This window comes from Athene noctua, chromosome 1 (genome assembly GCF_965140245.1).
Source record: "Athene noctua chromosome 1, bAthNoc1.hap1.1, whole genome shotgun sequence".
NCBI lineage: Eukaryota > Metazoa > Chordata > Aves > Strigiformes > Strigidae > Athene > Athene noctua.
In genome coordinates this window covers 192,430,816-192,574,994 of record NC_134037.1, presented here as the reverse complement: position 1 = coordinate 192,574,994, position 144,179 = coordinate 192,430,816, and the positions used below count along the sequence as shown (strand labels likewise).

Sequence of the window (144,179 nt, the reverse complement as noted above, 5' to 3'; positions counted from 1 at the left end):
CAATGTCACCTTACAAGATGGTGTCTGGCCATCCAGGGTCTTCTGGATGCCTACCTAGAGTGTAACACCGTTACTGCAGGTTTAAAATGGCGGTGACAGAGGTGCAGTGCTAGCTGTACCCAGGGACTCTCGGGCCCTGACAGAGCTGCTGATGCGGTGAGCCAAGGACATCTCTGCAGCTGAGCATAGATTTCTGCATGTTGTTAGAGAGGCTTTTGCATAGATATGTGAGGAAATAATTTCCATCAGTGGCAAAATGAGTGGGACAGAAACACAGAAGACATTTCTTCTGCTCAAGAAAGGTTATTCTAAGTTGGGGTTGGCTGGAGACCAAGCATTTTTCCAGACGGCTTCTCTTATGGAGTTTCTGTGTGTTTGTGTCTGTTTAGAATAAAAGTGAAAAAGTGCCTTCTTTGAGTGAGGGATCTCTATTTCATGCAGCCCACTTCTTCCAAGCACTAAATATTTCACTTAGCACAATGTAACCATGGTATCACGGCAAGAACCTTGACTTTTTGGCCCTGAAATCTAAAAGAAACAGAGCAATGAAAAGATGTCCCAAACACCGTGAAAATCTCATCTCCCACCAAAGGTCTTTCTGTGTTGCTGATACCTTGCACTTATGAGGTAAATTCACAGTACAATGGAGCGGGTGAAATATTCTGTTTTTACAAATGTAGGAAGGTCACATTTGGTTTATGGCAAAGCTGGTAGAGTCTCCCCTGAGGTCAGTGTGGAGTCAACACCTGGAGCTGCTTGTGGTGCTTGTTATCAAATCTCAAGGATCCACTCAGAGAACGAGAAGGTGCCTCATTATTTTCAGATGAATGGGTATCTCCTGCTGTAGGAGAACTAGAAGTACATACTTAATATCCTGCTACTTTTGCGTTCAATTTACTGGCTGTGCTTCTATATACAAACACACTGAAAATCTCCAGCTCCATTCTTTCTGTGCTTCACATTTTTAACAGCCATTAATATGAAATGAGAATAGCCTGATGCCATCATTTAGGAGACAGTGTAAAAAAAAGTTATATTTCTATAGTCAGTGGAGGCAAACAGAGTCTTTGAGGATGTATTTTAGACATCTCCTCTCAGGCAGTTTCTTTAGGCATATTACAAGTGACTATTCTATGCAGGTAGTACAGGTGTACACTTGGCCAGGAAAATCCTATACACTGTCTGTGCAGGTAAGTATTTCCCAGGAGAACACTGACCTATCGGTTTGGGGAGAATATTGAGGTTTTGATACCTGTTTCTGTCTCAGCATGGAGAGAAAAAAAAAAAAAAAAAAGTGTATAGATATTTTTGTTTAGTAAAAGAGAATGGGAATGGTGGAGTTTGTGTAGCCAGAATGACCTCGCAGCCAGGATACTTCAGTGAGAGAGTGTTGAAATTTCTGCCTAGTCTGATTCAGGGAAGACTCAAACCTGGGAAAAACTGTAATTCTGACATGGTCTAATCTGAAAGTTGCAGTTTGGATAGGTCATGTTACCTTATGCAGGTCAGGCTCCTTACTTACTCTATGATGTTCTGGAGTTTTTTCTTGGAGAATGGAGCTGGCATGCACACAGATTCCCTGGTTATAGGAACTCACTGGAGACCTGTTCTACCCAGAGGAAAAATTGGAAGTGATATCACTACACCACAGCATCCATGAAATTTTAGGGCAGGATAGCTGGAAAGAAATATTTCTACTGTGGACATGAACACTTTGGTTTTCTGGAGGAAATGGCACTACCAATGAATGGAAAAGCCCTATACATTTTGGTAGAAAAGATATCTAAATGAGAAGTTTGTTGAACTGAAAATCTGTTTTACCCCTAATAATGGCTTTCGATCACATGGACTTTGGAATCTATCTGTTCACAATTTTAGCAGAAGTAGCAGAAGAAGATGCATCTCAGACTAATTCATCATTGACATGATCATCTCACCTATGTCTCTTGTGATCACTGTGTATTTGAGGCTGAACATGTGCAATTCCAATGACATGAAGAAAACGGAGTGTGGGCCAGTTTTGCAGGTACATATTGTTCAAGTATGTGCAGATGATTGTATGCCACCCCACACTGATGAAGACTGGGATCCTCTTTAAAAAATGGCTGAAGAAAACCTACCTTAGTGTTCCACTGGGTGCAGTATAAATCTATGAGAAATGCAAACAGGAATGTTAACCAAGTGCAGGATCAAAACTGGCAGCACCTGTAGTGTGAATGGTGAATTCTTCTTCTGTGTAAAGGGTGATCATCAGTCACTGTTGGTTCTTTAGACAAGCTACATTTAAAGACTGATTTATTATCGAAATATGAATGGTGATGGATGATTTCCTTTTCTCTTGTTATTAAGGATCCCTTTCACTGTTCCTTTCGGGGTGTGCAGTCTGACCTCAAGAAGCACCTGTCATGGGATAACATTTATTAATTTTCCTTGCTGTGGCCCACAAGACTCTTTTCCTGCCTGAGTTTGGTTAACTGTTTTCTTGCATTTCTTTGTATTAAGCCTAGGAATGTCAGGATGATTTATTCTTTTCACTCAGATGTTCCTGTTGGCCTGTTTACACAACGTGAGCTCTGCCCCGAGTTACACACCATGCTGCAGATATACAGAAGCTAATGTTTTCATATGCTTGCTTCTTTCCACTGATCTGTTTTAAAGAGGCAAGTAGTATTACAGTGGTCTGTCAACGAGATGAATTTTCCAATTAGATTTGCCAGATGGCTGAGCTTGACCAGGACGGCCTAATTTCAGGATCTGTCAATAGAGCATAACCAGATGACTGAAAATCCAGATTGCTGGTTCCCTGTGCTGCCTCATACAAAGTTGGCAGTGGTGGGGTTTGGGTTGCCTGTCTAGCTTTGAGACTGGCCAAGACTATGCTCAGACTTCTTTGTGATTCTTGTCCTACTACTAAGATGGTACTTGCTGTATACACTTCCTCCCACATTTCTGTTTCTTTTTGATAAAGAAAGATAGCCTACAAAAGAAAAAAAAGAAAAAAAAAAATTCATATTCACTCCCACCTGTATTTGTCATTCTGGATCAAACTCTGGAGCCCAGGGGTTGAGACTCAGCCCCTGGAAATTTAGCATTACACACATTCATTGGTGTTGCACAAGAAGGTGAAAAAGAAATACTTCATACTGGACTGCTCGTTGGAGCAAAAGAAAGGTATAGGAAGAGGACACCTGCCAGTTAGCTGTCATATTGGTAGTGTGGACATGAAAATCCTGATGTCCACAGGAAGTAAGGTTAGAAGGGGAAATGAGAGTAAAGGCTTTTATGAGACCAGCTGATTGAACTGGAGGAAGTGGAAAAGCATTTGAGATTGAATTCCTTTAGAAAGTCATCAGTAACATCCTACTTAGTTGTGAAACTGTGAAATCAGATCAGTGTCCTATCTTCCAAGAAAAAGGGCAGCTTCATGGAAGAAATCTGTATAGCAAACTTTGACTGAATCTGCACAGGTATGCAAAGGACCTTTTTCTCCATGGCTATTTCCTTTCTTGCCTAGTGAGAGTGCAGATAGCTTGACTGCTGCATAAATACAACTGAGCTCCACAGAGCTCAGTCCTTTGTAAAATGTTAAACACCATGAGAGATAACATAGCTGCTCTTAACCACACATCCACACTGCTCCGAGGAGATCTGGGGCAACCTGTAACCACCCCTTGTTGATAAAATGATGTTGTTAGCATCAAACCTGAGTTTTTCCCTCAGCTGTGAGGTGCTCCTCCTGGGAGGAGGGGTAGCTTGGCAGAAAAGTGTGTAGGCTTATGCTGACTGCTCTTGAAAACGGAGCAGTTAGCATTGCCAGTCCTCCCCACGCTGGCCCTGAAGCCAGGTCAACAGCACTAAGCAAGGGGTGTCCCTAACTAAGTCACCAGAGGAGGTTTGCTGATGAAGCCTTGCTTGCTTCTGGAGGGACACACCTCAGACTGGCTCAGTAGTACCCAGGTTCCAATTTAATAGAAAACATGCTGGAGGGCAAAACTGTGTGGGGATTGATTTCAGCACATCGTAAGCTCAGGCTTCTAATTACAGGATTGCAAGAAAAGGTTTGAAGCAAACAAATACAAACACATATGTGGCCTAAACTGAATACCAGCTCTTTTTGCCCAGTTCTTCCACTCCACCCAGCTCTTATGGTTGGGGCATCAGCACTGACAGTGCTGCCCCTTCCTCTGAAAGTTGCCCCCATCTCAGTCCTTAGCAGGTTTAGGAGGGGTAGTTGTCCACCTGCAGTGGCATTCCCTGCTCCAGTTTCCTCAGACAGCTGAGCATTGCAGCATCTGTGCAGTTGCCTCTCTGCCTCCCTGTTTTCCACATGATCTTTAGCTGTCTGAGGCTTTTGTGGAAAGGATGTTGGGAAATTCAGGACACAGGCTGCAACATGTAGTCACAGCTACCTGCATGCACTGGCCTTGAGCCCAGTTTTGTGATTGTAAGCTGACTTTTCTCTATGTCAGACAGTGATGAAGAGACTGGAGATCCCTGCACACCTTGTCTATTTTTTTTTTTTTTTTTTTTTGATGCTTTTGTCTCCAGCAGAGAAGAAAGAAGTTTTAAGAGGGATGGAGATTTCGGACAGGAGATGCCACAGTGAAGCTGATGAGACAGGGATATTTTAGAACTTTTCCTCAGACTGCTCATATCTTTTCCTCTGGAAATAGCCTTTCATCTGGAGAGAAACGGTTATGGACAGGGGTGCAAGTTTTTCAGGCAACCGTTGTATGGTTCAGCATAAAAAGAAGTATGGTGATGTATTATAGGGCCTCATTTGCCAAGGTGGTATTTTTTTATTTCCTAGAACTTTCCTTGGATCCCATTGATACATTTGTTCTCCAGCAACTGAGTGGTTCTTCTGTGACATTGCATTGGGACTACTGTCCTCAGTTTCAGTAGTTTAAAAAAATAATTACCGTCACTGAATTTCCCAGGAATGGTTAAGGCAGGATTATATGGAAAACTTTTGATTTTAGGACTGGCTAATTCCAACACCTTTAGTTCCCCTGAGGTAAGCTGTGAGTTTCAGGCTCAGCTGAGCATTAAAATTCAAGGCTAACCTGAACAGTCTGGCAGATCTTCTCTGGTTTTGCTGTAAAGATACGGAACAGACCAGACTTACTCAAACCTGCACCAAGGTTTGTTCCCAGGAGTTCACAAGTTCTAGCCATGCTCTCCGTAATCCTGGAATATATCCTGAGTTCACAGCATGGCACATCTGAGTTCACATTCAGGTTACTATTTTTTTTTGCCTCTCCCACTTACCCTTTTTAACTTCTCCAGTCAGATTTCTTCTGCAAACACCTTTGTCAGTGTCCTAAGTCAACCATAAGCCACATGAAGTTGGCTACAGCAGCACCGAACCTGCATTGATCAGCCCTGGCGCTAAGGTTTACAATCCACCCTGCACTACTAGACCTACACAGCTGCTAGTAGGCTCAGAGTTAAAGCAGAGCTTGGTTTCTTGTGCTTGAAAACAAAATCTGGGTCAGCAACAGGTAATAAATACTTGTGGACACTGACATTTCAAGCTCAACATTCTCCTCAGATTAAATCACTAACATTACATCCACCTTGGGTTGTCCCGCTAGCATCTACTTGAAGGCACAGCGGGTGCAGTACATGGTGCGACAGTGCCCTACCACGCCTGTGCTCCAGGTACTGCGCGGGCTGGAGCTATTGCGGGGCTGGCTCAGCAGCATGGGGCCCTGCAGTCTTTGGGGTGCTAGTCCCCCTGCTTGCTGAGATGAAGTGGGACTGTCTTTGCTAGGAACGTGAAGGGGGGATTCCTGTGGGGGGATAGTCTCCTTAAATACCAGCAATTCATAGTATGACCATCTCCCCATGCTCTTTCTGATACAACATCCTCTGAATCTGCTCACTTTTCATGGCTAAAATGTAAAACCAAACCTTTTACCAAGAAATGTGTGTGGGGAGTGAATTCAGGCAATGTGGTGCATGTAGATGGGGAATATAGATGAAAATGTTTTGTTTTCTTTCTACTGTTCTTCATGTTTTTATCTTCTCTGCCTGTCTGCTGAGGCTGGCTTTGTTCAGAAAGTCTTTTCACACATACTGCACTTATTTCCCCCACACAGATGCTGCCTGTTTATTCTTTCCTCTTGTTTTCATTGATCTAACTTGAAAGTCACCTTGAACTGAATGAGCTTTGCCCTTGTGGGGCATGCAAAGTATTAAAAATATAACCATACAGATAAGCATACAAAAGACAAAGGCTAGGCAAGTTTTTGTAAGGATTGCTCTTGTAGGAGGTCATGGATTCTGAATGTGAGTTTCCCATAAAAAGGCAAGATGCCACTGGATTGAATAGATAACTCATAGAATGCTGGCAGACTAGACACCAAGGCAGGGTGTGTTATACCTCTTAGTATTTATTCTGGTATCTGTTCTTTCCTGAGCAGAAGCATGCTTGAGCACTTACTGACCAGTATTTCATTCACATCAAGAGAGATGACGTGGGGTCAGTGTATAATTTGCCTGTGATAAATTCTAAGAGGTATATCAAGTGAGAAAAAAATCTTTCATGAGAAAGTTCCTGCCAAGTTTTACCATCAACCTTTCTTTTATGCAGCTGCTTTACAGACAATGGAAACTGAGACCCTTCCTTGCCAAACAGGAGGCAGCACTTCAACTGAACAGATTGCTATTGAGTGCTTAAATATTTTCTGGCACATAAATATAAAAATATGTTTTCAGACAATTACATTGTGAGTATGCCTGCAGTGCTGGCAGCTGAGTGTTGGTCTGTTTGTTCTCTTAATTAAATATATGGCTAAATGCGTTTAGCCACATTGGCGTTGGCTGGGACAAGTGGTGTTGTGCTTGCTTGTCCCATGCAGCTCTGCCAGCCCTTGTGGTCAAAGAGCAGCTACACTCTGTCACTGTGTGCTTTCATCCTGAGCACAGAAGCTACACATAGACTTCCTTCATGTCTTCCCTAACAAAATTAATTTTCTTTGCCCCTTCTTTCTTATTTTTGTACCATGGAATCTTTAGCTTAATTCTGTCTGTAAGAGCATCAGGAGATTGCATATTTTATTGACACAGAGAAATGGGTTACACTCAAGGGAAAAACTTAAGAGGATGTACTTTTTAAATGGCACAAAAGAGCAAAGCCCCATCATTTTCCATATAGTTGGTGGGCATTCTGGGCATCCTTTCTCCTGTAAATGTGTGATACTTTGTGCAGGCTGGAATCTGGTTCACTGAGAGGAACTCTTGTAGTGGCAAGTTGGTGGCTGGCTAGTAGCTTGTAGTCCATTTTCTAAGCCTATCCACCCTGTATTGCTTAAAAAGAGATCAATGTGTTCAAATGACCAGTCTGACCAGTTTTAACCATAACCTGTAGGATTTGATTGCAAAAGCCTTCAAGTTCACAGCATGCCAAAGCACTGAACACAATATTCATCACTTCCACCATTGTTGTGTCTCCTGCTGAAACTTTTTTGTTCCTGTATATATGTGACTTCATGCATATGTGGTTTATATGTGCTTTGGAAGCACTTTTTAACTTCAAAGAAGTCAGGGAGAAGAGGAGAGGTCAGGTCCACTCCTTCACAGAAACTAGCAAAGACAGATCTGAGAATACATATGTAGTACCTCGGGTGGAGTAGGTAATAAAGTTTTCTTTTATTATACATGGTATCTACATGCGCATCTATGGCTGTGTTGCGTTTTTTTCTTTCTTTTTTTTTTTTCCCCCAGTCAGATTATGAGGACTTCTACAAAGGCTTGGGTCTTCATACAAGCTTTATAATACTGAGCTCAATGGCACTGCTGGTTTGATCTTTACAGCAGTGGCCCCAGATAACTTTAAGGAGTTGTTGTTACAGACAGTCTAGACACCAATATACATGACTTCAGTTAATTCCCATAACATTCACCTGGTACTTATGACTATATAATACTTTAAAAATGTGTCTCATTTGAGACCTAAATGGGCTTTTATGAACTAAAATTATGTACAAAAGCAAGTTTGCTCCATGTAAGACCCATGCTTGACAATTTTAATCTGAGTGTTGAAATCTAAATGCAAGCACTTGGCAAGGAATACGTGTGCATCCACGATACAGATTTTAGCATCTAACCGAGCTGAGCGGGAGGAAAATCCAGTGATTCAGGATGTAAATGTGGTGCTCATGAATACTGTAGCCACAAATATGCTTCCTGAGAAAGTCTAAACAAATTGAGTGACTTTAAAAACCTATTTTTTTTTTCTCTTCAGACACACAGCATTGAAACAAACAGGATGAAGTCCAGCTGCCTAGACACATCTGTCCAGTGCTGACTGAGATGCCTAAGGGTCTCCAAGATATTTGGTTCAGGCTGGCATATATGGCATAAGACTTACGGAAGATTCATTTGGTCTGGCTGCTAGGTGCTGGGTGAGATAATCCACAGCACTTAAAATAGCACTGAGCTCTGTCAGTGAAGTCATTCCCTCTGGTGAATACTGCAGGAGAGGCTTAGGTTTATCTGTTTATATTCTTTACCATTTATATTTTCTTGACTATGTGAAGGAATCATTTTGCTCTTAGAAAGCTTTAGAAATCAAAGGCACACCTACTGATATCAAGGCATGCCACAAAAGAAATCTCATTAAAAACATTTTCTGAGCTGCTGCCCAGAAAGTCATCAAGTGAACATTCATCCATTCTGCTATGTACATTGAAAAATCATTCATGTCTAAAAAATAGTCATAAATTACATAAAAACATTAACATAACTACCACCCTGAAACTTGCTGAGGTCTCTTACCTGGACAGCAGAGAAAGCCTTCCTGTCTGAGGATATAGTACCTTTTTTAAATTGTTGCAACCTACAGGGGAGTTTAGCTGTGCATGGATTTTCAGGCCCTGTCAGTACTGTTCTCCCTTGTCCTCCTGCTTAGTACTTGGTACATATGCTCTTTGTGTTTGTTCAAATAGTACTTCACCACTGGAAGAAAGAAGCCCCTGTGACTCTTTTCTCCTATCAGCCTGGCAAAGCAAATGAGAAAGGAAGATTCTCTCTTCTATGAGAGCACTGTTTGCTTGCAGTTGCATGCCCTGGAGTGCGTCAAGGTGCTTAAAGAGGCAGGCAGTTATGGATGGGGACATTAAAAAATACCTATTTTTTTTCTGATTTAATGGGCTGCTGCTCCTGAAAACCCCACAAAATATGTAAGTAACCCTAAAATTCCGTCCCAGGGCTCCCTCCAGGGGATATGACTTGAGGGTGCTGATGCTGTGTGCATAGTTGCCAGCACCTGGCAGGATCCAGCCCTGACCTCTGGTCAGGCCCTGCTGGGCAAAGCCCTTCCCAGTGGTGAGGCCACAAGGACGGCGCTGGCTGCCCAAGCCCAGCTGCTGCCTGAGCGTGCCCTGCTGAATCATTACGATGTGAAGGGACAAAAACCCCAGCCACCCCAGCTGGACTCTCTTTGGACACAAAACATTTGTAGAGTATGATTGAAGTGGGAAGAGGGATTTGTTTGCAGTTCTTTTATTTCTTTGATTTGGTCATGAAGATGAGGTGACGGACAGGTTCCCCAGTGTCATTTACACTGAGCTACAAATGTGCTTCCCAGTACCTGATTTTTTTGTCGTGAATGTAGCAAACAGGACCTATTCCACATAGTTAGCTCAAGCTTTCCTTTAAGCTAACTCCCTCTACTGTTCACTCCTGTATATTATGCATAAACAAAATGTAGCCACCATTAAACCGACAACTGACTTTTGTGATACAGCAATTTCTAGAGTAATGTCCTAATTTCATTTTTGTTATTATTTGAAACTAGTACAGCAGTGATTTAGTCACCTGACCTACCTGGTACATCTTTCAGAAAAAGTAACATGCATCAATGTAACTTTTCAAAAGTTTTGACGCAGTATACAACTTTGGGATTTATTTTTGAAAGTATCTGTGATTCCCGCAGTGCCAGGAATGGCCTGGTCACACTTCGATGCTGTTGAATGTTGGGGCCTTAGTTTAGCAATCAGAAGTTTGTGAAGTTGATTTTTCTTATTTTTTATGCTATATTTTTATTTGATGTAGTTATGAAAGTTGAATGAAGTTTTACTGTGAATGGTGATTACTCACATTTCAGTTTTACTTTTGGAGAAGACACTCCTTTTCTGTGTTTAAAGAGACCGTGTGAACAAATTATCAGACTCTGAATTACCCTGTAAACTACACATCTGGACTTGCCTATCTCTGAATTATAGGCACATGCCATTCATCAGTGGTTTATGTTTGAGGATGAAGTCAAGGCAAATGAAATAGCCCTAGAATGAAATATTATTTGTCACTGAGAGAAGGGTGCTAAAGCCAAAAGGACTTTTAGTTGTCTATGAAAGATAGCTATGTGGCAATGGAAGAGGCAGAAGAAACTGCTGAGCTCTCCTCCCCAGTCTCTCAGTAGCATGACACAAGTGTCTGAAACTCAGTTTTAGTCTCCTTATTTCTGCATAAAAACACCTAGCACATTGTGCCTTGTAGCAATCCTCATCTTCCTTGGCAAGAAAAGAGTTTAATGATAACCCATCTTCAGGAATGCTGTTTTCTAGGGTCATGAAACTTGTCTTTCAGTGCTATTCTCCATATGTAAGGCAATAAATGGAGAGTCAACATTTACGAATATAATCTGCCAAAACACTCCTTTCCCTCTCACCATTACCAGCATGAAATCAGTCAGTATTTGTTGTTCCGTGCATAGGCAGGTGCAAGCATGATTACACACAGGATTTTAGCAGGATTAATCTCATGAGTTCTTTGGTTTTACTGCCTCTGGTGCTATTTCCAGAAACTCTCTGAGTCTGTCTCTAGCCCTCAGGTTTGCTGATCATGCAAAGTTTTCCCTGAGTTTCCTCTGTGCTGAAAAATAGAAGCACTGTCCTGGGAAATCACATTTCCTAGTGGCAGCTGTGCTGCCATTTCTCATTTGACTTTCCAAGAGGCATCAGAAGATTAGTTGCAATCTCTTTGCAGGCTGCTAATCCAGAGTGCTGTATTACAGTGCCTTGCTGTCCCTCTGAACATGACATTAAGTAGATTATAAACATCATAGTGTTCATAGGTGCTACAGTGATATGAGCAAAGATATACTGATACCCCTGCCTTGAGCCCTGTTGAAATAGCTGTAATACCCTCAAGACAATTCCACAGGACTACTCAGGCCAAGAGGCACAGGGTGATGCATAGTCCTCCTCAGTCCTCGCACGTGAGCAGCATCAACTTTCAAACTTACGTTTTGCTGATAGGTACTGCTATGGAGGGTCTTTCGTCATTGTATAGGATTTTTAAGTATGTTATTAGTTTGCTGAAATAAAACTCCTGTTGGTGTGGAACTAGGACAAGCTGGCCTGAAGCTAGGATGATTTCACTGTCTTGATGAATATATGCATTCTGATAAGCTATGATAGGCTGTGCCAGTCCAGTATAAGTTCTCATGCTTTAGCCATGTGTGTGTGTGTAAGTTGAAAGGAGTTTAGGACACAGGTAGCCTAGTGCTCACACCACAAAGGAAGATATCTTTCCAAAGAGAAACAGAAGAGCCATCTAACATCTCCCACCAAGAGAGCAGTGAGAGCCAGTAACGTGCTCAGTTCAGGTAAATCAGCAAGGGAGCACATTAATCACTGACTTGAGCTCTCAGACAGCTTATTTGTTTATGCAAAGCTTGTATACAGTATGTTCTCATTGGCAAAGATTTCTGGTGTCTTTGCCTTCATTGTCTGTGGTCATCCTGATATAAGACAAGAGTTCCCACATGCCCCAGCCAGTGATATTTGCTCTTTAAAAGCATTTCTACCTTCATCATTTCACCTTTGCCTCATCTGATTTGTGTGAGCTGGAGCTGACCATATCTGCCAGTGATACTGTAGTCTGACCACTGCAGGTCTGGCTCCAGGTTGTTTGTATGGAACCGTGTCAGCCTGCTGCTGTCCTGCCCTTACTTTCTGGTCTGCAGAAAGTCATATAAAGGCATTTATCATGGTCAGATAAATGAAGATTCAGCAGAGCTCAGTGCTCTTTACTGAAATATTTAACTTTCTGCTGCATTTTCAGATGCTTGCTTTTTATGGCTATTATAAACACCAGTATTAATGAGGCATACTTTACCCCCTGAGCCTTGTGTACAGTAGATGGAAATAAACGGTTTTGGCTAAAATAACTCCAAAGCAAAATACAGAGAACAGGGGTTTTTCTTCTCCTCTTTGCTCAGAGATTGAGGTAAGTCACTGCTTTCTGATAGGAGGCATGAGACTGCTCAAAGTGCTGTTGAAATGAGGGTCACCACATGGACACTTGGAGCTGTTAGTCCCTGATAGCTTCCTCTTATACTTTCTTTAGTTCTAAGTTTGCAACTTGGCACAGTGCTTACAGAAAGCAGTCATCATTTGTCTCAGGTATCTCAGGACACAGTCCATCTCAGAGTCTGGGCAGACTGTTGTTAGATACAAGTGTAGATATTTATGAGGTGATGAGAGAGATGTTTGTAATCTGTGATTACCAACATTCGGCTGCAGACTGTCAGCAGAGTTTCCTCAGGCTCATTAGTAAGGACCAGCAATGACAGCAACTGCCTTCATAAAGCACAATGAGAAAAGCTTTTAAGTCTTACTTTATATGTCATGTAAGTGTCTCTCTCTCCTTGTGCTTGCTGCTAATGGACCACCATTACGTAACTGAAAATGCCAGTTTGTTCTGTTTGGAGGAGTTGGGCTGTATCCCTATCAGTGCCTCAGGCCTGACTAGCATTTTGCTGAAATTCGCCTAGAGAGAGTGGGACAGTTTTATTTTTTCACTAAGAGATAGGATTGTCCTGAGAAGCAACATAAAAAGTAAGTGTTCTTTTGTATGCTTATTATGCCAAGCTAGTCACCTGGGAAACATTAACGAGGCTGCATTTGCAATCATGTTTGTTTAAGCAGAGCAACATGAAAACTCACAGAAAAACCTCTGCAGCTCCCCGAGCATCTGTAGTGCTTCTGCATGGTTCACTGAGCCTGTGTCTTCAGGCAGTTTGACTCTCACAAGATGGTAAGTGAATTCACAGGTAGGCTTGCAGTCAGGGGGAATTTCCACACACCTCCTTCGGTCTCGAGCCATGTCCCCGCTGATCAGTGACCATGTGCTCCCCATCCCTCAGGGCTCTCTTCTGACAAAGAATTGGGCATGGGCACATACTTGCTTTTCTGAGAAATGCTCTGTAAACTGGCTGTGCGACATAAATGATAGAGCTGAGTACTCGCTCAAGGCAGGAGAGTTTCTTATCTATCTATAATTTGATCTACACTTAAGCAAATGCCTCCACCTGCCATGGCAGGAACACCAAACAATATTAGAGGCTTCCCATTCATTCTTTGGGAAGTTTAACCTGTAATGGCTTGTATTATGATTTTGCTTGTAAAAATGACTGGCTTTAGGTGGATGCTAAGGCTTTCGTTTATATACCAAGAATCAAATTCTGTTACACCAAAATGTGTGGGATGCTTTCCATTGATTTCAATGGGAAACAGCAGCTGTTGTGTATGAGGCATTTATTTTTATATAAACCAAGGAAAAGCTCATCATTCTGGTTAAAAAAAAAAAGAATTGCACACAGTCCTATCCTTCCCTTTTACTGTATCTTCTCTTTGATGGTGCAGATTAAGGTAAAATAGATAGAGTTTATCTCGCTCTAGTGGAGCTAGCTTCTGAAAAAGGCCTGACCATGTTCAGTTTTCTACAGTAGTCAGTTCCTCACGGGATTAGTCTGTTTCAGAACTGTAAAAATACCTCTGCTGTGGATTTCACATGCCCCATTTGGATATTTTGATTCTTTGTTTCTGTTTTTTCTCTCTTTTAAGTCTTTTTGTCTTTCACTTGCACACGTGAGCTGTACAGTTTTGTTCAACTGAGTTCCCACTCTGCAGACTGTCTCCAAATCATAACTCAAGCCATTTAAATGCAAGTGGCTTTTAAAGCAGATCTAATCAATGTTTCTCCTGGGAAAGAAATCAAATGAGCTTTCCTCAGGTTTGCAATGCAGTCCAATTATTTGACAGATCTTTGTTCATGTAATTCCTCTGAAGTGGAACAATCAGAAGAAATGGGTCAGAACTACCATGCAAATAGGAAATGATTATTTCTCAACCTGAAGAAAATGAGACTTTAAAATGCATTTATTTATTTATATTTAGAGCTTTATTCTTCTGTCATGCATCCTGGTGGTGCCTTATTGCAGAGCATAGCAGTCTTGAGAGAACTATTAGAATAATGTCAATGCCCCTCACAACAGAACTGCATAGCTAAAGCCTCAGATACTGTAAATAAGCTCAGTTCTGCTGATTGCCCTGGACCTACACCAGCTCAGAGCAGCTGAGAACTTGAAGTTCACTGGAGTGAAAGGATGAGGTATCACTTCTTGGATAATATCATTGCATATGTTATCTTTAATAGCCTAACAGATTCAGAAGGAGACCTACCAGTGCCACTAAACACACACTCATTTTGACAACAAAGGATGGTTATGTACCAGAATTTCTACTTTGGCTATTGAACGTCTTCTCCATAGGGTCTGACTCTGTGTTTTGGTTGTTCATTACAACGCATGGTCTATGAAGTGTATTGCCTCAGCTGACTGAATAACTGGGGTTTATGCTCAGCTGATTAATCCCAGGAATTGGCCTCAAGAGGTGGAAGGACAGCTCTGACATAATGTCTGCTTCCAGCTCGGGCCCTGATTCCACTCACTGAAATCAGTGAAATTGAACTCTGCATCAATGCTCTGAGCCCAAGCTAGCAGAGGGGCAGATTTACACAACTAGGGTTGCAAGCCTCACCTGGCTTGATTCTCTTCTCAGATCTACTTTTTTGACTCACAGATTAGACATTCTTCATAATGCTGTCCTGCTGCTGGATGCAGGAGGACACTGCAGTGTGTCTTCCAGCAAGTGAATCTTTCCAAGCTATCATGGGCTCAGGATTTCATTCTACCATGGACTAAGTCAAGGCTCTGAAAACTGTTGCAATTAACTCCTTTTTCTGGTGCATTTGGGAGAAGTTAGTGCTGCACCATCTGTCCTTTTTGCTTGTTTGTTTGTTTTTTCTTTATTTCTCAGAAGCTACTGATGATTAACCTGGAAACTCACACAAGCCAGCTTGTCCTGGTGTTAAAGGGAGCTGCAACCTGACAGACTAACTCTGGTGAAATGGAAAGTAGCTGGTGAAAGATACCTGTGCAAAACTCTTTCTTTCTCAGAATATTGTCAAAGTACATGTTACAAAGAAGTATAATTTATGGACTCAATAATTGTGAACTTTTTTTCTCAGTTTTGTTTCTTTTTTGGATTTTAAAGAAAACAGCTCAAGATTATGTGTCATTTTTATGGTCGTTGTGTTACGGGCAGTATATCTCTAACTCACAGGCATCTAATGAATACAGTAAAATGGACCTATTTAAAGACCACATCATGACAGGAGAGGCAATTTCATTATATGCAAGTAAAGGCAAATAACAAGATAGGCAGTGTCACAAAACACAGAGGAAGTGGAAGGCTGCTTCCCCATTTTCTCTCCTGAAAATAGTCTAAGCCATGAACTACAACTAACTGAAGACAAAGTTTTCCTAAAATGTATTGTTTGAAAAAAAGATTAATAGAAAATATTTTGAAAATATCACCTTAGCTCACCAGCTGTTTTCTAGCAGCCATAGGGTTTTTAAAGCACAGATATTCACTCTGTATTGGTGTTGGAGAGATTGTACTTTGTGCGCTGTGTTCTGAAGGAAGAAAAGGACACTGCAAAACTAGAATGAGTGAGCTCCAAGATGCAAAACTTTTCAGGGGAAGCCAAAGGAATGTGGACCCTTCATCATATCCCCCAGGTTGGTGCAGAGTGTTCCTGAAGCATCTGCTTTGCTGGGTGGTAAGAGGTTAAAACTATTTCATCTTGGGAAGGTCTTTTGACCAGAGGTTGCTAGCAATGAAAGGCCGTGTTTTCAGGACACATGCACTGATATTGTAGTTATTTGTAGAAATATATGTGCAGTCAGAGGAAAATTTTCTCCGTTCTCCAACTCAATAGCCAACTGTTGTGAAAAGTGGATGAAATAAGAATGAAGTAAAAAGTTATGGAACTACACTGACACTCAAGGATACGAGATGCCTGCCACACCCGAGGGAGTCATTGCTAGCCCCATTCTCCTCAAGTCTCTGCTGGATAAGGCTGAGAAGTTCTTGTTTTTGAGGTGGACTGCTGAGAAACCCTGCATGCAACAAAAACCTCTTTAATGCCAGTCAGGTTTAGTAGGGAGTAGGTGACTGATACTATCTTCCTGGTGAAAGCTGGATGCCTGAAATTCTCAATCTACTATACCTGTGTTCAGTAATTGGTGGCTCCCTGTGGAAGTTAATGTTATTATTAGTGATATGCATGAATGAACATGAACTATTTTTCTTCATTTTACTAACCTGGCTGTTTAACTCTCAGATATTTTCTGTTTCATTTTTCTCTTGTGCAGCAAGTTCATTTCTTCGCCTGCTTTTTTAATAGCAGTCTAAGAGCTATAATTTTTCTGCCTCTTAATTGTTCTGCTACCAGATATGCTACCATTTAATTGAACTTCTATACTTTGATTATAGAATTTCTTTTCCATCCTGTACAGTCACTACACCAGTGCAAGCTGGTGGAGTGATGCTTTATACCTTTGATACTGAGTCTGATTCCATTAACTTCTTTTTCTGTCAAGCTAGATTTATAAAGTCAACCTCATTGAAATTTAAGCTCTGTCTCAAATCACCCAGAACAGTACAAATTCCAAGGTAAAAAGTATCAAGGATTTTTTCTGCTGGTCTTGGGTGGTATGGGGAGGCAGAGCATAAGCAGCATATATGAGACTGCAGAAGCATGGCTGAAGGCAATAACTCTGAGTGGACCAAAGAAAATTTAAATGTTAATGGCAAGGAAAGGAAGGAGGGGCAACTTAACGGAGTGGTAGAAATAATCTGCTCTCTGAAGGAAAGCACTTCTTAACTGATGTCTCCTATGTGTACTTAAGTGCTAGAGGATTACAGCCACAGAGGTATTTGATTTCCCACAGGAGCCCAACACTCACGTATTTGATTGTGGAGACAGACCTGAGTAATTTGCCACAGGTCACAAGAATTTTCTCACAGAGGAAGAAACTAGAGCCATTTCTCTAGGGAGAAAAGTGTGCACGTAACCACTGGGCTATGTTGCTGCCTATGCTCAGTGGCTGAAGCATTATCCCTAATAATGATCAGTAATGTCTGATCATTATTAGGGATTAGAGCTGTTCTGGTAATATTTCTAAATTGGCAAATGATTCTCACTTGAAAAACAATAAGTAAGCCACAGAAAGATTTGTGAAAAAGCAGAGTGCCAGAATTCAGATCTTCTGTGGTCCAGCTGGTGCCTTACTCAAGTCTCTTCTTATTCAAAGGTATCTAGGAAGCAAATCCCGAGAGGCAGCAGGTGTCAGCTTGTACTGGGTCTGGCTGGGATGGAGTTAATTTTCCCCATAGCAGCCCTCATAGTGCTGTGCTTTTTGTATTTGTCCCTAGAAAGGTGTTGGTAAGGCACCAGTGTTTTGGCTATGGCTGAGCAGTGCTGGCACAGCATCCAGGCTGTCTCTCCAACATTCCCCCCTCACCAGTAGGATGGGGATGGGCAAGATCTTGGGAAGGGACATAGCCAGGACAGCTGACCCAAACTGACCAAAGGGATCTTCCATACTATATGATGTCTGCTCAGCAATAAAAGCTAAGAGAAAGGAGCTGGGGGGGTGGGGGTGTGGCATTCATTATTATGATGTTTGTCTTCTGGAGCAACCACTATGCATATGGAAGCTTTGCTTCCAGGAACTGTCTGGACATTGCTTGCTGATGGGAAGTAGAGAATAAATATTTTGGTTTTCCTTTGCTTCCACACGCATTCTTCAATTTTGCTTTATTAAGCTGACTTTATCTTGACCCACAAGTTCTTTTCTATCTTATTCCATTCTTATTTTCCATGTTTTCCACCTTCTCCAGCTCTTGTGAGACCCCGCTGGAGTACTGTGTCCAGCTCTGGGGTCTCCAACATAAGAAGGACATGGACCTGTTGGAGCAAGTCCAGAGGAGGAGCATGAGGATGATCAGGGGGTTGAAGCACCTCCTTTAAGAGGACAAGCTAAGAAAGTTAGTGTTCTTTAGCCTGGAGAAGACTTTGGGGAGACCTTCTTGCAGCCTTCCAGTACTTAAAGAAGACCTACAGGAAAGATGGGGAGGGACTTGTTATCAGGGAGTGTAGAGATAGGATGAGGGGTAATGGTTTTAAACTGAAAGATGGTAGATTTAGATTAGATGTAAGGCAGAAATTCTTCCCTATGAGGGTGGTGAGACACTGTCACAGGCTGCCCAGAGCAGCTGTGGCTGCCCCCTCCCTGGCAGTGTTCCAGGCCAGGTTGGACGGGGCTTTGAGCAGCCTGGTCTAGTGGAAGGTGTCCCTGCCCATGGCAGGGGCGTTGGAAATAGATGATCTTTAAGGTCCCTTCTATCCCAAACCATTCTGTGATTTGATTATTCTATGATTTTCCCCCTGCCTCACCCTGTTGAGGAGAGGAGTGATAGAGCAACTTGGTGGGCACCTGGTGGCCAGCCAAGGTCAACCCACCACAGTCCTTTTTGGGACCCAACATGGGGCCTGAGGAATTTAAGATAAAGATAGTAATTGGGAAACAGGCAAACCATGTATTGAACACAGCTATAGAGTGACGAGCAGAACGATCGTGGGGAATTCTGGTGGTTGCAATTGTGGTGAAAGGATGAGGGGTGGACTGTGTGTAAATTGTCCACCTTTGCTGGTGTTGTGATGATGTTATTTTGGTTTTGGTGTGGAGAATTGTTTTTGTTGATGTAAGTGAAATTTGTTAAGACTGTAGATTGTGTGATGAATGTGTATATTAATGATAAGTCTTAAATATGTGATTCACAAAGGTAAGGGGTGGAATGTATTTGGTTTGTGTGGCAAGGATTTGGTAGCAGCGGGAAGCTACAGGGGTGGCTTCTGTGAGAAGCTGCTAGAAGCTTCCCCTGTGTCTGACAGAGCCAATGCCAGCAGCTCCAGGATGGACCCGTCACTGGCCAAGGCCGAGCCCATCAGCAACAGTAATAGCGCCTCTGTGATAACATATATAAGAAGGGGGGAAAAAAACCTCAAACTGTGCAATTGCAGCAGAGAGAGGAGTGAGAATTTGCAGGAGAAACAACTCTGCAGACACCAAGGTCAGTGAAGGAGGAGGGGGGGGAGGTGCTCCAGGCTCCAGAGCAGATTCCCCTGCAGCCTGTGGAGGTTAATGGTGGAGCAGATCTTCACCTGCAACTCATGGAGGACCCCACGCCGGAGCAGATGCATGCCCAAAGGAGGCTGTGACTGTGGGAAGCTCACACTGGAGCAGGCTCCTGTGGAGAGAGGAGCCCACACTGGAGCAGGTTTGCTGGCAGGACTTGTGACCCCATGGAGGACCCACACTGGAGTCTGTTCCTGAAGGACTGCACCCCGTGGCAGGGACCCAAGCTGGAGCAGTTCTCGAAGAGCCGCAGCAGCTGAAGCCCATGGGAAAGACTCATATGGAAGAAGTTTGTGGAGAGCTGTCTCCTGTGGGAAGGACTCCATGCTGGAGCAGAGGAAGAGAGCAAGGAGGAAGAAGTGGCAGAGACAGTGTGTGATGAACTGACCGCAACCCCCATTCCCTGTCCCCCTGTGCTGTGAGGAGGTAGAGAAATCGTGAGTGAAGCTTTGTCTGGATAAAAGGGAGGGGTGGGATGAAGGTGTATTTAAGGTTTGGGTTTATTTCTTATTACCTTACTCTGACTTTGGCTATAAATAAAATTAATTTCCCCAAGCTGAGTCTGTTTGGCCCGTGATTGTAACTGATGAGTGATCTCTCCCTGTCCTTATCTTGACCCAAGAGCCTTTTATCATATTTTTCTCTCTCTGCCCAGTTGAGGAGAGGAGTGATAGAGCAGCTTGGTGGGCACCTAGCATCCAGCCAAGATCAACCCACCACACAGCTGCAGAGGCCTAGTGTCTAATAAAACAAGTTTCTAGACAGACTGCCACTGATTAAGTATTACTTAAATGTCAGCATTTTCCTGGACTTCAAAATAAAATAGGACAGTCTAAAAGTGGGTACTGGCATCTATATTCTAGTTTTCTTAAAGTGAAGATAAAGCTAGATACACAGTGAATTCAGACTAAAAACCTATAAAATAGAACTCTTGGCACAATACCTAAACAAGAAAACATGAAAGAAAAGTAGAGGGGCACAGCTGAACAGGGACTTGAGGGTACATATGAGAAGCTCATGACATAAAAGATGAGAAAAAACAAGAGGAAGAATTTGGAGAGCGGACTGGCAGCTGAGGGGTTTCACTTGCAATCTGTAAATAAACTGGAAAAGAATAAAATGAGAAAGTAAGCTATGAAAGATAAAACTGTGTTTAATAACCAGGTAGCTGAGGACCAAGGTGTGAAAGACTGTAAAATAAGGGGTTTCTTTTTCTTTCTTTCTTTTTTCCCTCCTCTCTTTTCTATTTTGATGTGCTAGAACTCCAGATTTTCCCTTTCTTATCAATTATAATTTCCAAGAGCAAACTATCACTGATGCTTTGCTTAATTGCAGACAGAGTGGAACAAAATTGATATTTAATTTGCATATAAAACTACAAAATACTTTGTTGAAATTAGACATGGTAATTCATGGTTGTGTTTTTAACAGGTGTCTGTCAGAGACCAACAATTTTAGGTCACTGAGTTAAATCACCAGTAGTACATTGTACCAGTCTTGCAGCTGTCAGCATGTTGGACCTACTTGTTGATGGGTCTCAGAGGACTGGTTTAATGATTGTACAAATAAAGCAAGAGCTAAACTTGGAAAGAAAATATCATGGAAATTAGGAAAATGGTGGAGAAAAGGGATATTTGCTCCCTGAATAAGCATGTTTTCACTTATATCTAACAATATGAACACAAGTTCACAAAGTGAAAAGGTTTTTCTTCTTTCCTGTCATCTTCAATACCTAGGAAACTGGCCAAACTCTGCCACTAGCAGGTTTCAACCTGCTAGTAAATAGGTTTGAATACGAACGTCATTAGCACATAGGAACAAATATGAGAACTGGAAAGCGCTGCCAAATTTAACTACAGGACTCGGGATGTTTTTCTGCCTCTTAGTGCCTACTACTTTGACAGTGACTGATGACAGTAAACATCAAGTAAACCTTTTTGTCAGTTTGCTGTGCATACTTCATGCTATTAGCCAAGTATGTCTAGAGCATTAGTGGTTCCTTCTCTTCATTTTGTCTGTGTAGCTCTACATTTTAAATGTGTTTGTTCAATCTCTTTGGGGGATTATTTAGCAGTTACATCCGCAAGCTTTACAACTAGTTACATTTCATTTCAGACACAATTTCAAACATAATTACTAGTCACATCACTAAGGCTGCCTTTGAAGAGGTATAGTCCCAATAACAATTTTTGGAACAGTCACCAACATTTAGAAAAGCAGTATAGTTAGCAAACCAAATTTTCATTTGGGTAAATTTACACTAACTAAAAGCCTGTTCCGGCATCTTTAGTGAATTAACTGAACATTACAGTGCTGAGGAAATGTACCAATCCCTCAGCAGCACCTGTGCCTCAGAAGCAAACAAGGCAAGAGGACCAGGAGGGGCAGTTGGTTCAGCAGCTCCCTACTGTACGCTGAACACACCATGCCAGAGCACGGAGACTGCTGGAGCCTTTTGGTCCCCTTTTGCCTTGTCTATGTCCACAGCACAAACTTTGTATGTACGATGGAAAGGGGCTCTTTTGTTTGACTTGACGTGGAATATGCACACATATAATGAGCCTTCTTAAAATTTGCAGAGTTTAAACCTTTTTGCCCTTTTGGGTTTTTTTTCAATGCTCAGATGATGCTTGCATCCTTTATAACAGTGTTTCTGTTTCTTGCTGTAGGGAGCTTTGCTACCACTTTGTCCTTCTCGTTATGAACTTCACATTAATCCCAACTTCCCTGATTTTCTTCCTCTTCTTTTCCTTGCCATTCTTTACTCTCTCCAACAGCTTTTTTTCCCCCTTCTCTCCATGTTCACCACGGTTACTGTCGTGCAGCTTTAGTGAGGCATGCCTTGCTATTTGGTCATCAAATAGTTTTATGGCATATTTTTCTGGGAGGTGGTATGAAGCACCTGTCCCAGCTATCCTGTGCTAGAAACAGTAATTGCTCTAAGCATCTTCTCCTCCCAAACTGTCACTTCAGTGGGAAAGTAGCTGGACTCTCTCAGCTCTATTTAATGACCTGTGAAGATGTACCCTGTTCCCCAGGGGAGCATTTACACGGTCCCCAGATGTGAAGGTGCGTGTGGTAGCAGGTGGTCACTGGCTGATAAAAAGTCAGTGAGCTATTGGGAGCTTAACCAAGTCTCTCTCTTCTACGCTTACAATCAATAGGAGCAGTTGGCATGGAATCTGTGATTGGAGAAACCTCTGGCTTTTTTCACGAGGAACATGTGGCTAGAAGCAGGAGCTGGCTAAGCAGAGTTACATGCTAGGGGGTGGGAAGGGCAGCGCTGATGGGGAACCAGGTGTGATTTGGTACCAGTAATACCTCAGTTTTTCCAGGTAGCGCCTTGTCTGAAGGGAGAAACATGCGATGTCTTACAGTGAGTATAATGTCTTGAAGAGGACAAAAGGGTTTCATGTGAATTTGAAGAGCGGGTACTGTTTTCCCCATTAGTACTACAAATTATATTTTTCCCGTGTTTTTTTTAAATTATGTATTTGCTATACAAAAGCTTTTAGTGTGGAAAGGACTGTTTGTTCTAATACTACAGGAAATCTTAATTATGTCTTCAGTGTACATTTTAACAACCCACATAAAATAAGGAATACTCGTGTCAGAATTTTAGGTTTTAATTAAGGCTTCTACCCCTCTACAGAACTGTAAGTATAGGTTTAGTATTTCTACAGAGAACGATTACTCCTATTCTAAAATTTAGAAGTACCTACCAATTCCAAAATTTATGTAATCCAGATTAATCTAAAAACTGAGAAATAATCCTGTATTTTTTAAAAAGTTGTTATACTGATGACGCATTATTTCCTTGAATGGAAAATAGTAGTTTTAAACAAACATGCATGTTATGATAAATGCTTAGATAAATTTAGTTAACATTTTTTTCCTTTATGGAACATATTTTCTCTCAGAGATTTAGTTCTATCATATAAATGATTTGAAGAGCCTTAATCCTTTGGTTAAGGGAGGTAAATTGCGGTCTTGTGATGATGTATTATAACTTTAACGTAATATTTTGTCTAAATTTTCTTACACCAGTACCGCTGAATACTCCGACAGACTTTGGAAAGTGATACATTCTAGATGTGGACATTAATTTTTTTTTTTTTTTTTTTTATTCAGCCAGATCTCCTTATTGCCCAGATCTGGGACCTTTTGGAAATCTTCACAGCTTTTTCTTGGATTCCCTTTCCAGGCTTCCTTCCTGTAGCAACCAGAACATGGGGCAAGGTGTACAACTATACCTTGTCGAAGTAGGAAGCCAGGACCTGCAAAGGGTGCGTATCTATGTGTGGCACCTGGGAAGCGCAACCAGTGCTTGAGTCTTTTGAGGGGCAACGGCAGCCTGGCACTGGTTGGCTAGCTCTCCTACCACCACTTCCAGGACACTGCCTGGGGTTCTTCTGGATGGGCAAACCAGCAGGAGATGAAGTGAAAAAGCATGCTCTTCAAATGTTTTCTGCCTTCCCAGGCTTTTCTGTTCTGATTAAAAAAAATAAAAGTTAAACAGAAGACCATTGTGATAGCTGCATTAGAAAAAAGATCTCTAATTTCTGATGGGATTTTAAGAGTTTTAGACATGGCCTTTTCCTCCCCTTAATGCTTGTTGTTTATTGTGTAACACGGAGAGTCCCTTTTTCCAAGGAGTCACATGGAAAAGACAAGGGCTAGTAGGTACAATTATTTGTGGGGAGATTCTGACTGGACACAAGAGGAAAATTTTTCACAATGCAAACAGCCAGCCCCTGGAATAATCTCCCCAGGGAAGCGGTGGATTCCCCAACATTGGACACTCTTAAGATTCAGCTGGACAGGGTGCTGGGCCATCTTGTCTAGACCATGCCTTTGTCAGTAAAGGTTGCACCAGATGATCCATGAGGTCCTTTTGAACCTGGTATTCTGTGATTCTATGATTCTGTGATCTCGCTAGTAATTATATTACATGAGAAAGGGTAGAGCAGTAAGTAACCCTGCCTCTCCATAAACACAAGCACTTAAATGTGTTTCCAGTGTCACGTTGTGTTCAATCTAGCTGAACTGATGTGCAGCAAAGTGCAGCAGCCTCTCAGTTAGGAATGACAGGGCTTTAGCGCACTCTTTTTTCCACCTGAAGAATCATTTTATGGAGCTTTCATATACGGTCTTTGTTTTCAGCCGTTCTGGACCCTGTGAAAAGCAGAATCAGAAAAGAACGGGTGGAGTTCAGGGGACTGCGGAAGCCTTCAGAGAGCATCAGTGCAACAAGACGAGGAGGGAAGCACGCTGCCAGGCGCAGGCTGAGGGTGAGCCCCCTCCAGGTGGTCAGGGAGAGAGGGTCAAAGTATTTTAGAAGGACCCTATTCAGCGGTACACCGAGGAGAAGGCGTCGGTCCCAACAGCCGTCCTGTGACCGGCTGCGGAGCATCATCTCCTCACGGTCCCCCTCCGGCAGGATGGGCAGGGCGGCGGCGCAGACACCAGCCGCCCTCCCAGGGCAACCCGCCTCGGAACGGCCTCCAAATCGGCACGTCCCCCCCGCCGCCTGCCTGGCGAGGCCCCGCTCCCCGCCCGACCAAACCCGCTCCCGCCAGCGCCGCCACCGCCCTCACCGGGAGGCGGGGGCTGGGGGGGTCGGTGCGGCGGGAAGGCCGCCGGGCCCGGGCACGGCCCCGCCGCCACCGGCGGATCAGGCGCGGGGGGCGGCGTGAGCGAGGACGGGGAGCCAGGGGAGGGGAGGGCGGCGGGGAGCCGGCTTTCTCTGGCGGCGGCCGGCTCCCCTGGGGACGCCGCGGAGCCTCCCCGCTCCGTCCCGCCTCTCCCCGCGCCACGCACCGCGGGGCGGCGGTGGCTGAGGCGGCCGCGGAGGCACCGGCGGGAGCGGCGAGGAAGGCGCGGAGCCGGATGGCGTCGGCGGCGACGGGACCGTGCCTGGCCGAGCGGGACTGCGGCTGAGGCGGGCTGCGCGCCGGCTCCCACCCGCCACCCCCGCCGCCAGGAGGGGATGAGCGCCCGCCCGGGCGCGGCTCCGCCCCGCGGGCAGAGAGTGCCTCGGGGCTCCCGGGGGGTCGGGGCGGCCGCGGCTGCCGGGGGGAGCCGCCCCGCAGGGCCACGCCGCTTTCCCTGTAGGGGCCCGCATCGCCACCCGGGGCAGCGGGTCCTCTCCTCACCAGCGGCCCCGGGCCGGCGCTGCCCTGCCCGCGGCGGGCTCCCAACTGTCCTCGGCGTGGCAAGAAACGTGCCGCCGGGGCGCCGCCGAGCTGCTTTGACGTCTTGATCCTCTTCGAGAACTTAACAGGATCGCAAAGCCCCTTCGAGCGGCTTTTCCCGGCAAGCCGGGCTTGGGCGGGCGGGCTTCGGCTCGAAGCCCGCCCGCGCCGCGCAGAGGGGCGGCCGCGGCAGGCCGGGCCCTGCCCCGCCACCCCCCGCCGGGCCGGGCCCTGCCCCGCCGGGGCGGGCTGCTGCTGCCGAGGCCGCCCGGCAGCGGCGTCCGGACCGAAACCGAGTCGGGGAAGGGCAGCGCTGCCTGTGGGTGTTGCTGAAGGATAACGGCCCCGAAGCGCCTGCAGGCAGGGACGCAGAGTTTCTCAGTTCGGATGCTGCGGAGGGGAGCGTGGAGGGGTGAGTCTGAAAGAGGAGGCAGTAAACCTGCGGTTCTGTTAGGACCGTGGGAGCGGGGTCATGTCTCGCGTCGGACTTCAGTGCTAAACCTTCACTCAGAAGCTTGAAATGGAAACGTAACTTAGAAGCTGGTTTTTTTTGTGTGTGGTTTTGTTTTGTTGTTTGTGTTGTGGTGGGTTTTTTTTTTATTTTTTTTTTTTTAAGGAAAGTGTTAATTGACACAGTGATCCGTGTATCCACAATTAAATTGGATTCAGGACACAAATCCATACAGAAGGGGGTCCGAAGGGAGTTACCCCACTCCTGTTGCCTGAGGCTTAGCTTTCGTTCTTTGATCCCTGTGTCTAACTTCTCTGCTGTCTGGTGCCTGTGGTACAAGCATGAGGTTGTTAAACCCTATATAAAGAAAATGTTGGCAAGTACTACACGTGCAGTGATAGGAAATAATTTTCCAGGGATTCCTGGTGCTCCCGCTAAATTGACCTTGTTTTTATCAATATGACATCTTTTGCAGAACTTCTGTAGTGTAAACCGGGACAAAGTGGGACTACGAATGTGCAAGATACAATAATGACTATACTCAGACTTTCTTTCATGCACTGTCTACTCGCAAAGAGGAAAAAGCTAAAAGAAGATAAAGAAAAATGACATGAATGTTACTTTAAATATCTGAATAAATGATGTTAAATATAAATGTTGCTACTGGATAGCAGTGGACATTTTTTACTATATTTTGTTTTTCATATTCAGAGTTGTTGCATTCAAAGCAAGTAGTAAGAGGACTGTTGCCTTTAAAATCTTCCATTTTTGTTGTTACAAGACAATAAATTGTAGTTTCAGATGTTACAGGTTTTGAAATAGCATAACTTTGCCTTCGGTCGGCACAGTTATTGTTTTTCTCTGACACTTTTTACGTCGTTTTCTTTGATTATGCATGCCAAAACCATCTGATTAGAAAAATACACGGTGCAGATGATAATGGGGCTGTCAGGATGTCTAATCAGCAAGGGTAATCATGGTAAACAAGCAGCGAACGACTCGAGGGAAGAGCCCATCAGCTTTAAAAAATCATACACCATCCTTCTGTGTCAGCATCTCTCACCTTTGCCTGTTTGCATCCCAGCCTTTGTCATCCAGTTTACACCCAAGCTCTGTCACTTCGGTTCAGCACATTATTCTGCAGCCTTCTTTAATGTTGCCGTCTCTTCGTTAGCATCTATTAAATCCTCTTCGGTCGAATGCCTTGTTACTGCATCTGAGACGTGACAGAAATAAGCTCTGGTCTTTTCCTTCCCTAGCCAAATGGGATGTTTACATAAAGTGGGCAGGGAGAGAATTTCAATGGGTAACGTTCACATGTATGAGGTGCACACATGTAAACATACATACTTTACAGATACTCGTTCAGAAATGTAAACCTGCTGCGTTTTAGCTGTATTCATGCCCTTGTTATGTTGACTTTTAAGAGTTACCTTGACAATGAACGCACTGACAGATGTTGGCAGAACTGGTAAATTTTAGACCGTGGTTAGAGAAGCCTTGCACAGAGTTTATTTGCTGTATAGAAACATGGATACCTGCATCATGTTAACCCATACTAGCAAAAGAAACAACATTCTGTGAATTGATTGTCCAGTTAACTGGCATTTGTAATTTACTGTGTTTTAATTCACAGCGCTATGTTCAGCACCCACAGCTAGTTTCTCCTGAACGGTTTCCACTCTAAAAAAATAATACATTTATAGAAAGTGGTCTGCAAGAAAATTTAGTAAATCTTAGAAAATTGAACTGTGTTACTAATAATTCATAGACACAGAAGGGAAACTCGATCCAAATAATGCAGTTTTTAAAAAAGATTATTTTGCTGCTGCAAGGTGCCAGGGCCTCAACTGTGAAATCAATCAAGGATAATCATACGCATTTCATTCTAAAACTATAAACTAAACACAAATATACAGTGTTGTGCACGTCCTGGGTTGCCTGTGAGAGGCAGTGTATTTGTTTGACAGATCTTTAGTACTGAGGTTACTAGGCTATGCGTATAAATTATGTGCATTTCCAGGAGATATTAGTGCCCACAGACTATGGAAAATGCAATATGATGTAGCAGAGAGTAATAAAATTTGAAAAGTGTACTTTTAAAAGAGTCATAGGATTTAAGAATTGTTGATTTAAACTATTATGCATAATGATTCATGAGGGTAAGGTGGTGCAGCCTGTTTACTCTTTTTTCATCCCCTTGGGCTTGATCCAGTAGTCTTTGTACAAAGCTGATTTCCATGAGAGTGTGCCAGAGTTAAATCTGCAGGTTAATTACAAACCTCCCAATCACTGAAGAAAGAAGTTGCACCTTGTCTTCAAATCACACAGTTGCTTAAAGATCCAGTGTCCAGTCTTTGAAGTCCATTTGTTGCCTGTACTGTTTGATACATTGGAGCTGCAGACTGTCACACAACATACATAATGTACAGCTGAGCTACAACTGTTAGGAAGTGATGTAACAAGGATCATGGTGGAGGTCAGATCCCGAAATAAATCCCAAAGTCTTGCCAGGGTTGAACCTGAGAGGCTATGTGAGGATTTGAAATGTGTTTTAACTGAAATGATGTAAGCGATCTTATGCAGCTTATCACTGCTTCCATAACAACAAGTAAAAGTTGTTGAAAGCCTCAAGATCAAGAGTATATTACCAACTGCACAAATACGTAAGATCTATTATAAAACTGTATGTAAAGTCACCTTTTACGTTATGATAATGATACGTATTTCACTTTGAAAAGTTGTTTTTTGAATTCTGCTATATTTTCTATCTGTAGTCCTTTTAATCTAAGTAAATAGCTTTAAGGATATTAAGTGGTGCTATAAACAGCTAGATATGCCATCATTGCTTGATAAACAACTACATTTACTTCATATCAGAACTATTAATATTTGTTTGGTTAGCAACTTTGAATTAAGTTAGGGTGAGTTAACATGTTCTGCCCCAAAGGGGAACTGCTAGAGTAGCCCCAATGTGAACTCTCAATGCTCTTGAGGGGGAGACTATAGTAACTCAAACTTCTTTCACAGATGTTTGACAGGCTATACATATTTTTGTGACTTAGCTGATAGCCAGCAACTTCCTAAATTTGATATAATTTGCACTATTTAAATGTGTGCCTGTGTGTTGGGTTTTTGGTATTGAGCCATGTGCAAAAAGAAACCTTGGCATGAAGCTGCTCAGAGGTCTCGACTGTGTCCAGATTGCAGTGGGTGCTGAAAACAGGCATTCCTGCCACTGTTCTGGTATGAATTCTCAGAGCACTGCAAACCTGTGAGAAAGCATGTGCGAGTATATCCCATAATCTGTTGGTAGGAGGCTTTGGAGAAAGGGATAAAACTGGTTTTGTCTTGTTTAATTTGAAGTGGACTTGAAAAGTTTCTAATTTTTGAGGTGCAGGTCCTAAGCACAATACAATTTGCTGCAAATGGGTTAACAGACTTGAGGAAACGGGATGTTATGACTGTGAACTGGGTACCACCTCCTTCTGGCCTGGAGTTAGATGCCCAGTTACTTTCAGTCTCCTGTTTTAGTTTCAGTTATTTTGTATTGGCTAGCATCTGTCATTTCCTTCTCGATGCCTTATTCCTGCCTACCTGATTTTCTTCATGCCTTCTGTAGAAAATTCGCTAGATAGTGCAGCTCCTAAAATTTAGATACTGCAGCTTTTATACCTCTAGTTCTAAGTCTTCAATGTTATAAAGAGATAAGTAGAACTTGATTTTCAAAATTAGGAAATGCTTATGTGAATCTATGTGAATCTGAAGTTTTCATATGTTACTTGCGCTTGTATTTGTTGTCAAACAACTGACTGTCTTGATAAAACAGGTCTTTTATACCAGACAGTGCATATAAAATAATGTGACACATGCTGGAGCAGGCGTCAGCTGTGGGGGACCGGTGGTGCAGCGAGTAGCAATTTCCTGAAGGAGACTGCAGCCAGTGGAGAGGAGCCCAGGCAGGAACAGGTTCTCCTGACAGCAGCTGTGGCCCATGGAGGACCCACACTGGAACAGGTTTATCCTGAAGGACTACAGTCTGTAGAGTGGACTCACACTGGAGCAGTTCATGAAGGACTGCAGCCTGTGGGAAGGACCCACGCTGAAGAAGGAGGAAGGAGCAGCAGAGAGGGAGTGTTCTGAGCTGACCGCAACCCCTCCTTCCCCACCCCCTGTGCTGCTGGATGGGGTGGAGGAGGTGGAGGAGTTGGGAATGTAGGAATGAAGTTGAACCTGGGGAAAAAAAGATGGGGGGGAGGTGTTTTTGTCTTTGTTTCTCACCATGCAACTCTATTTTAATTGGCAATAAATTACATTAGTTTTCCCCAGTTCAGGTCTGTTTTGCCTGTGATGATAATTGGTAAGTGATCTTCCTGTCCTTATCTCCACCCATGAGCTTTCTCATCTTACTTTGTCCTGCTGGACTGCTGAGGAGGGGGAGTGAGAGAGCGGGTAGGTGGGTGTCTGGCAGCCAGCCAAGGCCAACCCACCACTCTACCATGTTTTTAAATACAAAGCTGAGCGATACTCACTTCTTAGAAGTGAGATACTCACTGTCTTGTAAGCACCAGCTTTTAGTGTTGCTTCTAGGACTGTAGATCACAGCTGGCTGGAGCTGTATCTTTGCGACCCCGCAAAAGGTGTTTGTGGAGTCTTACGCTTCTGCAGCATTTTCCTGCTGGCTGACTCCTGATGGCTCCATGCTCGATTTAAACTGCTCCCTAGTCAGTCACTTGCCAGAGCTTGAATCCAGTTTTGAAATGCTGATCTCTTCCCTAGACCATTAAACACATTTATCATTAGGAATCTTAGAGGCCTAGAAGGAACAAGTATTTCTCCTTTCATTAGATAGCCAGTAATTCGTCAGAATTTCATGTGCTTCATGCAGGACCAAACCGTGTTTCAGGAAGTCTCACCACCTGTGCTGTACCCAAGTTGCTTCATTATTTATTTCTACCAGTCCTGTGTTCTGTCTCTACTACAGCTGGGTATGCATGGCACCATTTAATAATAAACCTTCATCTATTCTCCCTACCTCCTTCCAAAAATATGTTAATGTATTTTATTGCTTAATAGTAGGGTTGTATTTCTGTGAAATTTTTCCCTCCTTTCTTCCAGTCTAGTGCAAAATAAGAGTTCAGACCACACTGTATATTGTATTTGAATTTTACAGCTGAAATCATTGTAAGGGCTCTGAAATGAGCTCCAATTTTGCTTACATATTTTTATTTTATAGCTGCTTATTCTTTGCCATTCTAGGGTGAGCAAGCGCCTTTTTTCTTTCTCTCCCTTTTCTACATCCTTAGTTATTCTTTTCGTGCTTTTATTCTTCAGTATCTTTCAGTTTAAGACTGTTCCAGATAAGTCTGCACTGTTGTTTCATGGGGCACTTCTAGTGTTTGTGTCAGTAACACTTTCCATATATACATTGTTGGCTGTTGTGTCAGCAAGCCTGCCCTGCACTGAGCAGAGCGTTTCACTGAGCCGTACATTTATAATGTTCACATTCCCTTTCTGAGAGAATATGGTTAATCTGGAAGCATATAAGGCAGTAGCTTACATGCTTTTCACCTGTGTTCATTGATTTCCATTTGCCTACATTGCACATCACTTGCCATCAAGTTGACAAATTGATCTAGTTGTTGTGGGTCATCCTGAATTTCCTTGCACTCCTCTTGTTTCTCCTGCCTATAGTACTTTTTGCTATCCTGAGATCCTCTTGTCTCGTTGCTCCTTCTTTTCAGCAGCATCATTAATGAGAGGTTTTCCTATGGAACCCTGAGGAATATTGTTCTTAAACTTTCACATTGGTGGAGGTGACCATTTAATCCCGTCCTTGCCTTCCATCTTCTGAGAAGCTAGCTTTTCATCCAAAATTGTGTTTGGTTTCATATCCTATCACTTGCTTTGTTTATTTAGTGGCATAGCTTTTAGCTTTTGGAAGTCTAAATAAGGTATACAACTGTTCCCATTATTCAGTGCTCCACCGGCATACTCGAACCCTTCCAGGAGATTCAGAATATCTAATTCCAGTGTGTCTATTAGTAGTGTCTAAAATTCCAGACTAGTGCTGTCTAATTTCAGGAGATTAGTAACATGTGGAGAAGCCACTTCAGTTTGAAATTTAAAGAAATACTGTACATAATGTTTTTAAACAAACCTTCAGGAACTGGTGCAGCAATGGCAGGTCTGGAAATCCATGTCACACCTACAGTGTTTGAAATACAGAAAGGCATTGTTCACTGCTCTCCAGGTTGTGTCTTTTCAGTGAGATAATACATGTTGGTAGCAAATTATCTGCATCATGGCTACACTTCAGAAGGTTTTTACTGTCTCATACTTCCATTGTTTTATCTATTTTGTTCGAGATTATAAACAAGGTGACCCTTGTTTAAGAATGTCTGTAGATAGACATCAATCTGGTTGTGAATCATCAGAACTGATGACATGGTTATTGTTGTGTTATGTGGCAGAACTAGTCAAGATCTTAACTCAGTACTAACTTTGCACTAGAAATACATCCTTAGAAAAAAGTTAAGGCTTTGTTACTTACCTTATGAATTGTCTTCTTTTCGCACCATCAAGCTTTTAAAATGTTGAACTAGAGTGACATGGAAGGTTAATGGGGGTACGTGGGGAATACATGGCACTGTTCAGTGGGAGAGTGAGAACTCCTCTCTCTCTCCTGCAATGTGATAGGGAGTTCTATTTTGATTTTTAAAAACAATAAAATTATTTGGCTGAGCTTTACAGGAGAGCAGAGGCTATAGAGCAGTAAAATCCAAGCAGCTCATACCACTGCCACTTTTTGCTCTTAAAAGTTATCTTTCATGAGACTTAGTACAGCTCAAAGCAGTGGAAATGAAATGGGCAGCAAGAGCAACTGTCAGTAGGAAGAAGCAATTTGCTACTGTGCCTTACTTTCTGTACATGCATAACAATTTGTCAGCAGGAGGCATGCCGCTCTGTTTTTAAATGAAGTGACTGTGACACCCTGGCTACTGCCTTGTAACTTCAAGTCCTGGAAACTGGACAGTGAGTCAGAGAGTAAATTGTAGACTAGTTCTGCAGATTTTTGTAAGTTGAATTTTGAAGAAATGAGTAACAGCAGAAGGAAAACCACATTTTCTTCTTATCTTGAATTCTGTTCAAATTAATATATGAGAAATGGGAATTACTTTAATACCCACTGTTATGGCAAAATAAATGTTCTAATCACCAAAGCACTACGGTATGTCATCTGTGTAATTCTGTGTTACAAAGTATGCAGAATAGTTATAAGTAAAAAATGATTTATGAAAAAATTTTCTAGAGATGAGATGGTTTTGGCATCGTACCTGTCTTGAAACCTATTCAACTGGTTAATTTATTAGTAACAATATTTGTCTCTCAAAGGCTGAATTGTTATAAAAGAAATATTCTTTGATATTTATAATGGATATACATTAACATATACCTAAATAATTTGGCAGAGGTGTTTTGAACGGACAAAATTGGTTCACTTTGTGAGACTAGTTAACGTTTTTATATGTAGTTATGTTTTTAGCATAAATTATCTGTGCTTTAGGAATTCATTTGTCTGCGTGAACATTCAAATCTGAGAGCAAGTTGAAAGATCCGTCTTTATTTTTTTAATATCAATGGGTAATAGAAATACCTATTTTTTCCCCAGTAAAACTTAAGTTGACCAGTATGTACAGGGCTCAGTTTAAGGTGAGACATAGTCACACATCAGTTGACCTGTGCTGAGGCAAAATTAGAATTAGTAACAGAAAATGCTAATCAGATTTTCAGGTGTTAAAAAATGCCCAGGGGTCTTTCCAGACAATTTCATTATTTCTGGATGAAAAAAGTTAATCTATTTTATATTTTGAAATATACGAAATAATTTTAGAAGTTGTATATGATTCCATTTAGTTCTCTGGGAATTGGGTGGAAGGTGGAAGGTATCTGTTTTTTAAGAAACGATGCATAACACAGACCTCATAATGGATTGTCAGCTTTGCTTCAGGAATAATTTAGGGCAGAATGTTAGTTTCTGTAAGATCTACATTTCATTTGTTGCTAAAGCTGAATGTTGTGTGGTCAATCAAACAGGATTACACGTGAAAAAGGGACAGTAGGTGGTCTGAGGTAGTTGAATGTTCCCAAGAGAATTTCATTCTAGTCAGATCCCAAACAAAAAATGTTCCTGAATGGAGTTTCAAAACTTTAAAAAAAATTTCAAAATTCAAAGATTTCACTGAAAGCCTTACGTTTACTCATCTTGAGTCTTAAAACCTGTTTTGCATGTGATTGATAGATGTGATATGTACTTGGTAAGGCATTGAAGGCCAAATCTGGAAAGGAATCTAGGTCAGGTTCCTAAATCTTGTAGAGCTGGGCTGCCAAATATCTTAACAGAGCTTGTCTTGAAGCACTATAATGAAAGTGACATATGGAAATAAATGGACAAAACCTCTAGTGTTTAGTGCAGAGTTTACATAATATAGAATTAATGCATGCCATATATTAGGCTGAGGGATACATTTCATTAATTATCTGCATGGTTAATACGCATTTTCAGAATGAAAAATTTAATCATAAAATAGATAAAATTAGCACGAAGGGACAATTTAAAGTGGAATGGGTTATCCTAGCACAGGTGATGACAGTGTAGGTATTCAGAAAGCCCAGAGACTAAAAAAGAATATAGTGTCATGTAAACCTTTTCTTTGGTCATGATGAAATTTCTTTGTCACACTTTTACTAGCACTTTTTTCTGTCCAGTGCAAATAAATCAAGAAACAGGTACCATATTGTGTGTAGAAATATCACTGGCTATTGCTCAAATGGTTGAATTTGCTTTTTGCCGTTCCATTGTTTTAATAAATCTCTCCTTTTAAGTACTGAGCACATTTCTTTTGCAGCCTTCACAAAATGTGTTTGTTTTTCCCTCCCATTTCAGCTGTCATTTAGATGTTGATACGTAAAGCAAAATGGCAAAAATCAACACCCAGCACTCCTACCCTGGTATGCACAGACTGTCTGTCAGAACTACTGATGAAGATATTGAAAGGATTGAAAATGGCTGCATCAGGTAATATATTCCTTTCATCACAGTCAAGAAGACAGATTCCTGCATAATTTGTGGCACTCCTCTAGCTCTGCATTATGGGAGTGTTGTATCATGATATTGTTGGCCCGGTGCACTTAACTGGCTCAACAGTGAATATCCAAAGTACATGGCTCAACAGTGAATATCCAAAGTACAGAAGAGACAGCAACAGGAAGGTTGTCATGGCTTGCAGTTTTGGAACCAGAATCTGTATTACGTCAGGAATAAAGCCCATTTTCACGTGAGTGGGAATTACACCAACTCATTAAGGAGAAACCTCTTTCTCAAGTCACCATGCAGGTAGCAGGGTCTGTGCTTTCCACAGAGCCTGTGGTATTTGGAGAAAAAGGGATCCTTCCAGTGCCGTGCAGTGAAAGGCCTCAGGAAGTTTTTTTTTTAAAGTAGCCTCTGCAAATCACCTGTTTCCTCTGACAGGGAACATTTGTGCTGTATAAAGAATATCAACATTTTTGTACTGGCTTTTCAGAGTCTCTCACTGTCTGGTGGAACTGTAAGAGTTTCTTTACATTCACCTTTCTCTGTTTTGATAGTTTTAAAGTGACTGTTTAAAATGTGCCAGTGAGCTTGCACTGACATTTTACCCATACCAATCATTTGTCTAGGCTGGGCAAACTCTGCTGGGCCAACAGGAAAGTGTCTGATCCGCAGCACCTGTACAATCTGGAGAAAGTGTTCTGCTTTTGGCTTGTAAACGGTCAACCACCTCTGCTATGTGGACCTTGTCAGACTGCCTCTTGTTGTTCAAATGTGTACCCAGACTAGAGCACTCAGAATCCTGCTGGGCTGATAAGACTGCCTGTGTTCCGATAATTTTGGATTGCATGCCCCTAGCATCTAGTATGGATGTGGTCCATGTCCTGTTTGAACTGGTCCTTTTTTTTTTTCTGCTTTGCTTACATGATACCTTCTGTCATGTAGGTATACCTACACGAGTGAAAATGGAGCTGCTTTTCTTCTGCACAGGATGGCTTGTTTGACTTAGTTATACGGCCCCATGGTCTCCTTAGGGAGATTTGCAAGTTCTGTGTCCCTTTGTCTCCATTTACAATGATATCTCAGAAACAGGGACGACACAGATCAAAACGAGCCTCTTCCTTTCCTTTTTTAACTGTCCTTTTTGTAGAGGATATCAGTGATTGGCAGCCCACAGAATGGAATTACTGGCAGAGATGCGAGATTATGTTTATAAAGGTTTAAATGTAGAATTAAATCACTGTAGTCATCTGCAGTTTCAGAGGCAATGACTTGCTTATGACAGATAGAAGGGCTGAAATATGAATTGCACTTTATCATGATGATGATGGTCTTGAAGAGGCATTTATTTAAAAGAAAGTTTGCTGTTATCAGCATTGATTACAGGAGTTCATAAATGAGTAAAAAGATAGGATCTTACTCTAAAAGAGATCTCGCATTGAAGGTTTTTGGATTGCTGAAGTGATTGCTAGTAGTACTACCACTCAAAGAATTCTGATACACATTTTTTAAATTCAGATTTGGTTTAGAACATGTGTGTACCAAAAGATAGATTCCATCCAAAATTTTAGCCCTTCTTAGTCTTGTAGCAAAATTACAACTATAGACATTGGAAAAACTCCAGTTTTTCTAGAATAGCAGCATTTCTCCTTTGCCTTTATCTTCTTCCAACTCCTGTTGTCTGTAGTTCAACAAAGCATTTCAGCACATTACTTAGTTCTCATTAAAATCAGTGGGTGTTAAATTTATGCTTAATGCTAAGGATGTGCTTAAGTGCTTTTCTGCTGTGAAATGAGGTATTATTGAGAAAAAGCATTCACTGCAACAGTCAACAGAAAGCTGCTAGTGGTCCTTAAACTGTCATTCTCAATTATGCTGTAGTAGGTGATTCATGTGCCCATATTCTTACAGTGTAGTGTGCTATAAAGTTGGTCCATTTTGTTAAAGCAGAAATCAACAAAATGATAACAAGTCTTCATTTTTAAAATCCAGCCTCTGTATAGAAACAGCTCAAATAGAGCAGGCAGCACATTAGTTTATAGACACAGGCTGGCTGTCTGAAAGTTGAAACTAGGATTCAGCTGTGCTTTGTAGACATTGGATTTCTGTGTCTGTGTGAGTTGGTGTCTAAGTTGCTGCTGTCATCAGTGGAGATGTAGTCAGTACTAATAGTCAGTGGCACCTAGGGAACTGTTCAGTTTACCCTGAAGTTGAAGTAGCTCCTCAGGCTCATTTGGCTGTGTCAATTATGAGAGGCATTTAGATGCCTAAAATAGGCATCTAAAGCTATTTGAGATACCATAGAGTATCTGAAGCATTTAGCTGGGGCTAGTGGATGTAAGGTGAGACCTGTGTGCTCAGGAGAGGTCATGTGAAGTATTTTGAGGCATTCCAAATAGTACTAGACTCCTATATTGAGGCAACTGAATCAAGCCCTACGATGGCAATTGACTATAATGGGAATTTAGATACTTATTAGATATATTAGATACTAATTAGATATATTAGAATCCCTAATTTAGGTCACTGCCAAATTCTGCCCTTGAAGTCTGGCTCATAGTCATTACTCAAAAATGCTTCAGCAATTCCAGTTTAACTGATCAGTACTTTGAAACAGTTACTACTAAATGAAAATTCTGGATTATTTGCATGCATTTTAAGTGAAAATGGGCTTCTAGGGTTTGCTTGAAAATCTTTGTGCAAATTTAGAGCCAAATTAAATCAAGGCAAGGGACAGGTGCTCATCTAAGTCCTAGCTTACTCCACTAGATACCTCAAGAGCATGGGAATAAGTTTACCCTTAGAGAGCTGAAGAGGCATGGAGCAGAAACCTCAGTATCCTTGAGTTTTCTCTAAGATTCAGTAACAGTGCTACCTCTGTGGAAATAAAATAATTTTTAGCATAAGCTGAGAAGGGACAGTAATCTACTGATGTTTCTGCTTTGTAACCTGCTCTTCATTTCTTGGAACACGGTATTCTCACGTTGATTTCACAGACCCTGTAACGCCCTAGGGCAGTGGTTACTGTTTTGCTACAGATACCAAACAAGTTTATGGAGTCCAGATGGGAATGAGTCCATCTTTGTAAAAATAAAGTAAAAACTATGCTACAAGCATTGCAGGTGTTACATCAAAGGCCCCATCTATAACTGTCCCTCTGCATCAACATAAAGCCAGCTGACAAATAAGGCCTCTTCTATTATCTGAACAGGGTTGAGGAAAGTCAGGAATGAGTATATGAGTTTTATAATAGGAAGTTATAATAATGGAAGGAAGAGTTCATTTTAGATTTACTTTTTGATTTGCATTTGTGTGAATTAAAGTGTAGTATGTTTGTGATTGCCGTGTAATATCAGACAGGTGCTTTCATAAGAGTTGCCTGGCGGAGTCCTTTGTGTATTGTTTTCTGACCCCATTTCAGATATGCATAAGCTGTATTTGTAGAAGTGAAATGCAAACACTTTAATATGCTTTCCACATTCCCAGTCAAACTATTTTGATTTTCCTGAGTTGTTTTTTATATATATATATAAAACACACATGTTATATCTATAACTTTTTTATAAGGTAAGCCTGAATTTATTTACAAGTTGTTATACATAAATGTAGTTGTAGAAATTCTCGATGCACATATAGGGTAGTCAGAAAATTGTTTTTTAAAAAGTCATTTTATGTTTTTAAATAATTTTTTTAAAATTAAAATATAGGCTTCAGAATTTCACTAGTTAAGTCCATAATCCACTTAGTTTAATTCCAGCAGTTGAGTCTGAGCGTTTTGCCTTTTTTTTCCTTCAGAATACAAATTCGTCAGTGAGTGTGTGTGAGCACTTATTGGTAAAAATCTGACCAGAGAGTCAGTTAAATAGTTTGAAATTTTTATTTTGTTTTATGAGACTCTGGATCAGATTGGATGCTTTACAGATCAGGTCACATTAAGCATGCTGTTTTCTTTCACCTAGATTAAAACATTTCTTCAGTGTACTTCTGGCTCCAGACACCAAAAGCCATACCCTGGATTGAAAACATAGGATTTTAGAGTGTGCTATTAAGTGCTCTGTAGCTGCTGCAGCAAGAGGACAGACAGCTGGTAAAACTCTCAATGTTACTGATGCACAAAATATGATGAGCCTGTGTAGGGACAGTGGAGCACAGCTTCCACGCTGCTGAGGAGTATGGAGGTGATGATTATGCACATGAAGCACTGAACACATGATGTACTTTAGCAAGTATGTTCTGATAAGTGGGGCTAGTAGGACAGTTTTGCTCTTGGTACCTGACCTAGCTTGTTTACAGATCACTCAGCTATCTCTACACTATTCTGCATTGCCTTCCTAGGCATTTACTCAAAATAAAGCTGAGCTCTTCATTCTTAGCCTTTTATTTATTGTCAGCAGATGCCCAAGCACAGCAATGTCGGTAATAAAGAAGACTGGGGCTAAAAAAGTTTACAAAAAATAAATAAGAAGGATAGTTAACAGTGCATTCCTATAGCAATTTTCATTCCTATATAATTCCTATAGCAAATTTTCAACTCCTGCTTGGCTCTTGTTCTCACTGATAAACCAGCACAGTTATATCAAAATAGAACATCACACGGTGTTCATTGTATTGCAGTATGCTTATAGAGACTAATAAAATGGAAACAGATCTCACTCTGAGTCTTCAGAAAAAGTCTGATTGGCCTTATTTCCTGGGCCTGACCTCTGTGTAGGGTTTTCTTAGACTGATAAAGAATGTGCTGTAATCTTTTTTCGTTTTTAAATTCTACTTGGAAGAATATCTAGAGTATTTTGATCCATGCTTACCTTGTTTTCTGTAGTATTATCCATTACTTTATTTTGTGGCCCTTATATTTAATTACATATATTTAGAGAAAATATAATAACTTAATGTATATTCACTAAAAACAGTTGAGTTACTGCAACTTAGTGAGATACTTACTCCTCATTATCTGAGCTGCCGATTGAACACAAACTTCTAATCCAGCCAAATGTAAAAAAAAAAAAAAAAAAAAGTACTGGCTTAAGCCTCCATGAAAGGCTATCTATTCTGCAAAATATATTTTTTTTTCACATCTGAATTGTGACACTTAAAATTATTTTCTAAGAACTCTCACTATCTTTTTTTTTTTTTTTAAATTTAAAAATGTATTTTCAGGACTCAAAAATAGTAGTAATTGGTAAATAAGAACAGAAATAGCAATATTAGAATTTATTGCTATCTAAGATCACACAAAATGTATATTTTTCTGTAAAAAGGAAAAAACCAGCCGTAGCAGTGCAGTCTAAAAGACTGACTGGTCCGGTATCCTTTATCTGGAAGTTCTGGTAGGCAGGTGCTCCAGGAAAAAGAAAAAGAAGCAGGCATACTGCAAGTGTCTGCAACATGCTTTCCTCTAATACTCTCCCAGCATCCAGCTCAGGAGACTTCTTGAGCTGCATGTGGGCTCTGTGTATCTGGTGATCTGTAATGGATTTCTGTTCCACGAGTTTGTTCATTCTCCCCTAGAAGCCATGTTAGCTTTGGCATCCACAACTTTCTCAGCACCCACAACATAAACTAGGTTTTAAAAGTTTTTCAATACTGAGCAGTGTCTGTTGGCTTCTTTGTATTAGAAGATAACAGTTAACAAGTTGAGAATTCTGGTACTGTCCAGACCTATCTTTTTTAGCGTGGTTCTTTGTGTAGAAATAATAAACTTTTAATTCTCTGTTTGTCAGTTTCTCAGCTGTGAGTACTCACAAAATTGAGCTGCTAATTATCCTTTTGTGGGCATTCAAAAATGCTATTGCCAGTTCTTACAAAGATACTGCAAGTATCATTATAGTCAGTGTTTTCCTGGCAATACTGATTAACAGACTCATGTGAGAGTTCTTTGCGTTACAAAGTGGGAAAAAAGTGATCCTTAATGGATGTGGTAAAGTCTTGTAAAAGCCTAAAGAATGAAAAACAGAGAAAACCCTAGGAGTCTTATAAAAAAATCCAGAGTGAGCCCTAGTAAAGTCCAGGTTCCAGTGAAGTCAGTTTCAGAACTCCATTGCTGAAGGCTAAGGCTAAAATTTAATCAATTTTTCTCAAATGCTAATTATTTCAATGCTAATAAGTAGTCTTATAATTACAGGAACTCATTGGAGTTGGCAGACGCTGCACGTAGCTTGATGTTATAATCACTATCTGCAGTTGTGTGCAAGTGGGCTCTTAGTGTTATCCATGGGAATAGCTTGAGGTGCCTCATCTCATGGCTGCCAGAGCAGCCCTGAAGATCTGTAGCCTGTTTTGGTGTGCAATAGGTGAAGTTTCAGTTATGAAGTGAGCAGCATTAGACCTGCAGTTGTGCAGCTGGTGGCAACAGTCAGGTAAGAACAGCAATGGTGCTGCTCAGGATTAACTACTGTAAAATCGTTTTCCCTTTCAGTCCAAGCAAGAGTGAAAGCAAAAAAAGCTGTGTATTTCTTTGAGTCATAAATAGGGAGCTGAACTGGTAGAAATTCCAGACTGTTAAACCCAATGTCTAGGAGCGAAACCACTGAAAAAAGCAGTGGGCAGTCACTTTAAAGCCCCCTGGGGATGAACACCATCTGGAAGAGAAGCTGCTGATGCCTTGTGTATGCGCACACCAGACTAGTATTGATTAGTAAGGAATCAGTCTCTGAGCTTGCTGAAACAGATTATAGAGCCTCCACTGACTTCATTTCATGTTGGATGGCTCCAGAAAAGTAGGAATATAGGCTTAGCTCTGTGTTTATCAAATGTATGTCATATTACGAGGAAGAGGACAATTCACTGCATCGTTTCTTGATGTAGCGGTGGAAAGAATCATATGGAGGGATTTCTGTTGGAGGCTGTATGGGGGTCCTAAAAACAAATTTGCTTTTGCAGAACCCATTCACTGTGTGAGGATACATCTTCAGAACTGCAGAGAGTCATTTCTGTGGAGGGAAGACATGTATCTGAATCCCAGACGAGTTCGTTCACAGGCAGGGGAGCAATGGCAAGGTAACATGCTAACTAATACCATTTCCAGTATTACACTTGGCTTGTTGAGAGAGACTGATCACAATTTGGAGGCGAAGTAAGAAGAACCATCACTTTCCAAAGAGAATGGGTGGAGTCCAGCTGAAGAAAGTCTATAAGAAGTAATAGAAGCTGCTTTTGAGCTTGATTATGAACTCATTGCTTACTCATTGCTAATAAAAACCTTAGAATCCTTGAGATGCTGAATGAGCCCACACAAATTAGTCTAAATACAAAAAAGTAAATTATTTTTACATAATCATACCTGACAATACATTGAGTGCTGAGGAAAGGCATGAAGTGAGGCCAGACTGTAAAGTAAATGGAGAAGTGTTTGTTCTGGCTGATAGCTGATGCAATGTTTGTTTCCTATCAAATAAGACCTAATGATTGTTCCCTTGTCAGTAGATGACTCTGGCAAGGGAGGAGACAGGGGCTGTTGTGTTGGGAGTGCAAGAGTTTATCTCAGTTTGTTTATAATGGATTGGGAGCCTTAGTCAGCAAAATTGAAGTCAACCATTTGCTTAAGTCATTTACCTTACTGGGACTTAAACATAAACCTGAAGTGAAGCTTCAAAAACTTACTGTGTCTGCTTTAAATATTTCCATCTGAGACTACAGAGCTCTGTCTTCAGGTACTATTGTTGCATACAATACAGACCATACTCAGTTTAAACATAGTGTATTTTAAAGAGCAAAGAAAAAAATATTATAAAACTAGAGTAATTTAAAGAGTGTTGTTTACACATCAGCCTTTTGGATGTTGGAGAATGAACTTGTATTTCCCAGTTTGGTTGTAGGATAGTGACAGCATTGTGTACAGATTACAATGTCTGTGAGAAGTTGGCTTTAAGTGGAAAATATCTACAGGTGTGTGTTTTGTGTAAACATAAAGTACATGCATATATAAACTCATATTGACAACTTTCTTTTAAATCTTTGTTTATATTATTCTTTACCTTTTTTCATGATAGTTTGAATTACACATGTGTGTAGCTATGGTTACTTGAGCTCTGAATATACAGGAAAGCCTGTGATGACAACGTGAATGCTTAGCAATTTAAATATTGTGGCAACATAACATGCCTCCTGGAATAGAAATTACCAAGTACCTAAGACAATGGCATTTGATGGACTTTACTGAGTATCTTAATTTGAGATGTGAAGGACAAAAAAGTGAAAATAATATAGCATGATAGAAATCAGAAAATTATATTTTTTTGTTCAAATAGAGAGGCTCTCAATCTTATTTGCTGAAATCTCTTTACTCCTTAAGTAACAGGTATAATCAAAATGCTTTATTTTCTAATGTAAGTAAGAACACCCATATTAGTTTTCCATACCACTCCTTATGTGAAAGCTGAGTTCTTCTCAGACAAAGAGAATAATTCTGTACCTTAATTTTATGTAGTGTTTTTTGTATAGAGTGAGGAATATAATAAAAAATCTCAGGCTTTTATGTGGAGCTTTTCTTTTTGCGTTTGTGGTAGGCTTTGAATACTCATAATTGTTGGCAATTGTGGATGATTTATATGATGCTATCTTGGTATAGCACTAGAGAACTGGAAATAGATTTTTCTGATTTCTGGTATGTGATATTGTTTGCCTTTTTTGTTCTTTTTATTTCAGAGTAAGAGAACCTGGGCAAGGCCTATGAGGAGGTGTAGTCAGGCCCTTGAGAACTGGAATCAAGAGGCAGATGTACTTTACCTTAAGACTTAAATTGTTTGTATCAACCTCTTTGTGGATTCAGAGCATATGTAATAGTAGCTGAAGCAGAGAGAATGCGAAGAGCTTTTCCCGAGTAGCCCAAGGTCTCTGTTGTTTTTGAGGCCAAATTTGGAAACCTGAATTAACACCACTTTTGTCCAAACTAGACTGCTGATAGGAAATAATATAATATATTGTTTGGGTAATAAATATAGTCACTTTTGTAGATTTCAGTCTCCATTATTTTCAGTTGTTTGGAAACATGTTTCCTTTTGAACTTTGACAGAAAACATTGTAAGGATTCATAATGAGAATTACTGGGTAGAGAAAACTATAGATAATGATACAGTGATAAATTAATCTTGTCATGATTTTTTGCTTATCTTGTTTCAGTGCTCTACTAGAAATTTAGGATGAGAAAACACTGTTTTCTGTGCAGTAGGCAGGTTTATATGTGATAGACAATTAATATGTCTGCAGAGAGACCTTTTAAAATCATGGGGAAAGTGGCTGAATTTTCATCATTCCTTATTTCAAAGTCCATCCTCCCTCACCAACGATTCAGCTTTTGTTTCCACTGTGTGTACCAGCCCTTGAGCATGTGATCCTGTGAGTATTTTATACCTCCTACAACTGTCAGTCCAGGATTCTCCCATTATTACATAATGTCAGAAGTTTGTCACAAGTCAACTGCCCCACCCCAACTATTTGGCTTGCCCCCACTTGGCAAGAATATTCTTCCATTTCTCCTGTGGTGCTGGTACAGTGCACTAGGAACTGATGTGTGAGATAGATACTTTCCTGATCCACTGCAAAAGGTGAGGTATGAAATTTTGGGAAGTGACTGGGTTCACGCAGTTAAGTTTAATTTTGTGGCAGATGGAGAAGTGGAGAAAAATCCTCCTGGGCTACTATTTGTGGGGATGATTTAAGCCATCTGATGTTCTTGTCTGGTTCAGTCACTGTTGTATGTCTGTTCCATGCAGGCTATCAAGATTTGTCGTATCTGTGAGGTCATGGGCCACAAAGCATTTGCACCATGAAGACCAAAGACCTGATTCTTTCCTAGAACGTATCCGAGGGCCAGAGTTTGTAGAGGTGTCCAGTAGGCAAAGTAACATCCGCTCCCTTCTGGCTATCCATGAGCGGCCTCGGGGAGTAAACAGGTAAGAAGATGTCTTTATACTTTAAATTCAGAGAGCTGAGGTTGTGGTATTTTCTTGGTGATTAGGATGTAAGTTTTATTTTAAGAAGAGGATAAGGAGCTTAGCATGGGAGGTGAACACACTATCTAATGCTGCCCAGGAGTCTTCGCATAACAGAAGTGTTACTGCTTCAGCAGACTTTCTCCCTCAAACACACTGTGGCAATGATCCTGAGGTAAAGGATTTTGATCATGCTGCTTCAGGCAGAATGGTTTCTCAGAACTGGAATTTTGTCATATGGTACCTGTGCAACTTGATGTTGCTAAACTCCTCCCTACTGAGAGTGAATGCAATTTCTGTTTCAAGAATCTAGGATGTTGCTCGTTGTGGCTTTCCAGGACATTAATGTTATGCACATTATCTGTGAGTGTTAGGAAACTCCAAACAAGCAGTTGTGCAAAATGTGTCATTGTTTTGTTACACCTATTCAGGAGTTCAGCTGCTAACATGACAGAAGGCTTCTGATGCAGAAATGAGAAAATCTTTTGACTGCTGACTTAACTTACTAACACATACTCAGTCTTTGGTATAGAAGGCAGGTTCAGTTTTATCTTAAAATTTTTCCAGTAAAACAACAGAGGCTTGCAAAAGAAACCCTTATGTGTTTACAGTCTTTTGACTTGATGAATTAATTTATAAATATATGATACAGTATTTTAAATTTAACTCCAACTAAAAGAGGAAAAAAATGAACTGCCAAAACAAATATTGACTTTCTGTCTGGCATTATGCTTTGAATCATAGACTCCCATATTTTTTTGCATAGTTAAAGATTGGTAAGTAAGCAAGTAATAAGTCCATTTGTTTCAAAATCTCAGCTAGTAATTCTGATCAAAGCAAGAACCTTTGAAGGGCTGTGAATGATACAGGTTACCCTGATTTGTTGTGGTCCAGCAGAGCCTTATTGTCTTGACTTGACCTACTCCTTACAAATTAATCTCAAGAAAACGTTTTGTTGAATTAGCCAGACTGTTGTCTGATTTTTTCAGACATCTAGATTCGTAGCAACTGTAGATTTGAAGTAATTAGAGAGAAAAACCTTGATCCTTGGCCAACAGACTTCTATATAAGGCTATTAGAAGTGAATTTGGGAATACCCATCCTTGCCTTCTCAGTTTTACACTGTTGCCACATGACAGTAACTCCCAGTTGTTCTACCATGAAGGCTTAATTCTGCATCCGTGGTAGGTATGCTTGTTAGTTATCCACAAGCCTTGACGCTGCATCTGTGAAGAAGGCTTGAAAGGGTTGAAGCAAGCTTAAAATAGTAGTCAAATGAGTACACGGTTAAAAATAGTGAGATGCATGTTGCCAAGCACTAATAAACCTGAGAACAAGATTCAGACATCAGATGTGATCACAAATGTGTGTGCCAAGCACATGGTAAAAGGAAACTGGTGCCTTGAAATAGTTATACAAAGGGGCTTATCACTGCAGTCAAAGCTGACCTTCCTAATCTTATCAGTGCATATGTGAGAAGCCAGTAAGTTAGTCCATAATGTCGGTAAGCACATGTATGAAATACCAACAGTCTTTACACTCTTTAATGTGTTTTATTTAACTTGCTGCAGTCACTGGCTCCTGGCCAGGTTTAATGTCAACTACAGCAACAACACCAATGAAGAGTAAGTACCGGTAACTTCCAAACACCTTTTTATACTAGCTCCTCTCTTTTTCCCTTTCCAGCCTTGTAAAGTTTATAGTATAAACTCCTTATCTCTTCCTAAGCCTTTCCTAAGAATATAGTTTAATTATAATGAAAGATCTAGTTTTCTTAGAATGAAAATCATCCTTCATGCTCCCTGTGAACTTCTTTTTGTCTGAATTTACCCTTACGTCTCAAGGAGTGAAGTTGATTAAGCATTTAGTCCCTATCTCCTCTAGTTCAGCTGGCTGATTTTACTGCATTGATTTATTAATTCTTCAGTTTTTAAATGATATTCATATATTAATTTTCTAATAGTGATTTTCCTCTCTTAACATACTAGTCCCTGTTTGTAAATCAAGTGCCCCAAAAATTTCAGGTTGTCAAATGAGAAATAGATACTGATCAGGGTACCAAGAAAACACTTATGTTTGCAGTCTAAACGAAAACTAACCATCTTTTTTTTTTTTAAATGTGTATTTCAGTTCAGCAGATATTGTTGGTGTAGATGTAGAGAGAGTGACAGGCAACATAATAAGGCTTGCATTGCAACAGAAGCTCTGACAGAAGCTGTCTAGTTTATATATTTGACAAGATGTTTCACAGTGTTACACCAAAGAGAAATCTCTTGAAAAGATGAAGAGCTCCTGTAATTTAAATCACCCAACACCAGTGTTTATTGCATGTTTATTGCATGTCTTAGATGACAGCTGAGGATGTATCTGCTCTGTAGCATCCAGCAGATCTGTTCTCATGCATGATGGTAGTTAATTTTTTTCATTGTTTTCCAGATGAAAACAAAAATTGGAAATAATCAGGGCAGTTTCTGATCATGTCAGAAATACTTTCAAGAAACTCTTGGTTTTTTCTCCGGATAGCTCCACCATGGGCTAGATCAAACTGTACATTTTAAATGATGCTGCAAGACCTTTGCTCACATACCTGAACAAGAGGTCTTCCTGCTTCTGAAGCAGCTTTTTGGTTTGTTTTGCATAATTTTTATTAAAAAGGAAAATAAGTGTGCAGTAAACAGTGACAGAAATGTGCAGAATTTTATTTAGACTGATATAAAAGACGTGCTACAAGCCTGGAGCGTAGCTTGCTAGTCAGGGCCCAAAGGACGGATTAGGGTGGAAATACTGCTTTCTTATTCTGTTTCTGACAACAACTCATGTACCTTGGGCAAAACTTTCATCCTTCCAATATTTCATAATTTTTGAATGAAGACCTGTATACCTACCTGACAGTCTGAAACATGCTTGATGCGCAAAGTACTCGACAGATGAGAAATGCAAATATTTGATTCATTCAGAGACTATGACAGTGTTTCTATAGGGGCTGATGAAGCCATCCATGTTTTCTAAGTCTGAAAATGCATACTCCTTTTAATGTGCTGGAAACACAGAATCGATGCCGCTGTACTGCTGTGAAAGAGGACAGGCAGAAACAACTGGTTTATTGGTTACTCAGTAGCACTGATAAAGAAAAAAAGATGCAGGTCTTTTTGAAGCTTTGGGTTTTTCATTACGTTAAAGACCGAAGAGTGCCTGCCCTTGGGGAACTGCAGGTGATGCTTTTAAGTCTTTGACTATGGCCAGCCATTTCCTCTGAGTAACTTCCACTGCCAGAATACAAGTAGGTGGGAGCATGATAAGCTGGGAGTTAGCATGATACAGAGATGAACAGAGGCCACAGAAATGGAAGAATCTCACTTGTGAAAGATACCTATCGTTGATAGATGAGTTTGTAAGAGATCTCAGGCCAGAGAATAAGAAGTATTGGCATTAGATGCTGTGTGAAATAATGTTTTCTCTCTTTTTTGAAACAAAATGTAGGAGGAAGTTGGAATTGCCAAAATACTCCCTCCAAAGTTCACCACTGCTTAGACTTTTTGATTGATTCTCTGTCTCAACCTACTTTTCCCTGCATAACAACATCCAAAAATGTACAGTGGCCCTACCCTTTGGAAATGATGTTTACTTGTTGTTTTTCCTTTCTGGTAAGAATGCCATCTGAAGTATTGAGGAGCTATGTTAATGCTAGCAACAGCAACTGTGAATTGGCCTTTAGATCAGGCATGATGCATAGAAATGTGCAGTGAAATCCTGACATGTTTTTAAAATAGGAAGGAGGTTTTGGGGAAGATTTGAAAAAGAAGCCATAAAAGTCCAGGGCGGTCGGTGACAAAAAAAATAAATACTTGAGTGTCAGTTCCTACTGACATGTAGAAATCCGCCCTGGTAAATGAAAAAACTGTTTCTTTGAGTTGAGAAGCATGGATAGATAGAAGATCAGTCAACCCAGGTTCTTTTCTCCTCTAGTTATGCTCTCTTGCAGTGTATTATGTAAAAGTTTCAGTGGTGCTCGCCAGCTTGGTATGTATTTCTCCAGACATGAAGTAGCAGTGTAGGATCTCAGTATTCTTTAGCAAATGAGTCTAGGCTTTTCCAAATTACACTGTGGTGCTGCATCACTGTGGAAATGTCTAAGGGTAAGAATTAAAACAGGTGCTCATTGCTGATAAGTGAAAGCTACTACTAGACCTGTTATATTTATCCTAAAATTGGTGACTGTTGTCTTCTCCCTTGGAGTGCTTCTTTCTCCCTGTAAGAAGCACAGTCAAGCACTGGACTGCCATTCACAGCATAGACTTTTTCTGATCCGAGTAGTACAAGCAGGTATACATGCAAAGTACAAGTGAGCTCACTAAACTTTTTACTTGTTGGTTCAAATCCTGTAAGCAGCACTTTTTCAACAGTTATTACATATTCTGTCTTCACTGTGGGATGTTGCTGTCATTGAACTAATTTGTCCTTTATTGACACCAGTGCAAGGGGAGAATCAGACCCAGTCTTGACAGTTCAGAGGAGAACATGTAGCTCCCATGGGAGCAGGAGTCTATGGCTTTCATCCAAAACAGACCTTACATGCGAAGAGTTACATGTGCATTATCCACATACACTCTAGTGTCAGGAACATTTAGGCTTTTCTGTCTAACTTACTGGGACACTTTCTGCTTCAAGGAATAAAGAAATTTCAAATACAAACCAGGGATATCTCAGATGATGGATTTTCTGTTTGTACCAATGAGTGCTGTTCTTCAGCATACATGATTCTTGACCAAGGCATTTAGCAAATTTAGCTCTAAGATTAACAGAATCTTAGAAAAGATGTTAACATTCTGCAGTTTTGAAGAGGATTCGTGGCCCTATCTGTATAAATTAACATATCCCAATACTCTTCAGACAGACCTAGGAATGGGGGAAGTCAGATCCATCTTTATGTATAAGCTAAAGGCTGTACATACTTGAACAGTATGAAAATCCTTATCTGAAATTAAATCCTGCAACTTGGGTCTGTGCTAGATACTATGGAATGGTAAGATATAATTATGTTTAAAAGTCCATATTTTACTTTATTGCATGACAAGCAATTAATAAACATGGGGACAGTCATGATTCCATTAAGTCTAGGAAAAATTCCCATTGATTTCAGCAAGGATGGAACTTAATGCTTGATGTTCAGCCTTTGACTACAGTGGCAATTGCGTACAGGCAGAGCAAATTGGGCATGGCTCCTCTGTCCAACCATAGACACCTGCATCTCAACTAGGCAACCCATTCTTTCTTTACGCTTATTGGAAAGGGAAAAAATGCTTTTAGGGCACAGGTCATCTTGTGGATATGGACTATGAGATATGGACTATCTTGTAGATACAGCAGATCTCTACTGAAGACATCTAAAATTGGTTGGCTTGATCATTTTGACTATAAAGCATTTATAAAATTACTGCTATGCAGTTAAATGAGACACACCTTTTTTCTCTACGTTTGCTGCTTTTCTTCACACGTTGACTGGGATTCTTCTTCAAGGCAGTTGTTGAAGCCAGAGGTAATTAATTAATTACAGCTATGTTGGTTTTAAAGAACTGTGAGAGGAAATTCAGCCTCATTTCATTTAATTACCATTAAAACTTCAGACAGTCACTGTGAGGTTTTGGATATGCAAAGAATGTTGACAGTCTGTTAAACCATTTCAAATTCTGTTACCACTTGGTAGATTTCTTTTTAAATACTTGAGTTCTAAAGAATGAAACAGACTGGAAGCTTTTACTTAAAATCAGCCAGGTACGCTCATGTCTGGAAAGGTCAACAAAGCATGGGTGACTAATGCACAGAATCAGCCAGCTGGTTACCTGATGGAGTGGTGTGGTGGTGTCAGCTTGAGAGGCCTCAGCCTCTAAACCATTTTTACTAGTTGGATGAATGGTTCCACTGAGAAACCCTGTCCTACTCTTATCTGGAGTCTGGTCTAGTTTCCTGTACCTCAACATCCACCCTTTCCTTTAACTGCTAGAATATCAGTAATATTGCTAAGCCTTACCTTATGTTGTACAGCAAAAAGGACGAAAAGAAAGAGGCTAAAGAGGAGAAAAAAGAGGAAAAGAAAGAGGAAAAGAAAGAGGACAAAAAAGATAATAATAAAAAAGAAGAGTAAGTATAAAGAAAGAATGTGTGCTTCTAACACACCTCCTACGCTACAAAGCACGGTATGGCATTTCATCATAACACTTCCACGACAATTATTGTGCTGTAGGCTGTGGAATGTTAGCCTGTCAAATCTTTAATGTTTTCCCCTTTGAAAGGTACAACTGCTCAACGGACTTTTTGCATCTTTAAGACCTGTGTTTACACCTGTCACAAACAGCTTCCTAGGTTGGTAAAAGGGAATTCAACTACCTCTGGTCACTTTGATTTGTTGTTGAAGATCACTTTTTTACTATGAGGGCATTTTAGAATAGCAGCCTGCTTTGCAGGTCTGAACAGTCTTTTCATTGTTCCACTATGTCCATACTGATTCAGAGCAGCTGAACCAAAAGTCTGGTTTGGCTGAAAATCTTACGTGTGGAAAATTACACGTTTACTAGTAAGTTTAGTTATTACACTGAAAAGCATATCTAATTACTTAATATGGTGAAGTTCATTACTCATGATCACTCAAGTTTGCTTCTGCTGAGTAGGAGATGCTGTATTTCTGCAACAAAATGAGATCATTTGAATGTTTTTGACAGAAATGGATCCTGATCTTGTTTTGTTCCCCCAAAGCTGACCCAAACATAGTACAACTTAGTATTATTAGTCATTAAAAACAACAATGATGGCAGATAAAAAGAGAATGCATTTGAGTGGACTTCACAGTTAAAGAGTATGTTAGAGTAATATATTGCAAGTTAATATGTATGTATGTGGTGGCATGTGCTGTGTAGGCATGGGGACATAGTTAGAAATTGCTTCCAAATGGAGTTTGTTTCATATCAAGATCTTGACTTTCTTAATCAAAGCTTTGTTTGGTTAGAAAGCCTTTGTTCTAAGGATTCTCTTTTGCTATCAATTACTATGTAGTGAGAGCCTGAGCTTTGCACTAGCCAAAAGAGTTTTAAAACATTTCAGCAAAGAAAATAAATGTTTTAATGTTGAGAAGGTAGTGTGCTTTGTTATATGAATATCCAGTTTTGAGGTAGTGACCAGTTTTTTAGAAAAAATGGCTCAAAGCCTGTTATGAAGATGGCAAAGTAAATGCTTTTTAGATTAAAGCTGTTTTCTTTAGTAACATTATCATCTGGACATTCAGCTGACAGCAGAGGTAATGCCAGAAATACACACAAATATGAAATAAATTATCATCATGTTTTAATATATTTACATTCTTGGAGATTTGGAAAAGTCACACAAATGCACATGCAAGCATTGCCCGGTCATGTGTTCCCCACCTTGTTACACAGTTCACAGATCACACTATCACATGTTCCTGTTGGAATAACTTCTGCAGCTGTGGACCTCACAATCCACTAATGCATATTTCCTCTGATTACATATAACATGCCTAATGGCTGTCTATTCCGTATCAACCTCTCTTGCTCTGGGGAAGGGCACTTCTGAGCATTGTGCCGTTATCCCTTCTGTTCTTTAAATCTTCTTTAAATTCCAGGCTTGTACACTTCATTTAGCATCTCTTCATTGTTGTGAGGTCTAGAGAGCAAGGACCGTGAATGTGTGAAGTTTGCTTTTACGTAATAACACGTTTCAGTTCTAGTCACACACTATACATGTATGCACACACAGAGTCTTACTTGTATAAGCATGTATTTGAATACATATATGTTTTACTTGTTTAATAAATGCATGCTTATACAGTCATTTCCATAATAGGGTTTACCAAAACCATCAAAATTAATCTGCAAAGGAAGGCTCTTTCTCTAGCAATGGACCATAGCCTTATAGCTGGAATGATAGTAAGAAACACTGAACGTTTTATTTTTTTTTCAGTGGGGGTCATATGCAGAAAGGCAGTGGGTTTCAGCCTGTCTGTGCTTTTCTTTCCACTCTTACTTTTTCCAAAGTTGGGTCGTGCAAATAAATACAGCACATCAGATGGGATGAAGCTAATACTTGGTATCTCAGCTGGAGCTGCCTGCATGGATACTTCTTCTTCTTAGGCAGCTGTGAATTCATCATGAGATGAGCAGCCTCCAGAAGATGGAGATCTAGCAGGTCACTTCATTACATTTCCAGTGTAAATCTGCACTTTTCACTTTCCAGGAAGAAAAAAGAGATCTTTGTGATAGATCCTTCAAGCAATATTTACTACAACTGGCTGACCATAATTGCAGCACCCGTGTTCTATAACTGGTGTATGATAGTGTGCAGGTATGGATTTCAGTTAATAATAATTTTACATTTCAAATTTAGTGTCTCATTGTGTTTCCTATGTAAATCATCCTCTTTACCTCCCTGCGGTATTTTTTGGGTGGCTTACCTAGAAGATATACAGTTCATATGCCCTTAAGGCTATATGATATACATACCACTGGGAATAGATGGCAAGTGTTTCTTTTTATCTTTTTGTCTAAAAAACATTTGTTACAACTTGTAGTGAGCATCCTCAAGAGCGCTGGCTGTGTGTGGCCTTTGTGTGCCACCTGCTGGCTAGCTGCAGAGGTGTGCCTTGGCCACTGCAGGCTCAGTGGCCACTGCAGGCTCAGTAGCCGCTGAGAGAGCGAGAGGTCTTCCAGTCACCCAGTAAAGAACAGAAGGGAGGGGTGTGAGCAGCGTTGGGTCATCTTAAATTAATGTCATGCATCTGTAGGTGCTTGAAGAACAGGACGATTTTACTCGAGTATTTGTTTTCCCATATAAAATGTGGAAATCAGTTTGTGTCCAAGTAATGGAGTGCTCTGGAAATGGTTCACTTAGGCTGTATCAGATGCAGGGGGAGATGAGGATGGCTTGCCACTCAGAAACAAGTCTTGTACTTGGCAATTATCTTAATGGAGATGTATATCCCATGAAATCTGACTCATGATTAATTGTGGTGCCTTTGTGTGGCATATAAGTTTCATTTTTGTTCCTGGCCTGAACACCTTTGAATTCTGAAAGATCCTAGTATCTTTTTAGACATAGCTCTAGTGTGCAGATGTCTGGTCATGGAGATACACTGCCTGTAATTCTTCAGTGCCAGTAATGTGCACTAACACGCTGCTAGGACATACACTGCAAGTACTTTCCTTATTCAGTTGCTGTAATTTTATTTTATTTTTTTTATCTTTGTTTAGAGCCTGTTTTGATGAGCTACAAAGTGACCATATTAAATTATGGCTGTTCTTGGATTATGGCTGTGATATCATCTATATTCTTGACATGTTTGTCAGGTTCAGGACAGGTGAGTCATTCTGGGATTTTACAGGGTTTTCAGATACAGCAAGGATATAAAGGCTGGAAACAGGAATTCCCCTGTTGGTGTGACCAGTGTAGTATCTTGTCTCCAGCAGAATCCCACAGTGGAGGCTTTGGGAGTATGGAGAGTCTGACGATCTTGGATTATTTTAAGGCTGGACCTCCTAACACCTGCTCTTCACTTGTCTCTAAATTCAGTTCTGTCAGTGCTTAATAGGCCTGCCAAACACTGACTGAACAGCCACTGTAACAGGCAGCGTGGGGGAGGGAGAATAAGACACTTTGCACGTCATGATCACTCTGTGCATAATATATTGCTTGTGTTCATTAGAGTGGGCAAGAAACCAACTGTACCCCACAAGTGCTGCTTTCTTAGCCAAGCCGTGCAGCATCCTGCTCAGAAGTGGTTACTGAGTGGGTCAAGTGCAAGGAGACCCGGCACCCATCTTGGCTTCCAGTCTGCCGCCCTTTGCCTGCAGCCAGCCGGCCCTGCTGCCCCTCTGCCACCAGCCAGGTGTCCTGCAGCCTCTGCGCGGGCCTGGCTGGGTCTCCTGCTGCCTGGCGGTGGTGTAGCCTTAACCCGGGAGAGGGGTAGTGTGGGATTAACCCAGGCACCTTTGCTTAGGTCCTGCCTTCCTGAGGGAAGTGTGAACCTAAAGGATCTGTGAGGAGTGTGCCATGTCACACCTGAAGTGGTTCTTTTCAGCTTCCTGTCTCTGTTTCTGTAGTCCAGACAGGCTGAGAAGATCTCATACTTGAGCATGTCCAGCTGATACAGATTCTAGCCTTTAAGCAATATCTGTTTTAAACTAAACAAGGCCTCAGCAATGACATACCATTAAACTGCTAGAACAGTCCTTGATGAATTTAGGTGCATGCACTTTGGTCTATGTGAGCAAGTACTCCCTCAGGCACCGCTGGAAGGTTGGATGGTGTTCACGATGTCATTCTTAGAGGGGGCTGGGAAAACTTATATGTGAACAGAAGCTGCCGTGGTAGCTGGTCTCAGGGCCAGAAAACACTTCTTGGCTTGTTCTATTTACTGGTATGGATGCAGCCCTATAATGTGTCTTGAAAGGGTCCAAACCCACACTGATCATTAGAAAAGTGAGAGTCCTTCTAAGTCTGATTTTTACTTTTTTTATTTTTTATTTTTTAAATCATGCTGACAGCTTGACATTAATCATGTCTTGTGACAACTTGTAAACATAATTACAAGAGAGGCTAAAAATGCTGTCACATTGGGAAGTACACAACTCATGGCAAGCCAGGTTTTAGACTTAGCAAGTACCTTGTTCAACAGGAAAGTCTATTTCAGACAGCAGCCTAAATCACAAGACTGCTGTATTTGGGGTGGGGCAGGGGGGCTTCATCTTTTTTGTGTTGTTAAAATGTCAGCTGTGCCAACTAAATTTCTCTCCTGCAATTACAGCTGTTATTGTAATGGGAAAGAACCGAGCAGAAATTGGGCATGTCCAGGCAGTGCAAGTTATAAAATTTCCATGGGCTGTCCTGATCATGATTGCACGGCTGTTAAAGCGTGGTTAGGAGGTTGGCTTTGCAGCCCTGGATTAGAACTGTACAATTGCCACAAAGATCTCCTGAATGTTCAGTGCAGGTGTCTGCTGCAGTTTCAGGCCCTCTGATAAGGAAATCACTTCCTTTAGGTGCTAAAATCTTTGTCAACTTTCTTAGCAACCCCTCCTGACTCTGCCTGTGCCTGCTGCCTTTTCCTGTAAGTCTGCATGGTCCAACAGCCCTGGGGACAGAGGTCCTGGAAGCCTTTGGGGAAGAGTGTGACTCCTGCTGTCTAAGGGCTGGGACTGGCTTTGAATTGGGATCTAGGTAGCCCTGCAACTACCGTGATCCACATTAGCTTCTCTGTGGTGCATTCCTGTCTAGCTGCAGGGCCAGTTTCTGTATTTCACCTATTTGGTGACTGTGCACTGTGAAGCAAAAAACCATTCATGTCTCTCAGCAGCTGGTCATGTTTAGTATATCCCACATTTTGACGCTTTCAAAAGGTTTTACTACAGGACTTCAGTTCTGTGAGGGGACAAAAAAGAGCTGAGTGGCTTTTACCTCCCTTCCAGAGGAAGGTGTTTTCAAAGTTATTTTAAATAATTATGAGTCAGAAATTCACCTGCCTGGCCAACTTTTCTGTTCCATTGCATAACTCTGTTAATAAGGGCATATTTGATCAGCTTTTTCAGCAGTTTTCTGAGAGGTAGCAGTTCATGGCACTGGAACTACATCCATGTGTAGTCACCATCAGTTTGCCAAAACCTAAAGACAGATACACACATATACATGAGGCAATAGTACAGATATGTGCACATTCCAGAAATACAGCCGTGCTGTGTAGGGCACAAAGAACTGCAGCTCGGCCTTCCTCAGCAGATGCTTCCCTGAGAAAGCTGCTGCTTGTAGATTGCTAAAGGATTAGCAAAATATGATAATCCCTATACACAGGGAATGTTTTGCTTTTCTCTTGGTTGACTTTTCCTCCTAACTAGCCTAGTGGGCTCCACTTGCAATTGCAGCAAGTATTTTGCAGTGCATAGGCTATTCCTTGTGGAACCTTTTCAATGCCTTGAGCTTTCAGAGGTACAAAACAGCACCGCAGCTGTACTGCTCAGGCCGCCTTTCCATGAAAACTCTTACAGCTTGCTTTAAGGTATCTTACTGCAGTTTATGTCTTCTAATAATTTTAAAAAATCTAGTACTTTCCAAAGTCCTTTGAATGAAGAAATACCAGTGTACAAAATTCTGCTTAGTAGGTCTCTCACTACAAACACAAAAAAGTGCAAACCAGTTTTCCAAAACGAAAAGGAAAATCCTGTCAGCTTTAACATTGAACACAAGAGGAAAAGCATGGCTCGGGAAGGGGCGGAAACTGGATTTCTTTATCTCAAGGGTATCTACATTGTTCAGAAAAAGTTCCCAACAGTCTATTATACTTACTTATTCTTGGTATTTATTTAAAAAATACTCCACTTCCAATTTTATACACAACTGCTTAACACTTGCTTAACTTCAGTTATGACTCATGCCAACGATTCATGAAAAATGAGACATTTGACTCTCCCCTTTCTTTTTGCAAACATACCTAAAAGAAAAGGATACAACTGCCCCAGAATAGAGTGGAAAACTGCAGGGAGCACTGTGGTAATAGTAGAGTCATTGCTCTTTGTCATTATATATCAGCTTTGAAACGAGATATTTAAGTTTGCAATTAAATATTTTTCATTAAATTAACTCATAGTGTATCAATGTCTGTATCCATAACAGTACAAATTTTAATGTTCTCAGGTATCTAAAATGTAAGTCACTCAGTACTGTTGATGATGAATATTTTTATTCTAACAAGTGAAATATGTATTTTTTTGTTCTTTGAAGGCTTCCTTGAACAAGGCTTACTAGTTAAGGATGAAAAGAAATTACGAGATCATTACACCAAAACTGTCCAGTTCAAACTGGATGTGCTGTCCCTTCTGCCAACAGACCTGGCATATTTGAAGTTTGGTTTGAACTATCCTGAACTGCGATTTAACCGCCTGCTGAGGATTTCTCGTCTGTTTGAGTTTTTTGACCGTACTGAAACCAGGACAAATTATCCAAACATATTTCGTATTGGAAATCTTGTTTTATACATTCTTATCATCATCCACTGGAACGCGTGTATATACTTTGCCATTTCAAAGCTCATCGGATTTGGAACCGACTCTTGGGTCTACCCTAACGTGTCCATTCCAGAATACGGGCGCCTGTCTAGAAAGTACATTTACAGTCTGTACTGGTCAACGCTCACACTGACAACCATTGGAGAAACACCACCCCCGGTGAAAGATGAAGAGTATCTCTTTGTGGTCATTGACTTCCTGGTGGGTGTGCTGATCTTCGCTACCATTGTCGGTAATGTGGGCTCCATGATTTCCAACATGAATGCCTCCAGGGCAGAGTTCCAAGCCAAAGTGGATTCCATTAAACAGTACATGCAGTTCCGAAAAGTGACTAAGGATTTAGAAGCCAGGGTTATTAAGTGGTTTGATTACCTCTGGACCAACAAGAAAACTGTGGATGAGAAGGAAGTTCTCAAAAATCTGCCTGACAAGTTAAAGGCTGAAATTGCCATCAATGTCCATTTGGACACACTGAAGAAAGTGCGTATATTCCAGGATTGTGAAGCTGGACTTCTCATTGAGCTGGTGCTGAAACTGAAACCTACGGTCTTCAGTCCTGGGGACTACATTTGCAAAAAGGGAGATATTGGGAGAGAAATGTACATTATTAAAGAGGGAAAATTGGCTGTGGTGGCAGATGATGGCATAACCCAATTTGTAGTCCTAAGTGATGGCAGCTACTTTGGCGAAATCAGCATCCTAAACATCAAAGGTAGTAAATCTGGTAACAGGAGGACAGCCAACATAAGGAGTATTGGTTATTCTGATTTGTTCTGCTTGTCTAAGGATGATTTAATGGAAGCCCTCACAGAATATCCAGAAGCCAAAAAGGCTCTGGAAGAGAAAGGGCGACAAATTCTGATGAAAGACAATTTAATAGATGAGGAAGCAGCAAAAGCAGGAGCTGACCCAAAAGACTTGGAAGAAAAGATAGAAAGACTTGAAACAGCTCTGGATACGCTGCAGACTAGGTTTGCGAGGCTCCTAGCAGAATACACCTCATCTCAACAAAAAGTGAAGCAGAGACTTGCCAGAGTAGAAACCCGAGTGAAAAAATATGGTAGTGGCACCTTATCAATTGGAGAAACAGAGGCTGAAAAACCTGAGGAGGAGAAAAGGCAGTAATGGAGTATTTATATTTCCTCATTTATTGGAGAAGGTTGAAGCACATGGAAGCCATAAATGTATGTAAATATGTGTGTGCATACATAGACATGATTATTTTTATATGAACTCTAGAGAATGGTTTTTAGCATTTTTAACTGAAGCAGTATTTTCTTGTAAATAGAACGTTATTACCTTCTTCTTAGGGGGAGATTTGGTCTGGCACTTTGGTACTTTTTTGTACTGGGAGGGGGTTTCTTACAAGTCATGCTCAGAACGTCTATTGTGTATGGTACATGTAGGTCTTGACACATTGTCTCTTCCCACACATGTTGCATTAAGAAGGCATTGTACTTAAAGTAGAAGAGATTAGGGTTTTTTTAAAAGGCTTAAAAAATATTTATAGGGTACGTGCTCTACCCTGCTACCTTAGTAGCAGATTAAATGCATGGACGCACACCTGGGCTTCTCCAAATTATTTTTTTCTTTCACAGTGAAGCATCTGTGCAAACAGTTGGACTCCAGCAAAGCAGCAGCATGTACCTGGCCTGTGCCGTGTAGCCCTGCACGTGGATGAAATAGCCGTGCATCCGGACGCTTTAGTTTGATTCTAATGAGCTGGGCTCTGCACAAAGGACCATGCTGACAGAGTAGCAGTGTTTATTCATGTCCTTTCTGGCATGGTCTGTGACAGCTTTTGCTGCTCTGCAGCTGCTTTGCTTGTGGAGAGAGTGGGAAATGCTTTTTTTCTTTTTTTTTTTTTTTAGCCCAGCCCCATTCCTACTGGTAAAACACTCACTTGGAAGGAGTCCCTGAAAGCTCCCTGGTGAAAAACATGTGGCAATATGGCTTCACTACACCTGGGAAGAGGATAGAGGGCCCTGGCATGTGCAGGGCCTGTACGTAGGGCTTTGAGTGAATTCCCTCTCGGCAAGCCGGCAGTACCAGAAGGCGGCTGCTGAGAAGCAGTGTGGGCTGGCAGGACAGGCTGCCCTGCCTGCCAGCCAGCTTTCTCCTGCAACAGGGTTTCTGCGAGCAGGGAGAACAAGCCCTGTGTGGCAGTCATTCCTGCCACTAGACCTATGTTTTCTTCCTCTTTATTTCATTTAAGGATGCCTACTCCACTTCTCTCCACTATTTATGCCAGCTTTTTCCTGAAGTAGTTGTTGCCTAGTAGTTGTAACTAATGTTTCCATTAGTTAGGGAAAATGAAGGCCACATTTGCTCAGGGCCTGCTGATAGGAGCCTAGTTGTGCTGGTCACTTTTCTACTCACTGCAGAATAGTTGTCTCTGCCAGTGGTCTGGCTCTGGGGTGAATACGCAGGTCTGGTCCCTTCAGTCTGCCACGACGTTCAGGGCAGAATGGTACTGCAGACTTTCTTGCTCTGTCGCATTGCAACCTCAGGATTTGCCTCTTACACACCCCTCGTAACCTCCTCCACCCTGCTGCTTCCAGTTTCTTTCCAGGTTTCTGTCCCTCCCACAGGGGAGATTTCTCTACTAGTCTCTTGCTGGGTAGATACTAGCTTTCATTTTTTGCTGTACAGTATTTTTCAGTCCTGTATCTTTCCCTGTGTTACTTTTATCCTCTGGTACCTCACTGACTGCAGAAGAGTTATGGAGTAGCAGAGGCTGTTCAGCCAGCTGTGGCATGGGGTCTGGCTCCTCCAGTGGTGTTAGGTATTACCACAGCTGGTGCCCTGCCTTTCAGTTGTCTTCAGCCCTGACTTAGGAGCCCTAGCAGCATGTGGGAATAGATGATGGCCTGCTAGAAAATTGGTGAGAAACCCACTAAGGGTGATTTAACAAGATGGTGGTGAAATGGAAGGAGGCAGTTGGTTTGCTAAACTGAGTACAGCTACTCAGAGTAAGCCCCTGTCTCTGGGCAAGCAGCTGTCCCCCTCTTATTGACACTTTCAAGCTTGGTCAGTGAGAGAAATCTGATGGTGAGTAAGGAATAGGGCTTTGCCAGCAACACAGGAAAAAGGGACCACCAGGTAGTAGATGTCCACATATGGCCCATGTCTCAACTCATATTATAGCCCTAGAAGACAACTAGACTTCAGTATATACTGTAGGCTGGGCTTAACGTCTGTTAACTTAAGATCTATTAACCTCTATTAGCTTAACCTCTAACAAGAGCTTTGGAAAGTAGCTGAGACCTATATGCAGCCAGCAGAGTTAAGGAATTTTGGTCCTTTGCTGAATCTTGTCCTTATTTTCTCCAAGGACTTGAAACAAAGGGGGAGGGAGGTAAGAGAGGCTGCTTTGGCAGGGGTCTAGTGTCCTCGCTGCCACACTGAGGAGGGCAGGGTGGAGGTGGAGCTGGCTGTTGGCTAGTAGCACTGTAAGCACAGACAGTGTGGTCACAGGCTGCTGAACTTGTAACTCTCCCCTTGTAACAGTGGCAGGTACCACATACGCCCATGGCTGACGCTCGCTGTTGTGTTACTTAAACACCATGTCTGGTAGGGGTTTCGTACTTAACATCATGTTCTGCATCAGCCACCGTTCGCTGTAAATATCTACCTACCCAGCATACTACAGCTGTTCCAGGTATAGTTCTACTAGGTATATACAAGTATATTCTACTATATATGTTCTACTAGGTATATACAAGTAGAACCATTTAAAGTATTATTTATATCAAATTTATACCTGTTAAAAAAACCCACAAACACAAGATTACTTCTTTACCTGATGGATCAGAACAGCTTAATCTATTCGTTATGTACATGTTTGCTCTTCCCTTTTCTACGCCTCTTGGTCTGTTTTTCACGTGCCAGAAAAAGAGCTGTTTTGATGCTATTGGCTTCAGTCACTTCGAAATCTACAGCTTTTGGCATGATGAAATCACATCCTTTGATGTCTTTCATCTCTGTAAGATGTTTTCTCCATTTCTTTAATGTGGCTACAGCATGTACATTAAAATATTTTGAGTAATGTTCAAGCAACTCTGTGTTTTCTCTTATTCATATCCCTCTGGATTTTCACGTTTCATGACAGACTTTGATCATGCCCGTATTGCGTGGCCTAGAAACTCATTAGCTGGAACAGAGATGTGAGGTGACAGAAAGCTGAGTGGAATGGCGGTGTTCTCCCCTCACCACGGGGCAGCTGACACAGGGCTTTGGTCCCATGCCCAGTTTTGACACCGTCACTGTGTTTGCGGACACCACAGGGGCAGGAGAGCCTGACCACCCCCCCCTGCTTCCCCCAGCAGTGCTGGTCCTTGTGGGGCACAGGGTCTCCAGGGTCCTTGTGCTGCTGCCACCCATCTCCTGTCCTCCCCTGCTCCATGCAGGGTGGCACAGCAGGGCTGGGGCCTCGTCCAGCAGAAATAAAAATGGTTGCAGGTTTCTGCTACTTGCACACACGTCACCTATTAAAAATCCCACCCTCCCAAAGTACTGGGCAGTACCTGGTACTTCAACCCCACCACAAAAGAAAGTGAAGAAGGGGACGGTGCTTACAGAGCCTTTGAACACAGGCCTTGATGCTGCAGGTGGATTTTTGATGGCCACAGCGCTCACTTCACACAGGTACAGGGCAGGCTGCACCGGGAGACATCGATGGACAAGGCCTGAGGTGTTTCAACATCCACTGCAGGTGCAAAAGGAGAGTAAAGCTGGGGAAGCAGCTCCCTCCATCACCTACTATTATTCTACTTAAACCAGTGAAAACTGTTTATGTTTTATTGAAAGCTCTGCTCCAGAATATTCAATTAACTGAATTGGACAACAGAAAGGGCAGTGACAGCAAAACAGCACCTGTACATGTAAAGGCCCCCTCACATACAGCTGAGGGTTGGGGATAGCTTGATGGTGCAGCTCTTTCTCCAGAAAGAGCCAAGGGAAGGAACAACCCTGCATTTAATTCTTTTTTCTTAGACATCTGCTTTACAGTCTTATTTCTGCCAAATATTTATTAATGTACAAGGAGAGAGCGCTCTGCTTTACATTAAGAAACAAACTGTTCATTTGCCTTTTGCCAATAAAAGCATTAGTGAGGTGGTCCACTCTGAGGTGGTCTGTATGTTGCTGGTTTGGAAGACACATTTGTTTCTGTATCGCTGCTGCTGGCAAGGATGAGAGAGGGTTTCGCAGGCCAAACCTAGTCCAGGTTGTCCAACAAGACAATGCAGTTGGGCTGGCTAAAGGAGAGCTGCTCTTCATCCTGAAGATTTGTGAGATGACAGCATTTGTACTTGCCTTCAAAGTCCCCTAGCTCTTCTATTAATGTTTCCATCCTGGAACAGACAGAAAGAATCAAACCATTGTTTACATAATTTAGCATTCATAAAAACCCTCTGCATATCCCCGAGAGCAAAATGAATTATGCACTAAATGGATCTGGCAACTGTACAGGCAGCTAAAGCACAGGATTTCAGCGGTGGCAGCTTTCCTGAGAGAAGCCATCAATACAGGAACACCCTCTCCCCCCAGCCCCATCCACAGTCCAGAGCCCGAGGAGGATGCTGCCTGGGCAGTCCCCTCAGGGAAGAGGGGAAAGCCCCGCTCCCTTCCACTCTGCCTTGGGCCGATGGGGAGGGAAACACATGCAAGCCTTGAGGAACCACCCTGGGCAAAAAAATGGTCAGGCCTTTTGTTTCTGAAATTCAGATTTTGCAACCATTTCCAGCTCACACATCAAAGGCCAAGACTTGCTGTTGCCAACTGCCCTTGCATCTTCACTGTGGAAAATAAAATTCTGCTGCTCTGTGTTTACAGTCCTTCCCTGTCCACACCCTAAGAGCAGAGTGAGAAGGGAAAACTCACATTATTTAAGCAAAACTGGTTTCTGCAACCTCAAGAGCAGGACAGCAGGGTGTCCTCATCTTCAATGATGAACACAAGCATTAGCTTTACTCCAGAAGCAGCAGCAGTTCTCACAAAGAGACTTTTCTTCATCAGCTCTACCATTTCTGCTTGGCTTCTGCAGGGAGACTGCAGGACGCAGTGCCAATGGCTACAGCTCCCGTGCCAAAGGCTGTTTTCCCAAGAGGCCGAGGAGGACACCATCAGTTCTAACAGAGACCTGTCTTAGTTGTATAGGTAAATTGGGGGTCAGTTTCTAAAACCAGAAGTGCAGAAATATGAAAGGAATTTTCTAATGGTTGCTATTGCATTTTTCTTTCCTTACGGTTTGTAGGGGCTGCTATCAACCATTCCGTAACAGGGCAATAGAAAACAGTAACATGGAAAATCAGGAAAGCACAACTGGATTCTGGACTGATGTGCATCTTGATGAATAGCTATTAATTTCTCAGGTTTTTTGTCTGTTTTGACATGTCATTTCTTTAGTTTCCCGAGAAGAAAAAACCCCCAGAATTCTGTTCTTATTGTGAGCTGTTATTTCCCCCCACATCACCCTGAAAGGGGAGCCACCCCACAGCAGTCACTACACCAGAGCAGCCCCTCCACGTGGGTAGCACAGCAAGAACCAAGGGGCACTGCCTGCCTTTCCAGAGGAGACAGAGAAGCACAGAACGACTTTTTTTTTTTAGCACAGCTTTCCTCTAGGGCTGATGACTTAAACCACCTGTGCTGCAAAGATCTACTCTTCAGGAGAACTGATTGCCAGTTCCCCACTGAAGTATTGCAGAATGGTGCAGATAATTAATCCAGCAATTTTCAGTGGGATTCCCACTATTTTCAAATTATTTGTAGATTTAGGCTGTTTAAAGCAAGTCATCAGAGCTGTTTCTTCACAGGTACTTGTCCAGTGCTCGGCACAAGGAAGCCTCTCTTACAGCAGCAACTTTGGGCACTCTATGGTGAAGGAAATGATCCAGAGGTGGGTTTTTTTAATGGATTCTGACTACTGAAAGCCAATGCCTCATCTTGCAATAAACACAGCTGCCTCTGACTACATTGATATGAAGGTTAGAAAAAAAGCTTATGTGTGGCAACAAAAAGCTGCAGAGCTTTCCTAGGAAAGCAGCTCATGCCTTTCCAAACACTTCAGTTGCCATCACAGCTCGTGCATCCCGCCAGCCACAGCCAGGCTTCTCGGTGTGGGGTGCAGACCAGAGCGCTGACAGTATGGATGAGGCTCCCGGCTACCAGGCAGGTTGACAGAGGAGCTGCCCCAAGCAAACCACTTCCAGTTTGGGGTTTCCAGGCCAACTGCTTTGAAAATGTTTCACTCACTATAACCTAACTGCACCAGCCACAAGCACTGGCAGCCAAAGAAAGATGAGCGAAATGAGGAAGGAGAGGAGCGAGACAAGACCCACACAGCACCTCGGGGCAGCCAGCCGGTGGCAGTTCAAAACTGCAGCTGAGGGCAGGGGTGAGAGACCTGTCCCAGGTGAGGGAGAAACCAAGTGGCTCAGCTTGCTACCACCGCTGGGGAAGACTGGCTGTTACAGAAGAGACACAACGACCTGGAGCCCTGGAGAAAGCAAATGGGGAAGGTCCTTTCTATTGACCAGGCTGTTTTCTATAACTGAATTTCACTTAAACTTTGATGGCCAGAAGGGGCCCACGCCAGACCGATGGGCGACGGACGTCTCCAGCAGAGCATGCTCCCTCTCCCAGTCATTGCTGGTGCCAAGGGCAGGAGAAGCATTGTACAGCACAGCAGAGCTACCTACTCCATGTGGGTTTCAGTCCTAGAGGGCTTCACTCTCACTTGTAGAGGGGGCACCAAAAAAAATAAATGCAGAGGAAACTCAAGAGTGTCCAGAGGCTGCAACCTGCCTTGGGATGGGAGATTTCCAGAGGAAAGGCGAAAAACATGAGAATATGGCTGATGGAAGCTCCCACCTTGTAGATTCTGGGAAGAAACTGCCAAACCAGCCCATTTTTATCACCCGCAGCCCTGCAGCAGCGAGGCTCAGAGGCAACAGGCAGATCACCATTGCTTCTGCACCTACAGCTTCCTCCACTGCAATTGCTGGTCTGCGGTGGGACATGGCAGCTGAGAGCACTGGCTCCAGGCCACCTACTGTCCCTCTGGGAGACGCCAAGAGCATGAAAGATGAGGGACTAAAACTGTCCTCTGAAGGTGGCAACAGCAGCAGTGGGTGATCCCAGAAAGAGAGTCCTGAACCCAGGAAACCTGACGTAAGGCCAAGACACCAAGAAGGCCTCTTCTCCAAAAGCAAAGCCATCAAGGAAATCATCTTGGATGATAAAGTCAAACTGCTTATTCATAAAGCTGCAGGTCTGGGGCAGGATTGCCTCCAAAAGGCCTGAGGGCCACCATCTGGAATGACTCCTGGTGCAGGAGCGATGCTCTCACCTGGACTGGCTGCCAGCTATTGTGGCAGGGGCAGAGAGTGGAGCCTGGTAAGGGCAGAGCCCAGTGTCTGCAGCCCTACTGCAAAGCAGCCAGACAGGAATTTTCTTAGAAAGGATATCCACTTGGGGACTTCAGTTCAGGAATATGAGACCTTCGCTAGAGAGATGCAAGGTGAAAAAAAATGGCTCAAGAGTAACCCTTATTAGATGCTTGTAAAGAAATCTGTGTGTGTTCTGAAAAGAAAGTATCTGTGTTGCTGAGTCCGAAGTGTCACCTGCTTTATTTTAGGTGACTTGCTACAAAGTTCATAGGAGTCTTCATGTGCAGATGACAAAATTTTTTTTAAAAAAAAATCAGTGTACATAGCACAGGGGATATTATTCTTTTGAGAACATGCTTTCATCTAGGAAACATTCTAGTGCTGAGTTTCCATTTTTAAAAATCAATTATATTAGCAAACAATAAGAACCCCTTAATTGTATCATTAGCTTACCTGATTTTTACCCCTTACTGCTCAAACACTGAGTGCTTGCAACAGGAAATACGTAAATGAAATGTAGCGTTTGATATCTGGCAACTCGAAACTTACAACAGAAATGTTTTCAATGAGTTGCCATTTTATAGACAGTTACTTGTGAGCAGGATTGCTTGCACCATACAAATCCAGAAGCAAAAGGATGCACTGGGAACACAGATTTAAGGAATTTTCTGCCTATGTAATCGCACTGGCACAGCAAAAATGTATGCCAGAGCTTTTGGTGACATTAAGAAAAGCTTCACATCAGCTTCGCACAAGACAAGAGTTCAGTCACAAATCTTCAAGCTGCTGCAGTTTTTATCTTCACTGGACATTGCTCAGTACTAGTTGCCAGCCAAGCCCATATGAGCAGCAGCATCCCTGCATGTGTAGTTGTTTATAGTTCAGCTGTGCGGCGTGTCCTTCCTAAGGCAGAAGCCCAACTCCAGTGATCGCTGGCTGACTTCCAGAGTCAGCTCTGATTTCATTTTTAAGTCTCAAAACTATTCACAAACCTACCTGGGAAGATACTGTAGCAGTTCCCAATGCCATTTTATTACCCTAAAATAGAGTAACAATTCACACCCTCTACTTGTACTGCTGATATCCCTGTCTCTTAGAAGTTTCCCCACATAGAAATCCTGAAGCTGGATATATATTGAGCAACAGACATCCATAAACACAAGCATACTAGGTAGGACTTCCGTTATTTATCAGGACTGCTTTCTGGATGTCTCCTACAAATACTGCACAACAGAACAAAACCACACTTGTATATCACAAAGCAGCACATCTGAAATTAAAACTACCTTCCCAGCACACCCTGTCTTCCCAAGATCCTTGACAACCCTCCTCAGTTAAAAAAACCCACACCTCCACTTCCTTCATCCTATGTAGTGTTTCTCAATCAAAATACATTTTCCAACTGCTTCTCTTCCCACCTTTTTACCGCCAACTCACCCCCTCCTCTCCTATCTCACTCTCTCACTTGCTCCCCCCACCAGTTTAACGTGACTTCTCCAGCCAAACCCAGCTCCTGCCCAGAGCCCATCCCATAAACCAGCAATTGCAAAAGAGCGACCGATGTTTCATACAGTGTTTCAGATAAATGGCAATTTGCATCCAAGTGAAAGAAATAAATTTTTCTGAGAAGGGGAAAAAACGAACCAAACAAAAAAGACTGATTGTGTCTTTCAAAGATCACAAGCCTTTTCAACTTGCCATCTTACACCTGTGAAAGTCCCTCCTTCTGTCCAAGGAGAATGTGGGATCCCAAACCAACACCCACCATGCCCCACTTTCTGTTCTTTAGAGCGCAAAGCTTGCAGGAGGCACAGCCCAAGGACACATCAAGGAAAAAGTTGCTTTTTCACTGTGCAGTCCCTGGTCCACCTGCAGTTGCAGTGAACGAGCTGCCCCCTTACAGGCTTGGCTGTGATGCCACTTACCAGGAACTCAACCAAAGGTGCACTGGAAACTTCAGGGACAACGGGAGAAGGGAGATTCCCACGTTCAGTGACAAGGTGGTACATCAGGATGCAATTCCAACTGCAGGCCAGCCCCTCACTTGGCGATTTAATGACAGCAAAGCTATGAAGACAGAAACCTTATAGCTGTGCAGCATACAGCCAAAGTCATCGAGCAAATAACTTTTTAAATTACTACAGAAATCCAGCAGCAAGACACCTTATTCAATTTTGTTAATGAAAAATAATAAAAACTAACAGCTGAAGGCATCTTTAGACAGAGCACTGGAGAAAAATACATACCGTTATTTACATACCATTATTTCATGGGTTTTCCAAATTAATTAATCCGGATAAGAAGTCTAAAGGCAAATATCAGCATCAACTCTATTTCCAAAGCAGTGTCCCTTCTATGATACTGTATAAAAAGTGAATTTCTCAATAAAATTTATTTAAAGTCCCTGATGCTCTTATGAATTTCTTGACAACAATTTTGATCACCAGCAATTCTGAAAATTTAAAGTTGTGCACAAGTACAAACGGGAACTGTAGGTAATTATCACAAACCCTTGTGATTCTGAGACTAACCATCATAAACTAAGCTCTTATCAGCAAAGGCTTGGTTTTTACGTAGCTAAACTTGGAAGAAGTTCCTGCTCCATCTTGTATGCTGAATGCTGTTTTTCTAAATAGTAAGACACAGCTCAAACATTCAACACAACTGAATTATCTTCATCTTGAAAATTCTTGAGACAACCAGGATATTTTAAGAGATTAAAAATTTACCTGTAGTTAATTGGCTACAACAGAGAAGCACCTTAAAGCCGATGCTGTGGGGGTTGTCCTCCCATTGAACATCAGTGGTGTGTGTCCCACTCCTTTGCTCCACAGAGCAGAAACCTGGGGAAGTGTCTGGGTAGCCCACACTGTGGGCTACCTGGAGGCTCAGCCCTTCACACCTGCATGGTATGAGGCTCCTGCTTCAGCAGTGAAGACCGCTGTTGGATGAGAGGAATGGATTGACTATGGAAACAGAGGGGTTTGGAGCCCCAGGCTCATCACCAGCCCATTCCAGCATCAGCTTTCCTCAAAGCACAAGCCTAGGGAGGGTCTCCTTGGCTGCCACAGTCCTGTGTCAGGCTACTACCTGCTGAAGGGACGATAAATCCTGTCATAACTTCCACAAACACTGTTCTTTAGTCAACTGAACTGTGCTCCTGAAATCTTTTCAGCAAGAAACAAAAGCTTTCATGTTTTAAAAGGTGATGCTCTGTTCACACAGTCATGTGCTAATATACCTTTAGAGCCAAACTATTCCCTCACTCCTAATGAAATCTTAGAAAAATGCCTTATTTATTCAGTACTTAAGATGACTCTTTTCAGCCTATCTAGCACTACCATCATTTCTGAGGCACATGATACCACAAAATACAGACAAAAAGCCTAATGTCCCCTTCACACCAAGGCTGGAAACATCTTGGAAGTTGATCAGGGTGCAGAAAGAAATGCTTAGAGGCATTTGTCACTTGTCAAATGAGACAATGCTGGGATGCCCAAAATATTTTCTCAATAACATATTAAGGACACCCTAGGAAAGAGCACCAGCACACTGGCATCAGACTGCTACCCTGGAAGAGGAGTCTTCAGTCTTGCTTGAGAGAGGTATTTCAGTGACACGTAAGTACACCTAAACTTCCAATGTAGGCTTCGTAGACCTAAAATTTGCTAAACACTGCTGAAAGACTAAGTGAGGGTGAAAGACATTCTGGGTGTGCCCAGAGCCCAGAAAAAAAGAGCTTAAAGTGGCATTTCTCCCACTTTGACAAACTGTCCAAACAAAGGAAGACTGACTGGAACTGCTGCAGGGCAGGAGAGCAGTCTGCAGCTATAAGACTTTGAGATTTCTTTTATTTTAAACCTTACCACCTGCTACTGCTGGACAATTAGAACATTTATAACACCACTAAGGAGATACGGTCTCAATACAGTGGCGTTTTGGGGGAGGCACTATATATTTACATGGGAAATCTGTCAAATACCTTACCTGAAAAAGGTTCCTTGTAAAACAACTTATGCTTTTAAAGACAGATACAATTATGCATTATTTTAATCTTAATGCTAAAAGGAAGACAGAAAAAGCATATTTACAAAGTCAACACTTCAGTTAGAGAACTTTGTATTGCTATAAAATTACGCTGTCTGCCCGGCTTTTGGACCTCTATAAAAAACCCAACATGAATCTTATACAGTTGTCAGCTGGGCATAACCATCATCCACAGCTACATCAGAATAAAACAAGTATAGGGATACAGCTTAATGGTATCAGACGACTGACAAGGTACACACCACGCAACAGCATCACGATGTGGTTCATACTTGTAACAAAACACCTCAAGGCACTCGGCAAATCTTGTTCTCACCACCTGCAGTAAAAGACGCCCCAAACCTGAAAGAATTGGCAAATGCTGCTGTCAGCTGCCCTACTGAGAGGTAGGGCATCTCCTCTTTTCCTCTTCAGGGACATACAATGCGGTGACCATCCAAGGCAGCATGCCCTAACTGCCACCTCAAGATCAAAGACCAGAGGACAGCCAGCACCTCTCCCTCCCCAGCAAGTCTCAGTCCCCATGTCCACACCATCCTGCATTGGCTTAGATTTGAGAGGAACAGTGCTGGACCCCACATCACTACTACTGTTCACTTCTGCAGAGTTTTATGTACCGGTAACCCTCAAATTATGCTGTACTATAATGTCTTCTAACCAAATAATTTAATATCCAATTTGTCAAAGTAAGGAAGTCACTTGTTTTCTTTTTCACTGAACCGTGGTGAAAAAAGGTCACTGTTTTATTCAGCATCACAGTTACATAACAGTTGTCTGTTTCTATTACTAGAAAGAATTTATTAAAATAGTCCTGAAAGATGTATTTTCTTTCTCCAATGATTTCAAAACTACGCCTTTTAATGCCAATTCCACACAGTCACGGGTTTGATCGGTAGTAGTCAGTTTTAACAATTGTCAAGGCACAAGCTCAGCTCTGCACAACCGCTGCAGCTTGTATTATGAAAGAGATATGCCAGTTACATCTTCATTTAAAAACGCATAATCCCTTTATCATATATTGCAACAGGAGAAATTAACATTAAACACAGACTACAAAAGGTAAAGGATTTATTTCTGATATGATTTGTAGAGTTAAATTAAAAACCTACGGAATACTTTATGTAGTAGATGAACATAAGCTTAGTACTTACTTTCTAACAGTTTATTTAATGGTTGGAAGTGTACAACATGAAGTAGGCCTTACGTTTAATATTGTTCAATTTTGCTTATTGTTAGATGAGATTAAAATACAGTAGCCATCCCTTTAGATTATGTTGCAACACTGATCATGTGCCTTGATAAGTAGGAACAACAATTCATTAAATAAATGGTGATGACATAACATGTAGGGAAGACTTTGGATTGTCTATTTAAAATGTCAACATAATAGGCAATTAAGAATAAAACTTCATTTTAAGTGCACTTCCACATGCTTTGTTTATAATATAGCAAAAACTTCCTATCTTTTTTCCAAACACTTCACTCCCTATTCTAAAGCTGTTCAGCTGAAAATGCACTTCCCCCAGTAAACTTTTTTTTAAAAAAAAGTAACTAAAATTTCTACCCTTTCATATGCTAAGAAATGTTTATTACAAGACATGTGAAGACAACATATAGTGAAATGAATTTTAATTGTTGTGCTGTGACTAAAGTAAAGTTCTCAAGGCTGCAATTTAACATTCCAAGTTCTCCCTTCCATCTTTATTGATTCTTAAGATTTTGCACAGAAACTCTTTGGGGGCTAGAACAGCAGTAATTGCATCACACTGTTTTCCAAGACTTCAAGTTTCAAAAGCAAACTCTTCAAAAAGTACAGTTCTTGATTTGATTAGATACAGGGACAAAAATATAGCACATACTTGAAGGTTACATGGTCTACAAATGATGGCAATATTTTCCTTGGGAGAGTACAGTTTGTTTTCTTGTAAATACTCAAAAAGGCTCAACTTCAAGCAGTAATAAACACAAGCAAAAGTGATTTAACCCTTAAAATAAATATTCAGGAAAACCTCTCTGTACATACAAGTGAAAGAATATGTAACACTTTCACGCTAAAAGAAAAAATAAAGATTTTGTTCATATAAGCAGCTGAAATCTGCTGTTCCAGCCCAATGTCCCCAGTAAAGAAGGGAGGCACAAACACAGGTGACTACTGTAGCTCACTATCTTATGGCCTTTTTGGACAGGGACATCATCACCATCTTTTTTTTTTAATCCCTTTGTTATATTTATTACAGCATGCCAAATCCTTTGGCATATGTGATGGCCTTCAATAATCTTTCTTTAAGCTTTTCTTTGCTTGAGTACTCCGGAAGCAATAGTACATTAAAGCATGTGTGAGATGTAGGTAACCTGTGGGGAAAACAAAAAGAAAAAAAGAATTAAGATCTGGGAACATGCAGTACATGCAAAGAAATACATTATTACTTCACAAATCCAAAATAATGAATTTAAAGAGAATCTACTCTGCTTAAAGATTTAACTTTTAGATTTAACTAAGTTAATAAATTAAAAGCACAGAATTTGCTTCCATTTATAAACAAGCAAAAGGTAGCAGTTTTATTTTTACCTCTCTGTATCTGGGCCATTTTTGGCTATGATCATCTTTAACTTTCCAAGTCCTCCCACAGGGGCTCTGTCTGTGCCTGTTGTAAACTGTAAGAATAGTCTTTTCTGTTCATCTGTAAATGAATGCACTATTTCCCAGAATTCCCTATCAAGGAAGAAATCAAAAAGTAAGTAAACTGAAAACTTTCTTTGCTCTAAATGAGACTTTCAAAAGTAACTGAACTTTGAAGGTTTTAGTAATTCTAATCAATCTCAACATCAAGTTTGCAAATTGCATCCAGAAACCAAAACTAACAGCAATGTATTTACCAACTGGGGAGATGAAGGGGTAGAAATCAGAAATAATGAAACACTGCAGTCTCTTTTTAAATGTTAAATGTTAAATATCTGCAAATATTCTTCCTTTATTTTATCACTCCTATTTCCTAAGGAATTACACTGGTTCCACTATAGTGTCTATTTCTACCACCTTCTTGAATACCACAGTAAGGAGATGCAGCTCCTGGCTAAAGGTTTTCTACCCTAGCAGGAACCAGTTGGCAAAGAGAAGAGAAGGTGCACACTTCTCTGACCCTTGTCTTCAGAGCTCTCTAGTCAAAGGGGACAAGACATTACAACATTAAATTTACTTGATGTTTCATTGGAGAAAAAAGTTCTACACATGCAACCTATTCAAACAATTCAGTGTGAGATTTAAAAAAACCCAACAAAACAGCAGAGCAGTGGTAATTTATTGAACCAGCCCTGTTTATACTGGGGATTATTTAACTATATGGTCTGAGGCAAAAAAAACCCCAAACAAACCTCTTTTAAGCTTTACCAAAGTTCACTGGAAGCTAAAAACAATGCTTTTACTATCTGCTCTTTTCCAATGGCAGTACTTGAGTAAAGTGAAATAATACATAAGGCATTCGCATCTCCAGTACTACAGAAATACTGAATCTCACAATATTAAATTCATTATGAAGAAACAGGCATGTGAAGTGCTTTTAATCTTTCAGAAATTAGAAAAATTACCTAATAATAAGAGAGTCTCTTGTATAGCCACCATCATATTCTGTAGTTTCTTCTAGTGCTTGAAAATCTAAATTCTGTAAGAAGATGATATTTTTTAAAATGACCACTAGTTATATACTTAGGATCAAGAAAGCTCCGCTTTCTGGTTACATACAGAATTCTTACCCTACTTCCACAAATAAGTAATTCAATTTCCTCTGGTCTAAATAAATATTTCAAAGGAGATTCATTGGTCACCATGTGGAATCCTCTCCGAAAGGCCTTGAACTGTTTTTCTACTGATTTATTGAGTATATAGTCAGCATACAGATTGACAAATTCCTGTAAGGAAACAATCCCCAAGAAAACCCTTAGTATTTCAACTCTCAAATACACTGAATTCTGTAATTCTACATAGATTACATTTACAAGACCCACCAAATACATTTAATTCTATAGTTCTACTTAGATTATGAGACCCCCAAATACATTTAGTTCTATAATTTTACATAGATTAACTGGGCCCAGCTTCTACTAATCAATAATAAAGAGCAAGTCTTAAATACTTCTCAAACACCACAGCCAGAAGCTATGTATGCATGTACTGATGCTTTCTTGAAAAGAGAAGCCTTTTCTCTGCTTACAACTATACTGTGCTATGGGAATTTTAAAAGGCTTTTAAACTTAAATTATAAGCGAGACCAAATGTTTATAAAGTGCTACATAATTCTGCATAGAGTATCCAAAAATTACAGGCTACATTAAAAAAATTGAGCGTACCTTTCTATTTTCATTCGTAATAGGAATTTTATCACCATTTTCCTTTAAATCATGCATCATTGGATTGCCAAAGAGATCCGTATGAGATATTTGAAACGTTATCATCATGTCATCTTCCACACTTCCTTCATACTCTAATAAGTCTCTCAAACTCTGGTAAAGAACCTAACAGAATAAGAAATACATGTCTGTCATACAAAAGTTTCAATAGATTTCATTGTGTAAATACCAGAAGACATTAAATCATCTACCTCAAAAATGGCTGTTACATTCTATGACACAAGTCACCTAAGAACTCCCACAACAGTCCAAACAAAGGTATATTAAGCTCAGTGATTGTAAAAACAACCAATAGCAGATATTAAGATAAAAAAAGAAACATGGCAGTGAGTGGTAACTCCCTCAGAAGGGAGTACCCAGAAATCTTCCTAAATGCAATGGTCAGACCTGTAGCTTAGGAGCCACTGATCACCTCTTCCTCTTTTAACTAATTTGAAACTGTATTTACATTTGGCATCCAGAACATGTTACACTAGTAAATTGAACATATGTATTAAAATCAAAGAAAATGCTGTATTTTATGATCAGATAAATCTCAGGCAGCAGGCTTTTATCTCCTACATTTTGGTTTAAAACCCAAACAAACCAGGAAGTAATCTTGAAGCAACACAGATGGGGCAGTCAAAGTAAGAAAACATTTATGCACAAAAAACCCCCCCACACCAGATTAGGTCAGAATTTGCCAAATGGAACCTGAAATTACCTGTATGAGTTTGCTCTATTCAAAGAATCAACCAGCCTTCCTCCCTGCTATGCCTTAGGAAAAGCCCAAGACTCTCTTGGAAAGCAAAGGCTACGCAGAAAAGGAACAATTACTTGGCTGAGACAGAGGTGTAGCCTTCAAGAATGCAAAGTGAAGGTAAAAGCAACAACTGAGCGAAACTGTATTTTTACAGTGGAGTAAATGTCCCCTCAATGGTCTAATTATTAAAAGTTTACATGTAAGCCTCATCTTCTCACTATCTGTATCCTTGATTCTTCCACAGCACCTTTAAAAATATCTTGCATTAAAAATGACTGGACTTGGAACCGTTGGTGGTGAGGGCTGGTGAACACCCTATCCTCCATGCTCTGTAGCATTAGAAAAAACATTGGGAGGCTTGATTATTGCAAAGCTCATTTTTGGTTTGAGAAGCTCTGAAGTAAGTGTTTAAGCTATATTAGAATACAAAGTTTAAAAATAATTATTTTAAAATAAATCAGTGTAGATGTCAGAGAAACAAAAGAGTAGGGGGAAAAAAAATATTAAGAAATGCCCCGACTGCCTTGTTCCAGATAAAAATGCACTTTTTCTGTCATAAAAAGTTTTGAGTATGTAATAAAGGTTACAGGAAACTGGGAGCACTTTATGTTTCTCAACATCATTTAACAGAGAAACCGGTCAAAGCTGCCATGCTGTTGTATGTAGCCATCCAAAGCAGACTGGATAACCTGTTTTATTTGATTACACATGCCTCATTTTTTTATTAAACGAAAGTAAAAGGCAAGTTCTTTTTAAACAGTACCATTTTACTCATCTTTTTTGAACAGCTGAAGATTTTGCATAACTGCCATTTGAAATGAAATGATGCATAACAACTCATACTAGCTACCATGACAAAAAAGCTGCCAGCGATCTTTGATGGAAGATGAAGTGGGGCCAAGACATCCTGCACACACATTTCTATGCTCTAGCTACTAAAGCAGGTGCACATCTTAGTGTTTTTAATATAGCCCCTGGCTAGGGAGGGGTGAAGGAAGATGGACACTAATCATTGCTCCTAAACAGGAGGGATATTATTCATGAACGGCCTCATCTGTCTTTTGCTTCATATGAAGACCAATATGAGCATCACTCCTTTGCATGTCTATTGTTACTTTCACTTTTTTGCTAGAAATCTACTTCTACAAATAGATAAAACAGCCTCATTTTAGAAGTCTCTTTGAGAAGATACTATTAATAATAGTTTATGTTTAATAGTACTTAGTGATATTAAGCAATTTAGGCAGTATGTAAAAAAGAACCAGAGCAAAGTTTTACTGATACCCAGCCCTATCTGGTGTCTTGACAATTCTGCCCTCTCCAAAGCAGATGTAGTAAGAGGTTTTATTGTTTATGAATTTATTTTAACAAATACAGACTCTTCACACAAGTCAGCGGTTATTTCACTTCCACTTCTGACAGTGATCTTGTGTTTAATATAAATCTAAATCAAGTTATTGTATGGAAAATGCATTAATAAAGTCAGAGAACATAATGAACTTACAGGGTGAGAGTCTGCCAGATCACGGAAAGTTCCTTTTTTGCCCATTAGCTTCCTGTAGACAACCATGGGAAAATGTACATCCAGTATACAGTTATTGTAAATAGCCAGACCCAGTACTATGCCAATCAGTGTAAACTGACCCTCAGTTTCAAAAGAGGACGGATTAAACCAAAACAGTTTTGTAGATTCATCATACGTGAACATCCCTGTAAAAAAAATGATGTTGAACAATTATGGTTACATTTCAATAAAACTAACATGTAAAACATACTAATATAAATCCATTTGCATTGGCAGGCTTCTAAAACATGTTTGACATAACATTATACTGAATTTAATAGCAAAGAGAAGCTACTTACCTTAGGGTAACTGGAGCTGCTCAAAGTACTGTTACTCACATTATCACTAAAATTCTGCAGGAGACCTGCGATAAAACATCCTGCAGTGCCCGATGAAGCGGTACACACAACCTTTCATCCCCTTCCACTACCGAGGAAGCAGTAGCACATTATCAACATATATTTGATAAATACAGCAGCGCAAGAAAAGAACACTATCAAAAAGCACGTGGATGAAATAGTCCGGAAGAACTCCGATTACGACAAAGTGATAGCCTTTCCTCAAAGGCTTTTCCAGGCCACTTCCAGCAAAGGAACAGGACTAGATGCAGCCCTATTACTGAATTGGAAGCTATGATGATGGAGCAGAGATTAACCATCACATATGATCTTAAAGTTGATGCCCAACAGATTTTCTTGTTTGTTTGTTTAAAGGTACTGGACAAAGTCCCTGATGCTGCAGCTATCACATACATCCTAACTTGAGGGGAAAACGTAACATGGGACTTGTTTCACAGGAGGGGCGCAGTTTTAACAGCTTGTCACTGTTAAAAGGGAGAGGTTTTGCTTTGTTTCCCTATCCTATTCAGCTCACCTTTTCAGGTAACCAACTTACTGCTAAATTCACAAGCTGAGTACCTTCACAGAAGGCTTCAACAAGCAGTTGACCTGGCACATGGAGTGGACTGTACAGACAAGACAAAGGCAGAGTCCCTTACCCTTTTGGATGCAGCAAGCCACTAGATTAGTTCTTGCTTATGAAACTGGCGTTTGTGTACAGGCTATAAACTATTTAAATGAGTTCCACAGTAAAATCCATTGCTTACCTGACTAGATATTGAAGCAAGATAAACGCAAAACCCACAGACTTAAAGGGAGAGAGAGACCGACCACCCTGGACAAATAGAGTCCTAGTGACCTGCTGCCTGTACAGCTAAGTCTCATGATTTTCAGGCAGAATCTAAAGAAAATTGCCCAAGCTCCTTCCTCCCAACACACCAGAAGTTAGATGCATGTGGTCAAGAACATGAAGTACATTTGCTACAAGGTTTTATCTTGTCAGGTCTTTTAAGATATACTTGTTTACAACCTACAGAGATGTACAAAGTGATTACAAAGCTACATGAACAGAACCACAAAATTACTCCTAAGACTGAAAATAGGACGTCACCTTCAGCCAAGACAAAGCCTGAATTCTCATTCAATGTAGGAAAATGAACTGCAAACTCAGAGACTGGCTATTCACCAAAATTGAAGATTATTTATCTCAGTAAGGTACTAGGACAGGGTCAGCTATTAGGAGAGCACACAAATTACAGACTAACACATCATGTCAGGCAACTGGAAATTAGAAATGGCTGAGCAACACAAGCATATATAGGAGAAACATTAAATAGAAGCCTGCATTCCGTTTTCTGAATTGACTGAAGTAACTTCTGGACTGCTGGCACAATTAAGGTAATGACTTGCACTTTCTTCAAGATCATGGAAGAATTAAACAGTCAAAACAAATAACTCTAGCCAATGTCTAATAAAGAAGGACTAACAGTTTACCTAGATCCACATATGGAAACACTTTAATGTGAAATACATTGAAAAAATTAAGACTATAGTACATTAAAATCATAATAAAACACTAGAAGAAACTGAAAGCTGCAATAAGGGGAAAACAACTTTGTATTTCATTGCTAGGAATAGTATATGAAGTTATTCCTTCTTCCCTTTACCATGGTCATAAATCTAGTATTTTGCCTGAGTTATTGCCTCCTTTGAGCAAAACTTTTAAGGTAGTTTAATATGAAAACACTTGAAATGTAGTGGTAAAGAAACTATTAGAGCAATAAACATCACTCCACATATACTTATCAGAGGACAGACATTTTAAATGCCATTTACAGGATTTCCTTCATTTTCTCTAGTAAATAAAGTGTTTACAAATCAACAAAAGTCACTTGGTATATATGGTGTGTGAACTGTTATACTGCAGTGCATATTAATGGGTGCAAAAGAAGACTGAATACAAGCTACATTTTCTGCTTTTACACATTTATGCCAAAAGCCAATAAATGCCCTTTTTATCAAAGTTGATATGAAAACAAAAAGTGTACATATTTTTGTATTTTGAATACAAAAGTAAGATTTAAAACATGCATGCACACCTTTATACACAGGGAGCATGTGTACACTGATTGGGTCTCAACTGAATCAGACTTTAATTACTAAATAGGAGTATTTTAATATAGACACACCACACAATTTATGTTTAGATAAACTCAGGTCAAAAATATATTTTCCATTGGAAATAAAACTCTGTCAAAGTACTAACACTTCTTTATTTTGCCATACTCTAATTTATTGCAAGTAACCTTGCAATCAGATTCCAAAGCTCTCCAAATTAACAGCAGTTTTCAGAGCGAGTAAGACTTATCTACGGATCTGTATCACTTATTACAAGACCTGTCTTGTGTATGGTGAAGGGCAAGCTCCAAGGTTCAGATTCTGTTATCGATTCTGGGGACTTCCTTGAACCTGGTCAAAATGAATTTCTGTGTTTCTTCCCCAATTTTATCAGCTACAAAACCAAGAACAATGGCTTTATGAGTTCAATGAGCCCAAATTAACCAATGGCCATAAGCTATTGAGCTTCTTTAATGTGACGTCGTATTTCATATAAACTATGAAATTAGCACAGAAACCTGGTAGGCCTCATTTCTATTCTAACACAAAGTATTTGTAACATTTTAAAACGCTTTAATCTTTCCAGAGCAGCAGACAAGCTGCATATTAAAAGCAGCATGTCCTTACATGTATAAAGATAGAAGCATAAAAGACTGGTGCAGGGAGCAAGTGAAAAAAGAGTAAGATGGAAATGTGACTATTAAAACATAAATATAAAACTTGGGCTCCGATATATCAAATGACTTCTAGTTCTTAACTAACTTCAACCAAATTTGACATTATTGCCATACTTTGGAGGTGTACCCCTTTTAGGCTGAAATCATTAGAAGACTTGAGACTGACGGATTTTTTTTTTTTTAAGCTGGAGGAAGGGGAGGAAATAACTCAAGAACTCACCATAGTCCTACTCTGGTTTTATTGCGGAAGCTCTTCCTCTTTGGTTTGATTACTAATGCTAGAAGCTAATCACAAAGCAAAGCAAGGAAAAAGGTGAGAGAACGAACAAAGAACCCTGCAAAGAACCCCTATACTACTGATTTATAACTAAACAAGCAATGGCAGCTTTCACTAGTTATACAATTATTCCTTTCATCATTTCTCCTTAGAAGGATGTCTGATGATGACATAGTGAGCCTCAATGAGTCAAGTACTCTCACAATCACTAAGAAATCTGGAGAGCTTCAGAGATAAGCAGCAGCAGATGTAGAAAGACGCTTCATAAACACGGAACAGCCTAGGTTGGAAAGGACCTTGAAAGATCCATCTAGTCCAACCTTTCGTGGGAAAAAAATGATAAATTAGTAAATTATTAGAAAACATACCAATATCTGGATTGAAGATTTCTTCCACAACCAGCTGAAAAAATTCTTTGGAAACACCTCCTTCATCTACCCCTTGCTCTCCTTCAAATTCAACATACAACTGCTTCTTCAAGTCTGCAGGATTTTCCATGGCAATCATCTCTAGCTATTGAGAGAACAGACAGAAGAATTTAATTAGTAAATCTGTTTACTTGAAGAGTCAATTGAGTATCAAATAATGAAATCAAAACTACCCTCCAAACCCAAGAAGAAAGCAAGTATAAATCACAACAGTAAAATATCAGAAACCAGTAGTAATACTAAGCCACTCTAAGCACGTATTAAAATTTGGTGATTAACGCAGCAAGAAACTTACCACAGATCTGATCTGTTAGCCAGTTAAGTCCATTAGCCTTCTCAATTTCTATTCCTTTAAGCATTTTAAATAAGCTAGCATTGCGTTGCACAAAATTCAAACAGTATGAAAACAAGATGTATTACTGGGATAATTAAATTCATCTGACAATGAAAAGAGACTACAATATACATGTTTGACAACGAACAGTTTTGTGAAGGAATTGCACAGAGATGTTTTCAGAACATTCATGTGATAATTTACAGTGCAAGAGAAGACAAGCCTTTGACTAGCAGTTGCACCTCAAAGAGCTGGAGGAAAAAAATAAAACAAATCTACCGGAAATAAAGTCTCTAATCAGTCCAATTGATCCCCTTTCCTCTTGACCTTAATGAAGAAATCTCAGAAATCTCTTGCTCTTATTTCTTCAGTGCCTTTAAACAGAGCTACTGCATCGCTTCCACGAAAGTGGAAGTACAGTTAAGGTCAACTAGAAGTTGTGACATTTCACAGGAAAGCGTTTAATGTCTATATAAAGGCCATTACAGGTCTTGCACTTTCTTCCAACAAAAATGTATCCTTTCAGTAAATCAAAAGTTATGCAAGAATATTTTGCAGCTAAGAAATATGCTTCTTAAAAGCATAAACATACTGGTTAAAATGCTGCAGCATGATTACGTTAAACATACCTGCATGGCAAAGAAAACTCAACAGCAGTAAAGTAGGGCACAGATGGACCTGTACATTCCTCTACCAAGGCCATATTACTGGTGAGATTTGCCTCCAAGGCGGGCTACTGCAAACTGTACTTACTAGCAGGTGTCCTTAACATGCCAAACCATTTATTTTTATTTCACTATCCTACCTTATCCAAACACACATACACATGCCAACACACCCTTTATATCCAGGGAAACAGAACAAAACAGAGAGGGTAAAGGCAGCAATGACAACACTATCAACTCAAAATGACACCACAAGTAAGATACAGTTTCTCCTGATAACTGCCAAGTCAGCCAGCCATGTTTCAAGCAGCACAGCAGGAGTAGAAGGATGACAGATTGAAGGTGGTTAGCATAACGGGTTTGAAGACTTTGAAGCTCCTCATGTAGAAGAAGCACGTGGAGAAAGAACTGCACTAACTGGTATTGGAAACTAGTATCAGGAAGAGAAAGTGAACTCCACAGCGTGTAAAGCTCAGTTGAAGAAATGGTGACAAGTCACAAAGACCCCCCTAATGCAAACAAGTCAGATTAGCTGACTGTAATAAGCACTGAATTACAAGACTATCTGGAAAACTTAGTTATGTACTACCTAAAGAATTTGGTATTCTATTGCATATCATTTGCCATGAACTATTTCTTCCTCTAAGGAAACCAAGTAACATTTATTCTTTGAAATTAATTGTATTTTATCAACAATACTTCTGCAAGAGAAACATGTTGAAATTCCTCCCCGCATTGGTATTCTTGTCACATACGTTCCATAACAGTGTAGTTTTGCATCTTGCCTTCCATGTAAATTAAAGTAATGCATCTTAAGAGACACGATAAAAAGTTTTGTTCCTGAACACAAGGACAATGGAGCTTAAGCCATGTTCCAAATACAACTGAAACTTCATAAAAACATAAAAGTAGCATTTATTTTAATATTGTAAGCACAGGTTATACATTCAAACTGGACAGACAGAATTTCTCCTATTTGAATCCCTTCCACTTAAAACTGGCACTAATAGTGCTTTGTTTTCTTAGTCCCCAGTCATGACTTTCATTGGCTTTGTAGTATTTACCACCAGCAATATATTATTTTGCAATGTAGTATTTACCATCAGCAATTTATTATTTTGCAATGTAGTATTTACCATCAGCAATTTATTATTTTGCAAGTTTTATGAATTTTGATGAGTTCTGAGAACTCAGTATTGCCTCTGCATTTCTTTTGGGACAGCAACTCTTTGTCATAGTGTAAAGGCTCTCTTGTGTCACAGAAATATACTAAGGAAAGTGCTCATATTTATACATATAAAGCAATTAAGAAATTATTTCAAAATTCTTTTTTGGCTGAGAACTACACTGCAATGAGTGATGTAAAAGAAAAGCAGTATTAAAAAATGGGGAAGGAAACATTCTTAGTTGAGCAACACTGCCTGTACAGATTGGAACAGGGTTCTGGATGTCTGAGAGGGAGTCAGATTTACCAGAATTACCAAGTAGTCAGTATTTTAAGTCAAAGGTTAATGTTCCATGAAGTAATTCTATAACCAGGACAATGTTGCTAAGCTGCTCAGATGAAAGTTGTGGGTTTGGCCGCTCCTCTGAATGTCTCAACACTGATGCTTCACAAGAAAACTGGGTTAAGTCACAATAGTAGAAAGGTACTGAATTTTAGCAAACCGCAGCAGTGTTTCTATAGCAAGGAAGCATAAACTTCAGATGAAAGGTTTTGGTTTTTGTTTTTTTAACGTAATCAGAGCTGCTTCAGTCAACATAGATGCTGGTGGACAACCCTAATCTATGTGTGTGTGAATTCCTGAAGTTTTACAAGCTAGTGTGTTTTCTGTCATGATGGCTTGACAAGCCAAGCAGATGAAATTGTCATTACATTTTCTAGGGACTTCCCAAAAAGCACATGTGTAGGAACAGCATCAAAAATTGAGTATCTGTGAATTGAAAAGCTGAAAGCTGAGACATGACATTATAAAGAATATCTATTTGTTGGCTGAAACATGATATTGTGCCACAGTATAAAGCATGATTTACTTTGCTTACAGAACGTCAGGCTACCTTCTTAAAATTGATAGTAACTGAACTAATCTCTATTCAGTTAAAAACGACACCCCCCCAAGTTCTACTAATTTAACACAAAAGTTCTCTTTTAAGGCAGTGGCAGGAATACTTTCCACACTAGAAGGCAAAAATGACAGAAACAACAAAGGTTTGAAACCACCAGTGACACATCATGACATAAGTCAGTCACTGCTTTTTCCTGCAAAATGGCACGTGAAGCAATACTTGAAAGTGACTAAGAAGCATCCTCTCAAACTGTACTTTACGGTTCATGCATACGCTTGCCAGTGAAGCTTGCATACATCACAGTCGCACAACCAAGGCATACTAGTGCTGAGATTTTCAACTGAACACACAAACATCAATTTAGTCTAAAAGAACCTCAAAGCTCCTGAAGTACTTTGCTGCTAATATACTATGAGGATCTGTCTACCGGCTTCATTTGTCATGTAAGAGCTTTTGCTCATCAGTATATTCAGCAGAGTCATTTACAAGCAAGAGTGGCTTGTTGCCTACCAGCCGTCTACATTTAACATGAAATTTGTCACAATGAGTTTCTAATTTGTGAGCAAGCACCAGCCAGACTCTGCTGAAAGAATCCACCATATTTTCACTTGCAGAACTTGAATGTCACATCCTTTGAATTACTGCTACCTGAGAATAAATCCACATACAATATGTGCATGGGTGTGGGGAGGGAAGAGTAAACTCAGAGGAAGGGTATGAAAGAAATAGCTGTTGGGGGATGAAAAAGCAGAAGAGGGGATTTAAGGATAAACCTCCTTTCATTACTACCACATCCACATAACGTGACTCAGCAGAAATACAGCTAACTTCTTAAACCTTAGACACAAAAAAGCATGTTAACTGCTTTCAAGAACTGCAAACTGAACTGCCAACTCCCAAATGTAAAGGTTCCTAAATAAAAGCGGGGACTAGCACTTTGCCAATGCCAACATTCCCTCTGGCCCTCCAGTGACTTTTCAGAATAACACACATATGGGTAACTATACAGTAAGTACATAATACAAAGAAAGCATGTTTCATTAAGGCCATTTCAATTAAAAAAAAAGAAAAATAAGTTTCTGATGCAAGTTTCATATGTGCAAAGAAACTGAACAATGAATCTGTAAATAAACTTTTGCTTAGATATAAGTGTTCCAGGGTGAACTACGCTTCTCTTAATAAGCAATTCTCAACAAATTATTGCTTCAAATTCAAGAAAAAAATCCTACAGTAATAATAATTAAAAAATCACTTACCAGTGCTCATACTTGTTTTAATGAAGTCCAAAAAGTGAGAAGATGTACATACTGAATTCTAAAAGTTTAAATATTAAATATTGATAAGAGAAAAACAGCTTGGTGATAACTTAATTAGCTCGACTCATTAGCAGAGCAAGACCACTACTTAGTCCATTTGCAAGAAATTATGAAGGCTGATCGATATATTTGCTTGAAAAATATCCAACATCAATAAAGAAAATACAAATAAGATCATCTCAACCTCATTTTAATCAGTATTTCTGAAAATGCTTTTGTCAGTAAGTTATCAGTTACTCCAGATGTAGTCAAGAAAGTGCCGATTGTTCTGTTAAGACACAGGTCTAGTGAAATGAGTATGTAATTACAATTCAAACAAGTCTGTAAGTATCAAATCCCAGAAGTAAAAAATGCAATTCAAGGGGAAAAATATTGGTAATCATATTTACTTACCTGTAATTTAAGCATGTTTGGAAACATTTTGCCACTGAACAGGAAGAATATGCTTTTACTACTGAAAACTAGTATCTTGGCAAGATCTTTCTGAGCTTCCAGTGAGACCCTTCCAAAGTTCAATACTGCACCCAAAACTGATGCAAACTCATGCAATGTAGCTTTCATTTAAGTTTGATGATGTCAGTGCTGCTACAGAATACCCATCTTTAACCACAATCAGAGACAGAGCAAGTTACTCTAAGGATTAGGACATAAGACTAAACATTTTCCTCCAAGACCTATTTCACACCAATTAGGAAGTAGAAACAAATTGTGAAAACAACTAAAAAAAAAAAAAATCACTTCTCAACAGGAAGTACCTTAACAACAGCATTCAGTTCTTAAACAGATCAGGCACTTGATGAAGAAACTGCAAGATGACAGTGTGGAACAGTATTTTCCCTACAATACTTTTCCAGCTACCAACAAACTTGCAGCTTAAGAGACTTCCCAAGGTCTGTACATGGGTCACTTCAAAATGTGTGTAATGCTCATTACCTTTTGATGGATATTTCTTTCATAAAGAGCTACAAGTTCTGGGCACAGAAATCCATAATTTTAAGGTACACACGGTGGAAAAAACATGTCCTTTTGCTTACCTTAAGCCTGCTTCCTGATAATAGGATTGGGTGCTACCAGTTGAGAAAACCAGTATTCCCCATTCAACTTTTCCAGGACATCTTATATGTCCTCCTCTGTCATCTTTTACCATTAAGAGGACTTTACAATCTCTCTGAAGGGACTCTGAACTCTCTGAATGTATTTCTATTGCATCCTTTTTGATGTTAAAATGAGAAGAAACAAATGAGACATAGGCACTCCATAGTAAACAGAGACATTGTATTGTTCCATTCACTCCCTTAACTCCTAACACTCTCAGGAATATTTAAAATCTCTTCCTTGAGCACTGATACTTTATATCATCAGTTAAAACATATAAATAGTTAGAAGGTGACTTCTGTATCCATTACATATTTAGCAACACAATTTTCTCTTAAATCCACATGATCTCTCAACAGCTACCTCGTTGCTTCTGTTTGAAATGGCACATACAGCTCTCTTCCTCTGGTGAGTCTTCGTTCATCTCTATTTTACGGAATATAATCAATTTTCCACTTTTGAGAAATGCCTGGGCTGCACTTGGTCTCATTCACTAACACTACAGTTCAGCTCAGACTACCAGAATTTAGAACAATTTTATCTTTTTTGATTTATTTTTGTGTCCCAGAATTAGTTTAAAATTCTCACTCAGATCACCATAGTTCAGCATGTTCTGACATTTTATTAAATTAATAGCCATAAGAGGATCCATGGCAACTACCCAGGCATGTACTCATAGACTGCTAGGCTGTGCAAGGGCTGCTACAAGAGCATCACAATTTACATTAGTATGTTTGAGTTTAATCTGATTTAAAATTACCTAAATTTCCAGCAGACCAAGAGCGTGCACATCAGTGATTGCTGTGTCCCTTTGTGACATAGCAGCTGCACCAACTTGATGTCGCCCCTGAGCTTTCTAAGCAACACTAAACATTTTGTCAAAGATTTCAACTTCCTTCCACAACAAGCAGTATGTGGAAGAATGACTTTTCTCATATTTACAGATTTTCCTTCCCTTCATCAGCATGAGGAGGAAGGTCTGCTTCCTCTCTGCTGGAACTGCTATTAAAATGAACATCTCCTTAAAACTAGCTCTTACCCTTTTTTAGCCCATTCTTTCCTAAAGAGATAGCACTGTCCCTCCCTTTTTTCCAGTATTTATATATTCCAAGGATGAGCAGTTACATTAATGTGACAAAACATAACTGGATACAACTAAGTCTGATAGGTAATGAAATTACAAAGAGTATTCTTAAATTAGAAGACTGGTACACAGTTGGCTTTAATCTTAACAGTGTATTTCTCGTGTCTCCAATATAAAATGGGGTTTACAGATGGAAGCCATTTCTGCATTGCAATTTTATCTTTCATATTGGTACTGGAGGCAAAGGTTTTCCCTGATAAGTCATAAGATCCGCAATTCCCATGAAGTGGCTAAACCATCTGGGAATGGGAAAAAAGAAAAGAAAAATCAAGGTGGGAGCTCATTTAAGGTTCTCACAATTGACCTTCAGTATCAGCTGAAGTCATGAAATTTAACTAGAAGTGACAGCTGGGTGCGAGGCAAAACCAGGTACTTTCTCTCCAAATACCTGCCTGGCTCTTCAGCAACAAGCTTTAAAGCCATGGATAAATTAAGATTTTGCAAACATTATTGTGCTTTAATAACAGAACACAGAAAAATAAGATTCTGAAAAATAACTGCTTTACGCAAAAAATAAGGGAGGAAGATTCTTAACATTAAAGGACATATTTATTGAAAAAAATTTACTGTGAAATTTATAGTTTGTATCCTGTATTATTCCCATCTTCTAAAAACATGTGAACAAATGGCTTTAGGTTTTACTTTAAGAAGCCAGCATATTCAGAAACAGGCTGCTCTCACAGTTCTCAGGTACTAACAGGTCTGTCCCCTCCTTTCTCAGTCATACCAGTATTAACACCAAATTTCATCAACACTTAGAAAAATACTCTACTGTCAGAAGATAATCCAAGACAGTGCAGAGGACAAAGTACTGAAACAGAATTTGGTCACACTCACCATTAACAGCGGCAGAATCTGTTAATGGAGAAGAAAAACTATTTGACAGTAAAGCATCTGTGTCTGCAACCACTCTGAGTAGAAGTGGTTCTGCTGAACATACAGATCTTCAACAGCACACTTTGAATTCAAACTTAATATGGTTAAAGCTATTTGAGTTTTCTCTAGAGGAAATCTAGTACACAACACACTGTACTCACACACAAGTCCTTTTCAGTGGCTAAAAGCCCATGTAGCTTGCCCTAGTCAGAACCAAGAAACCTAAGTTCTGTGTTGCTGCATGACTTACCCGGACAAGTGCATCATCTATGATGTGATCACGTCTCACTTTAAGTCGCAAATAAGGGTTGAGCTGCTGTCCTTGAACTAAGCTGTAGAGCACAGTTATGCGTCTTTCACTGTACATCCGGATTCTATTGTCATAATACAATCCCAGGTTCTTGGTAACAGCATTCAATATGAAGGGACAGGTCATAAAAGAGAATTTATTTTCTGTTTCTACTTTGAAGAAAGTGTAATCTTTGTCCATTTCTAGAACATCATTCAGTGGTTCATTAATAAATTCTTCAAAAGGGATAAGTGGTTTTCTGCAATCTATAGTTTTAACACCAAGTTCAGTTTCCAGTGGGTCCACTCGAGGACCTTTTTTATTTCTTCTTTCCTCACCCAACAGCTCTTGAAGAGTTAGTTCACTTGATTCTGGAATCGGTTCTTCATCTTCTTCTTCATTATGATCTGTATCCACATCCCCTCCTACTACATTTGCATAGTAAACCATTTTCAAGCACTTTGAAGCAGCAACAACAGCATCATCATCATTCACTAGGTTACGACTATTGAACTCATTGCTTATAACTTTGTAAGTAATAAGCTGCTGAAATGTTTCCATCATTCTCCGAATTTGGTCTGCTCTGTACTTAGACCACAATCTAACCAGTTTTGCTTGAGCTGCAAGGGGTAGTTTGCTCATTGCTTTGCAAAACAACGGTAGAGCCATTTCCAGATATTCTGGGCTATGAAGATTGCCATTCTCCATAACGATAATAAACAAATTCAGATAGTTAGGATCCCGAGAGTACACATTATGGTAAGTCAAATCACATTCCACATTAGGTGACAAGTACACAAGTGCATTTAAAAAGGCAGTTTCTATTTTTTCATTAGAAAGTAATCTATCATAGACCCGTCTGACTGCTTCAATATCTACAGACACTTCATCCGGGCCTAGTTTTTGGAGGTTATTATCTCCCTGTGTGTTATCACCTATTCTTGATGACGAAGACGACGACGCGCCTGAATCTTCTTCCATAGCAGCAGCCGAACAGGCAGCTTTTTCCTTTTCATCCTCATCTTTGTCTTCATCCTTTCCTTGAAGAGACTTGAGCTCCTCCTTGGTGTGCTGCTTGGCTTTTCGGAAACTCTGTACCAATGCTTCAGCACTAGAAAACACTCTTCCAATCACCCGGATTAAGGGGGAATAATCCTCTTTCTCTCGACATAGTTCAAGAATTTCATATATCTTGTCTTCTGTTAGAAAAGTCACATCTATAAAAAGATAAAGTATCAATTTTATTAAGGTAAAAATTAAAAAGATAAAATACTTCTAATTTGCTCTACTTAAGAAATCTGTGTATCATATCATTAACACTGGAAAAAACTGCCACTGCTGGATAAATTCAAGGCAGATACTTAATAATTTGATTAGCATGAAGAATCATGATTTCATTCACTATGATTTTGTAAAATATGTTATTTATGGATGTACTCAATGGTAAAACCGCTTTGTAGCCAATTAACTACATATTGTATCATCTAAAAAAACCAGTATTGTATCATCTAAAAAAGGGCAACTAAAATCAGTGAGTAGGGTGTTTAAAAGAGTTAAATAAGACTGTGTGACAATACAGTCTTCTGGTAAATCTGCACAGCTGATGCATAAGTTATTGAACTATACACAAATAAAACCCCATCAACCTCTTTCTTCAAACATGGCACATGCTTTAAAAATGAATCTTTTCAAGATCTAATAATTGTTCTTGTTGTATATTACAGGAATCTAAGATTTCTTATTTCTAATTTTAATGCTTTCTGCAACTGTTTTTATAGTAAACTGATGCCTGAAAATCCTCCCGAAAAACTACAATACGTGCTTAGAAATTTATGCTGCCTTCTAAAATACACACGCAGTTGGGCATGTGGGTTATTTCTTTGTACATTAGGCCTCACCGAGATAAACAAATTGAGTATACTCATCAACATGCTATTCAGATGAACATACTGATTTACATGCATCATCTGCACGGGCTCCAAATACCTGTCTGCTCCCCATTCCCACCAAACCCCTGATATGAAATTAGTCATTTGGTGGTCTATTTGTTATTTGAAATCTTCCTTTCTCTTTAGAAAATGAGAAAACATTATTTATAGCTTTGTGTTACTTCTCGAACAGAACCCACAGATGCTTTCACATCAGGTGATGATTTAGAGTAGGATTACCACATGATCAGACCCTGAAAAGATGTTCTAGTTTAAGCAGATTCTTCTGAACTGACACATAATTTAGAACTAGAACTGGATCTGTTTAATAGCATCTCTAGAGATCTAAAAAACACACATCACAGCACTATATTCACCAGTCATGCTCTGCAAAAAAGTGTTTTATTTTAATAAAGTTATATGTTAAAGTATTTTGAAATGTGATTGCCTAGACTAACATTCTATCCAAGCAGTCATTAAATTAAAAATATAAACGATGCAAAGACAGACAACCTATTGATTTTCACAGAGCCTCAAGCCATTCTTTGAGCGCATAGAACTCAGGAGGGATAAAGCTTATGTTATGCTACTGAGATTGACTTCCAACCAATCTGAAGACAGTGAAAAAGCTTCAAAACTAAAATCCGTCGTGTTAAAAAAACCAGAACTGAAAATATTATGAAAGGATTCAAGCTTAGTGCAACATCTCCTATTTTATCTCTGCTACAGTGCATACTCAAGAAGCAGAGACACATAAAAGAAATTTAACTGCTGATACAGATGCTGCTCCATGCCATAGCTCCTCAAAATGAGGAACATAGCCTCTGATAGCCTGAGTTCAGTTCCTCTGGATTGCAAAGGTTATTCATAGCATAAAAATTTTCAGAAGTTGACAATTTAACAATGTAACAGGAATTCCTCAGTCACTCTTTTCAAGGTTTTAGTATTTAAGGAACTAAACGTGCTATTTTCAGTTAAAATACTTAGTATTACCATCATCAGTTTCGTAACAGTCTTAAGTCATATCCTGTGACCATCCTCTAACTGAACTGACATAAGGGTCTGCCACATTTTTACTTTATGACAGTGAGAACAACAAGAGAAAAAACATATAATTGAGGCTTCTTTTAGCTCACTTGTGTCTAAATAGGTGAGCCTTTACATGCCTTCTCTTGTCCTTTCTACTACAACTAAGCAATCCAGTGAAGTAAACATATCTCAGACTTCATTCTCGGTAATGCTCAGTGACAAATCTGTACATGAAGTCAAACTTTAGCAGTGGTCCTTGACTGTGAAAAAGGCTGCATGTGATCTATATACTGACAACACACTCCCTAATTAGCAAATTTATTAATTATATTTTCATTATCTCTTACGGAAGCTTTGTTATGATTGTGTGCTCGCTGCCTGTCCAGGGACCTTCTGTTTTGATTTAATGTTTTGGTGATGAAAGTTGAAAATAGCTTCCCAGGTAATTATAACAGTGATTTTGAAATCGTGCTCCCTATACATGACTACATATGTAAACCCATGCTTTTAATGTATTTGCAATTTCTCTGTTTCCTTCCTCTTTTTGGGCTGCCATCTAAGATATCACTAAGATGCTGACAATGGCCTTCAGACATGTTTTTCCCCAAAGGTCTTAGGTCTTAGCACTGGAGAAAAGTAATTTAAAGAATTCTTTCTGAAGGGCATTTCTTTCAATTTATTTAGAATTTTCAATCCTATGTCAAGCATAAAAGCAAGCTGCACATCCTTTTCCTTGGCTTTCTTAACCTTCACTGCAGTTTTCCCAGTAACTGCTGCTGCAGATGGACCTTAAATTTCAGAGCACTAGATTCCCTAAATATCCAATTCCAAAGGTAACTAAGAGTCTCAGACTTTAAGAACACATTAATGCTTTCTGTCCACAGCTAAAAAGACAGGTCAATATTTGTGATGCTGTAACAGATGAGGTCCAAGTCATTGCTTTAGACAACAGACAGTCTCTGGAGATACTTAGATACCTGACTTGAAGAGAGGATGGTAGGGTCAGACAGAAGGAGGAAAATTCTTTAATGGAGGTGTGCATGTACAAATACACAAAACCAAGAGACAAATCACAAAACAGACTCTTGCCTAACACCACACTGGCTCCCCTTTCCCCTCCTTACTGTTTGCTTCTTTGCTTACTCAGACCATAACTAATCTGGGGACAAATTTATCCTTGCATCAGATAAAGAACAAATTGATGCAAGTATTGACTGAAGCATCTTAGGTCCCTTATAACTCAGTACCATGTTTTATTGCTGATTCTGTAGGGCTTTTTAAATCTTTGCTGTAAGCAGTTTCATCTTCTTTAGTTAAAATGAATGAATCTGAACTTCTGTGTTTATACCACTTACTGCAGCGATACTTAAAAAAGGTCTCCTCAAAGGTTAATGGCTTTAATTTAGCTTGTGATTTCTGTTTGTACCACATGTTTTGGCAACAACTGAAATTATTCTTGTAGTATGTATTTACTATTCTAGAGAGCTAGAAAAGCTAAATAGAAGTTAGACTTACAGAACAGTATTTCTTTTTCATACACTGACTTAGAAATACACTTTGCTTAAACTCTATTTAGCATGATAGATGTATTGCCTATCATCCACTGTATCATTTTTTGTTCATCTGTTAAGTTTCTTAACATAGAATCTGGAATTAGTTAAAGTATAACTTTCATAATTCATTAACTACAGAAGAGTTACGAAACTAGCAAAACTAAAGCAATCATACAACAGCACTTAAAACACCATTATTTGCAAAACCAGTTATCTCAGAAAGCAACAAATGCACATGAATTTTAACAGAGGTGTGGTAAAGATCCAGATTTGGAATCAGTGTTCAGCATGAAACCAGCCATTTTTCAGAACCCACAGTAAAAAATCTTATTGCCCAATATTGTATTTTATTTAAGAACTCAGCAGAATGCCACCAGAGTGAACTCTGTAGGCTTATACTCATGCATATTAAATATGTTTTATTTTAGGAAAATTCTAAAACATCTTACCTTTAAAGTCATCTCTTGGGCCTTGCATTTCCTTCTTGTTCATTTTTCTGTCAGTGCAGGAATTGTTATGGGCACCTTTGGAATTGTTTTCTAGGTAAGCTGAGCTCGTTCCTTTCTTGGAGGGATGAGGATCACAGAGTTTTGCATTAATCTTATAAAGCTCGAGGGCCTTAATGGCTGCTGCATTGTTATCCATACGGAGAAAAGTTGGACAGGAAGCACAAAATTCATTCGTGCAGGCTTCATTTCCACAGCCCTCAGTTAACTGGTGGTAGTAGCGCTCTATTAGATGCTTTGCAGCTGCTCGCTTCCTGTAGCAAACATTCAAACAGTAAGTACAAGGATTAGTAGAGCTTTCACATACAAAGCTCATTCAAAAGCATCAGCAAGGCAGAGATTAGTCAGGCACTGAAACACAAGATTTCTGTGTCAGAGAGGACACATCAGGAGATTTTTTTAAATACAGGATTCTCATCTTGACAAATACAAATATATTTAACACACAATTTAATTTGTGGGTCCTATGTAAGTGAAAGGTAAGTCCTGTTTATGCACAGTTTTCAGCTTTACATTCTAGTGTTACAGTGGACAGAACCTTGTTCAGTTCTGAACAATTTCAATTGTCACTGAAAAAGAGAGCAATTTAGAGGCAAAGCAAGGCTGCAAGTGAAACAGAACTGGAATTCATACAGGTGATTGAGTCTGATGTATAGTACTGAGGTATGGTTGCCACTGACAGAGGGAAGAGGCATGAAATACAAGTGATCTAGGCATTTATTTAGTAATACTATCAACAATACACCAATAGGATATAAATCCTTTAAAAATATAAACAGTTTTTAAAACAAGATTACAGATGACTTATCAGATATTTGGTTTATTTAAATCTGTAGGAAAAATAGTCCTTCGTTAATTAAACAGATGACAAAACCATGATTAGAGGAGCAAAAGGTTGCATGTCTCTCTTCAGTTTAATAAGGTATATGGTTCTCTAAAAATGCTATTTGCCAAATCCTCTCCTTTCTCCTGCAATTATACATTGCAAGTACATATTTTGAAGAATTACAACTGTATTGCTATACAAGATAATGTGGTCAGTACTATATATACACACACAAGAAAACTTAACTGGCCAATTAATAAGGTCACAGACTTTTACAGAAACAAATGGTAAAGCAGTTGCTGGAAAGCCGCAGGTACTTGGGACAGAAGAAGCTGCATGCAGCACCAAGAGCACTGTATTTGTCCACATTTTGGAAAGAAACCCACCAAACCTTCACTTAAGAAAACATGTATTAATGAAAAATATCAACTACAAAACATTTCAAACATTTTGATTAGGTATAGCATGCAGGGTTTTTACCTAACTTTAGCGATACACTACTATAAAGATCAGAACATGGGAAGCAAGATTTTAATCAGAAATTGTGGTATTAACTTAAAATTGCCTTTTGTGATGTTGATGCATGTACAGATTCTGCACAGAACAAGTACTTGAGAACTGAAGTGCTAGACCCACTGATATTACTCAGCACTTGCTGCATCTAGCTGTTAATGGCTTGTTAAGAATCAGAGTTTCAATGCAGCTACTTCAGAAGGGAAAATGTCCTCAAGTTCTGAAGGTAACTGTTGAGATGTGTATTATTCAGCAATAACACCTCTGCTCCTTCCTTTTCACCCTTCAAGATCTCATGATCCTGGAGAAAAAAAATACTTTTTATAACAAAAACCATTACCTCAACGTCTACCTGACCTTCTAAATGCCCCAGTGTGTTCCAAAAAAAAAAAAAAAAAAGAAAAAAAAAGTTTTGAAGAAAAAGGTTTGAGGACAAAGTTTGAGGACAAAGGTTTGGCACCTTAAGACAGAGGTGAAAGACCATAAAAAAAGAAAAAGCAGCACCAACAATATCATCAAAACCACTACTGCACAAACAGGTAATAGCTGTATTCTGATTCATGGGAAGAGTTCTTGCCTCTCTAATGTTTATATGTAGACTTGAGAAAACCTGCTTCTCTCCACAGATGTATAAAAATACACGTTTTTTTTTATCTTGTCTTTCATACTTCAGCTTTTAGCACAGAGGCTTTAAAAAACCAACAGTGTTTTAAAACAGTGTAGACCAGTACATGATTTCACCCGTTTCTGAATGCCAAGATTTCATGCCTTGATCATCCCTGACTTTCAAACATTTCAGACTTTCAGATTTAGTGATACATTGTTATTTGCAAGCAAGTATACAGTGTGAAAGCCTTTATTAATATCAAACTTTTACACCTGAGCTATGGCCACCCGTCTCACCAACATGCTCCTTATTTACTCCTCTTGCAGTCTCTCCTATGCATTACCTTGACGCCTTCGCAAAAGCTCTTTTCAACTCAAGTCGAAACTTACTGTTTGTTCAATCTTCCTCCCTCTCTCTCTCACTGGCCATGTTTTCCATGGTGCACAGAAAATGGTAGTTATTGCATACACATTATCATTTTAACTTTATCCTCCCTCCTTGCATTTTCCTTCTATCTTATTTCTCCATTGCAGTCTACACGTAGACCACACATTTTTTGCCACAATTTTCTGCCCTATGTAATACACCTACGAATGTTTTATGGATTATTTCTCACAGCTATTCTAAGTGTATATATATTAGGAGTGTGTATATATTTATTTATTTACCCAAAGCAGCTGGAGCTGTTATTCAGATTAAATATACTATGAAAAGCTGACCAGTTCCCTAAGAGAGAACTTACGCTTTTCAAAGCAGAGAAACTGTTAAGTCTTAGAGGCATGCACACCTTTCTAGCTTACATAACATCTGATTTGAATACAGTTATTTCAGTGTATAAACACTGATATATCAAGATGACTTTTTATCATATTAAACACTCCACTTTAATTGGGTCATATCTGAGATGCCAGGACACAAAGCTATGCTTAGTTTTGTCTCTAACAGTTAATTTCTGAGGGACTCAAGATTTTCTACTTTCAGTATTTAACTACCAATTACTTCTCAAACTGTACCATGCCTACAATAATGCTGTTTATACAGACATTTTCACTTTGACTCACAGGTGCAGACTCACTGTCTCAAGTTCTGTGAAATTCTATTAGAGACAGAAGGACTGACTGGAAGTTACATTTATTTAATCAACTATGGAAGCAAGCAATACAATGTACAACAGCACTAGAATACAACAGTATTAGAATTTCTCCCCACCTCTCCCTGGCAGATATTCTGCAAACTTTTGACATGGTCTCAGATAAAGTGTTTAAGTAAATAAAACAGGTGGAGACTTAAAGTGAGGGTACAGACCTAAAAGGAAAGAACAGAATTTACCAAGCCTTCCACAAGAGCTACCCTCACTGAGGTCCATCCACGAGAATGTAGTTCTAAGTAAGCCAGTGTGTGATTTTACAGAATGGCAAGATATTCCACACCACATTCCCACTGGGGTACTTGAGAAATTACTGTCACTGTCCAGTGCCAACAGCCCATGTTTCCTTCATTAGCCAGAAAAACGTGTAGCATACATTCTACGTTCTTCAGAGTTGAAAACCTGATCTCTTTCTCATTCGGTATGCAGAAAACTTAAGTTCTCAGCCTGAGGCATTAGAACTGGTTCATCAAGCAAGGTAACACAAAACCTGTCTCTATTCTTAGCCCACACTATACAGTTAAGACTGCAGATCCCTTGGAGTTCCTATACAGGGATCTAAAGAATAACTGGTCTCTTTTAAACTCAATGACTAGTTTACTGTACATTAGCACACAGACACCTGCTAGTGTAGCTAAGGCAGCAGTGACTGACTTGCATATATGTTTGTAAAGACTCACATTGTTGTTGCACATCCAAGTATGAAACTGCACTGGTGTGGCTGCAGTTGTAAACATTTCACAGACATATTGCAGGCATATCCTTATGCCTTAAGGATAACTTCCTACACAGTGGGCCTTGTATAACCTCCTCAAGCAAGACAGTACTTCACTGAGGAGGAGAGGCACCTAAAATAGATGTCATCTTCCTTCCCCAGAGTCCAACAATTTCACAAGCACATTTTTCCATTTAAAAAGAAATTAGTATTTACTGACTTACTTTTGTAGTAAAGAAAAAAAATGCCTTTAGGCTTTTAAATTGTTCTTTAACTAATAAAAAGCCAGATAATAAGTACTTTGCATTTGTAATTTAAATGCTGCCAAGACTGTGGAGTATCACCAGCAACATGCACCACTGAACCTCTGCCCTTCTAAATACTTAAAGGCACACTGGGCTGCATTTTGGGTTGTAAAGTAATTGAATGTCTAAAACGTATACAAACCAAGAGATTTGAGTGCACTGGTTTGAAAGTTCCTATGTAACTGCATCTAACTTGCATTTTCCAAGTACCTTAAACTAAATACTGAGAAATGCTACATAAAGGAAATTTTTGTGACAGAGAAAAATTAGAAGTTTAAACATATAAGGAATTTTAGAAAAATAAGACATATAATTCTTTAAAGTTCACCTACAAAGCAAAGAATTTTCATCCACGTTTCAAAACTTGCCTGAAGTTAAAAGTATCTGCATAACTGGATCATTTTAGCTTTAAGTTTACTTAAATTTTAGTAGTAAGTATGAAGGTTTCATACTTGGCTAGAAATATCGGTATGAAATGACATATTTCTGAATGGTTTCTGCTTGGGACACAGCTTTTACATTATTTCTACACAGAAGTCTCACATCACTCCAAGATAGCCAATTTTAGTACATGGAAACTTGTAACATCCTGTTTTAAGAAAAGTATTAGGAATACAGAAGTGCCAAAATGTTTATAAGCTGTTTTCTTTCTTAATGCAAAAAACTCAACAAAACTATTAATGTGCATATAAACTAGAGGAAATTTTATGTTTGTCTTTTGGATAGGAAAAAAAAACAACCAGGGAACAGTTTTTAGTACTAATAGCAAAACAGCTTTCAGTAAATGCCTTAACAGACAGGAGCATAGACTTATACACCTGCAACAATTATACCACACTTCCATGATCGGCAGGATGAAAAACTTAAAAAAAGTGTGGGTTATGGACGGACTTCTTTGTGAAGTTTAAGACTGCTTTCTGAGTTTCACTTTCAAGGCCTACATGTTGGTTTCCTGCTTCTGTTTAGTTAAGAGTAAGGAAAGCAGTGCTAGAGAAGACAAGCTTCCAGTAAAAGCAGTGTCCACACAGACCCTTTTGAAGTGGCCTGCACGCCAAATGCTCCACCCAGAGCTGGAGCCAAACCCTCTGTTCCGGCACTGTTGTAACACCTTTTGCCCATCTTAACCACTGGCGTTCCAGCAAACGTACGTCTGCAAATGCACGCATTCATGAAGCTTGCCTTTTCCAAACCTAATACGTTACTGTGCGGTGGGCCCCAACAGCTGGGGTGTGGACTGTGACCCCCCTTGGACCATACTGACTTCACCCAAGGGACCTCCCTCCCCACCACATATTCTAGATCCAGTCCTCCAGGAACATCATGTGCTGGCAAAATCAGCACTTCCTCAGGAAGGGCGAACCTGAGAACACAAGAGTTGTCCTGGCTTTACAGAGCAATGCAGAAAGACAGCTAAAGAGGGGATCAAAACATGGTCAGCACATACCACTTAATCTGGTCTCACAGACAAGTTACCTTGCTACAGTCCTACTAGAAAAACACCCTTCATTAATGCCCTTTTCAGGTTATTATCTCTCTACAGAGACAGTGCCATTCCACAGACCAACTGGTTTCACACCCTGGTTCCAATCTGTCCTTCTTAAGAAGTCATGCAGTGCTCCTTCACCTATGTGATCCCTCCAACATTCAATTAGCCATAAAATTGAGAGATGAATAGTACATCAATTATACCCTGGCTTTTCAAGCTAAGCAATTTCAGGAAAAATCCCCAGTCCCCTGCCCCCTCCAACATTATAGGCCTGAAGCCATTAAATAACTGATTATGGGGAAACAATTATTAGGCAGTTATTGTAAGCAATCAACATATGTAAATAGTAATGACTGTAGGCATAATTGACTATTTTAAATATTATGATCTTGTTTACAGAATCAGTGCCTTTTGAAAAGGCAGGAAGAAATCTAGCCTTCGTAAAAAGGCCCATATATTTAACTACAAAGAAAAAGTAAATTGAATTACTGGCCAAATAAACTTATTACAAGTTCAGAACTGGCTATAAACTTGCAACACCTCACTCTCTTTGAATAAATTTTAAATATTAGGAATAACAAAGAAAAAAGTACACAATTGTTAGCTGCTGCTAAACTTCCGAAGAATAATCACATCTAACCACACAAAACATTTCAACAGGATAATTTAAAACAAAATTTTGAGACAAGTAAGGACTCTAATACTCTGTACTAGCTGTGAGGCCACAATAAGACCAACTTTGTCTTTGTTGGGAAGAAGTGACAGTAACCTCACATACTTGCAGGAATCCTTCAGTCTGTCTCCTATATTCAGGACAAAACAAGTAACAAATATTTTATCAAATATTAAGCAAAATACATATTATTTAGTACCTTCCATGTTGTTTTCCCCTGGTTAAAGAAGACCTGGCACTCAAGCAAGTACAATTAAACTTCACATTGTACTCTGCTGAACAAGCTTAAAATTTGTCAAGTATGAAATCTATACACCATATTCTTGTCAGCAGCCTAACCAAAGCAAGGAGATTAATATTAGCACTGCAGTGAGATATCAGAAGATACAGATAGTAACACGTAGACACTGATTCCAGTTGTCTACTTCTGGACCACCAGAGTGTTTCAGGAGAAAGAGACAAACTATTTCAGACAAAAATACTGATATAGAGGACTGACCATTGCAACACGTAAGACCGATCTGCAGAGAAGAGACCTAAATGCTGATCAACCTTATACTCTCCTTGCACAACTTGAAGAAAAGAGGACAAGTACAGAAAAGGGACAAACAACTCTGTGTTCAAGTTACTAAAATAAAAACTGCAGAATACTTCAAGTTCTATTTCCATGGTAGCATTCTTTTACTATGCTTTCCTTTTGTATGACACTGTCCTAGAAGGATGACCATGATCATGCAGAAACTAAGTGCAAATGACATGGATCAAAAGACTTAAACACCTGAGTTTCCAGTTTAAGAAGAGCCTAGCATTTGTGGATGAGGCAGCTCCAGAGAGAAGTATCTTTTTAAACTCTCGTTTTATTTTAACTCTGTGCTCCATGGGAACCAAGGTCTACAGTACATTTGCTTCAGTTACATTTTCTAGTGCAGAATCTGGATTTCATTTTCTTTCAAATAATTATAAAATTCATTCATCTTATCTTACTGCACTTTTGTTCTTGGAAGCAAACATGACAATTTTAACTTAAGTAGTTGCTAAATTTAAGAAAGTAGTAATAAAGCAAGTCCAGAAGAGGGCCATGAAGATGATCAGGGGGCTGGAGCACCTCCTTGTGAGGACAGGCTGGGAGAGTTTGGATTGTTCAGCCTGGAGGAGAGAAGGCTCTAGGGAGTCCTTATAGCTGCCTTCCAGTACCTAAAGGGGGCTGACAGGAAAGATGGGGAGGGACTCATTTATCAGGGAGTGTAGGGATAGAATGAGGGGCAATGGTTTTAAACTGAAGGAGGGCAGATTTAGATTAGATATAAATAAGAAATTCTTTAATGTGAGGGTAGTGAGACACTGGAATAGGCTGCCCAGAGCAGTTGTAGATGTCTCCTCCCTGGAAGTGTTCAAGGTCAGCTTGGATGGGGCTTTGAGCAACCTGGTCTAGTGCAAGGTGTCCCTACCCATGGCAGGAGGGTCAGACCTTGATGATCTTTAAGGTCCTTTTCAACCCAAACCATTCTATGATAAGATTCTATGATAACTCTTGAGTAGAGTCAATGCAGTCTTATTAACTGATTAACTTTCCTTAAGGGAATCACTGCCTGGATAAATGATGCATTGCAAGAGGCTCTGAAAATAAGTTTTTTAATTCATCCCAGACAGATCACAGTATAACATAGTGCAAGGCTGCAGGTGTACATGAAGATATTTTTTACATCTTTTTCTTCCAAGAATGGCAATAAAACAAGCAGCAAACACCACAAAAATATCTGTATGTGGCAAGGTTTGATATAGAGGCCGTGATCACCATGTTCCACTGTTATGTTACACAAACCCACCTGTGTGTTTAGCTATGAGGAAAGTAATTTAAGGCGTTCTATGTCTACAAAGCACTAGGATGGCATCTGAAAGTATCTGTCATGAAACACTAATTCTCACATAGTTACTGTATATATTTGCAATGGTTATAATTTGTTTTTCTGCAGCAGTCTCAAAATACGCCAGAATTTTTATTTTGCCATTCTTTCAGGGGAAAGAAATCCGATATCAAATCAATGTGAGATAACTACACATCAACTACAACTGTAACAACACTTTAAATCAGGTGCATGTGTGTGTGTTCAACAACTTTAAAGAGAGGTTTCAAAACTGAAAAGCATCCCATCCTCAAAAACAGCAAGATGAACAAACAGAAAGCCATCACATCAAAACACCCAAACCTTTGCCTTGATATGTGACAGACAATACACTGAGTGAAAATACATGAAGTGGTAATAAGTTATTGTTAAACAAAAATTATGTAATTTAGCACTAAAGAGGTTTTAAGAAAGTTATACTAATGAAAGCTGAAAATTAATGCAGACCTGTGACTGGAGCAGATAGAAGACACTGAAAAATTCAAAGACTTGCATGTATGCTGAGGAAAAAGACTCCTAACTCTGAGCTAGCACCAAGACGTTCATCCTGTATAGTCAGAATTTGAAAAGCTTGGGATAAGCAAGACTTATCATGGAAGAATTTACTTCATAAGAATCTAAAAGAGTCAGTAATTTTTAAAAAATTATTTTAATTCACACATGTGAAATACATGTGACCATGCTCTTGGTACAAAGATTTGCAATGCAAAACACAAATAAAGCAATTATATCAGCCAACCAGAGCAAACCCAATTTAACCATTCATTGTGCAAATAACAAAACACTTGTTTAAGTCCCTGCATTTACTAAGGAATTATAGGCAAGTAAATAACATAGTAACTACTTTAGTTACACAGTAGGCTTACAGTTCACACTATTATACAGCCATTCCACCTTACGTGGCAAGACCAACTATGTAGAGGATTGCAGAAATTCTCTGTAATAGGCGATCACATTGTGATACAGTTTTTAAAAATGTAGTTTTGCAAGCATACCATGCATTAATACTGTATAACTACTGGTCAAGTACGTGAATCCCTACAGTCTGACTGGCTTACATCTATTTTAGACAGAAACCTGAAATCTACATAGTCAGGGCAATTGATTATCTTTCTGCACCAAAAAATTCAGGTTTCACACAGAAAAGCATGCTATTGTAGACTATTTTTTCAGGTTCAGTTTTAAGGAGGATAGAACACACACAAAAAAACCCCTGTCAAACTGCTAGAGGGAAAACTGCCTTTTCCTTCTGATCTATCATAGGTCCTTATAGAGTCTTTGTTTCACACCAGTCAAGATGCTTGTTTCTGACACATCTTTCCCTACAAAGTGCAAGAAGCAGCAGTCCAACTGACAGCACCCAGACTGGACTACAGCCAGTCCACAGCCTGATTTCCCCCCTTTGGCTAGGCCAGGGAAACACAAGAACACAACTCAACTTGACGCAGGGCCAATAAAACACAATGCAGCAGGGACTGCTGCTGAAGCAGGAGAAGAGACTATGGCAGGGGTTTTGTCCTGCAACCTCTGTCTCTAACACATGGCCACGTAGTGACAGCCAGTCAATCACCTCTCAGGTCTAGATCCCTGCAACCTGTACTCCTAAGAGAGCAGCTAGACAGCACTTCTGTAACAGACAGCACGAGAAAGGGAGAAGCAAATTCTTTGTCCCTGAAGGAATGCTCCTGCTAATGCAAGAAAAAAACTTCACTGTAGTAAATTGCTAAAAGCACATGGAAAAAGTGTTCCTTGCTCCCTTCTCATCACTTTTAAGGTTAGGTATGTAGTCCAGCGTAGAGGGGCTCACCTCAGCTTTACTCCTCCCCAAACTGGACAGCTACAGCAGAGAAGTCCTTGAGCAATTCACACCATGTCCCTAGTCTGCAAAACATCCTGAAACTGGCATTCAGCCCACAGTGAGTAACATGGCAGACCATATAGGGGGAGGGTGTCAAGGAGACAGTTTAAGGTCAGGGAAGAAGTTTGTAGCTGAAGAGAAATGAACCCACATCTTTTGAAGTCTCAGACAGTACCCTAACCACTGGGCTAAACTCCCTCTATTATTTTGGAACTTGTACTGTAAACCAGAAAAGCAGAGTCTGATATTTCCCTACTTGAGTTCTATAATAGGATGGTTTGAATAGCTAGAAAAGAATCTTTGTTAATTCACAGAAGAATAAATTCTCAAATAATTTTCTTTTTTTTTAAATGGTCCTCTTATTCCTGCAGCCCCTTAGAATTTGAAATGAACATTTCAGCCTACCACAATCTCACCTCTAGTTAATCTTGGCTTCTAAGCTAATGAAGAGAACAAAACAAGGTTCAGAACTGTGTGCAAGATGTTACATGAATACTTTAGTGAAAGAAAGATATTTTTCTGTTTCTAGAAGTAACTAGTATACAAATTTGCCAAATTAGGTCAGACTTCTTTTTTCTTGTTAGTTCAGCAATCCATCTGCCACAACAGGTATCAGCAGGTATTGGTTGTGCATTAGTACTGAAGTGTCTTCAAATTCATGCAAGATATTAGTGAATAGCAGGTAGAAATTACACCCCTACTGTCAAGTCTCAATATAGGCCTGAAGATTTCTGACACTGTATTATGCTACCATCTACTGGTTCACATTAAACCTCCGAACTTTCCCTTCAACCCATTCATCCTCCAGAAATAAAAACAAACCCCACCACCCCAAAAAAAACAACCCAGACCAAAACCCAACACACACCACAGTTTCTACAGAGGCTTAAAATTACTTTTCCATACCAAAATACTAACTTGAAATTTTCTATGGTAATTCCACAGTTCTACTCAGCTTTTGTTGTCGTCTTTTTAAGAAGGTGCAAGAGTAACTATTACATATGTTCAAAACTTGTTTAAACAAGATATACCAAATACATCCACTCATTTACTTACATTCGGCTAGTTTCAATGTTTTCAGAGTGAGGTTCTCCTGGTGATCTGAAAATACAGGTACAAAACCATAAGCATTGTTTGTTGTTTTAAGTCAATATAATATGAAGAGCTTGGAAAGATGGAGAGTGATGATAATGTATTATTGCCCTAAAAGCACCAACTTTTATGCACTTGCACATTTAATTTCTTTGACCAAACTCCAGATGACAGTTTATAACATAAAACCTGACAATGTAATTAAGCCAAATTTCTCTTAGGTACACAACAGCTTACACAAGAGCAGACATTAGAGAAGAGTTCTGCTGGCAGCACTTCCGTATTCAGGTTGCGTAGCGCACCAGTTCTGGGCTAATTGTTCATAACCACTTCTGTAACCAAAACGTGTACTCAAAGTTTATCAGTGATCATCTGTTACAAACAGATTCTCTGAACAGCTAGACTCTAAGAAGCAGCTCAGAAGTAGGTCTCAACAGAATCTCAAAACAAATTTCATGCCTCTCTCTCTACTTCAATTTATGGACAATCTCACAAACAGCTTTCTGTTTCTTCCTTCCAGCCAACAGGTCAGCCAGTAATATTCAGAGTTAGGTCTTATTGCCTGGCATTTTTGAACACAAAAGCAGCACCTGCGTTCATCTTGATAACCCCTCTGACTTAATTTACAGAGTAATTTAAGGGGTATAGTTCCATATTAAGTAGGCTAAATTATAGCTGTTTAGCTCGTCCTTATTCCCATCTTTTTTTCTTATGCCAGCACTGAAGAAGTGAATTTTTTTTTTAGATTATTTTTTTTCCTCTCTTCAGGAATTCCCCCTAACCAGTGAGTTTGTAGCCAGATGAGCCAGGAGACAAGGCAGCTTTGACTTCAATCACCCTAAGCTGCCTTAAAATCATATCATGAAGAACCTTATCCAACCTTCACTTTGGGTATAGATAGGTTCTGGTACAGTTGACCACAACTGCCATGCTGGATTTATTGTGTGAAGAGTAGAAATAGAGCACAGTCATTACAGTAAAACTCTGTAACTTACATGACCAAAAATGTCTTTCATGACAGAGCATTTTCAAAACAGAAATGAGCTAAAATCTGCAAATGGAACTCACTTCGTAGGTTTCAGCAGTTTGCTAGGGAACTTCAGTTAGCTCAGCTAAGTAGGTTTTGCCATAGCTATGCTGGGAAAAAAAAATAATCTTTGTTTGTTATTTACTATATGACTGACTACACTCTTCTAAATGCTACTGGAAATCTCCACCTGTAGCTTGAAACATTTCCTTTTTTCCTATATTTCATTGTGCTACCTTACTGGATAGTCCGTCCTATTAAAGCCCAGACTGTTCTCCGAGTTCTCTACTAAAATCTTAGTTCCTTTACTGACATACCAGATCTTAGCAACTTTCTGGATTTTACCATACTGTACTATATTAACAGACCCAGTGCCTAGAAAGCATATCTGGCAGAAAACTTAAAATTCCTAGGCTAGCTAGATACTGTGCAGTGACAGATGATTCAGAACACAGGAAGTTACTTGTTTATATTTCATGAAGTTATAAAATTCAACTAGCCGTAGGGACAGAATTCTGAACTTACGATCCAACTAACTTTATAATCATACTTAAAATATAAATACCCTCTAACTGGAAAGTAACATAAAAATTACCCAGTCTCAAAATTTGGTCCCTATTTATTCCCTTCAAATGATGTTTTCCTTGCTCATTAAAGTTCAGGACTGACAAGATAGTTGCTGACTATCTCAACAGCAGTAACATTCAACAGCAAAACAAATCAAAAATTAATTTCCCTTCAACTTCAGTGACCAAAACAAGTCACTAAATACTTAGCAGAGAGAAAAGAACCCCAGGTATATCTTCTCCAAATTATTCATATACGCATTTAAGTGCTAGAAACCATACAATCTGAGGAGCAGTGGAAAGAAGGTTGTTTATGTTCATACTGACTAGCACCTCTATTCACATACAGGACTTCAGAAACTGATAGCAAAGAGCTTGGAAGTTTGAAGTGGTTGCTATCTTTGTTTTAACCATAGGAAATACAACACAATGAAGCTTTGGGTAAGAGTAGGGCTTTAAGTTGCTATGAAAATACAAATGAAATAGTAGTGTTAAAACACAAACATCAGAAGTATTAATCGCTTTGAGGCTTTAAAATACACAGCGGTATGAAAAATTACAGGAAAAAAACAGTTTGGCATCTAAACTTTGCATGGAAAAAAAGGTAACCTGATGATCTGCAGTACAGACATGTAACCACATTTTGGATCCAAAATCTTTTCCTATCCTTATCATTTGTGTGAGTTTTATCTGGTCTTTGAACAGACAGTGCAGTTCAGTACATGCTACTCTGTAGAAAAGGCTTCTTCTGTAAGACAAACTATAAGAGAAGACAAAGTTTCAGTAAAGTTCAAAAAAAATAAAACCTAGCTGAGTCAAAAAAGATTTGGTCCTCTAAGGTATGTGGTTCTACAGAAAACAGGGATCAAATTCTTTCAGCTTAATGTTTTCTATAACATACCATAATGATGATTTGCAGAACTATTAATGCACTTATTAACCCAAATTTAAAAGGTTTCAACTGAATATGTAAGCACCAAATAAAATGAGCTTTCAGTACTCATTAAAACAACACAGGAGATCAATTTAATTACAGGAATTTTAGTTGTTTGCTGAGAAGCTATTTATTCTGCAATACCCAACTGTTTACAAACAAGATACCTTGTTATTCCTCTGAGCAGGCAACAGTACTGAAAAACAACTATATAGTATGGCAGGACGTCCTTTCATCATGCTTAAAATCTGAAACAAGAGTTCTGTTCAGAGAAAATCTCAGAGCAAATGCTCTTATAAATTTCAGCTTTGAATTAGATCGCAGATACTGATCACAAGACACCAACTAATCTGAATACTGCAGTATGAGCTAGCAAATTCAAATGGTGGCTCACTTCCAATAACACAGAGAACAACTTCTCCATTCTGCAAGCCCCTCCTTTTACCTCCAATGTCCCTCCCAAAGAGAGAAAAATAAAGGTAAGCAAGCCTACAAATTTTAACATCATCAAGCCTCCTGGACAAATACTTAAAAAAAGAAAAAGAACAAATTGCTTAAATAAGTATGCTAAACAATTTAGACAGAATTCCAGTAGGACAGTAAAAATCACCAGAGACTTTTAAGGGATAGTATTACTCTTAAGAGGCAGAGCACAGAGCAACACAGTGCTCCTATTTTAAAAAGCAGGCAGAGACAAGTTAAGTGACCTTTGAAATCACTCTAAGCAAGAGGGTTAAGTCAACTTTGCCAGCTGACTTATCTTAAACAATATACCTTAATACTATTTATAAAACTAACTTCAGGCCATACAGATTAAATACTTTTAAAATAAACATTACACTAAAAATGATCCTGAGAAACAACACAATACACTGTATGCTTACCTTTTACAAGCTGTGGCCATTCGGTGACATCAGGGTGATCACAATTTTGAGTCACTGATTAAAAACGAGTTGTCACACCAGTCCTGTATCACGCTGGGCTAAGCATAAGCTTAACAACTCTAAATAAGTAAAAATAATTTAGTTAAAAGTCCTTACAAATTATTTTCAGCCAGTCCACTAAAAAAACATAAACCAGAAGAAAAATATTGATGCTAAGCATTGTTTTATCTTCAAGATTAAGACCTACTGCACAAAAATTAGTTCATTTTCGAATGGCATTCTAAGACTTCCAGAGTAACTCACTACAGTACACTCAGCTGGTGAACCTGAAAATTCATCAGCTTATTTTTAACCTCTCTGAAAAAAAAAAAATCTCAAACCCCATCTCTTGGACCAGTGGAAAGTACCCAGCGTCAAGACAACTAGCATTCAAAGATTTGGAAGCACATGCATAAATACGAACTTTGGTTTTTTAACTACAATAAAATTCTAGTAGTTGTTTCCCTGCTACAACTCAATTAATACTAGTTTCTAATGAAAATCTGTGTTCCCAGGGGACCAACATGTAACTTGTGCTTTGCTGTATGCCTCTCCCCAAAATGAAATAAGCTAAAGCTGTGTAAAAGGTTCAGAGGAGCAACCTTTGCTATCTGTAACCAACCTTTCAGGTTCTTTGCTCCATTTACACAACACGTACTCTCTCCTCTCCCTTAAATTTTCAAAAGTGTATTTTACCTGTCAATTGTTTCCTGTGATCTGGCTCCACCGGTATAAATTGAAGGGTTGGTCCTTTACTTTGTCACGCAGGTGGCAGCCAATGATCACTCAGCAATACTCGTGCCCAGAGCGCCCTGGGACCACCCCAGCTGATTACTTCCATGGCTGAAAAGGAACCAGTTAGTCTCTTACCTACTACTATTATCTACTCTAAAGTTAACTGATAAAATATTTCCAACACTTAATTCATCCTATTCTCTCTCCCACCCAAGCTCCTAGGTGCACTGGACAAAGACTGTAAAGAAAAAAGGCCTCTGATGGAGAGTCAGATCACAAACAGCATTATTCACTTTCTGTTAATATAAAGTTTTGATTAAAATTTAAGTATTATGACTGTATTAAGTAAACAAAAAGTTATCTTACTTTCTCTAAACAGCTGGTAGCTATGAAGACAGACCTCTGTACAGGATCTGAGAAGCTTATTCCTGTGGCTCTAACCCAGATGAAACCACACGTTTGTAGGTTGCCATGCAGCAGAAGCCTCATACAGAAGCAAGGTGCACAAAGGCTAGCGAGTTATTGAGGGCACGGCACACCCGCAGCTCTCTACAACACCCACAGCCATAATCTGGTGCAAATACTAAGAGAGCACATCAGACAGCTTTAAATGTTTTGGTAAAGAAAGCTTTTGTGCTTCAGTCCAACCTATTACAAGAGTCTTTCAGTAAGGTCTTAGGTTTGATGAACAATCAAGCATTCTCAATGCTGATTTTATCTGTTGACTTGTCAGAGATAGGAAATCACTGATCAGTAAAAGCAAGGTCTGTGATTTTCTGAAGTTTGTCAGAGAAAACATTGACTTTTGCCACTCTACTACAATTTGCTATTCTGCTATTAACTCTGCAACAGAACAAACTTTGTATTAGTTTTGGAATGATGCTTATTAGTTTTATCAGGTAGGAGAAGTGCCATTTAATTATTTTAACATCTGTAATATTTGAGTCTTTTCATCTAAACTCAAGTGCAGTTGACATGAGGAAGTAAAAAAGCAGCAAGCTATTGAATACCTCTGGAATAAAACAGAGATTTTCTAGTACCTATGTTTTACAGATGTAAACTGTCAAAGTTTAACTGAGTCAACGCCAGGAACACAGTACAATGAGTAACAGTCAGTTGGAAAGGTTCCTCATCTGTCAACATTAAATGACAAACAGGGTAAAGATTTTCAAATTAATGTTTGCTGACCATCAGCTGTACAGAAAGACTAACAGCAAAAACCAAGATGCTGATGCAAAACTAAGAAACCTTGAAACACTGCTTATGGCATTCTGATAAAGACCTTACGATGTCTACTTTCAACCAAGCCCTAGCTTTAAAGAAAGAGATGCCTATTTTAAGGCAGTGCTTTCTTCTAAAGTTAAATCTAATTCTTGCTGCTTTCGGAACTGATATGAAATGGCTCTGTGAAAATTCATTTAGAAATTAACACTGCTTCTAACTCTTTGCCCAAGTAACTTTTAGTTTGCTGGTCAAAGAGGACAATAGTGTAATGTCTAATGCTTCATGGGTTGGGAAACCTGAGTCTGACTGCTGTAAGTACCAACTCATGTTCTGGAGTGCACCAAATCAATCACGCCCTACCTAGACTTGTGTCCTATACCACCCAGACCATGGGTAAAGGCTAATTACTGTAGTCTTCCATTCAAATGGAAGCACATTAGAACAACAGGCTGAAAACAACCTTAGTAAAACAGGGTTTACCTGCTGCTGTTTCTTATGGGAGGAGAGAACTCATGAACACAATTGTCAACAGTGAAGAAACACATGAAGTGTTGTTGCCGGATTCAAAAAAACATCAGATTTTGGAATGTTAAAGAACACACACTGAGGTGGCAGCTCCACAATCATTGGCCAAGACAAGTTTGTACCCAAGACTGAGTAACAGAGTTGGATCTGTGTCAGATTTACCCCATCACTGAATATAGTATCTACAGTAGCTCTGTGAAGAGAGGCAGTATCCAAACTGGCATGAATCTCACTTAGCTAAAGTTAACCAATCAAGTTCTGTAGTGAAATGTGTATCTACAAATTGAATTTATCATGGATCAGAGCTGCAAATCTGGCAGTTGCAGCATTTCTAATCTGTTACAAGATACCTTAAAACTAGATTTACTTTACTGGGGTCTAAAAACCTCATGCTACTTTTCAACAATCCAGGAGCAAGAAATCTTAATGAATCATTTCCCTTTCCATACCTCCTTGTCCTACCTTCCCCACCTATCCTTGCTGACACTCCTGTGGGACAGAATATGATTGGCAAGGATTCCCTAGCACAGATAAAAGAATTCATTTTTCTTACTCATTCATGCATCAACAGAGTACTGTCTGCTGGCAAAGAGACCAGCATGTTGAAACATGGGGTGGGTGGTAAAGGAGACTGACATCAAAGATCCTTTATTCTGAATCTAGTTTGAACAAAGGACATTTTGAATTCTGGATCCAAACAAGGCAGAAAAATAAACCTGGTAAGAGAGTCAAAGGGCACTACTTGATCAGAAAAGGGAAACCACACTGATGAATATACTAACACCTTGGAAAATGGCATTATGAAGAACAGGAAACTGACCCAAATCAACTGCTTTTCTGTCACAGGAACTCCTTCACACAAAAAACCTCTGGATGTAATTCACCTTTTAGAAGGTAGGAACAGCAACCCCAGAGCAGATATTATTACTCCAGCTAATTTCTCTGGTCCTCACTCTCACAAGTAGCACTGCTTACAGTTTAGGCTTTCACAGAGACACAGAGCAGCTGTAACAAACAAAGTTTGTGCCTGTTGAGTATGTCCAAGAAACCCAAGATGGCTGCTAGCTAGCTCTTTGGGACTGGGAAGGCTTCAGTACTAAGACATCTATATCTGCCAATTTACAAGGGGTAGATTCAACCAGGACTGCAACAACCCCTTTTATAATTAGCAAGACAATACACAAGATCCATGCCTTCAAACCATATATCTGAAGAAGCTTGTGTGGCTTGGAGTAGCCCTCATCAAGAGGGAACAGGGTAAGTATTGTTTATGCAGCCGTTTGAGATAACACCCATTTCTTCAAGGTGTCAAACGTGAAGATTTTCTGAAAAGAATGTTCCTATCAACTCAGAAACAGGGATGAAATAAATAATGAGTACAGAGCAAGAAGTCAGAAAACAAGTTCAGATGCATCAAAAGGTGCTAAAAGCAACTTTGTTGCATTGCCTGATGAGATCTCTTTGCATGTTTCATTTAATCTTGAAAGTCTGGAATCACAAACATGAGCCAAGAAGAGTTCCCTAGCTTTAACATACAGATTCTAAAGCCACACCATGGAGAACCTAAGTACTTATTTGTCAGCAATCAAAAATAAGCCAAAAACCTGCCAGCTACAAATCACTTAATTGAAAGTTGTTACTTACATGGATTTCCTACAGCTATTACTTCCCCTGTGTTATCTGATGTTAATTTTCTGTGGCAGCATAGCAATCTGGCTGCTGACACCCAGTATCTGAGGTCTAGTAAGATCCCTGACAGGAGGAATGCTTTTCTTATTTAAACTATAACTTCTTATTGACCTTATTGAAGAATAGGTGCCCTGGGAGGTGGCATTTGTAAGAATTTAAGTGTCCTTTACAAAAGAATTTTAAGTATTCACCTGAGTAATCTTTGATCAAAATTTTTAAGAGATCCTTTTTGACAGATGTTCTAATGAAAACAGGGGTGTACAAAGAAGTACACCCTGTACCACGATCTTCCTTCCCTTTCAGTGACAGAATTTGAGTTGCTTAATTAAAAATAACCGCCTCCTCAAGAAGATAACATCCCTCTGAATCCCCCCAAAATGAATGTGATACGTTTCCAGAATGACTTTTGAGTACCATCATGTAATGGACAGTCATATACATTAAAAGGTGCCCTCAGAACCAACCTAACTAGTGAACTACTTCAAAAAAGGAACTGCCAACTAATAGGAAAGCAGGTCTTTTATAACTTGAGATTGAATCAAGTGTCCTGAAGGAAACTGTAGAATATTCACCAAATCCCTAAGTTCCATCTTAACTGTCACTTGCAGAAAAGAAAAAAAAAAAGTTGGTAAAGTTGGAAACATTTACTTTTGTTGCCTGCATGCTGCTTCCAACACAGAAAATATGGAAAGACATAAGATTCCAGAAGTTTTCTTCAGGCAACTAACAGCAGGTCAAATTATCAATCATCCTAAAGTAAAATAAAAGACACTAATAAAACCTGATCACATAAATCCTAATGGAGCTGCAAAAAAACAGTAGTGAGGTATCCATACAACGTTTCTTCCACTGCCTGGTAAACCAAACTATTCAACTAGTAACCCCCCCCCCAAAAAAAATAATCCATAGAAGACCAAAAAAATGGGGTTCTATTCATGGAAAGTGCCAATCTAAGTGACTAAGGCAGTCACAACTGATGAGCAAACACACACGTGCTGTGCTCTCAGTATTACAGTTGAACAACAAATATGATTCATGAAGGGTTACTGGAAAGGTGTCTATTCATCTGCAAGAAGTATTTCAGACATGTTCAAAACTTGAGGTCAGTTCTTCAATTATTCAATATTCTTCTGCTATTCTGGAATATTTCTGAAAAGTGCCACAAAGACAGCATGAATATAGGAGAAAGTACCCTGTGACTAGATAATGTTCAGAGTTAATCAAGGTAATCAATATGGATACTGGAAGAAATCAAGTCCTCTCATAGCACAGAAAGAATACATAAAAAGATCTTCCAACTAAAAGAAAGCATATAAATCCCTCACATTACTAGACACTGAAGGCTGAGAAATTAAAATTAGAGCAAGAACACAAACATGCAGGATAGTGAGGACAATTAACACTTGAATACATTATCTGGGGTGGGGATCTGAATTTGCTACTATCTTCAAATTAAAGCTGGTTTCATTGTGAAATGTACACTTCAGTAAACCCACAATTTACTGAATTTAATAAAGGCACAATTTGGTGCATCTCAATATACAGAGATAAACTACAGATTTATATAAAAGCTTTACCCTGCAATATCTGTATACTTACTTTGCCTTGATATCAACACTCCACAAATCACCTAGTAACAGAAAAGGTCTAGTGCTTACTCCCGTCCCCTCCTCTTGCCCCAAAGCGAAAGGCCTGTGTGTTATGCTCATTTTCTACAGTTGTCCCCACAACTGTGGACATCAGATTTCCCCTTCAATATTTGTTTTTGGTTTGACATTTCAGTAAGATCATAGATCTACTTTATTTTGTAAAAGAGAGAAGACCTGAAATTATCTTTACCTTCTGCATTTTTCACTTAGACCACATCTGATTTTAATTCCACTATACATGTCCTTATTTTTTGCAGCAGAACCATTTGTTTCTACGTCAGTTATGCCTGCTACTTCAGGCTCCCTCCAAAATTATATACAGTTATGAATGGAAAGCCCCTCCTCCATCAGGAGGAAAAAATCAAATAATCTATTTAAATTTCTTTTAGTAGCTCTTCTTTTACTGGCTAGGTATCAAGTTATGTTATTTTCCAAACAGGTTAAGTTTTACAGCTGCACTTCAGCTTTAATATTTGAACTTTTATTCCACCTGTCCGTTTGTTTATCCTGTCATTTTGCTTTCTTTTGCCACCCAGCTTTCACGCAGCTTTCCATGTAAAGTACCTTTCTGTACATCAGGTTCTTCAGTGTCACCAGCATGTTTTGTTTATATATAGTTTATATTAAGACCAAGCAATCATGCAACTCTGTAGCATAACATTCAGCTTTTCTGATGTTCTATTAGTATTCATTACTCACAACTTGGGGGGGGGATTGCAGGGGGATTCTTCATCAATTTATGAAGCGCATACCATTATAAAGACTCTATGCATACATACAGTGGCAAGCAGTTAAACACTCAGAAAAAATGCAGCCAGCATAAATAATGGCAATAAAGAAATAATGGCTTAGGTTTGAAGAAGAGCCATCATACACACAACTGGTATTGAAACTGGAGAGCAAGAAGCAGGTGGGTGGTCCCAGTGGTGCTGTGGGTGCAAAAATGAATATACACTACCTGCCAGATGCCTGCTAGAGTAAAGGACCAATCTACACAATTCTCTCAGGAACATCTGGATTGTGATAATGTAACATTATAGCTTTTAAAGAGATTTAGAACTTTTAATTAACATACACTATATTTAAAGTTTCAGCTTAGATTTAGTCATTTTATCTCCTCTCTATAGCTTCCTACTAAACTTAAAAAAAAAAGATACTCAACAACCCTTCTGCAAGGTTGAGATTTCAAAACTTTAAATATGTTCCTATGTTAAGTATCTTCAAAAGAAAAATCTAGACATAAACCCATGGTATATTAAACTCAAATCAGTTACTGAGTTCTTCCCTTCTTATATATGTAAGTATATACATATACTTTATATATATTTGTATATATATAAATATATATGTATTTTATATATACATTAACAGACCTATTAATATGGTAAAAAAATTAACTTAATTGTTTTTCTGAATGTAGCAATGCAAAAAGTTTCAAAAATTCTCTATGTACCCAGTTGCAGAACTACAGAACTTGAGATGCTACAGAGTGGTGCTGTTATTCTGTACTACCAGGTATCTCCACAGGACTACACCAGAATAAAGTTAGAAAATAGAAATTAAAATAACTACAAGTTAAGATTCCAACCTTGATGTAATACATTTACATATTTTTAAGCTGGCTGGATATTTAAGAGCCTAGACAAGAAGAGATACCACGTGCCATGGGCTCATGTTAACGCTGCTTATGAAGGTTACATTTCTGTATTTCCTAACATTCCCATTTGACTTACACTGTTGTTTGCTTATGTTTTCTACTAATTCTGAACTTACATTTCAAGTCATACCTAAAAACTGTACAAGCCTCACTATAAATACACTCAGCAAGGCAAAAAAAAAAAACCCAAACCCCACCAACTTTCAGTAACAGCGCCAATTCTTATCCATCCATGGAGAAATAGATGAATGGTAGCAACATGATGCTGAGCTTGTGAAACAAATTAAAAGGGAATTCATCAATTTTTATCTTCTTTTTTTTAATTAATCAGTATCTATTTTCTCCAAGAAAAATCAAATAACTCTGTTCTCTAGAAAAATATGCCTAATTAATATTACAGTCAAAAGAAATACAGGAAAATTAATATGTGTTTCTTACTGAACTTATCTTCAACTTTTTTTTTAATCAACAAAAGTATAATATTGTGTGTATGCTAATAATTATAGTAACAAATAATAAGTGAAAACATAAACATACCATATCTTTCCAGAGCTGCAGAAACAACTTCTTTCAAATTCTAAAATAGACTTCTACAGTTCTTGTACCTATAATATAAAACATTACATTTCAGTTTTTGCACTATGCTCCATACAACTTCAAAGCAATACATTCAAGAATGGCCATTCAATTATTCGCAAGTTTGCAACTAACAGAAACATATACTTAGAATTCTAGAATAGAATCACAGAATATCTCAAGTTGGAAGGGGCCCATAAGGATCACTGAGTTCAACTCCCTGTTCCTCCCAGGACTATGGAAAACAAAATCATATAACCTCACAAACAAAATCAATCTCCCCATAAAAAAACACAACAGAAAATACATAGCATGTTAGGGAAACTACAAAAGCAGAATGTCCATACACAGAATGTATCCTATTCTTTCCTCTGTAGTGATGCAATGGAGTTTTACAATTCCATTCATCCAGTTCATTATAAATATGCATTTCCTTCTGGAAGATTCTGGCAATGTTTCTCCCCCCCGCCCCCTTTTAAAACAAAACAAAAAAAAGATGATTTGATATTTATAATTATAAAAACACAACACTCCAAATAAGTCACAGATAGAACCTCATCTTTGTCCTGGCTGCACAAAACTGATGAAGTTTGATGAGAACTCCTATAAATCATTCATTTTCAGGGAAGCCATAATTAACAAGGGACACATGACTAAAATATGTACCAAACATTTTCAGCAAACACCTAGCACAACCAATTTCAGGGGAAAAAGTGACAGAAATAGGTATATAGGCATATAACTAAAGAATCTAGTAATTACTTTCCAGAAAGTTGCTCATTTGACAGAGTATCACACTTTCAGTACCGTGAAGGTTTAATACTTAATTTCTTGGTTCCAAAACTCTATTAAGAACAAACAAATCCAATGCAGCTGATCTAGGCTGATCTCTGATACAGATCAGAGTTCCCACAAAGGAAATCCTGATCTGGTTACCTTAAAAGTACATTCAGATTTGTCTTAAAATATGTCAAAACACAGGGAACCCATCCAGTACCTAAGGCCCAATTTGTTATCAGGGATGTGAAATGGGATGATCCTGGACTGACACAGTCATGCTGGTAAAGCTCTACAGCACTAATAGTTTGTACACAATTTTTTATGTTTAAAGAAAAAAGTTAAATAGGGCATCCTACCCATTTCATGGAAAAAGATTGCTATTTCAACAAACAATTACTGTAATTATGTGGATTTATGTACAATTGCGATTAATGAGTTAATGTTATGCAACTGTGTCAATAAAACTTTACTATCATTCAGAAGAAAAAAAAAAGAATACATTTATCTGAAGAATGAGACAGTAACTGATGACTTTCCTTTTCAGGGGTGGCACTTCCATTCCTTATCAACAGCAGAAATCCAGAATATCTATCTTATATTCTATTAAAGAATAATTCTTCTTTCAGTGACGCCATTGAACCAACTCTGTTAAACGTATTCTGACTAACATGACCAATCACATCTTGTATCACAGGACTTCCAGCTTAAATGCCAATGTATATATTTGTTCATGTACACACACAGAGCAATGTCATCTATATAAAGTTCACTCACTATCCTCTAAGGTACAAAAACACCAACTTGCAGTGTGCACGGAGTATAAGCAGAGCACAAAGAATAGCATGAAGAAGTAGCACAAATGCATCTATCAAGGATCTTAAGATTATTGCCCAGCAACTGGAAAAAAGGAAAACAAAGGTTCCCAACATAACTGAAGCTATGTCGTTTAAGACAGTACAATTTCAGAAGAAACAAGACCATAGTAGAAGAGATTAAGGCAGGGGATTTGCTTAATAACACATAGCTAGCAGCAGAAGAGAGAGCAAGTAATTCTAACAGCACAAAACTGAAGCTCCTGAACTTCCAGTTCTCTTTCCTCAATCTTCCCCCACCAGCTACCACCGAGGCAGAGCAGAAGATCAACAGTCTACTAAAAAGATTTGCTCAAAGGCTACATGACCAACAACAAGACCAAATACAGAATCTGTAATGCTTGTCTGAAAGGAATGAAAATAATTTCATGAAGTCAGATGTGCTTCAACATTCACCCTTAGTATACTTAATAATTAGCATTAAGCCACATCTGCCTAAAGAAATGCAAATGGTAAATGTGACTAAAAGCATGGCTAGCACTATTGCTTCCACTCAACATAAAGAAATCTTGATCATGACCAGAGCCAAAAGAGCTGCTTGTTTATAACTGTCATACATTAAGAGACTTCAAAGCACAATGAATGACATTAACAAAAATGGCAAGCTACTGAATTAACCAAACTCTAGCACACAGAACTGCAAAATATTTAAGAAATTAATTATAAATTATGAAAAATTCTTTGCAACTCATGTCTGGCTTGATGAAAGACATAATGAAATCACCTCTATCAGGTGCCTAAACGATGTTTTCCACTTTTTTCTTTTTTTCCAATAACTGTCATGAGACAGGAGAAGAAAAAATTTCTGAGTGCTACCCTAAAGAAAATGGTAGATATTTTACCTAGTATTACAGATTCTCTAACAGTTTCAAATAGGTAAGTTCAAAAAACAATAATTTTCTTCCACGACTGACATTCTTAATATAATGACATTAGCCAAATAAAAACAGGTATTCACAAACATTCTTTCTTTCAGTAAGATATTCAGGTCATAGGAACCATGCACATGGAGTATTTATCACCACCTTACAATGTAAAGAGCTCAACTTCCCCAACCAAGGAATACCAATATTTCTGAGAAGTGATATGCTCTCTTAGGAGCTCCTGTGTCCTTGAACTCTGATGGGACTTGCAGGTTGTGTGGACTGTAGGTATGTATGTATGTCTTTTTGTGGTCCACAATAGGCAAGTTTTGCTACAACAGCTGAAACGTATCTAGGTGCTGTTACTGCAGCCAGTGTATGCTGGTATACCTTGGACTTTCTAAAAACAAAATAGGGTATGTGTATATACACATATTAAACCACAATATTCATCACCAAGACTTCACTAGATTTCACTAGGAAATAAAAAGTAATCATTATCTGAATATGGCTATACAAATAAGAAAGATGAAAACATCATATTGGAAACAGAAATTCTGAAGTAGTGATAGACCTCTTCAGTACTATCTGGTTTTGTAAAAGTTTTTGATACCTTTCAAGAAAATGAGAAATACCACACTGCAAAGTCAAAATATTTTAAGTATTAAAGTACTCAAAGTTCAAACACGTGACTAACCATAATGCAAAATAAAAAGCTGTCTACAACTACAGCAGCATTTCCTGCAGTATTTCGACCTGCAGCCCATTTTAGAAGTTCAGCTCCTTTAAGAGCCACTCTAACACCCCAAGTTTGCTGAACTGCAGCTGCTCCAACCTGGGTCCCGCAGAGCATACCAGAGCAGGAGTACACAAGTAGCGCCAGAGCCTGGCTGCCCAAACAAGTTTGGCATCCCTCAGCACCACGCAAGCTTGGCAACGTGTTACAGATTGCTCTTGTGCCTCCCCTGCACACAAGTCCTAAAGGTAAGGGAGAAGGGATGTTTATTTCTCATTCCAATCTCTTCATTTCACCAGTTTCTAGGTGTAATGATTATCAAGGAAGTATCAACAAGTCCAAAAAGGGGTCCACCAAAGGGAGTAAGAGCATGGTCTCCTTTGTGAAGGAGAGATGAAGAACTAGCTCCACCCCTAAACTCTACCTTGGTCAAGACAGCAGAAGTCCTGACACAGTCCTCACAGGACAGTAGAATGAAAAACAAACCATGTGGATTAATCACTGCCAGTTATGCAACAACCACCAAACCCAAACAAAAGTTCCACGATTTTCTGCTTGTGATCCCACTGGTTAATTCAAGGCCCACCAAGACTGAACTTCTACTGGGTTTCAAACTAACTTCTTGTACCTTATAGTTTTTGACAGACTTCAATTTTGTCTTATTTAGTTACTAAGGTAACAGCTCTGAAATTATGTCACACAAGGATTGAACGAGAAGGCACATGGAGGACAGGGAGGTGATTTGAAACAGCCAGCAGAGCTTCACCAAGGGTAAGTCTTGCCTGACCAGACTAGTGGCCTTCTATGATAGAGTGACTATATCAGTGGACAAGGGAAAAGCTACAGATGTCACCTATCTGGACTTCCGTAAGGCCTTTGACATGGTTCCCCCACAACATCCTTCTCTCTAAATTAGAGAAATAAAGATTTGATGGGTGGACTGTTTGGTGGATGACAAACGGGTTGGATGGTTGCACCCAGAGGGTAGTAGTCAATGGCTCAATGTCCAGATGGAGATTGGTGACCCTCAGTGGTGTCCCTCAGGGATCTGTATGGGAACCAGTACTGTTTAATGTCTCCATCAGTGACACAGACAGTGGGATCAAATGCACCCTCAGCAAGTCTGCAGATGACACCAAGCCGAATGGTGCAGTTGACATGTCTGAGGGAGGGGATGCCATCCGGAGGGACCTGGACAAGCTCCAGAACCAGGCCTGTGAACCTCATGTGGTTCAACAAGGCCAAGTGCAAGGTCCCCATCATGGGTTGGGGTGACTCCTGGTATCAGTATTGGCTGGAGCATGAAGGGATTGAGAGCATCCCTTCACAGGAGGACTTGGGGGTACTGGTGGGTGAAAAGCTGGACATGACCCAGCAATGTGTGCTCACAGCCCAGAAAGCCAACTGTATTCTGGAGTGTATCGAGAGAAGTGTGGCCAGCAGGCTGGAGGTGATTCTCCCCCTCTACTCTGCTCTTGTGAGACCCCAACTGGAGTATTGTGTTCAGCTCTGGGGTCCCCAGCAGAGGAAAGACACAGACCTGTTGGAGCAGGTCCAGAGGAGGGCCACAAAAAATGATCAGAGGGCTAGAACACCTCTCCTATGAGGACACGCTGAGAGAGTTGGGATTGTTCAGTCTGGAGAAGAGAAGGCTCCAGGGAGACCTTATTGTGGCCTTTCAGTATTTAAAGGGGGCTTATAAGAAAGATGGGGACAGAGTTTTTAGCAGGATCTGTTGCAATAGGACAAGGGGTAATGGTTTTAAACCAAGAGGGTAAATTTAGACTAGATATAAGGAAGACATTTTTTACAACGCAGGCAGTGAAACACTGGAACAGGTTACCCAGAGAGGCGGCAGATGTCCCATCCCTGGAAACATTCAAGGTCAGGCTGGATGGGGCTCTGAGCAACCTGATCTAGTTGAAGATGTCCCTGCTCACTGCAGGGGGGTTGGACTAGATGACCTTTAAAGGTTCCTTCCAACCCAAACCATTCTGTGATTCTATGAAAAAAAGTAGTACGCTCCACATCAAGCGGTCAACTGGTACATCAGTTCAAGTTTGTACTAAACCATCACTGCTCTAATTCACCTTGGGAACAGTCCCACTGTTGACACAGTACACAAGCATGATTCTCAAAGGTAAAGTACAAGAACACAAAGCATGTTTCCAAAGCTATTTGAATGGATGCAAACAGTAACACTTTTTGATTAAAAGTCTTGAACAGCGGCACACTGTGAATATCCTTTTCAAGCCATCAGATTACAAAAAAAAAAAAAAAAAAAAAAAAGAGTCCAAACCTCTGCTTCGCTAACTGGAAGTTTTTCTTAAAACACATATACCTCTGTTCTAAGGAAATTCAAGTTGCTTCAAAATAATCAGGTCACCCCTCTTACCTAAGACAGCGAAGTGAGGGTCCAGAGGGAAGCCACCCATTTAGTTCCACTCAGCTGAACAACTGCAGCTTCTCCTAATTCTTCACCACTCTGTAAAACATGGGTAAAGAACCATGCAGGATGGTAACGGAAAGAGTATCGGTAAAGACTGACTTCCACCCCTTTCCTCCATGTAGCAGTTTGCATAATACAGGGAAGCAGGCTCAACCTATTAAAAGTAAGAAGTAGTTAATGCTTCCTTTAAGAGATTCATTCATAAGAGTAATTGTGAGACAGAACACTGTGGTAATATTTAATTTAGAACGTAATTTTGCAACCAGTAAGTTATTTTGTCAATAAGTTCTGTCACTCCTAGCCACAAGAAGGTGGAGCTATTCAAAAATAGCAATTTAAAGTGCTATTTGGTCATGTGTTACATTGCCAGGCATGAATCCTGGATCTCAACAGTACTTGATTTTATCTTTCTTATATTTCTCCTATGAAATTATTTTCCTGAAGAAATGTCTCACCAGCTGGTATAGCTACTGAAGTGTTGCTTCATTACAAAATATTACCTTTACACTGTATTTGCCAACTTTGTGCTAACCAACCAGATACATTACACACATTACTATTCATATGAACCAGCTTTTTCCAAACCTTTATTCATGGACAATACAGCCTTACGAGGCTGTCAGGCACTGCCTGTAAATACAGGAAGTTAATGAAGTAAATGCTAAGGTCAAAGTATTTAAGGTGACAAAAGTCACTTCAAACACGCGATTTGCTCACTGCTGTTGTCTCTCGGAACCAAGTATTTAGCAAAGATTACACCACTCTCCTGGGAAGTTGGAGAAGGAGATTTTTTTTTTTTAAAAAGCAAACATTATATTCTAAATTATTTGATAGCAAATGTATTACCTCTCTCCTTCCATATACAAATCAGAATTTGATTAATGACAGAAAACCTTTCAACACCGCTTCTCTATAAAACTCACGACTCCTTTAAATATACTGGATACTTCAGAAAAAGTGTAAAACATACCTCCTTTGTTTAAAAATCAATATCAGTTCATTAACTAAAGTGAAGCAAAAACCTGGCCCACAGTACCAGAAACAAAGATTGACACTGGAAATGAGATACATGCCTCCAAACTTTAGGAATTTTCTTCCCTTGTCCCTCAATTGTATCTTCTATTTTTAAGAATTAGTAGCTTTTATCTTCCAGTGTATGAATATAGTGGTGTGGGGAGGGAGAAAGACATTTCCTGCATTTAAAAAAAAGATGAATTCTCTCTGGACATTCACTAAGTAAACTGAAACTAAAAGTAGCAGAGGTTAAAAAATAAAATCACCTTTCCTGCACAGCAAAAACTAAGATGATGCATATTTACAAAAATGTAAACACTGAATTTGTTCCTTGATAAGTGTCATATCATGTACTACACTAATTATTGTTTATACAAAATGTTATATGCTTAAACATGCTCACAATTAAACATGTTTATAACTATTAAAACTTGACTCAAAGATATTTTCCCCCCACAACTATGTATTTGGTTAAGTAGAACCTGTGAATTCATACAGAACTATTGAAGAACACATCAACAAAGCACATATTCATAATGAAATAAGCATGACTTTATACTGGGATACATACGTCATTTTGTATTTCTGAAGCAGGTTTTCTCCTACTGAGGTTAAATGAAAAGAAAGAAAACCTGTTTTATTTTCTCAAATCAGTTAGACCAGGGACAACATCAAAGTGCTAACAGGGACTCTAACAAGCTGAGCACATCTCTAGATGTATTTAACATATACACACAGTTTTAAATTCCATTCACAAAAGAACCATCATTTGCGTATGTCTTTAAGCAGCAGCAGTAATTAAAAAAAGACTAAAAGTTTTCTTTGCTATTAAAAAAATTATCAACCCCACACAATGTTACAGTTCTGAAGAGGACCTGGACTGAGAGATCTAGGCTTTGAAATAGACTGCTGTGAAAAAGTTAAAACACCTCTGCTTTTTCAAGCCTGCCTTTCCTTTAGTCACTTTTTTTTTTTCATCTACACAGTCACACAATCATACCCCTAAAGAACCCCAAACAAATCAAACCATGTCTTTTGCCATCTAGCTCGGTGCTTTTATTTCTAAATTCCTGGAAGATACTCAGGATACTCCAGTGAGGAGAAATAAGAAACAACTCTGGTAAACAGAAAAAGAACTTGTTAATTCCAGTATGAAAGATGCTACATTAAATAGCAAACATTTAGAGTGGAATGGAAGGTATTCACAAAAGAGAGATGAAGTATCTGTAATACTGCATGGAAAAAGTTTGGGTTAAAGATATTTTTCAGCCCTGTAAACCTAAGCAGTATTCTAGCTTTTCTTCCAAGTTTTGTCTGTATTGAATTGACAGAACATTACTGTTATAAAGTCATAAACACTGCAAATTGCATCTATTTTAAAAGACGTGAGGAAAATCATTGAATATCCATAGCAATTTGGTAATGCACGTTTCATATTTTGAATTCAAACATACTCATTGAGTTTCACTGTATCTTCAAATTTTTAAAGAAGTACTTTCAACTGTTACCAAGATGAAAGGGTACAGCATATTTAGTGCCAACATGCAAACCAAGCACTTTGTGAGAACTGTAAAGCTCATTTACCAGACGTTTTCATTCTTACCAAGAGGTACCTCTGACCACCTCCATTATTTTCCTCCAGTCATACATGTCTAACAATGCAGCTGAATTTAAGAATGTTCCTTCTCCCTTAGCAGGAACATCTCTCTAACTGGATGCTACCTGCATGAATTAGGAACTTAATCTTATCTTTTAGACCTCTCCCTTTCAAACTAGTCAAAAAAAAAAAAAAGATAAACTGACAATACAATCACGTAGGTCTTACTTTGTTAGGAAATCAAAGCTAAAATCGGGTACAATTTCCCACTGAGGAACTTTTTGGTAGGCATGCAAGAGGCATAGTAAAACTAATCTGACAAGCTGATTCTCACAGAGCCTCAGGTTTGCAGACTCCTACTGAGGTAGGGAAGTTTCCATACAGACAGAGGGACCATCCCTGAAATGATGTGTTAGACAGAGGCTTTGTCCCAGAATTAGAAGATAGCTTACGCAGAAGGAAAGATAAACAAGTATTTCCATCAGAAAAAATAAAAAAGCTTAACTACAAGTCTATAGATTACAGGGTCTTGCCACTTAAAGGACAGTTGTGGAACATGTTTTGTTTCCTAAGCAGTAGGAACTTCTGAATGACCACATCACGTCACCTCAGACATCTGATTTACACATCGACTGTGAACCATAACAACACATAGAGTTCCTTTAAAAGAAATATCGCAGGTACGCTCAAAACCTGAAGCCCAGAAAGTCCTGCAGTCAGCAGTGACAGATCACGTTTATCAGCAAAACAGCCTGTTCACAGGTTAGCAGATCCAACTCTTCAGACTGGACAGAAGGTAAGACAAGCAAGCGAACACACCTACTTCGTTAAGCAGGCCTTGCACACTGGTTACACACCCTCGCAGTACCTCATGTACCCCCACCTCCTCGCCCGCCACAGCCGGCCCTGCCGAAGGCACAGAGGCGCCCCATGCCCGCAGCAGCCCCGCGGAGCGGGCACCGCCACTGCGCCGCTCGGCCCGGCCGAGAAACTGAGGCAGTGGGCGGCTGGGTTCACCCAAGGGCGCCCAGCAAGCCGGGTCTCCCCGGTGGGCGGGCTGAGGCCCGGAGACACTCGCTCGGCCGGCCTTCCCGCTTCTGGGGAGGGACGGGGCGGCCCCACACCCATGTGCCTCTCGGGGAGGAGGGAGAGGACCACCGAGGCCACTCACCCCTGCCGCCAGCGCCTCCCGCCCGCCTTCCCCACCCCCGCGGGGGGATCGACCCGGCGGAGGGAAGCGGGTAGGGCCGCCTCCCGGCCCCTTCCCCTCCGGGGCCGGCGTGAGACGGGCACCATCCCCCCTCCCGGCCCTCCCCCGGGCCGGGCGCTGCGTAGCGCCTACCGACCTGGGCGCCACGGCCTGCTGCTCCCGGTCACTCCCGCCGCCGCCGCCGCCCGGGCTCATGCGGGGGCCGCACTGCGCTCGGGGCCGGGCCGCAGGCGAGGAGGAGGCGCCGCTGCCGGTGGAGCCGTCGGGGCCCCGGGGCGGAGGAGACGGGGCCGCGGCCTGGCGGGGCGGGGAAGGGAGACGCGAGCGGCCTTGCGATGCCGGCGGCGCGGCGCGCAGGGGCGGGAGGGCGGGCCGGGCCCGCGGGTGCGCCTCCTCTCGCAGACTCGCTCGCTCTCAGCCCGAGCCCCGCGCCACCATCTTGGGAGCAACGCGGATATCGGCGCGGCGCAAGCTCGGAGGACTCACGGCGGGCGGGGGTGGGGGGTGCAGGAAGGAGGACCCGCTGTGTCCCGGCGTGCAACGCGGGCGGGGGCGGGCGGACGAAACAGCTGCGCCACGCTACCCACCGCGCGGAAACCATCGAGTTCCCGGCCCGGTTCCTTCCTGTCTTTTTTCATTCGCGGCGCCTGGCGGAAGGGAGCCGGGGCGGCGCCCGCATGCGTGAGGCGCGAACCGCCATCTTGGAAGAGGGCAACGGGGCGATGGGATGGGGGGCGGGCAGCTACAGCGCTCGGGGCGGTGACGCGGTGGCGGGGCGGAGCTCGGAGTAGCGCGTGCATAGGGCCCGGGGGCCAGCCCCGGGGCGGGGCGGGGGGAGCGCGGCCGTCGGCGGGGCAGGCGGGGGCACGCGCGCCCACGCACGCACGCACACGTACGTACTGACCGGCACACGCGTGTACGTCCGCGGCCGTACGCGCACACGGGCATAACTGCTGGGGGAGTGGCGTGCACGCGCACGCATTATACACGCGCACGCATTATACACGCGCGTTTGTGCGCGCGCACTCCGGCACACAACAGGTGCGGAGACACGCGCGCACCCGGCCCCGGGCGCAGGCGCCCCGCTGCAGGCGGGAGAGCGCGCGGCCGTGGCGGCAGCCAGGGGCCGTCGCTGTGGTGGGCGAGGAGACCGGCGGCCGCCACCTCCTCCTCCTCGGCGAGGTCCCCACCGAGCTCGGCCACCGCCAAGCCCCGCCGCGGCGTCAGGCCCGTCCGGCGGGCCCCACGGCAGCCCGCCCGGCGTTCGTCAAGTCCAGCCCGGGCGGGGTGCCAGGGCCGGCTGGCGGGAGGGAGCGCAGGAAAGGGAACGGCCGGTGGGTGGGTGACCTCTGGAGGGGAGCCCGCCCTGGAGACATATGCCGCCGCTGCTGCCGCCGCCGGCCGAGGCACGCGAGGACAGGCAGCGCCCGGCCTGGCCACCCCAGCCGTGTTGGGGCCCCTCGGCAGGCGAGGGAGGAGAGGGAGGGTGGGGAGAGCAAGGGCTGGGTGCCTGGCTCGCGGCCCCGCGCAGGGAGGGCCTTGGGCAGGACAGGCGGGCAGCGGGCCGACAGGTTCTCAGCTTCGGTCACCAAAAGCCTGATGGCCTTCGCACCCAAAACCCTTGTGAGGCACAGAGGGCAGACCCGGCTGGCAGGGTGATGGAGTGGTGAGGCCTGGGCGTGCAGCCCTAAGGGTGGGCAAGAACCTGCCTGGTCCTGAGCAGCCCTGCCCGAAGCCTGGCTTGCTCAGCTGCCCCTACAAATAATTTTTCTCGTGTCATTCCTTTCCTACCCCTACCTACACCCAGCCTTATGTGTTGCAAGTGTGGTTGCTGAGAGATTTTAAAAACCCAAATAAAAAAATGGCAGGTCGATGTTAAAAGCGGATCGATCAAATAATTTCAAAATTGGGCAACATACAAAATTTGAGTTTTTGGGGATTTTGACTTTTCTTTAGGCACTAAATATGTGGAGCTGAATTCAGAGAAGCAGGGGAAGGAGTAAGTAGAAAAAATGGAAAACATCTGAATCTTTTTTATGTTATCCCTTAATAAAGGAAATCAGAGGTGGTTCTACTCTGGCAAAGAGTGCACTTATTTTTTAAACATTGTAATCTAGAAACATAAGAAGTTCTTAAATGTTGGAATAAGCTGTTAAAACCATAAACATAAATTTTCAAAAGCGTGATACTGAAGCCAAGTATTTGTTTGGAGCCAGGAAATCTGTGTTAAGAAGACATGGATATATTGCAGTTTTTAGCACAATTTTGGAAGACCTAACGTGTATGTTACAGGAGTAATAGCTGGTAAAACCAGTGGGCTTAAACTGCATTGTTACAAATCAACACACAGAGTCCTGGTACTACTCACAAAGAAGATGGTGGGCAGATGTATAATAGGAATAGTAAGACTGAATAAAGTACTCTTTTACTTCAGTGTGGTCTGAAAGCAGGGTACATTGCTGTGCTTGGATGGACATCGGTATTCATCTAAAAATAATCACTGAAACGAACACAGACTTCTGCATCTGGAGGCTCTCTCCCACACAGTAGCAAAACCTGACGACTTTGATATACTAAGATTTAGGACAAAGTTTATTGTGCCATGAGCTTTCCTGTTACCTCAGAAATAATAATGCTGGGAAAACTGGATCTGGAGGATGCACTGTCTTGCTGCTTTTCCCTTGCTCTGTCGCAGAGCCCACATGTCCAGTCATTATCTCCTGCTTCAGTATAAGGATACTATGGAGAAGCATGTCACAGGCTAAAGTCCAAGTAAGAAACACCTTCTGCTGTCCCCTTGCCTACAGAGCCAGTCCTCTCATCACAGAAGTGCTCAGGCCAGTCAGGCATAATTTGCTTTTGCTAAATCCATGCTGACTGTTCCCAGTCACCTTCTTGCTCTTAGTGAGTCTGGAAATAACCTCCCAGACTTTCAGATTAAGCTGATCAGCCAAAAGTTCCTCATATCCTCTTTGCCTCTGGGCCTTGGGGACCTCCCATGAACACCAACACGGTCATTCAGAGATGACAGAAGGTGTCCTCACAATGACATTGGACAGCTCTCAGTGTGCTTGTTTGTTTCCCATCTGATCCCATGAGCTTACGTATGTCCTGTTTATCTAAGTAGTCCGTAACTTCCTCTTCTGTGGACATCATCTTTCTCCCCCAGGCTTTGCTGCTACCCATAGGGATCTGGGATCCCCAAGACCACACCTTGCCAGTAACAATGGCACTGACATAGTCTTTTCCTTGTCCTGTGCCACTTGGTGCTCTGTCCCATTAAGCAGCAATGCTACAATTTCCTTAGTCCTCCTTTTGCTGTTGATTTACCTACAGATGTTCTTACTGTCCTTCACATCCCTCACCATTTTCACTCTGACCTAGCTTTGGCCTTCACAGTTTTATCCCTGCATTCCTAGATGGTGCTCCTAAAGTCCTTCCTGGAATATATCCCAATCAATCATTGCATGGAAGCTGTCTCCCTGACTTCTATCAGGATATTTGGTCATCTTCTTGCGTCCTTATAGCAGGAAGGACCAGAACTGCTCAAATACCCAAGATAGGGACACTGTGGCTTTATATGACGGTGGTCTTTTTTTTCCCTCTTTCTTTCCAAATAGTAGTTGACACTTGGTTCAGAGTTCATTTTTTTGGCTCTTGCAGAGCATCAAGTACATTTTTTTCCAAGGAACTACCAATTGCAATCCTGAGATCTTATCCGTACTTAGTAACGGTTGTCTCATGGCCCATCACTGCTCTGAGGTAATGTTGCTAAGACATATCACAGGTTTTCCTCTGAAGAAACCAATGCAATTGCAAGGAAGAGGCAGATGATAGCAGACAGAGGAAATGTGCAGGATGGATCCATCTGATATGGATGTTGGGCTTTATGTATTTCATAAGTATGAAGAGAATCAGCCTTCCGTTTTGAGGAGGTGTGGGACAAATCACATTGGCTGTGGACGTACAAAGAATGACATGCTAAGGAGTGTACCCAGAGCAAATTGCTGTATAGCAGTGATGCACAGATGACCAAGCTATGTGATGGATTTCATTTTGATACTGCTAGGGATAAATTGCTCTTTTGGTGGAACTACTAATTCACTTTTAGGTTTTAGATCACGTGCTTGCAACTTTTGTTTACAGCTTGACTAGACATAGATTAACTGTGGCCATTGGTGTGCCCAAGTTGTTTCTGTTACAAAGAGGATAATTGTACTTTCATGCCTCATTTACAGAATCACAGAATCAGAGAATCAACTAGGTTGGAAAGGACCTTGAAGATCATCTAGGCCAACCGTTGACCTAGCACTGACAGTTCCCAACTACACCATATCCCTCAGGGCTATGTTGACCTGACTCTTAAACACCTCCAGGGATGGGGACTCCACCACCTCCCTGGGCAGCCCATTCCAATGCCTGTTCTGTAAATAAATATTTCCTAACATCTAGTCTAAACCTTCCCTGGTGCAACTTTGAGGCCATTCCCTCTTGTCCTGTTGCTTATGACTTGGTTAAGAGACTCATCCCCAGCTCTCTGCAACCTCCTTTCAGGGAGCTGTAGGGGGCGATGAGGTCTCCCGTCAGCCTCCTCTTCTCCAGACTAAACACCCCCAGTTCCCTCAGCTGCTCCTCGTATGACATGTGCTGCCGACACTTTAAGTGCATTACATTTAAGTACGTTACCATTTAAGTACGTTACATATTCTGAAGTGCTCAGATATTTGGGTACAGAAATGCTTTTGCTGCCTTGAGGGCTTTCAGCTACTTTACATTGGTGTAGCTAGCTGCTGGAAAGCAACTGGATCTGCCCAGCTGAGCAGACTCTGAATCTGGAGAAATCTGATTGGAATTCCCAGTGGAAAAGCCACCACTCCCTCCCTGCTTCCTTGCTAATCCCTGCTGCAGCTCTAGGGCCTGGGTGTGGACTGCAGCTGAGCAGAACAAGTTGTTAGACTGTATTTTGCAGCAATCCCCTCCACAGGGCACACTCCATCCAGTGAGATGCTTCAATTGTGTAACTGAAGTATTGCTTGGTAAAAAAGTAAAAATCAACAGTGTTAGCTAATAACCTGGTCTCTAAGTAGAAGCCATGAAGAAAATCTAATTTTAGCATCCAAACATTTGGAAACAAGTGCCGTTTTTTTAACTGCTGAAGGGGAACAAATACAGCTTGCCTCATGCACAAGTTGTATGGAATAGGCAGTGGTTTCCAGTGGGAGGAAAAGGACATTAAAAATAGAATCCCAAGCCTCGTTCACCATTTGCTTGAGATGCTGGACAAATGCCATCGTGAACCAAGTATGCTGCATATTATTTCAGTAGATGCTGATGTCTCACTTCAGAGTTTTGTAGAAGATAATTTCCTTTGGAGATGTCTTTGTAAACTCATAGTGCTGCATGTGTCCTGTTCTCATTTAATGTGAAAACCCCAATACAAATGACCTGATAATGTTTTTTTGTGTTGATTTCAAATAATTATGTGAGTGAAAATTAGACTCTGATGCTCTGTAAGTGTAACTGCTTAGATTATAGCATCTTTTTGTGAACAATCTACCTTAGTTAATCCTCTTTAGACAGAAGGAGTACAATGAAGTGTTTTGAGCCTTTGGGAGCCAAGCCAAATGCTTTGACTAGCTGATAGCTGAAACCTTTATGTCTCCCTTTGCAGATAAAAACATAAGGAAGGGGAAAAGATCATCAGCAATATAATGAAATACTGAAGTTCTGAGTTAGAGCTTAGTCTGGGCAACTGGGAGATAAAAAATCTGTGTAGTAACTGGGTGATGATGGTGGACTGTGGTGGTCTGTCATCTCATCTGTTCCTCTTTTTCCCTAGTAGAGATTTGGAGATGGGAATAACACTCTTGGCTCACATCTCCTAAGTTTTGATGCAGACATGGGGACTTGAGCTCTTAAGGCTCTCTATAGGGGACTGCAAGTCAGTTGGCTTAATCAGTGAATACAGTGTAATCCTTATTTTAAGCAAGCAGTGAAGCTAAGACAGTGTGGTGGAGGCTGCATGGCCAGGCCTTGGCAGGCAAGTGAGATGCTCTGAGCTTGAGCCCTGGATGTAGAAGACAGGTCACAACTGAAGCAGGTGTTGCTTCTAACCTTTTCTTATCTCATTCCTGTCATGATGGTGAGGAGTTAACTAATTTATAGTGGTTAGTAATGTGCCTCCAAAATCTTAAAAGCTGTCCAGCCACTGCACCCTTTGCCACTTATAGTAAACATGACCTCCTTTTACTGAGAGCTGTGGTAAAACTCTTTAGTGGAGTCAGATATGAGTAAGGCAAGTGGAAATAGGGAAACAGGTACTTCACTTTTCAAAGTCCTCTGGAGACGGCCCAGATATGATTCCCCCCACCTCCCATATGTTTTTATACAGGTGTGGTTTTCTGCCAGTACTGATCTTTAGTGTCTGAAACCTATCTTAGCTTCTGATAATTGGTTTGGTGTGTAGGAATAGCAAGGAGAATGTTTAAACTCCACCAAATTACTGCTCTTTTTATTCAAAAGACAGGAACATTAGTTTGAAAAATAAAGAAGTGAAATGCAAACAGTACTCAGAAAAGTTTGTTTCATTCCTTGACAAAACTTAACATTGCCTTTTGTCAGGTATGCCTCCAGTTAACTTAAATCTCCCCAACTGGAGAAAGAAAAGGTGATGAGTGATGAGCAAACATACTATCAAGCGTGGTTTTCAATATTTCATTCTAGCATCTGAGCTACTTTCCCTCAGGTTCTTTATTTTAACCCCAAGGATTGAACTTTTCTGCATTTCTGAAGGGCTGTGCATACTCTTGAGTCCTGAAAAGTAGACTTGTTCTCCCCTTTCTGCATGTGAAGAGATGAACTGGTCTCTCGGTTAAGGTGTGATGTGGAGGTTCATGTTATCTTGAAGCAGTTCCCATTTTTGGCCTGAAGACTGATCTTGATCAAGTGAGGTTGTTTCGGTTCCACCCCTTGTGAGCTCAGGGAGGTTTCCTGCTGTACTTTGGCGAAATAAGCTTGTCAGGGGAGAATCTTGTTTCCCTGAATGCTTTCCCAGCACAGTGGCCTCTGAAAGAAGTAGGGTGAAAGGAGAAGCAGCTCATGCACACCCCTTTGTCTCTAAGTCTAGTGTACCGTCTTTCTGCCAGCCTTGCACTTACCTCCTCCAGTCTTCTTGAAGGAGCTGAATATAGACCTTTCTGTTCTTCCCCATGGGGTGAGGTGTTTGTGCTTTGCTGCAGGTCTTCATGATATTTTCTTTGGTCACCTCTGCAGATGAACTGGAAATGCTCTTTTTTTTGGCCATTCTGCATTCTTTCTGGTTCTGTGCCGTAAGGATGCCAGCACTGCAGGGATTTTCAACCCATTTTTTTCTGCCCTTTAGCTCTCTGCTGTGCTATATTATGCACTTCTCTACATTCACAGCCTGACCCTGGTTCCTGATGTGGTGTCTGGTTTCAGAAAGAAGTCTCAAGCAGTTGAGTTGTGAAAGATGCTTAGGAGCAATGCTTTTGTTTACTTAGAGATTTCATGGGGACATCTTGGTATGTTTTGCAGCACGCAGTGCAGCTGAAACCACCTTACATCACATAGCTATGCAGGTTTGGGTTAACTGTTGTTTTGGTTGTAAAAGAGGAGCCTGACTGACAACTGTTTTTCTGACCACATGCCTACATTATTTTTCCAGGATATTTATAGAAGTCTGACTTGCTGAACAGAGCAAAATGACTTTGTGCAATTAATGTGACATGCTTAATAATGCTTGGAAGGGTGCAGGCATCTGCATTTATCAACCTGCCATGGCTAAAAAAAAAAATCTGACAAGCAATCCCATCACAAACACAGCATATGTTTTTCTAAAACAAGGGACCACACGATGCCCTGTCGGTATGTCTGCTTTTGAGATGAGACACGCTATTTTTCCAAGAGAAACTTACGTCATGCCAGAAACTCACTTTACCCTTGGGTTGTACTACAGAGTGACAAATCCAATTTATTTTTTTTTTCTTTTGTCATTTTAATGTCATAATTACTTTCTCATTTAAACAGCTTGTGCCTTGAATACAAAGTATGGTTTGGTTGTTAGCACTGCAGCGGCACCTTGGTGAAATCAGGTCCAACCAGCTATCCATATTTTTTCCAGTCAATACATGATTTTTAAAAGGTTATCATGACATAAATAAAAAGTTGAAGGATCAAGTAATGAGCATACAATATGCAGCTTTCCACACCTAGTATTTTTATACAGCTGCATTAGTAATTCTATTGTCTGGGGAGGTTTTAATTTGAAAAAGAGGGCACTCCTGAGGGGTGTCTGCTTGAAGATGAAACCTTATTTAGCTTGAGAAAAAAAAGCCTCAGCCACAGCTCCAACCTCTCTTGGCTCAGGTGCTAGAAGATGTTAGAAACTGCTGTTTCCTCAGCAGCAGTACTCATTTTAGTGTAGCTCTCACTGCTGCAAAGACAGCTGTAGCAGGTTCAACCTCCTGTAGCTATTGGGACCTACTCTGCAGTATGTCCTTACCCAAAAGGTAGAATATACAAGTCACAACATTTATTCATCAGTATATAAACACCAGATCCTTGGCTGGCTGCCCCTTGCAGGAAAACACAGAAGTAAGAGGGGATGGGGAGAAGAAGGGGAGTTTAAGCTGCCTCACATGCCTTGTGCCAGTGAATTGCCTGGTTTTAGTATTAGGTGGAAATTTAATTTCTGTGTTTTGGCTCTAGCTCCCTGCCTTACTTTCAAGGAGCATGAGAGGAGGGGGCAGGACAGGGACATGGGAGGCATTGATCATTGAAGCACGTATCTGGGGAGAAGGGGATGAAAATGGTGGTTACCAAAGTGGGGATGAACCATGTTTGAACCCAGAAGTTGAAAGTACTATAGCTTCTTTGTCTCCTGAGACAACCACTATCCCCAGTGCTGAGCTCACCACAGAAGCATAGGATTGGGAGACACCATATAGATGTCTGTTGGAGGATGTAGTTTTATGCTTGAGGTTCTGCTAGAGCGTGTGGCAGGCTGTATCTGACGCATGTGCCTGCTCTGCCTTTCTATGGAAACTAGCGTGTAATCCTTGTCTCAGCTCCATGTGACATTGGCATGTGGCCATGTCATACCTCTTGACCCCAGAGCTGAAATATACTCTGGACTGGTAATACCTGTGTGGCAGATAAGATCATCCAGGCCATTATGTATGCAGCAAATGCATTCAATAAATGTTTTGTCTGGAAAAACATTGAACATCTATCCCATACATGTGAATCCACCACTGCTGAAACATAGATCTATGGTAAAGGATCTTTGCATTTGTGCTTTTGCTTCCACAGTTTTTCTTTTTTAATTTTACATTTTGTAATATTAAAAAATAATACTTTCTGTCTGGCATGTTGAAGAAATACAGATATTTTCACTAAGAAAGTGAAATACTACCTGACAGAGGAAAATCCATTTGAAATATGTAGGAGTTTTACCTGAATAAGTACTGAAAGGTTTGGCCCTTGGGATGGGAATAGACCTTGGAGTTTTACCAAGGTGCTTCAGAGCTCCTTGTTCCCATTGCTTTTCTTTTTCAAATACGATGACTGGAGCTGTCTGAATGCAGAAGTCATTTGAACTAAAAATAAGTATCTTTTAAAACAGGATCTTCATTCTCTGGTCTCTCACAAAGTCCGCTCAGGTATGAAACTGTGTATTGCTTTTTGTGCTGATTTTCTAGGCTGGTGTTTAATCTGTGTGAACTGTGAAATACTGATTTTACTTTACTTATATGGAAAAGGCCAAGCTTTTGAGCAAATTACTGTGTTGCTAAAGATCAGAAAAGCTCCTTTGAACTAGTTTCTTTACTGACCTTTAAATTGCAGGCATTTTAAAATAAAGCCCATCTACTTTCCACTGTTTATGGAGACATTGAAGGAGAAATATAGTGCTCTTCATGCACATGAGAATCAGATTCAAACAGGTACAATAAACATTAATTGTGACTTCTTGTCAGGTTTTCCTTTGTAAGCCTACAAGTTCCCCGACAACCTTGCAATTACAGGAAGAAATATTAAAAAAACCCCACAGAGCAAATGTGATTCTGTGCCCAGGGATTATTCTGTAACCCTGAAAGGTTGAACTGACACCACTTTGCAAAAAAAAAGCAATGGGTGAGTGCCTATATGCTTTTTCACAAGTGATATCTGACTTAAGAAGTACCTCACCTGTTATCCTCACTGTTCTAGAGAGGATATTGAAAATTAATACAATCTCACGCTTCTAAATGATTCAAAATTGGTGTATTTACAAGCCATAACTTCAAGGATAAGACTCATATGATGTAGATTCTGTAACAGAGGACATCATGGGTTTGGGTTTCTTTTTCTTACTGTATGAGCAAGACTGGATGCTTTCCTGTTATTTAGGACTTCTTATCTATAATGACCATAAAGGAGGTGAAAAGGTACTGTAAATTTTAAATTGATGTGCTATTGGAGCCAAAGTCAAGAATTGCATTTTTGAGACTCAATCACCAGTGTGAACTTCTGTATTGAAGTGGGAAGTTTTCCTTCAAGACATAAACTACCTTCTCCAGCTTGGAGTGAACAGCCGGAAATTACTGAAGAGTCTGTCCCTCAGAATGAGGGGAAATGTGGTGAGATGCATTGTGTAGGTTGGGGATTTATCTTTCACAGAATCACAGAATCATCTAGGTTGGAAAGGACCTTGAAGATCATCTAGTCCAACTGTTCACTTAGCACTGACAACTACAGCATATCCCTAAGCGCTAAATTGACCCTACTCACTTTCACTGAAGTATCCACACTGTTGTTTCTAAGATGGCATGTTACCCTCCAGAAGGAACATCCTTCTGTTTTCACCTTATAATTTTTAATTCCATGCTTACAGACACCATTATGCTCTCCACTCTTCAATTAAAGAAATGAGCTCCTAAATGTAGCAAGTAGCCCCCCCTGCTTTTTTTTTTTTTTATTCCTTCTCGATAAAAACACTTCTACTGAACCTGAAAACAAGATTTACAAAAGAAAAGTTTTGTCCTGAGAGCAAATACTGTGGTTTGATTTATCCACCAAGACTCCAGGCTTCTCAAAAGCTTAGTTGTAAGCATGTAGGATCCTTATCTAAGAGTTATATGGCATAGGAAGTGCTTGTAATAATTTATGAACTGGAATTAGAGTTGTAGAGTGATTTCTAATGCTATAATGCTTGTAATGCTGGAAATAGTACTTTCATACAGTGTGCCATAAATGCATCATACGCTTAATTACTAATTAAGACATAACTAGCTGAAACACTGGCTATCGTGCCTAATTTTTTTCTTTTTTCCCCAACAATAAAGTGATGCCAAATCTGTAAAATCATGAACTGAAAGTAGTTTAAAATAGTATCAAAATTATTGTAAAAAGACCCAGGATTAGATATGAGCTCTGAAGTTTAACAACATGTGAAGTTCTGACCCTTGGTCTTGGTGTGGCAATATGCAAATATTCAGATAAGAAATATGTAAGGGACAACAGCTCTATACTGCATGTTGGACTTTCCTTAGAAGGAGAAAACACCGCTCATGCTGTCCCGTCACAGACACAAAGGGCATGCAACCTTTATCTTCCTTCCACAGACACATGTTTAGGGTGAGGGAGAACCGGAGAGGCCACCCTACAGAGTGACACCCATCGATGACTCCTGTGTGCTCATACTTCAGTTTCCACATTCTCAAATGAAAAAAACCAAAAAACAAAAAAACAAACCTTAGCAGAAGAGAAGCCCATTTTCCATGCTGTTTATGTGACAGACTATATGCAAGTCATGAGAATGATGGCGTATTCAAACTGCAAAGTCTTTTACATTACATTTACATTAAACAACATGCCAGGCCAAGTCTTCCCTGACCTACTTGAGAAATAATTATCTTGTATACAGAGATCATGATTTGTCTCATTTTCAAGTGTCTGTTGCTAGCAGTGGTTGGGCTAGAAAATATTTTGTTTTCCTTCGCTTTTCTGTTTGTATTTATCCGTGTGTGTGTGCATGCATGTGCATATTGATGCATGAAAAGATAAGGCAAACGTATGATAAAGGCTAACATTTGAAAAGGCTGTTTTGGAGTATTAAAGCCTACCTGTACTGGGATATCATCCACCTATGACAAAGATAATCTTTATTACCCTGATAAGGAATTGGTAGGAAAACAACAGTGATTTATTTTTAATTGAAAAAGAAGTTGCATGGTTTGAATGACTCCACATATTGTTAACATAAAATGGGGATAAATGCAATAAATTGCAAATTGTTTACATAGAGGCTTTGTAAATCTAAATGAACATTCATAAGGAATGACCTTACTGATAAGACCTAATATGATGTAGATTCCACATCCGTGGTTATCACTATGTAGTCTGCTGTTTAACAATTTTATATTTTTTTTACCATATGAGGAAGACTTGATGTTTGAAAAGATGTATGGTATTGTTAGCTTTGTGGCTGTTAAAATGTTTTCAGTCAAGGCAGCATAGATAAAGGGGCTGCAGGGAAAGCATCAGGGAGCGATGTCTTTGCTCCATGCGTGCTGTATTAAAAAAGAGTTGCTCCCTGGAAGTTTGTGCCATATTCTAGTAGCTGGGAAGAGTGATGATTACTGTAGAGTTGTCTGTGAAAAACTAGATTTTATCTGTAAATAAAGCAATTAAAAAGGTACCATATGCACTGTTTCCACAATACTATTTCTTAGCCACTTGGGAAAGCAATGTGAGAGCCTTTGGACAGCCCTGGTTGATCACAGGAAAGGTCATATGAGGCAGGTTTTGCAGGTTCAGTCCTTTGTACTGTTCTTTGCTAGAAGAGGAATTATAATGTGGGGAAATCTTGCTGTAGACCCACATTCTCTTTCAACTGTCTTGTGATTTGAGTTCTGAAGCCTGATTTTTTGTATATGAATCCATTAATAAATTAAAAAGATCTCGTGTCTTTTGTATATGTAGAGTTCCTTATGATGGTCTTACAATGTTGTATCTTCTCCCTACTCAGTGGAAGTCATCTCAGGTGTCCATCTCAGTTGGAATTTCGGCTTCCATTTATATTGCAGGAATATGGTTAAAATCAATATGATAATTTTATTACTTTGTTCTCTTATTTGATACATCTGTATACTATTCCCAGATACACTTAACACAGATATAAACTGAGTAGCAAAGTTAACTAGCACAACATGTAAGCAAGTACAAACTAAAGGACTTTAAAGCTTTCTGGTCTTCTCAATAACACTCTGGAAATGGTCTAGTTAAACAGCTAACTATCCTCAAAGCATCCTCTGAAGTTGATTAAACTTGGTCTTTGCCAGGGAAATGGACTTTGAATGGTATAACCTCTGTGACACAAGGCATCTATCTGGTCAATCATGGTGATGCCTCTGAGCTGTGGTACCTGCACCCTGACAGCACATTAGAGAGCGAGCCAGCATGCATCATTCCTCCCTGACTGCTTACCCTGGTTTCCACTGGAAGAAAACCTGTAAGAAACTCAAGGAAGAATCTGTGATGACTTCCATCAGTCCCCTCATTTGGACATTGAGGGACTGAGAATTTGGGACACAGTGCAGAAGGCATTGTGTTTGCCTCATAGTTCGTGTGTAGCATCAGAGTCCTCCAGCTGATGGATTACAAGGCTGAAAATGCCTCTACTGGATTTGGACCAGAGAACTGAATTTGTAAGCCAACGAAGTTTGTACAGCGTGGGAGTTTTGTGGCCCCAGGGGACAAACCTGGATGTGCAGCTGCCTGAGATCTGAGTTAAGCACAGAGTAACAGCACTTGGGACAGCAAAGTCCACACCTCCAAGAGAGACTTCTAACTCCTTAGTCAATTGGACAGGCAGAAACAGCCCTGGCTACTGCTGCTAGCAGTCACATCCTGAAACAACGTGGGATTCAGGTAGGAGACTTTACATTTGGGGGTAAAATTCCTGAATGAATTAAAACAGTCCCCTCATGTCTTCTGCACTGGGGAACAGATGATTCATCCTTGCTGCAGAGTTACACACTGAGCAGGGATGGGATTTTTCAGTGCATTCAGTACTGACCTAATAACTTTCTTACCGGTGTCATGCAGAACAGAAGTGGGCCAGAGCTAACCATTTATTGCAGCTATTTAAATAAATGTGCAAGTAACACCTTGTATGTGAAATTTGCAGGAAGTCTGAGGGCATCGGGATGGATGTCTGAGTCATAGGGAAGGGGGTGGGTCACAGAGAAGGAATTTCCTCTTCAGCTCTCCTTGCTTTTGTTCTCAAAGATTTAAAACAGGTTTTGCCTGGATAAACCAAGTTGCTTTTCCCAACTCCATCATTTAAGTCTATGGTGCCCAAACTGAATGGTCTTTAACGTTAGTCTTTAAATCTTTTAATGTAGTGATTAAACATGACAGGGATTAAGTCCCTGTCCAATAGCAGCTCACCTGGGTGCATTGGTTAGATGCAAAGCACAAAGCCAAATGCTCTTAAGCACCCAAGCATACTGCTGTTTCAAAACGTAGCAAGCTCTGTCATGTCTTGTGATTAGGAAGCTTTTTTTTTTTAAATTGAAGATAGAGTGGAACAAAAAGCTGATAAAAAGAATGCCTTTCAGATCAAAAAAAAAATAGACTGTTGACAAAAGTTAGAACAGAAATTGAAGGGTTTTATCTTAAGTATATTTAAATATATGTCTGGTACAGTTTAGATATATTTATGAGGTACCTAGTCTAATGGAAAAAGAACTTGCAAATTCATAATTTCCTCAGGTATCTAGGTGAGAGACTGAATTATGCATACAAGAAAAATCAAATAGAGTTTGGCCCAAAAAGCATTAACTAACAAAAACATTCTTCTTGTTGCCAAATTGCCTAAAAATCTCCTAGGAAATGTCAGAAAGAAGGTGCTTCTGTGAGCCATGGAGCCTTTAATTATATCAGCACACAGCATATTTATTCTTGCAGGATTTTTGCCTCAGTATGTTTTTTTCCTCATCATCATTATACGTGGGTCCTAAGGTGAACATACAGTTCATGCATGATTTAAACCCTGTTCTGGAGACAATGCCCTTTGTTTCCTCATTGGTCTTTTCCTATGATGCTAATTACTATAGCAATTGAGTGCTTCACATGGCTTTATTTTCATAACATCTCAAAGAGATGGATAGGTAGCATTACTGCACTTTACAGATTAACAGTAGAAAGTTTGAGGTAAAAAACGAAGTAAGTTTATTCATTTATTGAGGGAAAATTCCATTTTAAGAAAATTAAATTGCCCATTGATGGGTTTTGCTTTTAGCTGGAAAACCCTCTGGGAAGTGTGATTGTGTCACTCTGGAAATGTGATACTTTTGTTTTTTCCTCCAGCAAAATGAAAATTTTCCTTCAATCTGCTCTAAATTTAAGAGGAAAACATTTGGATTTTGTGCACTGAGTCCAAATATCTCATTTGAAATCTCCTCTTAAAAAGAAGTAAACTTGGTCAGTGGAGCAGAGTCCTTGGCAGGTTCTATCTCCTAATGCATGTTCTCTGTACAGTGGTTACATGAAGCTACATGCCATTGCAGATGGAATCAAGATTGGGCGTCTGAGCTTCTAAAAAGCAAAGAAAACAAATGGGTTTATCATAGTGTTGATACCTGCAGACATGCCAACAGCCTGGACAAAAATGCAAATTTTCCTGCAGGACCTGTGCCAGGTATGCAATGAAGGTGGCAGAGAACAGCTGCCAGCTACCCTGCGTGAGGTGGCTGAGGCTTTTGGGAGAGTTGGGACACTTTGTCAGAAACTTTCATAGGCATTTCTGAACAGAAGAGGAAAAAAGGACAGCCTCAATACCTCTCAGCTCCCCAGCACAGAAGTTTTTGCTTTAATCTTTCTACCTTTTTTTTGTGCACTGCTTTGCACCTCTTGCTCTCTCCTAATGCCACGTGCTTGCCTTTCTCTGTGTTCCCAGTTCTCCCCAGGCTGCTGTGCTTCTTGTACCATTGTTTTATTTATACACCACTCTTCCTACTACCTTGCTGAACAGCAGCCCCTGCTTTGCTCTTTCATACTCTTACTGCTCAGCCAGCCTGTTTTCCTCATGGTCTTGCCAGCCTACAAACCTGTGTGTCCCCCATTTTGCCATCTTGATCTTTGCCTTTTCCTGCTCCAGCTGCTGGTCTTCATCTGTTCCCTGCCTTCCCCAAACCCTGTAGACTGTGCTGATCCCCATACACTCCACATTTGAATCGGGTGTCTTTTTGCACGGTGCTTGGATGGCGGGCGTGTTGCTCTTCAGTTTCCGCCACTGCTCAGCCTGCAGCATCCCAGAGTCCTGGAAATGTGGCTGTGGGAAAAAGGGAGCAGATCCATCATGTGACAGCACTGTCAGTCAATTCGAGGAGACTTTTCTGGGGCTGGAGGGTCTGTGGACATCAGTAAGTCTGCTCACAGACGAGCAAGATGTGTAAAACAGGATCCTTCGACAGGTCTGGGGAGGATGTGGGGAGTAGTGGGGAGGGACCGTGTGTGGCAGACAGGAGCCGAGGTAGGACACTGTCCTGTTCCTCCAAGGTGGCCTTTTAGACACCCCTGTTATTGCAGGCTCCTCTCCAGGGTTTGCTTTTTCCCTTCCCTCTGAGGGAGCAAGAGTCAGAACAGAGGGTGGCAGCTGGACGTGGCCAAAGGCCTTGGCATGCCTGCCATGGTGCAGCCGCTGGCACCTGCCTCCTTCATTCTTCCTCTCCCTCCTTCACTCTCCCTGACACACGGGGCTGCCTCCTCTCTCTGGCAGAAAGGTGGCATGAGGCAGGTGCCATTTCAGCCCTGCTCTCTTTTCTTGATGCATGCTGGTGTGATATGGCTAGGATTTCATGCGGAGGAGGAAGGATGCTCTGGCCCTTCACAAAATCCCTTTGCATGAGCTGCTGCTGGAGGGAAACTGCCCCCTGACAGGGAGAGATTTTTCTTCATAGGAGATTATTTGAAGCAGTGTGTGCAAGCAGGGGTGGTCAGAGCAGTCTTCTGGTTTAGCTGCTGCCTAACCCTAATTCTGAGATTGAGGAAGGCTGAAGAAATGGGGAACCAGTGCATAAAATGAGGACAAAGCACACTGAAACTGAAGAGGCTGCACTGTAATGAGGAAAGACACCACCTACACAGCAAAGAAACTATAGTCTGTACTTATTGCAGTATTTATCTGTACTGTATTTCTAAAGACGGTCCATCTGTATGGGTAGTACAGCTGAATTAAGTTTAAGGAAACAAAGACTTTGCCCAAAGGTATTTGTCTCAGCAAATGAACTGAAAATACAAAACATATGGGGCAATGTGAATTTTAACAATGCTTAAAAAAAAAAAAAAAAAGCAGCATTCACTGTGTGTTTTAAAGAGTTTCAAGGACAGCAAAAATCACTGGCATGATTTAGCTGTATCTGAGAGCTGATGCAATTCATATCAGTAGGGAATTGCTTAACACATCTGGGCAGGGTTCCTGGTGGTGGTGTCTGCTGGATGTCTTTGCAATGTAATAGACGATATGTGGGTGTTTTGGGGCCCCTGCTCTAGATTCCTCTCTTTGAGCCGGTCATTTCTGTTTTCCTTGTTTGCTGATGGTCACAGCTGGGTCCTGACCTTGGGGCTGCCCCATCAAACGAGCATGCACACTTGAGCCCGTGGTGCCTTGAACTCCCAGAATGTACAGGTAGAAATGGTAGAGGCCTTTCTGATAGCCTCAGTTGGTGTGTTTTGCTATTATTTGTATTTCTTTTGGGCTGAGAGGCTTCCCTTTGCACTGAGTTTTCAAGGCTAAATAATCATGAGCACTGAAAAAAAGTGCCTCTGTCATACCCTCTTCGGAGAGAAACAGGAGGTGGAGACAGCAGGTGACTTGAACACTGCTGCAATGATGGTTGTTGCCATAAGCAAAGGTCCCAGGAAGCCATAAGCTTATAAAAACCCTTTTCAGCTAAAATAAATCACTGCAGCTTCCCTCTCACAGCTGACCAGAGATTTACTCAGTTTGCACTCAGTTTAGGATCCTTCCAAAGTGCTTACAGCCTCTTCCGAACTCCTCTGTGTGAACAAACCCCGGCTTCTGCTAAGTGTCCATAGAGCCACAAAATAATTTATATCTTTATGCTTTCAGATATCACTTTTGTTGAGGGGAAATTCCCTCTGT

At 40.4% G+C, this 144,179-nt stretch overlaps 2 protein-coding genes across 8 annotated transcripts; one reads left to right on the top strand and one right to left on the bottom strand.

The window, feature by feature from the left end:
• Positions 1–25,085: 25,085 nt before the first annotated feature.
• On the top strand, positions 25,086–62,123 carry CNGA3 (cyclic nucleotide gated channel subunit alpha 3). Of its 3 annotated transcripts, XM_074908420.1 has the most exons (9): positions 25,086–25,948; positions 34,935–35,066; positions 41,958–42,074; positions 44,789–44,968; positions 46,579–46,632; positions 51,050–51,145; positions 53,252–53,359; positions 54,265–54,371; positions 57,785–62,123. In XM_074908420.1, the coding sequence occupies exons 2-9, from the start codon at positions 34,966–34,968 to the stop codon at positions 59,191–59,193; spliced, it is 2,172 nt and encodes a 723-aa protein (XP_074764521.1). In that variant the 5' UTR covers positions 25,086–25,948; positions 34,935–34,965; the 3' UTR covers positions 59,194–62,123. The 3 variants fall into 3 exon arrangements, with proteins under 3 accessions (XP_074764521.1, XP_074764529.1, XP_074764539.1); XM_074908438.1 differs by lacking the exons at positions 25,086–25,948; positions 34,935–35,066 and adding an exon at positions 43,722–43,793 and having other exon boundaries at positions 42,062–42,074; XM_074908428.1 differs by lacking the exons at positions 46,579–46,632; positions 51,050–51,145.
• An 8,039-nt stretch (positions 62,124–70,162) lies between these two features.
• UBE3A (ubiquitin protein ligase E3A) lies at positions 70,163–126,532 on the bottom strand. 5 transcript variants are annotated; one of them, XM_074908373.1, is made up of 15 exons: positions 126,147–126,532; positions 122,136–122,343; positions 116,451–116,518; positions 109,131–109,277; positions 108,396–108,514; positions 104,949–104,993; positions 93,802–94,112; positions 88,804–90,059; positions 80,997–81,141; positions 77,159–77,364; positions 74,853–75,017; positions 74,259–74,414; positions 74,094–74,167; positions 73,078–73,221; positions 70,163–72,860 (listed from the first exon to the last, which is right to left on the bottom strand). In XM_074908373.1, the coding sequence occupies exons 5-15, from the start codon at positions 108,413–108,415 to the stop codon at positions 72,740–72,742; spliced, it is 2,643 nt and encodes an 880-aa protein (XP_074764474.1). In that variant the 5' UTR covers positions 108,416–108,514; positions 109,131–109,277; positions 116,451–116,518; positions 122,136–122,343; positions 126,147–126,532; the 3' UTR covers positions 70,163–72,739. The 5 variants fall into 5 exon arrangements, with proteins under 5 accessions (XP_074764474.1, XP_074764483.1, XP_074764491.1 ...); XM_074908382.1 differs by having other exon boundaries at positions 122,136–122,225; XM_074908390.1 differs by lacking the exon at positions 109,131–109,277.
• Positions 126,533–144,179: the final 17,647 nt, after the last annotated feature.

Bases quoted from the DNA above. Each gene is read 5' to 3' on its own strand.
- CNGA3 (XM_074908420.1), top strand. From the start codon at position 34,966: ATGGCAAAAATCAACACCCAGCACTCCTACCCTGGTATGCACAGACTG. The intron at 46,633-51,049 runs GTAAGTACCGGT...TATGTTGTACAG, and splicing joins AGCAACAACACCAATGAAGA to CAAAAAGGACGAAAAGAAAG. The intron at 53,360-54,264 runs GTATGGATTTCA...ATCTTTGTTTAG, and splicing joins TGGTGTATGATAGTGTGCAG to AGCCTGTTTTGATGAGCTAC.
- UBE3A (XM_074908373.1), bottom strand. From the start codon at position 108,415: ATGGCCACAGCTTGTAAAAG. The intron at 94,113-104,948 runs GTAAGTAAATGA...TGTTTGCTACAG, and splicing joins AACATTGAAACTAGCCGAAT to GAAGCGAGCAGCTGCAAAGC. The intron at 81,142-88,803 runs GTAAGTCATGCA...TTCTCTCAATAG, and splicing joins TAGATGATGCACTTGTCCGG to CTAGAGATGATTGCCATGGA.